The 144,179-nt window shown below is 41.7% G+C and overlaps 3 protein-coding genes across 4 annotated transcripts; 2 read left to right on the top strand and 1 right to left on the bottom strand.

Moving 5' to 3' along the window:
• The first annotated feature begins 11,705 nt into the window (after positions 1-11,705).
• BEX3 (brain expressed X-linked 3) lies at positions 11,706-12,755 on the top strand. Of its 2 annotated transcripts, none has more exons than XM_070290983.1 (2): positions 11,706-11,787; positions 12,185-12,755. In XM_070290983.1, exon 2 carries the CDS (start codon positions 12,197-12,199, stop codon positions 12,503-12,505), a length of 309 nt encoding a protein of 102 aa, XP_070147084.1. In that variant the 5' UTR covers positions 11,706-11,787; positions 12,185-12,196; the 3' UTR covers positions 12,506-12,755. The 2 variants fall into 2 exon arrangements, with proteins under 2 accessions (XP_070147084.1, XP_070147083.1); XM_070290982.1 differs by having other exon boundaries at positions 11,712-11,787; positions 12,143-12,755.
• A 15,603-nt stretch (positions 12,756-28,358) lies between these two features.
• Positions 28,359-85,368, bottom strand: LOC138930862 (nuclear RNA export factor 3-like). Its single transcript, XM_070291253.1, is given in 21 exon segments — positions 28,359-28,472; positions 35,262-35,312; positions 36,706-36,869; positions 77,492-77,628; positions 78,181-78,253; positions 78,782-78,824; positions 78,921-79,036; positions 79,140-79,198; positions 79,319-79,426; positions 79,527-79,622; positions 79,684-79,733; positions 80,094-80,133; positions 80,686-80,792; positions 80,940-81,047; positions 81,164-81,283; positions 81,579-81,659; positions 81,783-81,887; positions 81,994-82,077; positions 82,698-82,851; positions 83,072-83,228; positions 85,314-85,368. Coding segments are annotated over 21 exon segments (2,022 nt in total).
• Positions 85,369-88,643: 3,275 nt separating this feature from the next.
• Positions 88,644-122,078, top strand: LOC138930861 (nuclear RNA export factor 3-like). Its single transcript, XM_070291252.1, is given in 21 exon segments — positions 88,644-88,801; positions 99,089-99,292; positions 99,514-99,667; positions 100,278-100,361; positions 100,463-100,567; positions 100,676-100,755; positions 101,069-101,168; positions 101,285-101,392; positions 101,539-101,648; positions 102,211-102,247; positions 102,595-102,663; positions 102,746-102,801; positions 102,903-103,010; positions 103,131-103,189; positions 103,296-103,411; positions 103,522-103,564; positions 104,085-104,157; positions 104,702-104,779; positions 107,750-107,918; positions 121,225-121,478; positions 121,934-122,078. Coding segments are annotated over 21 exon segments (2,310 nt in total).
• Positions 122,079-144,179: the final 22,101 nt, after the last annotated feature.

Raw genomic sequence — 144,179 nt, 5'->3', positions numbered from 1 at the left:
TAGTAACTTGACACACATTTCTCTCTTTCTGTCTCACGCTCTCTCTTATCAATCTAGCTGAAGGTTTGTCAACATTGTTGATCTTTTGAAAGAATCTGCTTTGGTTTCACTAATTTTCTCTATTCTCTATTTTCCATTACATTAATCTCTGCTCTAATTATTATTATTTCCTACCTTCTGCTTGCTTTATGCTTAATTTGCTCTTCTTTCCCAGTATCTTAAGGTGGAAAGTTAGGATGTTGATTTGAGATCTTTCTTCTGTTTTAAATACAGGCTTGTGAGGTGAGGTGAAGTCGCTCAGTCGTGTCCGACTCTTGCGACCCCGTGGACTGTAGCCTACCAGGCTTCTCCGTCCATGGGATTCTCCAGGCAAGAATACTGGAATGGGTTACCTTTTCCTTCTCCAGGGGATATTTCCCTTTATGCAAGTTTAGCTCTATCCCATCATTTTGAGTACATCGTGTTTCTAAATACCAAAGTTCCACCCCATAAGTTCTGGTATGTTGTACACTGTTTCATTTTTCTTTAATTTCAAAGTATTTTCTGATATCCATTTTGATCTGTTCTTTGATGCATTGGCTATTTAGGAGTGGTTTGCTTAATTTCCAGATATTTGTGAATTTCCCAATTTTTTTTCTGTTGTTGATATGAAACTTTATTGCAGTGTGGTCAGAGAACATATCTTGTATAACTAACTTCTAATCCTTTAAAGGATTGTTGAGGGTTATTTTATGGCCTGTTACATGGTCTACCATGAAGAATGTTCAATGCACACTTGAGAAAAATATGTATTCTGCTGTTGTTGGGTGGTATATTCTATATGTCTATTAGGTCTAGTTGGTGCATGGTGTTCTCACATCTTCTATTTCCTGGTTGATCTTCTGCCCAGTTGATCTATTTCTTATGAAAAGTAGGTTATTAAAGTCTCCAAATATTACTATGGAATTATCTATTTCTCCCTTTCTTATTGTCAGTTTTTGCTTCATATATTTTGGTGTTCTGTTATGAGGGGCATATATATTTATAATTGTCATGTTTTACTTATGTGTTAACTCTTTTATCATTAAATTCCCTCTTGCTTCCAGTTTTTGGTCTGGCATGGAAAAAACTTAGAAGTAGTTACTCCATTGTAACAGTAAGTGAAAAGTTGAATAAGCTGAAAATCAAGAACTCTTCTTAGATCCATTAAATGACTGAAGTCACAAAGCAAATCCCTGCTCCAGACAGGTGACAGACAGGCAGATACAGAGAATCACAATTTGCTAGAGTAAAACGTATGAACAGAAACTTCCCCAGGAACCAGTACTGATATAGAAAAACCTAAACTATAGTTTACGAATTGCTAGAAGCTCAATGTGGACAAGTCTGAAATTTAAAACTCCAGAGAGGCCCAATTTAAGGGGTGCTCTCACACTTTCACGAGTTACTTTTTAGAGACCTATGAGGTTCTCACAGTGAATATTAGAGAAAACCTCTTTGTCCTTCTGGAAGGGGAAGGGAAAAGAAGGCATTTTAAAGTGTACCCAGAGTGTTCTATTCTTATTTTTTTTACTATTTTTTTTTTACCAGAGCCTAATCAGAGTTTTATCAGAGCCTAATTGACCTGGAGGAAGGACAATATCCAATCCCAATGCCTCTCTCATCATCCTGTCCCAACTAAATGAGAGTGAGGTGAGGGGCTGAAAAGCACTTGCAAAGGCCATAGTCCTGTCCATATGCAGTTGCTAGGCTCCTATTATTGCCAGTTGATTAATCTACTATTTTTAACAGTGTTCTTGGGCATCAGTTGTTCTTCAACCTAATTCAAACAAATTTGGGCTCTCTTGCAGGAAAAGTTCCAAAGGTCAGTGTTTAATATTTGCTCCAAACAAGGAAGGAGAACTCCCCACAGCCATCTTCTTACCTGGCTTTAAAAAAAAAAATTATTTATTTATTTCTTTGTGTCAGGTCTTAGTTGTGGCACCTGGAATCTTCATTGTGTCATGTGAGATCTTTCATTGAGAAGCACGGTCTCTCTAGCTGTGGCACACTGGCTTAGTTACTCCAAGGCATGTGGAATCTTAGTTCCCCAACCAGAAATCAAACCCACGTTCCCCGTATTGCAAGGCAGATTCTTAATCCCTAGACCACCAGGGAAGTCCCCTTACCCGACTTTTTAAAACAATCTAGCCAGCTTACCGCTAGTTGGTATCTTCACCAAACCCCTGAATCACTTCCCAATTGCCTCCACAACAACCATTCTGTTTCTAGAGCAACTTTGGCTTGAATGCCTCCATGCTTTGTTGCAAATAAAGTAAGTTCCATTGGGAAAATTTTAGCACCTATATGATTCATGACTTTCTTCTCTCCCCAGGCAACATCTCTGATCCAGGGCTCTGGATCTGGGGGTGGAGACAATGGCACTCTTATCTTTGAACGACACTTGTGCTTTAGCACCTGATGTCTTAAAGTAGGGAGAAAGGAAACAACAGCCTGATGTTCTCTCACCTTGCTTCTCATAGTGTGGAACCATACCTTACAGCCAAACCAAGAGTGATAAGGACCCCAGTATTTTCAGTGGTACCACACCCACAGGACAATTTCCATTCTGTTAGTGAGGGCTGGTTGGAAGGAAAGAGCCCTCACCTCTCAATTGCACTCGCCTGGAGCCTAACCTCGCAATCACAGTAGTGGGGGCAGGATAAGAAATACTGATTTACTCCTCTTCTGAGAAAGAAATCGCCATGGCTGTGAGCTGCAGAAAGAGGATATCCTGTGTTCTTGGCTGATAGGAGTGCAATTTTGCTTCCTTGACATGGGAGTGAGGAAAAAGGGAGAGGTCTAGGTTCAAATACCACAGACTCGTATTTCTTGTGAAGTTTTTATAGATTTTCTTTTTTTTTCTTATATAGATTTTCTTGAATAGATAGTTTTCTACTTAATGGTTTCCCTTAAAACCTTTCTAGAGCCTTTAAATTGTTTTGCTTTTTTTTTTTTTAATGAATTTCACTAGTTTCACAGGAAAGCAGACCCACAGAGATCCTCACATTGTCATAGCAGAAATTGACCTCCTAGACATTTCTTCTTCACTGGCAACTGGATTAAGTCCTCTTACTCAGTGCTGTCCCCTTCAGCACTTATCACACTCTCCTTGTTTCCTCCCACTAAACTATGTGCTATGTAACAATATGAAGGCTGTATCTGTCTTATTGCTTTTTGTATCTCCAGGGCCTGGAACATAGTAGATGCTTAATAAATTATGATTGAATGAAAAGTATATTTCTGATATTTTAATTAAGTAGAAAGAACTATGTCCTGGAAATCAGAAATGTAAATAGAGTACTGAGATTGAGACATGGAATGGGCAGGCAGTGCCTGGCACAGAAAAGGGCTCAAACAATAGATGGATAAAAGAAAGAATTAGAAATAGATTTGGGACTTTTAAAAATTATTTGTTTAATTTATTATGTTTTGGCTACATTGAGTCTTTGCTGCTTCATGTGGGCTTTCTCTAGCTGCAGAGAGTGGGAGCTACTTTTCGTTGTGGTGCATGGGTTTCTCATTACAGTGGCTTTTCTCACTGCAGACCACAGGCTCTATGTGCATGAGCCTCAGTAGTTGCAGCATGCAGGTTCAGTAGTTGTGGTACATGGGCTTAACTGCTCCATAGTGCGCGAAATCTTCCTGGATCAGGGATCAAACCTGTGTCCCCAGCACTGGCTGGCAGACTCTCAACTACTGGACCACCAGGGAAGTCCGGGACTTATTAATAAATGAAACTGAGTAGAGGGCAAGAGCATGGAGTTAAGAACTAAACTGTATGTGTTTGAATTCCTGCTCTACCACTTCTTATCTGTTGCACAGCCTTGCTGTCCTACAATACTCTTATTTGTAAAATAGGGGATGATATTAGCACCTACCTCATAGAATTTGGGGGAGGATAAAATGCAATAATGAATATATATCTACAATACTGTTTGATATATACCAGCATTTATATAAGTGCTGTTTTATTTCATTTTCATCACTATGTATTTTTAAGGAAACTAGGATAATTCTGTATATACTATCTCATGGCCTGAATTTAAAAGAAAAATAATTAATGATTTTTCCCTTCTACTTACAAAAAGAATACCTTGTCCTCTGAGATAATTTAGAAAATAGAGGTAATCACTACTTAATGTCCAGCATTAGAAAAACATTTTTAATCTCAAATATGAGGACAAGTACAATAAATGGGAGGGGATGAGGGAGGAGTGGGAGTGGAGGAGGGGGTCATCAAGTCACCAGGCGTTAAGTCTCTAAGTGTAAAATACAGCTCAAGATACTGTCATGCTACAAATGCCTACGTCTTAGATTCATGGTGGGAAAAGTAGGCCCTGACTCAGGAACTGGGGCAGGGGTGTAAGACGAAGAGGAGGAACGGAGGAAGGGAGGAGTGTGTGAGTGTGTGTGTGAGAAAGACAGAGTATGTGTTAGCTTACTGTTTAGTTATAGATAAACTTGGGGTTTCCCTTGTGGTTCAGTGGTAAAGAAACCACCTGCCAAGCAGGAGATGTGGGTTTGATCCCTGGATCAGGGAGATGCCCTAAAAAAGGAAACAGCAACCCACTCTGGTATTCTTGTCTGGGAAATCCTGTGGATCTCTAATAGATAGTGAGGTCCTGAATATTTGTTGATTTCACACTCAGATGTCTTAGTCTTATGGCTTTGTAATATTTAATACAAGATCTCTTGAATGAAATATTGAATGCATTATCTTTCAAATGTTCCAAACTCTTAAAGTAACATCAGGTCTGTTCTCAGTTCTTCAAAATTCTTGGTATCAAAATTATAATGGCCATAGCTTATTGGGAAGCTAAAGTAGGCATAATTTCCTAGATTTTTTAATACCTGGCTTCAATTTGTTAATACGTGCTTACATTTAGGAAAAAAGAGAGAAGCACAATAAGACTGCAGCACTGAAGCATTGGGATGACCCATAGAGAACCATTCTAGGCAGCAACAGAGATATCCACACCCACAAAGCCCACCATGTGCCAGACTATCCGCTTTCAATCCTTGCACTCACCCATGAGAGTATAATGAGAGGAAACAGGACAATAACTACAATTCAACTGGGTACCTTTCCAGCCAAATACATGTGAGCTATATATCATGGCAACATAATGATAACCCTGTATGGGAGACAGCAAAAGAGACACAGATGTATAGATCAGTCTTTTGGACTCTGTGGGAGAGGAAGAGGGTGGGATGATTTGGGAGAATAGCATTGAAACATGTATAATATCATATATGAAACGAATCGCCAGTCCAGGTTTGATGCAGGATACAGGATGCTTGGGGCTGGTGTACTGGGATGACCCAGAGAGATGGTACAGGGAGGGAGGTGGGAGGGGGGTTCAGGATGGGGAACACGTGTACACCCGTGGTGGATTCATGTTGATGTATGGCAAAACAAATACAGTATTGTAAAGTAATTAGCCTCCAATTAAAATAAATAAATTTATATTAAAAAATTAAAACATTGATATCACTTTTGATTCAGAATCCTCCTCATCCCTCTAGGAGATCTATCTTTCTATCTAGAGTCTATGTATCTATCTATCAGTTATCAATTAAAAGGTCTATGTAGTGAAGTGAAGTCACTCAGTCGTGTCTGACTCTGCAACCCCATGGACTGTAGCCTACCAGGCTCCTTTGCCCATGGGATTTTCCAAGCAATAGTACTGGAGTGCCATTTCCTTCTCCAGGGGATCTTCCCAACCCAGGGATCGAACCCAGGTCTCCTGCATTGTAGACAGATGCTTTACCGTCTAAGCCACCAGGGAAGTCCCGAAAGGTCTATAGACTGACTATAAGTCTATAAGCTCACATGATTATGTAGCCTGGGAAGTCCCATGATGTGTTGTCTACAAGCTGGAGAGCCAAGAAAGCCTGTGGTAGACTTTAAAAGCCTGAGAGTTGGAGAGCTAACACGTAGGTGCCAGTCTGAATTAGAAGTCCTGAGAACCAGGAACACCAAAGGAAGGGAAAGATCAAAGTCCCGGCTCAAGCAATCAGGCAGAGAGTGAATTCGAACTTCTGCTTTTCTGTTTTATTTAGGCCCTCAGTGGTATTAGATGACATCTACCTGCATTGGGGAAGGCCACCTGCTTTACTGTTTTCCAATTCAAATGCTAAACTTTTCCAGAAACACCCTCACAGACACACTCAGAAATATTATTCAGTCAGATATATGGGCATCCAATGGCCTGTTGGATACATAAAATTAACAATCACACCCTTTTCCCTGTGTTTACTCAAATGACTTGAGAGTTTGAAGAAGAAGGATATAAAGACAACTCTTTATGTGAATACCTGGGGTAAGATTGCTATCCCACATGATTAACCATCACTGAAGCTCAAGCTTGATTTCTAGAAAACCTGCTGCTAAGGACTCACATCCAAGCATCTCCCTTTCAAGTGTTTCCTTGGAAGACAGGGCCATATCTTATATGTAACTCTTACCTCATAACCCTCACGTGGAATTCCTATAATTCACAGGTCTCTTTGTCTGTATCAATTTCTGGTAAATCTGTATCTCAATAACTCCCCTCTTCCCAACTCTGCAAACTGTAAAGCATGGTAGGATTTATTTTTCACGCTTATCCAGAATTGGGAACTTTAGTAGGGGATTAATCTTAGCCCTTTCTCTGCCTGGCCACACCACAACATCATCTTTCAAAAATGTTATTTCCAGGCTCCCATAGCATCTGCTGCTAAGTTGCTTCAGTCATGTCTGACTCTGTGTGACCACACAGACGGCAGCCCACCAGGCTCCGCCGTCCCTGGGATTCTCCAGGCAAGAACACTGGAGTGGGTTGCCATTTCCTTCTCCAATGCATGAAAGTGAAAAGTGAAAGTGAAGTCACTCAGTCGCGTCCAACTCTTTGCGACCCGATGGATTGGAGCCTACCAGGCTCCTCCGTCCATGGGAGTTTCCAGGCAAGAGTACTGGAGTGGGGTGCCATTGCCTTCTCTGCCCATAGCATCTGCTGCTGCTGCTGCTGCTAAGTCACTTCAGTCGTGTCCGACTCTGTGCGATCCCATAGACAGCAGCCCACCAGGCTCCCCCATCCCTGGGATTCTCCAGGCAAGAACACTGGAGTGGGTCACCATTTCCTTCTCCAATGCCCATAGCATCTAGGTAGCTCAAAATCCCAATGGTGATGCAGATATCCAGCAGAGGAATAAGTGAACCTTAACACATGATGCAAAGAATTGACTCATTGGAAAAGACTCTGATGCTGGGAAAGATTGAAGGCAGGAGAAGGGGACAACGGAAGATGAAATTGTTGGATGGCATCACTGACTCCATGGACATGAGTTTGAGTAACCTCTGGGAATTGGTGATGGACAGGAAAGTGTCCAGGACAGGACTGTGGTGTGCCACAGTCCATGGAGTTGCAAAGAGTTGGACACGACTGAGGGACTGAACTGAATATCTACTGTTCTTTTGGGGTCCCATCTCCTCGGCTTTGGTGAAGGAAACCAGTCAAGTGGCTGGTTCCACTATAATTATAGGAGATAAGGAAAGGAATTAGGTTCTCTTCACAAATACTCCACTTCCCCAAACATAAACACAGGCTCCTCCTTCCCAGTACTATACTACTCTTCTATTATTTTAGGGTAAAAGTCATCAAACCAGTTCACTCTCTCTGTCCTTCAGGGCACATGAGTCCCAAACTAAGACTCTTATATCCTTCCAACTCAGCCTTAGAAATTAAAAAAAATTTGTTCTCAACAGGTTGTTACCTACCTTCAACGCCTCAGAAAACACCAAGGATAAGAAAAGATCTCAATCAACATCTCACAACACTTTAGTGAAGACAACATCATTACAAGGACAAATTTCACCTATCTTCATTATTTTTAACTAATTTATTTTTAATTGAAGGATAATTGTTTTACAGAATTTTGTTTTTTTTCTGTCAAACATCAACATGAATCAGCCATAGTTCACCTATCTTTAAAATATCACTTCATTACAACCAACCTCACATGTAGCATAACCTCTAATCTTGAAAAATACACAAATGCATGTTTTCATCCAAGAAAATTTGGTGGTTTCAAGCAAAAGACTAATCCAAGATGGATCAAAAAGAGAATAGCAAAGAATTGAGCCACTGAAAGAAGCAACAATCTAGTTTTCAAATTTCGTATTCAATGGCTACATGTGTGCTCACTCGCTCAGTCATGTCTGACTCTTTGCAACCCCATAAACTGCAGCCCACCAGGATCCTCTCTCCATGGGATTCTCCAGGCAAGGATACTGGATTGGGTTGCCATGCCCTCCTCCAGGGATCTTTGTGACCCGGGGATTGAACCTGCATCTCTTAAATCTCCTGCACTGGCAGGCGGGTTCTTTACCACAAGCACCATCTGGGGAGGCCATTCAATGGTTATGTCATAGCAATTTGTCTACTTTCAGGGGATTCCTTCTGTGTAATTCCTAATTTTCATAAAAGTTTTTCTATATTGTTCTAAATATAGTCCCCTGAATGAAAAGCAACCTATTAGCCTCAGTATGCATGCTGTATGCTAAGTCATTTCAGTTGTGTCCAACTCCTTGTGACCCTATGCACTGTAACCCACCAGGCTCCTCTGTCCATGGGATTCTCTAGGCAAGAATACTGGAGTGGGTTGCCATTTCCTTCTCCAGGGAATATTTCCTGCATTAGCTGGCAGATTCTTTACCACTAGCGCCACCTGGGAAGCCCCATTAACCTCAATAGTGGATATATCAGTCAACAAATATTCACCAATCACGTACTTGGTACAAAGAATTCTATAAGTCACTGACTTTGCAAAGTAGAAGACAGAAGATGTGTTTGGGACCCTCACAGATTTTAAAGACAAGCATATCTAGCTAAGGACAGAACTATGCTTTGCCCACTCTTTAAACCTTGTTAGAAACCATCTAATAATAGTTAAAAAAAAAAGTAATGAATCAACTTTCGTTGATGATTCTTTAGGCTCTGTAGTACATACTTGAAATATGTGATTTACTTCTAATAATCCCTATTTCACAGAGGAAGCACAGAGACCTTGATAAGCAACTGACCCAAAGTCATACATCAGTATAAATAGCAGAAACATGATTTAAACCCAGACATGTCTGATACCACAACTCATGCCTCTAACTGGCATGATTCCAATGAGTATCATTAATAGAGCTACCTATAGGAAGAGTTGTTAATTATGAGAGAGAATTCAGGAATCACTAGCATTCCTTTAAAAGACAATTATTTTTTAATTTGAGCTTTTGGAGCAATATATCGATATTTCTTCATATCTCTAAAATTAGTAAATATATGTGAATATATATGTGTATATATATGACACATATGTCACATATAGATAGATAGATACACGGGCTTCCCTGGTGGCTCAGCAGTAAAGAATCCGCCTGTAATGCAGGAGATATGGGTTCGATCCCTGGGTCAGGAAGATCCCCTGAAGGAAGGAGGGCAAGGCAACCCACTCCAGTATTCTTGCATGGAAAATCCCATGGACTGAGGAACCTGGCAGGCTCCATGAGGAGTCCATGAGGTTGTCATGGTTTCGACATGTCCATAAGGTCGAAAAGAGTCAGACATGACTGAGCATGCATGCATATATACATAATTTTGTATATTTCAAACTACATATGCAGTAGGCATATACTCTTCCTTTATTCAGTGTCCCAGCTAGTTTAGCAGGGTGGGAGATTACATAGGAGTTTGGAGCCAAAGGGCTTCCCAGATGGCAGAGTGGTAAAGAACCCACTTGCCAGTGTAGGTGACCCAAGAGAGGCAGGTTCAACCCTGGGTTGAAAACATTCCCTGAAGGAGGAAATGGCAACGCACTCCAGTATTCTTGTCCAGATAATCCCATGGACAGAGGAGCCTACACTTCATGAGGTCTCGAAGAGTCAGACACAACTGAAGCCCCTGAGCACCTGAGCAAAACTAGAGGCAGTTAGCATTTGCCTGGCCCGTCTGGCCTCAGTACATATAGCTCTTTTGGTTCCTTGAACACAACCAACACTTACTATTTTTTAAATAATAATGCCATTTTCCTAAAGGCATCTCTATTTTGTAACCATGACTTTTAAAAATAGTTTTCAATTATTTCAAGTTGAAAAAATGAACGGTTACACTCAAGATAAGTTTCAAGTTTAATTGCTTCACATATCCCATGCCTATTTCTAATATTTTTTGGAAAAATTCACATTACAAAAAACATGTCTTTGGAACTAACTTTTACCAGTACTTAATTTCTGAGATCACTCTAAGGAAGTATGCGTAGGAGTGCTTTGCCAAGTTTGGAAAGGAAAGCAGAAAATAAATAGGCTCCCTTTTTAAAAAAAAAAAAAAAAAAGGCTCCTTTCCTCCAAAGACTGTGGTATCAAAAACATCACATAAATTTACATAAAATGGTCAAGGTCTGACAACTGGACTTCTACCTCAAGATTTACTTTACAGATCATTTTGAAAACACCAACTGTATTTAGGAAGATACTTGTATTTTTTCAAAATAAGATTTCAAAATAAAATGTTTCCAAAATGTTGTGTGGTGGAGTCCAAAGAAAATATTTTCTGGGTAGTACAGGTGAACAAACAAATCAATCAGGCTTTTTCTTCCCGCAGGATGAAGCATTTCTTTCAAAAATGAAACCTTGTAATTTTTAATTTTTTGATGGCATGCTGACTTTAAAAAAAAAGAAATAAAGAGAAATTACTAGGAAGGATATATATACAACCCATTCTACCTTCTCGCCTGTCTGACAAGTTTCTTGCTCCCTCCCCACCCTAACCTTCAACCTAAATGTCCTAGAAGATGAATTCAGGGCACTTGGTGGGCAATGGCGGGGCGGGGTCGGGGTGGGGAAAGACTGGTCAGTGAGAAGAGGAAAGAGAGCAGAAAAAGGCAAGGCCAAGGCCTTAGGGGCGGAGACGGGGTAGAGGATGTTGTAGACCTTCCCTTATAACCAGAGAATGGCAAACTCTAACCGCAGGGAGGTGATGCCACTCGTGGGCAGTCAGATTGGAGAAGAGCGAGATGATTGATGGACGGGGAGGTGCGCGCTGTGGCCCAGCGCACAAACAGGCGGTTGTCCGCGCCTGTGCACGAGGCGGAAGTGGGGCGCTCCTGCTGCACTGGCCGCCGGAGTTGGGGGCGAGCTCGGCGGTGACGTGAGATGCTCACGTGATCGCGAGCTGCAGAGCGACGCAGCCTTCGGTGCAGTCGTCACTCCTGTCTGGGTACCAGCTCCCCGCTCCCCTGCGCACGGCGGCTTGGCATCGGGCCCGCGGCCAGCGGAGCAGGTAAGAGCCCCGGGGCCGCGCGCTGACGCCAGGGAGGCAGCTGCCAGCCAACCCCAGAGGCCGGCACAGGGGTTCAGCGCGACGAGCCCCGGCAAGCCCTCTGCACACCCTGGCTTTCCTGGGAACAGAAATAGTGGCCCCCTGGGGTGGGGGTGCAGGGGGGCAGGGTTCAGGGAAGGCAGGAAAGCAACTCAGAGCGATGGGAGATCATCCCTGAGTCACCTGGAGCGGGGCGGGGATGGGGGCCCCTGAGGGTGGGGGCGGGGGGCTCGGGGCTGCTCGCGCGGAAAGGGGGGCTGGTGGGAGTCGGGGACGCGGGGTCGGGAAGGCGCCGAGCGCCCGGCTGCAGCAGCCTCCTGCCCCCACCCTGGCCCGTTGCAGGTCTGCCGAACTGTGTGGCGGCGGCGCACTCGTGGCGAGGATCGGAAGGAGCAAGAGACAGCGAGGATAGGCCCAGGTCAGTGCCGGGAATAGTGCAGGGGAGAAAGGGGACTGGTGCACAGCCCAGCCTGAGATCCCTTGCTAACTTCCCCAGACCCCATGCCCCGTCCTCCATTTTAGGGCCTGCTGCGCTCTGGGAAAGAATCCTGGGAAAAGAAAAATGGTGGGCTTTGGGTTTGAGGGAGGGAGGGAAAAGGAGAGCGCTGGGAAAGAGGTCAAATTGAAGGCTCCCCAGAAAGCGCACGAAGCACCTGAGGTGGGGGAAAAATTTTTTTTCTTTGAATCTTTACTATCAGGACTCTGAATCCTGCTGGTCAGTGCACCAAGCATTCAGTGTCTCTCCTTGCCTTTGTCTTACTTGTTGTTCAAAGAAAACCGGGGGAAAAAATCTCATCATGGCTAATATCCACCAGGAAAACGAAGAAATGGAGCAACCCGTGCAGAACGGAGAGGAAGACCGCCCTTTGGGAGGGGGCGAAGGCCACCAGCCAGAAAGAAATCATAGACGGGGACAGGCTCGCCGACTTGCCCCTAATTTCCGATGGGTTATACCCAATAGACAGGTCAATGATGGGATGGGTGGAGAGGGAGACGATATGGAAATATTCATGGAGGAGATGAGAGAAATCAGGAGAAAACTTAGGGAGCTGCAGTTGAGGAATTGTCTGCGTATCCTTATGGGGGAGCTCTCTAATCACCATGACCATCATGACGAATTTTGCCTTATGCCTTGATTCCTGCCATTTCCATGAGATTAGTACTGTGATTTCCACTGTTGTTCTGTTTTTCCTTGCATTTTCCTGATATTGCCTTTACTGATCCGTTTGCTGTGAACCTTATGTAATTTCAGTGTGTCAGGTGGGTTCTGTGTTACCAGCTTCTAATTGCAGATTGCCTTGGCATCCAATCTAAGTTTCTGTCAACTGTAAAGTTTCACCCATTTGCATGGAAAAATGTAAAGTTAATAAAGTAATTAAAAAGCAATCTATACATTTATTATTGTCTGATTAAAGAAAAAATACATGAACCCTTCAAAAATCTGAAATCATATATCCCAGGATGGCAATTGGAGCACATTTCTCTGTGGTTGGATACTACATGACTTTTTTTCATTTATTATCTGGGATTTTAGAAGCAACAGTTTTTCAATGAGTCTGTGAATGAACATAATTACTGGTTCAGCAAACTTAAAGAAAAGTGAACTTTAAGTATCTTCCAGCCTTAACTGGAAGTAAACCCTCCCTTTATTACAGATACATTCCTGTAAAGAGTCAGTCTTCTCTTCTGTGAAATGGGATAAATAATGTCTGCCTTAGAGGGCTGCCAAATGGAACACATGAGGTGTGAAACTGTTGGCCTGCCTCCTATGCAACTCCCCAGCATTTAACAGGACCCTGGCTCTCATCAGATCCTTGGGCAGTGCTAAGGGGAGTTTTCACCCAGGCTCACAAGAGGAAGAATAGGTGGGTTCCACTCTGTCAATCCAGTCATATTTGCAGTACCCCTACCTCCCTGATTACTGCCATGTCAGTTGGTCTCCCTTCTGCTGACTCCTATTTCAGTTCATGTTGATGATGTGTTGAAGTCCACAAGGTAACAAAAACCCAATGATCCCTCTGTAGTCCCTGGTGAGATAAATCCCCCCTTTGACTTCTATAAAAATTGTGGGAGACGGCCTTCATCCTCACTTTGGAGTTAAATTTACCAGTGAGTACCGTTCCCATGGTTCTTGTTCTTAACGTTGGTTCTGAACAAGACCCTTTTGGTTTTACTCTGTCAATGGGATTCTCCAGGTAAGAATACTGGAGTGGGTTGCCATGCCCTTCTTCAGGGAATCTTCCTGACCCAGGGATCGAACCCACCACTCAAGTCTTTTCCATTGGCAGCCAGGTTCTTTACCACTAGCACCACATGGAAAGCTCCAACAGATATTTAATTATTTTAACTGATTCATTAATAGAGTTCAGAAACCGGCTTAACACTGTTCCTAAGTGACTGTCCTTAATTAAGTGGCCTAGTGAAAAGTGAAAGTGGTTCAGTCATGTCCAACTCTTTGCAACCCCATAGACTATACAGTCCATGGAATTCTCCAGGCCAGAATACTGGAGTGGGTAGCCTTTCCCTTCTCCAGGGGATCTTCCCAGCCCAGGGATCGAACCCAGGTCTCCCAGTTGCAGGTGGATTCTTTACCAGCTGAGCCACAAGGGAAGCCCAAGAATACTAGAGTGGGTAGCCTACCCCTTCTCCAGCAGATCCCGACCCAGGAATCGAACCAGTCTCTTGCATTGCAGGTGGATTCTTTACCAACTGAGCTATCAGGGAAGCTCAATCACCTGAAGGAAATGTTAAAAAATGCTTTCACTTGGGTGCCCCAAGGAACCCCGTGTCATTCCTTGAATCACCTGATCATTAACTACTGTTTTGACAGTTGCTCAGGTGATTCTGCTTCCCTGGTGGCTCAACAGTAAAAGAACCCGCCTGCTAATGGAGGAGCCGCAGGATTGATCCCTGGGTTGGGCATATCCCCTGCAGAAGGAAATGGCAACCCACTCCAGTATTCTTGCCTGGAGAATTCCATGGACAGAGGAGCCTGGTGGGCTATAGTCCATGGGATCACAAAGAGTCAGACACGATTGGGCACACATGCAGGTGATTCTGATGCATCTGAGTTTTGCGAGCATAGGCATGGAGAAACACTGACAGTGATGACACCATTTTACAAACATTGTGATCTGATTTTGCTTATTTAATTTCACAAGTAATGTACCTTTCCAAATTTAAATATTTCCAAAATTGGGATTGCATTAAACAATGTATGTCTGTATTTAAACCAGTACCTTTTTTTACATTCTTTTTTCATATTCTTTTTCCATTATGGTTTATTAAAAGATATTGAATATAGTTCCTTGTGCTGTATAGAAGGACCTTGTTGCTAAACCAGTACTGTTTTTTTACCTTTCCAAATATCCTGTTAAGTTAATGCACTATTATAGTTTATTATTAATAATAATTATATGACTATTAAATAAATTAGGCATTATCTTTTCTCTGCAAGCCTGTGCCCTTTTGTAACAATGCTTTTGTCTTAATTACTCTGGAGCTCAATTTCCAGCAGTGTCTGATGTAGATATTTTATAACATAATAATGCATTTAATTATTATTAAAGCTTTTAGCAATTATAACTTATCTAAAATAATATATAACAACAATTAACATTGGGTCTTTGTGAATTGTTTATTTCTTTACACTCATTTTAAAAGTTTCTATGAGAAACATTTGAAGATGAAATAGTTTTTATAAGTATTTGTGTTATACAAGGTGGTTAGACATTTGGATTATGCAGAAATATAAAGAAAAATATAAACAAAACCATAATCTAATTATCCAAAGAAAGTACAATTTACAAAAATTATAAAATATTTTATCATCCTATACTAGTCGTGATTAAACCAGGTTTAGTCATAATTAAACTACTCATGATTAAACTTAGTCATGATTAGACCTCTTAAGAGAAATATTGCCTCTTTCACAGCCCCTGCCAAGGAGACATGTTCAACTCATGTTTATATTTTGTCTTCTCACCACTCTTCAAAGCTAATTGGATCATATTTGACCTACTTTCAGTTGTTCAGTCACTCAGTCATGTCTGACTCTTTGTGAAGCCATGGACTGCAGCACTCCAGCATACTAGGCTTTCCTATCCTTCACTAATCTCCCAGAGTTTGCTCAAACTCATGTCCATAAGTTGACGATGCCATCCAGCCATCTCATGCCTGTCACTCCCTTTTCCTCCTGCCTTCGATCTTTCCCAGCATCAGTGTCCTTTCCAATAAGTCTGGCTCTTTGCATTAGGTGGCCAAAGTATTGGAGCTTCAGCATCAGTCCTTCCAATGAACATTCAGGCTTGATTTCCTTTAGGATTGAGTGGTTTGATCTCCTTGCTGTCCAAGGGACTCTCAAGGGTCTTCTTCAGAACCACAAATTGAAAGGATCAATTCTTTGGTGCTCAGCCTTCTTTATGGTCCAACTCCGACATCCGTACATGACTACTGGAAAAAGCATACCTTTGATTGTATGGACCTTTGCCAGCAGAGTGATATCTCCACTTTTTAATACACTGTCTAGGTTTATCATGCTTTTATTCCAAGGAGTAAGTGTCTTTTCATTTCATGGCTGCAGTCACCATCTGCAGTGATTTTTGGAACCCAAGAAAATAAAAATTTCAATTAGCTCCTGTTTTTCAAAACTGAAAATAACAGTCATGTTTCAGCAAGTCAACTTTCAGTGGGCAAATTTGGGAACATTACATGAATACATTTAGTTAATAGAGCTAATTTATTTCTATATGAAATTTTAAAGTTTTCTTGTGAGTAGAAAAAGGACTGATTATATGAATGAAATGGACAAAATCCTATGTCTATTCCATGTCTCCTTCCCTAATATCATATATTTCATATAATAAATGTGCTGATTTTGTTTAGAATGATCTCATTTAAAAAATTTCATGCATATAACATGAAATGTAGTTGCTGTCTTGTGTAACCAGTCAAAATGCTTTCTAAGTAATATACATAACCAAATAAATAAGGCATCTCCAGAAATTTGAAAATCTTAATATTAATTTGTATTTTTAATTTTTGCTCAAACATTGTTTTAAAAGTTATGATTAGTCTGTTTAGAAATTTACTCTTTCCCGTGTAACCAATGGAAAATATTTTCCATTTAGTTCCCACAAATGGAATGAGCATTATTATGTTTCTGATTGTAAAATATGCCTCCTAAAGTGGTTTTGTTGTTGTTGTTTTGAAACAGAAGAGAAAATATATTAAGAAGACTAATTTTAAATCTTGATTTCAACACGTTTCCTTTACTGAAATCATGTGAGTAGATTAAAGTTTTTATCCAGTTTTCCTAAATTAGCAAGATTACTTAATCTCTGATTAAAGTTTGATTTTTAAAAGAGGAAGCAGGAATTCCTGGGTTGTCTAGTGGTTTGAGGGCACAGGTTTGATCTCTGGTCCAGAACTAAGATCTCACATGCTGCATGGCCAAGAAAAGAAAAAGCAAGAGGAAGCAAACTAAATGTATCAGTCAACTTAAAGACAATGGAAAACTTGATGAAAACTTGTTGAAAAAGCACCAACAAACAAGAATAATGAATTTCAAAATACTTTTGAATCATTTAGCTAGCAATATGTTGTTTAGTCACTAAGTTGTGTGACTTTTGGGACCCCATGGATTGTAGCCCCGCCAGGCATCTCTGTTCATGGGATTTCCCGGGCAAGAAATCTGGAGTGGGTTGCCATTTCCTTCTCAAGGGATCTTCCTGAGCCAGGGGTTGAACCTGTGTATCCTGTGCAAGAGGCATCTCCTGCATTGCAGGCAGACTGCTTACCCCTGAGCCACGTGGGAAGCAGCTAGTGATATAAACAGTGGTTTTTGCCATGACAATGCCTCAGTTATTTCACTCTGTTTATTAATTAAATGGAGACAATAATTTCCAGGGCTGCTGTGAGAACCAAAATAGGTAAAGAGCATGTGAACTGGCACAGGCAGGATTCAAGTCCCTCAGATTCCCCTCCGCTGCTGGAAGTAGCATCCAAACTGAGTGTCACAAGCCCATTCCATTCCTCTGCTGTGGTGAGCCACCTCCACCCTCCATCATTACAGATTTCTCTGGACACCTCAGTGTCCCAGTTTGTCTCTTATAGAGTTGTGCATAAAGATCCTCTACCTGACTTAGAATTGTACTAGCTTAGGTGAGTACTATCTTAATGATGCTTGGACCATGGTATGTTGTATATTTTTAGCAAAAAGTTCTTTTTCTCAGTATGTGTCTATGGTTTATTGTGTGTGCAACAAGCCCTCTCTTCTCCATAACATTCAGATACTAAGGGCTCAGTCTTGCTTTTTATTCACTCTGACAATCTCTATCATGTCATTAGAGGGCTTAGACAATTTTCATTTAAAGTGATTATCAATATAGTTGTCCCACAACTCAGTAATGCTTCTTCATTTTTTAAAATGTATTTATTTTCATTGGAGGTGAATTACTTTACAATATTGTATTGGTTTTGCCATACATCAACATGAATCCACCACAGTGCCTCAGCTGGTAAAGAATCTGCCTGCAATGTGGGAGACCTGGGTTTGATCCATGGGTTGGGAAGATCCCCTGGAGAAGGGAACGGCTATCCACTCCAGTATTCTGGCCTAGAGAATTCCATGGACTGTATAGTCGATGGGGTCGCAAAGAGTCGAACACAACTGAGCGACTTTCATTTCACAACTGATTTACAATATTATGTTAACTTCAGGTGCACAGCATAGTGATTCAGTATTTTTACAGATTATATTCCATTCAAAGTTGTTATGAGATAATGGCTATAATTCCTTGTGCTGTAAAAATAGGGGTATGGAATTGAGATCTATTCATTTTTAAAATCTTTTTCTCTCTGCATTTCAGTTTGAATTGTTTCTCTTCCTATGTCTTCAGACTCACTAATCTTTTCTTCTGTAACATCTAATCTGCCATTAACCCCATCTAATGTATTTTTTTATTTCAGACATTGTAGTTTTTATTTCTAGATGTTCAATTTGGGTCTTTTTTTTTTTTACATTTTTTGTATTCTATGTCTCTACTGAACATCTTCAGTCTTTCCTCCAGCTTCTTGAACATAGGCAGTGAGTTATATCTATTTTAATGTCCTTGTCTGATTGTACCATCTTTTTCTTTTCTTGGTCAGTTTTGATCGATTGATTTCTTTTCACCTCATGATGGGTTAGATTTTCCTGATTCTTTGCTGGCAATTGTTGACTGGATACCAGGTATTATGAATTTTACCTCTTGAGTGCTACATAGTTTTGTATCCCTGTAAATATGATGGTTTTTATTCTGGAACACAGCTAAGTTACTTGTAAACAGTTTGATCTTTTTAGGTTTTTATTTTAACCTTTGTAAGATGAGAACAAAGTAGTGTTTAGCTTAGGATTAATTGTACCCCATTAATGAGGAAAAGCTCGTCCAAACAACTCTTTCTGATGTCCTGTGAATTATGAGATCTTCCAATCTGGCTGGTAGGAGCAGGCACTATGTCCAAACTTGTATGCACTTAAAAAATTATTCTCTTTAATCCTTTTGGGTGGTTCTTTTCCTGATCTGGGATCATTTGCTCACAGGTGTGTAATCAGTACTCAGATAAGTAGTCAAGGGCTGCTGCTGCTGCTAAGTTGCTTCAGTTGTGTCCGACTCTATGCAACTCTATAGATGGCAGCCCACCAGGCTCCCCCATCCCTGGGATTCTCCAGGCAAGAACACTGGAGTGGGTTGCCATCTCCTTCTCCAGTGCATGAAAGTGAAAAGTGAAAGTGAAGTCGCTCAGTCGTGTCCGACTCTTCGCGACCCCATGGACTGCAGCCCACCAGGCTCCTCCATCCATGGGATTTTCCAGGCAAGAGTACTGGAGTGGGGTGCCATTGCCTTCTCCTTAGTCAAGGGAGACCCTCTGTAAATCTCGAAAACTTTTTCTCTGTGGGCTCTTTCCTTTTTGGTACTCTGTCTTGCAATCTCTAGCCGCCTTGGCCTCCGCAGATTTCCTTCTCATCCTAATCTATAGGATACCACCAGGCTCTCCATGGATTCTCACTTTCTACACTGTGGCCTGAAAACTTTCTTCAGGAAGTAGGCTGGGGCAATCATAAGAATAATCTCACTTGTTCCCAGTCTTTTAGGGATCACTGACCTCTGTTGCTTAATGTCCTGTGTCTGGAACAGGATAGTTCTTAGAATGTCTTGAACAGTTCGTTCATAGAATGAAAGCAATTTGTTCGTTTCAGAATGAAACACTCAAAGTTACTTTATCTTGGTCAGGAGCAGAAATTCTGATATATCTTGAATAAATGTTTAAAGTAGCCATTATGACTGTGTGCATCCTTAAGTCCTTAGCTTAATTCTACCCATGACTAAAGAATAGCAGGCAAGTCACTTCATTTCTCTAGAGTCAAAGACTTGAATTTCCCGAGGAGCCTAGCAGGGGTAGTAGGACACAGCAAATTAAAACATGAACAAAAATTTTATGTTATATTGTAAAAGAAAAATGCCTTTTACCTATTGAAAACAGCAAGAAATACTTTACTGAAGATTGTCGCAATAAGGATCAAAACTATTGCAATAGGGGAGAGAAATTAAACTCAACTGTAAATACAACAGGGACAGGTAGGGATTTATGGCCAATGAGAAAGGTGCAGGAGAGGATGAAAAATTATGAAGAGGAACTTGATTATGTATCAAGCTTGATTAGGTATCAAGGTTGGGAGAATTCTTGATAAATTACCTAACCAGAATGTCTTGCTAAAACTGGACTTAGCAGGCCAAAGCCAGAACCAAGGACAAGGCCTCACTGAAAAGAAAGCCAGAGAAGCCTGAGCAAAATTTTCGTCCGTGAGGGAGTACATGTCAGCATGTATCCGTGATTTTTTGCAGCATTTCCCAAAGACTACTTGCTTCAGAATCTTCTATCTCTCTTGCTAATAATGCAGACTTTGGTACTCCTCTCCAGATTTCATGAGTCAAATCCACTTCCAACTGGGCCCCAAAACATACATTATTATCATATCCCCCTGAGAGATTTTAATGCGCACTAACGCCTGAGAACCACCAGCAGTATGTTGGAAATACAATTATATTAGATACAAACATGCCTAGGGAAAGGCTACAAGGAAATACATCAAAATGCCAGAGATCCTAACTGCATATATCATATGACCTAAATTGTCTTATTCTATGTCAGGATCAATTTTTTTTTTTAAATTTCAACATTTCTCACATTGGGATACATCATAAAATCCATGTTATGTGATCAGTTTATTTTTCTCAAAAAAGTGTTTCTGAATAAATGGTGTATGTTGCAGATACTCTAATAATAAAAAAAAACTAAGGTGTAAAATATATATGGGAATGTGCATATAAAAGCAGAAAAAGTCATAAAGGAATTCACCACTAGTGACATATGGAAATTGATGTGTGATAAAATGTAATTTTTCTGTTATTTACTTCAGTGTCAAGCTTTTAGATTTTAATTTTTTGTACAGTTATATTATTGCCATAAAGCAATTCTGAACATGTCATCATGCTAACTTGGACTACACAGAAAATTATGATACTAATCCAATATTCATAACATAGCACTACTTTTAGTGTGTACCATATCTGAGACAGTGTCTTCCGCTATTTACAGGTACTAATCAATCCATTCCTCAGAAGAAATCTGTGAGGGCTGTACTGTCAATGTACCCATTTTACATAGGAGGAAGTTGAGACACATAGTGATTAAGCAAATTACCTAAAATTGTACAACTAGTAAGTTGTAATGCCAAGATATAGCTCAAAATGTTGGGTCCAGAACCAGTGCTCTCAGTGTCTCATAAAACAAATAATAAATCCATTAAAGCAGTAATTGAAACAGCCACCTATTTTCTTAAATATAATTTTAAAATAATGTTTTTTAAGATATTTTAGCAATGGCGAATTCCAATCCTATTGTTTTTCCTAAGAGAGACATGTTTTCCCTCACACTAAATAAAACTGGGTATGAGGTGAAGTGAAGTGGAGGTGAAAGTTGCTCAGTTGTGTCTGACTTTTTGCAACCCCATGGGCTATAAAGTGCATGGAATTCTCCAGGCCAGAATACTGGAGTGGATAGCCTTTCCTTCCTTCAGGGGATTTTTCCCAACCCAGGGGTCAAACCCAGGTCTCTGACATTGCAGGCAGATTCTTTACCAGCTGAGCCACAAGGGGAATCCAAGAATATTGGATTGGGTAGCTTATCCCTTCTCTAGAGGATCTTCCTGACCCAAGAATGGAACCTGGGTCTCCTGCATTACAGGCGGATTCTTTACCAACTGAGCCACCAGGGAAGCCCAAGGGTGGGTATAGTGGAGATAATCAGGCTATTGATGTTGGGAACCAAAAAGGAAAAAAAGCAAAAGGAAAAAAAAACGAAGTCCCTAATGTTGAGGACCTGAGAGGTAATCATGGTAAGTCCAACTTGTGAGGAAGATGATATTAGGGGGAGCAGAAACTATGCAGAAGTATAAACTAGGGCCCAGAGTAAAGCTATTGAGTAGAAAAAGTGAGACACCTGTCAGCAATCGAAGAAAGGCATTAGTTGTAGGAATGCATATTTCATGGGAAAGAAATGTGCCAAGCAGATTTTGTCTATGTTTGTTATTCATACACATTTTCAAAAGTGAATAGGTACGAGGTAAAGAATATCCCCTAACTTGTTTTTAAAAATAATGACAGATTTCTTTTTCTTTTTTAGCAAACTTGGCTGTCTACTAAAGCAACTTAAAAAGGGTCACCTTTGCGACCAGAGCCAGCATTGCACTTTGAACACCACTGAGCAGGAAACATGAGACAGAGAAATAGGGTTAATCTTAATGGTGGAACATATTTCGACCTGCTGAGATTGAGCTAAGTTTGAGACATTCAGGAGAGTTCCATTAACGTTCGGATAAAAATCTACAGGGCCAAAGAGTAGTTTGGGCTAGACACATGGAATTGTAGTGACAAAGGCAGAAATGAATAGGATCTGCCAAAGAGAACAGAGAGACTGGGAAGAGAGGGGACTTGTAATATTTGGGGAAGTGATATAGCTCAGGCTCTAAGAGTCCAAGTGTTAGAACTTCTCACTTCTACTTGGGTCTAAATGTCCACTCAGTCCCCCAGTATTCCAGTAAAATACAGCTATGAGGTAGTTATGTAAGATTCACATTGAATATAAGAACAAAGAATGCGTGAACCTAAGAGAATGCTAAAAGGTATATTTTGCAAACTGTATCTATAAGAATGCTGATACTGATTTTTAAATATCAAACAAGATTGAATTCAAAGTAATTGACAATTATATAGATTTAAAAGGGACATTTAATAAAGAGAAAAGATCAATCCACTAGATGGTATTGTGCCTAAAAGACATAAAGGAAAAAAAATCAGAATAACAGAACAAGTATAAAATGCATAATTATAGTGAGAAGGAATAATACAAAGCATTTTTTTGGTAAATAATAGTATTATCAAAAAATATCAGTAAGGACCTCAAAGATTTTACAAAATTCTTAACATATTTGATCTTATCATATATATAGAACACAATGAATAACAACTCTTGAATAACTGGGGAACTGAAGTTTGAAACAGTTCCAGTGCTTGCACAGGTGGGGAATAATTCAGTTCTCATCAGCCAAATTGCAGTCTTTCCGAATCCTGGCTTTCCCAAGTGGTGCTAGTGGTAAAGAATTTGTCTGCCAATGCAGGAGATGCCAGAGACACAGGTTTGATCCCCGGGTTGGGAAGATCCTCTAGAGGAGGAAATGGCAACCCACTCCGGTATTGTTGTCTGGAAAATTCCATGGACAGATGAGCCTGAAGGGCTACAATCCATGGGGCCACAAAGAGTCGGACACAGCTGAGCACACACACACAAAAGTAAATACCAATTTGTAAAGTAATTAGCCTCCAATTAAAATAAATAAATTTAAATTAAAAAAGTAAATACCAGGAGCATTCAGTAGAGTCCTCAGAAGGAAAATATTTTAGTAGTAGTAATAAATTAACACTAGAGTAAAACCTGCTGTAAACATGTTGATAAAGTTTAAAGAAAATCCTCAAGCATTAAGACGATCTGCCTCCCAGAACAAAATCCTGCATTCTTTAAAGGAAGAAAACATAACCCCAATATTTAACCACATAAAATTCACAATGTTCAGCATTTAATAAAAAGTTACTAGTAATACAAAAGTAGTAGGAAATTATGACCAATAATTAAGAGAGATAAATACTCAATATAAACAAAACAGAAATTATAACAGCATCCAAAGATTTAAAACAGCTATTATAAATATGCTCAAGGATTAAAGGAAAATATTATTATAATGAGGAATTAAATGGCAGATATAAAGGTTCCCAAGTGAAGCTTTGAATGAAAATAGTATTTGTTGAGATTAATGATAGACCTGACACTCATTGAAAGCTCATTGAGTTGACAGCCCAAGGAACAGAAACTATCAGGAGCTTCCTCAGTGATCTGTGGGACAATATCAAGATGTCTAATGTATCTATAATTAGGGAACAATAAAAAAATATTTGAAAAAAAATGGCAGAATGTTTTCCAAATTTAAGGAAAACTGAAAACGCAAAGATTCAAGAATCTCAATGAAGCCAAGCCAGAAAAACAAATAAGGCCACGCCAAAGCATATAATGACAAAATATCTGAAAACTAGTAATAACTAGAAAACCTTGAAAGCAGCTGGAGATATATGACATTCAGAAGGAAACACAAATATAAAAATCACCATGCATGGTTTACTTATCAGAAATGGTGTAAGCCAGAATATGACTGAGTCACGTTTGAAGTACTAAAAAAATAAAAACTGTCAAACTAGAATTTGCTGTTCTCTGTAAATATCCTTGAAAATAAGGATAAAATACTTTCAGTCAGTTCAGTCACTCAGTCATGTCAGACTCTTTGTGACCCCATGGACTGCAGCACACCAGGCTTCTTTGTCCATCACCAACCCCTGAAAATTGCTCAAACTCACGTCCATCGAGTTGGTGATGCTATCCGACCATCTCATCCTCTGTCATCCGCTTCTCCTCCTGCCTTCAATCTTGCCCTGCAGCAGGGTCTTTTCAAATGAGTCAGTTCTTCCCATCAGGTGGCCAAATTATTGGAGTTTCAGTGCGGAGGAGCTGGAAGGCTTTAAGCAAATACATGCTCCACTCATGACGCAGGTTGGAAGCTGGGACAAGCATAACAAAGGGTTATGAGCGTTCACTGAGTGCCCAAGGCTGGAAACGGATGACGAAGGGTCAATACGCCCAGCCTTGAGGCGTTCGAAGGCTTCCTTCTGACCACCTGTATTTGAGAGCAGGGACTGTTGTTTCATGATAAGATTCCCTTTAGAGTTTGGCCAAAGCTATGTTATCGCTTGGGTGGTGGGAACTGTATTTTACGCTTGAATGCTTTAATGTTTATCTGGAATGGCTACGTGCAAGTCAGCCTTATGCTCTATTCCCTGAAAATTATAAAACTACACAATTGGATAATAAACTTTGTCAGTCCACTAGAGGCTGTCCCTGAGTGTCCTTTTCAGAGTGCGGTTCTCCGAGCCTTACATTTCAGCTTCAGCGTCAGTCCTTCCAATGAATATTCAGGACCGATTTCCTTTAGGATTGACTGGTTTGATCTCCTTGCAGTACAAGGGACTCTCGAGATTCTTCTCCAACACCACAGTTCAAAAACATCAATTCTTCAACACTCAGCCTTGTTTATGGTGCAACTCTCACATCCAGACATGACTACTGGAAAAACCATAGCTTTGACTAGATGGACCTTTGTTGGCAAAGTAATGTCTCTGCTTTTGAATATGCTATCTACATTGGTCATAACTTTTCTTCCCAGGAGCAAGTGTCTTTTAATTTCATGGCTGCAATCCTTTTGGAGCCCAAGAAAATAAAATCTGTCACTGTTTCCACTGTTTCCCCATCTATTTGCCATGAAGTGATGGGACCGGATGCCATGGTCTTAGCTTTTTGAATGTTGAGTTTTAAGCCAACTTTTTCACTCTCCTTTTTCACTTTCATCAAGAGACTCTTTAGTTCCTCTTAGCTTTCTGCCATAAGGATAGTGTCATCTGCTTATCTGAGGTTATTCATATTTCTTTGAATACTAACAAAGCCTGAAAGAGTTTGTTGCCAGTTGACTAGCAATATAAGAAGTAGTTTTTAAAATGTACTTCAGACTGAGGGGAATAATGCCAGGTGAAACATTGAATCTGGGCAAAGGAAAAAGAACACCAAATATGGTAAATAGGTAAGTAAATATACTTTTTCTCAGTTTTAAATATTTTTTAAAGCTAAAATAAGATAGCATATTAAAAAGCAGAGACATTACTTTGTCCACAAAGGTCCATCTAGTCAAGGCTATGGTTTTTCCAGTGGTCATGTATGGATGTGAGGGTTGGACTATAAAGAAAGCTGAGCACTGAAGAACTGATGCTTTTGAACTGTGGTGTTGAAGAAGACTTTTGAGAGTCCCTTGGACTGCAAGGAGAGCCAACCAGTCCATTCTAAAGGAGATCAGTCCTGGGTGTTCATGGGAAGGGCTGATGTTGAAGCTGAAATTCCAATACTTTGGCTACCTGATGCGAAGAGCTGACTCATTTGAAAAGACCCTGATGCTTAGAAAGATTGAGGGTAGGAGAAGGGGATGACAGAGGATGAGATGGTTGGATAACATCACCGACTCAATGGACATGAATTTGGGTAAACTCCGGGAGTTGGTGATGGACAGGGAGGCCTGGTGTGCTGTGGTTCATGGGGTCGCAAAGAGTTGGACACTACTGAGCTACTGAACTTACTGAAAAGAAGATAAATACATTATGGAATTTAAATGATATGTACAGTAAAATACATTACAAAAATACCACAATAAGGGAGAATAAAATAAAATATGATTATTGTAAGATTCTTACATTTATATGTGAAGTGCTAAAATCAGTGTTTAAAACAGAAGTTAAAAATACAGTGTGCAAATTCCACCGAAACTAGTAAAAATAAAGTAATGTGTACTAATAAGCCAACGGAAGAGATAATATAAATTACTAAAAATGGTCAAGTAATTCAAATGAAGGCAGGAAAAGAGAAATTCAAAAAGAGATCCAAATAGAAAACAGCAAAACATCAAATTTGAACCAAATTGTTTTGAAAATTACATTAAACATAACTATTATGAACATCCCAATTACAATGTTAGCTTGTCTGATTGGATGAAAAAGCAGGACCCAAACATATGCTCTATAAGAAAGAGACATTATTTTAAAAAATTATTTACTTATTTGGCTGCATCAGGTCTTAGTTGCTGCTCTCAAGTTTAGTTGCTGCACAGCATATGGGATCTTAGTTCCCTGCCCTGAGATTAAACCCACAACCCTCACATTGCAGGGTGGATTCTTAACCACTGGACCACCTGGGAAGTCCCAGAAATAGACTTTAAATATAAAGACACATATAGGCTAAATTCAACGGGTAGAAATGTGTATTAAGAAAAATGCTAAGGCTTGTCATTATATTAACATTAGATGAAGTATATACTTTGGAACAAGGAATATTATTTCAGAAAAACAAAGGTGTTTTTATAATGCTAGATTAATTCATCAAGTGAAAGTGAAAATAACTCAGTCGTGTCCGACTCTTTGTGACCCCATGGACTATATAGTCCGTGAAATTCTCTAGGCCAGAATATTGGAGTGGGTAGCCTTTCCCTTCTCCAGGGGATCTTCCCAACCCAGGGATCGAACCCAGGTCTCCCGCATTGCAGGCAGATTCTTTACCAGCTGAGCCACAAGGTCATAGAAATCCTAAATATGCTGCACCCAATAATATGCTTCAAAATGCTTAAATCCTAACACTGAAAAGATACATAGACAAATCTGAAATTATAGTTGTAGATGTCAATGCTTCTTGCTCAGTAATTAATAGAGCAAGTAGACAAAAAAAATTAAGGGTATAAAAACCTGAACAGTAACACATAAAAATCTTCACACAAATATTTATAGCAGTTTATAATTGCCAAAATGTGGAAGCAACCAAGATGTCCTTCAATAGATAAATGGATAAACAAACTAGGGTTCATCCATAAAAGGAATATTATTCAACAATAAAAATACATGAACCATCAAGTCACAAAAAGATATAGAGGAAACTTAAATGTGTATTTCTGAGTGACAGAAGCCAAACTAATAAGGTGCCATACTGTATGATTCCAAGTATATAACATTCTTGAAAAGGCAAAATTATGGAGACAGTAAAAAGATTGAAATATTTCAATGATTATATGTACATACTAATTGAAATTTATAGAACAATCCAACTAACAACAGCAGAATAAATATTTTTCAGTAAACATGGAATATTCAAGAGCATTCAAACAGATACTTGAATGCATTTGTGCTACAGACAAACTCCTTCAGGCTCCACTTCCTTTGTGGTAAAACAGGTATAAAACGTATAAAAACTTGTATAAAACCTACCTCATAGACTTGTGCTGAGGATTAGATGAAGCAAGAGAGACATAAGAGACACAGGTTCGATCTCTGGGTCGGGAAGATCCCCTAGAGAAGGAAATGGCAATCCACTCCAGTATTCCTGCCCAAAGAATCCCATGGATAGAGGAGCCTGGCAGGCTATAGTCCATGGGGTTGCAAAGAGTCAGACATGACTGAAGCGACTTAGCACACATGTACAGTAAAGCTCACTTACAAAACCTGTACAAGATGAGAAATTTCAGGCAATAATGACCAAAAAAAATGCAGAGGCATAGACAAGGAAATTTGCTGATTTTTATGTTTTTTTTTGTTCTTTTGTCATATGGTGTGGAAATCTGTGGTCCTTTGAGACAAGCGAGAGCCAGCTATTCGATACCAAAAGGTGATAGTAGTGGACTATATGACCTTCTCTTTATGCCTGTTCTTTGTTCTTTTCTTCTGAGAGTTGAAGATACCAATGGAGTTTGAGAATTTTTCATCATAGAGAGGCTGCACCTCCTGGAGTTAAGTTGCCCAAAGTTGTTTCCAGATTTGAAAGGCCATATGGGACGCTAATGTAATGAGGAGTAGAAGAGAGAGGATCAGCTGCAACCTGAAACAATGATGGGGAATCATGTCTGACCAATTGCCCATTGTAATGGACAGATTTTTCACTCAGAGAAGATCCTCTCTTCACTTTTCCAACAGTAAGAAGTTCATAATTTTTAGGTGTCAGAGAAGAGCCATCCCACAGTTATAAATTCTCTGGGTTGTTGTTGCCTCTTTCATCCAGTCTAAGTTCACAGATAGGTGATTTGGGCAAGAGACTTAAAGGGAGTATGACCAGAGGAATTCAATGGCTGTTGACCTGGCAGTGGAGGGGCTTCATTATTACCTGTCTCTTTTTCCCCCTCTGAAACTTTCATTATTACCCTAGCACTCAGAGCTGCTCATCTGTCTTGGTTTCCACTTCAGCCTTGGGTGGAAGAACTACTGCCAGTTTCCCTAGAAACTTTACTCACTGACTAAGTTATTTGGTGTTTCCCATGTCGTACTGAAAAAATGACTTGTGATTCTTTTCTGCCAGCATTATCAGATGGGAAAAGAAATGTTGCAGCAGTCATCAAAAGGGTCCAGCCACTCCTTTGTCACATGTAGTTGTCCTGGGCTCCACCATAAATCCTTACTCTTGTTTTGGCTGCATTATGCTAGACATGGGATTATTTGTCCCCCAGGGCCTTCAAGGGAAGAACTCATCCAGGGGTCCTCTTTCCACCCTCCTTTCCAGTTAGTCTCTGGGAGAGGAGGTCATTTCTCAGAAACCCTTTGTCTGGCCCTCATCAGAGGCAGCTCCCTTCACTTTGCCAGAAGACCTAAATTAATTCCATTAAGAAAAAAAAAAATTCCGTTAAGAGAATCTACCACATGAACAACCTTACTCTGTGACTAAGTCTCTGTAGGTCTAAAACTGTTGGAACTGAACAGAAGCTATGAGTTCTAACTCTTGCCTAGAAACAGCCTTCTCCCAAAAGAGGATCCTGCCACTACCCTGCTCTCCTGGAGTGATGGCTCCACCGGTATCAGAAAGATGCTCATTAGGAGACATCAAGTGCCCTGGGAATGTGAGGACAGTCCATGGGGTCACAAAGAGTCAGACACAACTGAGCGACTTCACTTTTACTTTCAACTTACTGAACAGTTGTAAGAAGTTGTAAAAACAGTATGTGGAGTTCCTAACACAGTGTCTGGCCAGTAATAGGCCATTGACTTGTTAGTTTCCTTCCCACCCCACTTCCTAACTTCTGCTTCCAAGATTACTTTAACCTAAACTGTGTAGCCCTACACAGCATAACTATGTCCTGAAGGGCTTCTGGAACCATAACACAAGAAGGAAAATAAGCTCACACAGACCCAACTTGTGTATAAGAGTTGGTACCACTTTTGTGTTGTATGTATAATGGAAGTGGGCTATGGGGAAAAATTGTCACCCCATTTTCAGGAAATCAGTGTACCATTACTAAGCTCTTATGGGGCCATCTTGGAAAGTTAACACAGGAATGCCCACTGACTGGGTATGTGGGTTCGTCTTATGGCTCAGTAAACATCAACACCCAGAGAAGCACAAAGCCCAGGCATTTTGGAGCAAGGCCATAGGAATAATTGGGAGCCAGCCAGACACAGAAAGGGGAGAACTGTGGGCCAGTTGTAAGACCACCTTACAACTGGGCAGAACAGAATGTGAGCTCCATAAGGGCAACTCACCACCAAGAGTTTTGAAGGAAGTGGACCTCAGCTGTGCAATTAGTTCTCCTTCTAATCTCACTAATTAGGTAAGTTGTTCCTGTGATAGAGAAGAAATGAGTGTATAGAAAGGCTAGAAGTGCTTTGGTCATGGATGACCCATCATATGGAAGAAATGAATGAGAATGGAGGGTCAGAATTCCCCAGGACAAACCAATGTATGGCCCGACAGACTAAGTTTCTGCCTTGTGCATCATGCTAAGTCACTTGTGTCATGTCTGACTCTCTGCAACACTACGGATTGTAGCCCGCCAGGCTATTCAGTTCTTGGGATTCTCCAGGGATTGAATCATTACCTCTTACATCTCCTGCATTGGCAGACATGTTCTTTACCACTAGGGTCACCTGGGAAGCCCAAGTTTCTGCCTACTAAATAACTAATATTCTAGACCTGCTTTCTTGAAATAATTCCTAAATTGCCTAATGACATTTAGTTTGTGTGTTCCTTGATAATTCAGTCACATGATTACAGTCAGTCTCTTAGTTTTCTGCCACAGATGGCTAACTGCTTAGCTATGGTTTTACACATTCACCCTGCAAGGGCTAGTTCACCTCCAAGAACCCTCCGTGGATTTCATTATATTGATGATACTTTCGCCCTGTTTCATTTTAAAGAATGCAAAATTCCTAATGACAGGCATTCGCTTTGTGAGAATAGCTTGGGAAGGGTTCCACCACCACCCGGCTCCCAGTCTATGTTGCCTTTATTTCTCTGGTGACAACATAAAGAGCAAAGGTGTTCTGCTTTCGGGCTTCCCTTGTGGCTCAGCTTGTAAAGAATCTGCCCACAATATGGGAGACCTGGGTTTGATCCCTGGGTTGGGAAGACCCCCTGGAGAAGGGAAAGGCTACCCACTCTAGTATTCCGGCCTGGAGAATTCCATGGACTGGATAGTCCATAGGGTCGTGTCCATGGGGACACAACTGAGTGACTTTCACTTTCACAAGCCAATGGCCCTGTAGTTATTGTGGGATCATGAACGTCTGTATGAATTCAGGCAATTTTTATTGCTTTTCCTCTTTGTTGTTAAGATATAGATGAGAAAAGGAGAAGAAAAAGGCCATGGTGGGAAGCTCATTGTAACATCTGGTTGTTATGATCACTACCCAGTTGTTTCAATGTCATTGTCACTAACCCAGTGCCTAGCATGGCGCAGGGCACACAGTTATACCAGTAACTGTGGTGACTGCTGGATGTGTCTCTCCTTGTGCAGCCCTCAGGCTGCTGGCCTTGCTCATATCAGCTGTCTGAAGAAGACAGGTTCTGAGAATCCGTGTCCTGATGGCTGATGGAGCTTCTACTCCAGGTTCAAGGGCAGCAGTCCTCGGGAGACCCCGAAACTTCACATCATCAGTTAGATATGATACCTGACAAGTGAGTTCATAGGTATGATAAAAGTATGTTGTGGGATAGCTCTGTAAGGTTCACAAACTAGCCTAAAAGTAAAGAAGCTACTTTGATCTCATCATGGAAGAAAAAGGTTAGCAGGTGGCATTTAATTTCTTCAGCAGCTAATGCTTTATAGTAGCCCTTGAGGTCTATTAAAGATGTCTTCTTTTGTCTGAAAGCAATTATTTACCCAACCCGAGGGAGGAACTTGATCTTTAGCATGCACTTGGAATAAATATACCTAAATTGTTCTCACTGGGTAAATATTATTCAGTGATCACCATGTTTCTCTCAGGTGGTTGTTGAAATATGCATTTGGTTAGAAACTCTTCCTAGTGATTTGAGATTGTAATATAGTTTATTCCCTGGAAGCTGCATTCTTTATCTATTCTATAATGAAAAGTCTTAAGAAGCCAGAAAATTTCCAAATGTTAGTTAAAAATATCTTTTACTGGCAGGCTACAGTTCATGGGATCACAAGAGTTGGACACAACTTAGTGCTATCCTCAGCTTTCAGCTCAGCTTTAAAAATTTATATATTTAAATAATTACTTTAGAGTGTCTTATTGATCTGCTAAAATAACCATGTAATCTTAAATGTAGATATGTTTACCTTCCCAGTACATAATAATTTCAGCTCTTTATTACCTGGCCTCCCTCCTCCTCCCCTCTGCAGTGTACCCAGGCAATCACTGATCTTCTCTCACTATAGATTACTTTTCATATCCTGGAATTTTATTCAAATGGAATCATAAAGGATTTTCTTTTTTGTTTTTGGTTTTTTTTTGTTTTTTTTTTTTTTTGGTCAGATGGCTTTGGTTGCTCTGGCTTCTTTCATTCAGCCTGTTTGTTTTAGATGTATCCATTTTGTTGCATGTATCAATAGTTCATTCCTTTTTATTGATGAGTAGTGTCCTAGTATGAGCTTCCTCTGTGACTCAGTGGTAAAGAATCTGCCTGTAATGCAGGAGCTGTGGGTTCAATCCCTGGGTCAGAAAGATCCTCTGGAGAAGGGAATGGCAACCCACTCCAGTATTCTTACCTGGAGAATCCCATGTACAGAGGAGCCTGGCAGGTTGCAAAGAGTCAGACATGACTGAAGTAACAGCATGCAGACACACACATATCCCAGTATACGGATATACTGTGATTTGTTTGAAATTTGCTGTTGTGTTCTAAGTCAAATCTTCAGTGAATATTTGTGTATAAGTTTTTGCATGGAAATGTGTTTACTTTCTCTCAGGTAAATACTGAAAGAGTGCAGTATCTGAATAATATGGTAGATTTAAGATTAACATTGTTAAGAAACTGCCAAACTGGTTATACCATTTTTCATTCCCTCAAACACTTTGTGAGAGTTCCATTCTCCTCAGCCTTGCCAGTGCTTGGGATGGTCAGTTTTTTTTAATTTTAGCCATTCTCATATGAACGTAGTGGTATCAGATTGTAGTTTTAATTTACAATTCTCTAATGATACTGAGCATATTTTCATATGCTTATTTGATGTTTCTGTATCTTCTTTGGTGAAATTTTTATTAAAAAAATTTCCCTATTTATTTATTGTAGTGTCTCTTTTGCTTCTTAAATGACTTTTGTTAGATTTTCTATATTCTGGATACAGATGCTTTGTCAGATATATAATTTGCACATATTTTCTCCCAGTCAATGCCTTGACTTTTCATTCTCTGAATAGTATCTTAGGAAGGGCAGTTTTTAACTTGAAGTCCAGTTTTATGTATTAGTTTGCTTATGGATTATAGTTTCGGTGTTCATGAAATCTTCACCTAACCCAAGGTCACAAGGATTTTCTCCTATGTTTCCTCTAGAAGGTTGAAAACTTAAGGTTATATTTGGGTCTCTGATGCATTTTGAGTGGACATTTGCATATTATGTGATATGTGAATCACTATTTATATGTGTCTATATGATATCCACTTGTCCCGGCACCTTTTGTTGATAAGACTATCATTTCTCCACTGAATTGTCTTTGCTTGTTTTCAAAAATCAGTTTTCCATATATGTTTGCATCTATTTCTGGATACTTTATTATTTTCCTTCAATCTGTTTGTCTACATTGATTCTAATACCACACTTCCTTGATTACTGTAGGTTTATTGTGAGCACCCCCACTCCAGTGCTCTTGCCTGGAGAATCCCGTGGAGAGAGGAGCCAGGTAGGCTGCCGTCTATGGGGTCGCACAGAGTCGGACACGACTGAAGTGACTTAGCAGCAGCATAGTGAGTCTTCAGAAATCTTGGAATCTTCATCCTTCAACCTTATTCTTCTTTTATCAAAGTTGTTTTTCATAGTCCATGACCTTTGTGTTTCCATATTAACTTCAGAATTGGCCCATAAGTTTCTTTTTAAAAATATTTTCTAGGATTTTTTTGGTATTACACCGAATATATAGACCAATTTGGGAGAAGTGCCATCTTAACAATACTTCATCTTTTGACCCATAAAGACAGTTGTCTCTCCATTTATTTAAGTTTTCTTTAATTTTTCTGAGCAATGCTTAATAGTGTTCAGTGAACAGATCTTGCACATTTTTGGACAAGTTATTCGTAAGTATTTCAGGCTTTTTTGATGCTATTGTAAAGAACACTATTTTGTAAATAAAATTTCCAGTTATTGTAGTTTCACTGAACTGTCAGCAGTCAAATGTTTAATAATAGCCATGCAGGAACTTTTTGGTTGAAAGAACAGGCTACTCTAGGATGTAAAAACTACATGATGTGTAACATGCTTTTGACTGTGTTTCTTTATCAGCTTTTAGATGTTATTGGCAATGTGCTGAAACTAGGGAGGAAGATGTCAGAGACAATTCTACAGAACATCTCCAGAAAAATCAGCAACTGAAATAAAATAATTATGGAAGCTTTCAATTTCATTCATGTGGTTAGAAGTGAACAAATTTAATTGTGGGGTTTTTTTCTTTTTTGTGCCCCAGCAAGTCTTCCTCAGTGAATTCCTGGGTTCTCCAGTGGTGAAACAGATAGAAGGAGAAAGCACGTGTGTATGTGAGCATGTATGTTTGTATGTATATGTATATTGGAGAAGCTGCCAGGAATCGTTATTGGAAGGAAAACTTGAGGTTAATGCTGTGGTCATGTCAGTCCTTTTAACTTCCTGTCACATAATTGGAACCAAATTGGTTGCTGTTTGTTTGCTGGCTTCACTTGGCGAGCATGGTTACCATGGCGACTTAGTGACTGCTGTGGGATTTGATGCAGATTGAACATCATTTTATAATTCTAACCTGAATTATTTATTACTATTACAGTTGCCAAGTGTTGCTTTTTGATTAGCTCATTCCTTTCAGATTTGTTCACTGAAATTTGACTGGAGGTAGAGCTTTCTCTTTTCTCTATTTTTTACTTTATGTAAGTATGACTCATAGATTATCCTATTTTGCTCAGAGGTCTACCATTTGGTGCTGTAAGTATTTATCTTGATGTTCAAATTGTCACAGAATTGGCCAGCAGAAGCCCCTTTAAGTTGGCTTCTGTGTCCATTTGATACCTCCTTAGAATTCTTTGAACATGTACTTTGCTCTCTGAGCCTGAGAATCTCCAAATCTGTAGAAAGAAAATTATGATTTTCCACCTCAGAGCATCCTTTTGTAGAACTGTAAAGTCTGATAATTACAACCTTCAGCATGTGGCATCTATTAGGCCCTCACCAAACTATATTTCTCCACTCCAGCATTACCTCCTTCATTCTGTTTAGTGTGATGCCTTTGACATTTCCATAATAGCGTGACTACGGGAGAGAATACTGGACATGTAACATAAACAGGGATAAGGGTACACATCCATGATGTGAGAGCCTCAGTGTCACTGCTGTGTGTGGAGCAAAAGCATCATTGCACAGCTTCCAGGGAAATGAGAGGGGTCAGCAGGCAAACACATCCTGAGCCCCTTCCCCTGCATTTCATGTACTTTCCCCTCCTCTCACTTTCCTCTCTATTCCACGTGCTGTTTTATCTCCTCATTCTTCCTTAAAGTAGGACATCACAGAAGGATGTGGACACTGAGCCCCAGAAACAAGATCCAGTAGAAAGAACGAGTTGCGATGTTGAGTCTGCTAGACAGGTTCTTGGAGCAAGAGTGAAGAGATTGGGTCCCATCATTGGGACACTTTAGGTAAGTCACCACTCTTCCCTCCATTGTCTTCTATACAACAGGATAACAGTACCCAATGCTTCCGACCACCCAGGAGTTTAGGTATGAACCCGTGTGGGAAAGCAACCTGTGATTGTAGGTGGGAGGGAAGGACCAGCGTACTACATTAACAGATATACCCCAGATATATTAGAATTTTGCATGATAGGCATTAAATTATCTTTTTTTTAAGCCATACAGCACGTGGGATCTTAGTTCCTCAACTGGATATTGATCCTACATCCCCTGCTTTGGGAGCACCGAGGCTTTACTGCTGGACTGCCATGGAAGTCCCATGTTGGGCATTAAATTAATGCTCCACAGATGTTCGCTGTTTGGGTCAGGAATTATCCAAATGGGATCCTCAGAGCACTTTACCAAACTCACTTGGGGGTACTTATTAAAATTCCAGATTCCTGTACCCCACCCTAGGTCTGCTGAATTAAACCCGGAGAGGTAGACTGGGAGGTGCCTACATTTTGAAGAATATTTCCGGTGTTTCTGGTATTCATCCAATTTTAAACAGCTCTGCTGCAGATTTGCAACAAGCACTTCTTAAAATTCTGCATCATTTAATGTCTTATGCCCTTGCCAACTTGTCCTGTACCTCAGCCTTAAATATCTGCCCCTGCTCCTGTATGTCAAATAGGTAACAATTCCTTCATGCAAGTAATACTTATGCAGAGATTTATATGTGAAGCAATGAAATAGGCACTGGGGACACAGCAAAAAGAACAAGACAGGCAAGGTCCTTCCAGTTTTATTCTAGTTTGGGGAAACTGGCAGTAAGCAGGTAAACCAGTAAGTGGGACAATTCCATATGGGGATGAGTGCTTTGAGGAAAATAAACACATAAATAGAGTAAAAAATGAGTGGCCCGGGGATTATAATGGAGGGGTTGTCAATGAATCTCTTTCTCAGGAAGTGACATTTGAGCTGAGTCCTGAATGACAAGAGGAAACCAGGCCTGGGCAGGCCTTTGGGTCACTCACCCTGTCGAGCATGTGGCACTGCTGGTTCCAGGAGCAGAGGATGAGGTCCAGTGGGTGGAGCCTGGCAGACAAGTGCAGATGGTAAGAGATGAGGTCAAGGGCAGACAGCAGCCACACGGTGTGGGACATGTAAGGAGCTTGGAGTTCATCCTGAGGGTGAAGGTCTAGAGGGAGGGGGTGACAAGCTGTGATTCATGTACTCACAAGGTGACTCTGGCTGCAGTGAGGGGAATGGACTGGACAGGTATAGGAGAGCTGAAGGGAATAACCACTGGGAGAATCTTGCAGGGTCCAGGGCACAGACGAGAGTGGATTGGCCCTGAGCTGCAGTGGTGTGCAGAGGACAGGTGGCCTGGACAGGGTGTGCTGGAGGTAGGGTAGGAGGGACCTGCAGTGGCTGTGTGTTGGGATGGTGGGGTATGTGAGGGTAATGCACGATCCTGAATGAGGCCTCGGATTTATGTTCAGTCATGTACAGAAATTGTGATGGTGTTTCCTGAGATCAGTTATTCCAAGCACTTGAAAACATTCTTACGATAATTAGGTATCCAACATTGGTGACAGTGAAAATTAATGATATACAAAATCTCTTTTGATGGATAGAATTCAGTTGCAAGACTATTAAACTTTATTAAACATACATGTAAATGATGAAACTATAAAAAGATCTGTATTGTGAGTATTTTTTAAAGCAGCTTGCATTTTCTGAGCTATTACTGTGTGCCTAGCATTGTTTTAAGGATTTTTATATATTAATTCAGTTCTCAAAGCGGCAACCTTTGATGTAGGGATGATTGTTTTACCCATTTTATAGAATGAGGAAAACAACTGAAGTGCTGAGTGGTTCTTTCAGTCTACTAAGATCACAGAAAGTCAGGCATCCCAATACCTCTGCAGTAGAATTTTTGTTGTTGTTCTTGTTGTTTAGTTGCTATGTCCGACTCTTTTGCAAACCCACAGACTGTAGCCTGCCAGGCTCCTCTGTCCATGGGATTTTGCAGGCAAGATTACTGGGGTGGGTTGCCATTTCCTTCTCCAGGGGATCTTCCCGCCCCAGGGATTGAAGCTGCATCTCCTGCACTGGCAGGCAGATTCTTTACTGCTGAGCCATCTGGGAAGCCCAGTAGAATTTTAAAAATATTGGTATTAGGGACCATTTATGCTTGTAAAGACCAAAACACAGAGCAATATTGTTTAGAAACATTTTGTCTTCTACAGTAAATACTGCACAATCCCAGTTTTTATACATGAGACAATTGAGTGACTATAAGGTGAAGTAAAAGTATTGAAACTCACACAGTTTGTAAGTGGCAGAATAGCAACTTGGACCTAGCCTGTCTCCAAGGCCCATACTCCTAGCTAAAACCCTTAGGGAGAAGAAAAATATTTGTTGAACCATGTCAGCCCATAATGGATGATGTTAGGTTAGAGCCATCCATATCTCTTTGGGTAGAAACTATGCTTCATTAGGCATTTTGCTATGCACCAGATGGTATTTATTTAACGAAAAGGTAATGATTATATGAAAAAAAAGCATGACAAAGATAAACAAAGCCAGACCCTAGTTAAAGTGGTAAGGACATATTTTAATCAGTAATATATTATTATGACAGAGCTGACTCCAACTTCAGTTTGTACAGAGGTGACTAGGCTTTTCAAAGGGAATATGAGAGAAAAGGGAGAGGGGTGAATAGGGGCCAATATAGCCATGGAACCAAAAATTTACAGAAAAGCAGGAAGGGAGGTGTTCATGTGAAACCCATCTGGGTTTCTAAGGCATACTTATTCAAGTTAGATTTCTACCCTCCCACAAAGGCTGGGAGACAAGGTCCTCTCCTCAGGCATCGGCTGGAACAAACAGTAAACTGTTCTGAAAGACTTGAGTGTCCTTAGGCAATCACTTTAAGGGAATTTAAGGTCATCTTAGGAATGCAGCCTTTAGTTAGAAACTATGTCAGTTTTTGTTTGCAACTATTGTCCAGGTTCAGGCCTGGTTCAGAAGAGAGCTCAGAGGAATCTGAGTAGAATTTGGTCAAGGAGAGAATATTTTACAGGAACCATCATTATTTATTTATATTTTGATTGAAATATAGTTGATTTACAATATTGTGTTAGTTTCTGAGGTAAAGCAAAGTGATTTTATATACATATATTCACACATATATGTATATTCTTTTTCATATTCTTTCCCATTATGGTTTATTATAAGATATTGAATATGGTTAAGTCATGCTATATAGTAGGATCTTATTGTTTATCTGTTTTATATATAGTAGTTTGTATCTTCTAATCACAAACTCTTAATTTATCTTTCTCCCCCAAATCCCCTTTGGTAACTATAAGATTGTTTTCTATGTTTGTGAGTCTATTTCTGTTAAGTTCATTTGTATCAAATTTTAGATTCCACATATAAGTGATATCATATGGCATTTGTCTTTCCCTGTTTGACTTACTTCACTTAGTTTGATAATCTCTAGGTTCATCCATGTTGCTGCAAATGGCATTATTTCATTCTTTTTTAAGGCTGAGTAGTATCCCATTGTAATATGTACCACATCCTCTTTATCTATACATTTGTCTCTGGACGTTTAGGTTGCTTCCATGACTTAGCTATTGTAAATAGTGCTACAATGAACACTGGGGTGCATGTATCTTTTTGACTTATGGTTTTCTCTGGATATATGCCCAGGAGTGAGATAGCAAGATTATATAGTAGCTTTTTTTTTTTTTTTTTTTTTTTTTAGTTTCTCAAAGAGCCTCCAAATTGGCTGTACCAATTTACATTTCCACCAACAGTGTAGGAGGATTCCCTTTTCTCCATACCCTTTGCAGCATTTATTGTTTGTAGACTTTTTGATGATGGCCATTCTGACCAGAATGAGATGATACCTCATTGTACTTTTGATTTACATTTCTCTAATAATTAACAATGTTGAACATCTTTTCATGTGCTTTTTGACCCTCTCTATGTATTTAGAGAAATGCCTATTTATGTCTTCTGTCAAGGGCAATAATTATAACAGCAAGTGAAAAGGGAATAATCACTGTAGTTCCTATGCATTAGATAGTTTGAATGTTAAAATAATTACTTGGACATCCAAGATAAATTATTTCCTCTTTAATGAACTCAAGGTGCTTTTTAGATGGGAATCACATTGCTCTGTGCTCTGGGTTTTACTGGTTAGGAGGCAGGGATGGTCTGATAGGTGAGGTCGGAGGAAAAATTCCCGGAAACCTACAGCATATACTCTTGACTATGGCTCCTTTTAATCAACATAATGTACATGTGTGTGATTTACATTATTGTTGTCTACAGTTCCAGATCATTCATTCTCATTACTGTATAGTATTATATCATGTGGATATTTTACAATATATGTATCTAGGGGATTTACATATTTTTTATTATTATGAATAATAGTACTGTGAATGTTAATTTGCACATCTTTTTATGAACATTTATTAATATTTTCACTTCTGAACATATATCAAAGAGCAGCATTTTTAAGTCATAGAATATGAATATTTTGAGTTCAGTAGAGCTCAAGCAGTTTTTCAAAGCTGTTCAGATCTATACCCCTAGTTAAGTGTGAAAGAATTCTACTTTCTGCAAATCCTTGTTGACACATGGTATTTTTCATCTTTTTCAGTTTTGTTGCCTGGAGGGCACTTAGTGGTATCTTGTTGTGGTTTTAATTTTAATTTCTGTTTTAATTTCTCTTTAACTCTCTCTCTGAAGTATTAGGTCTTTTAATCTAAAGAAGGTCTATCCCCATTTTTTTCAACCTTCTAATTTATGTGCTGAATAAACTGGATTCTTTGTCCTATAGAGTGTGGATTTTGGATTTTGCTGATTATATATTTATGGTATTGCTTATTTTGTTCCTCTGACCTCTATTGTCTTTAAGTTGATCATTAGGTAGGCTTTTTGGCAAAAGTTCCTTAGATGTGCTATTGTTTATTCCTATAGTATTCCACCATGAGATTCATTGTGTCTGCTCATCTCTCCTCTTGTGACATTACAATTGATCACTGAATTGGAGTACTGTCAGCCTGATTGATCCATTATAAAATTTCCCATGAGCTTTTCACCTCATGTTTTATGCAGTCTCTGAAGATCATTGCCTAATTCTGCATTTCAGTAAAGGTTGAAAAATTGTCGTTCAGTCACTAAGTCCTGTCCGAATCTTTGCAGCTCCATGAACTGCAGCACACCAGGCTTTTCTGTCCTCCACTATCTCCTGGAGTTTGGTCAAACTCGTGTCCATTGAGTCAATAACCCTATCTAACCTATCAATGTTCTAATTCTAATTTCTTCTGCATTCATTACCTAGACTTCTATCAAATAAATGTAACCTCAGCAACTTTTAGGTGATGCTGAGCTATGGTTCGCACAAAAAGGGATGAATGAATGTTTAAGTCTTTTGAAGTATTTCTACTATTTAAAAGAATAGGTTGTTTCCCTAGGATTCTCCAAAGCTGAGCACTGAGTTAGTTTAGTTTTGTTTTTTGTTGGCATGCCATCATGAACTCATATATGCTTATATTTGATATGTTTTAATACATTGAAGCCATTAATCTTTCTGCTCCTGAAAACATTCAGTGTTTGGCCAGTGGGAGTTCCTTTGGCTTGGCTTCTGAGTCTTTTTGACATGCTTTCTGATATGATAGTTTGGTCCAAATTGATATCTGATATGTTCCTTATCCTAGACCTGGTTTCAGACATTTCAGAAAAGTCTGGTTCCTTTGAGTGGGAAATGATATTAGAGGGTTAAGTCATGGTAGTGGAGGTACACTCTGAGACTAGGTTGGTCACTGTTTCTTGATCTTTTCAATGCATGAAACCAGCGAAAAAGTATTATATTTTTTAAATTTATTGTTTTCAATAGAGTTTATTTCCTAGAGTGGTTTCAAGTACACAGCAAAAACTGACTGAGAAGTACAGAGAATTCTCATATACCCAGTGCCCCCACACATTTGTAGCCTCATTATCAACATCACTCACCAGAGTGGTACGTTTGTTATATTGATGAATCTATATTTAACACATCATTACCACACAAAGCCCATAGTTTACATCAGGGTTCATTCTTGTATATTTTATGGATTTGGAGAAATGTGTAATGACATGTCTCCACTATTGTAATATCATGCAGAGTAGTAGGCCCTAAAATTACTCTGAAAAGTGAAAGTGTTAGTCACTCAGTAATTTCCAACTCTTTGCAAACCCATGGACTGTAGCCTGCCAGACTCCTCTGTCCATGGAATTCTCCAGCAAGAATACTGGAGTGGGTAGTCATTTCTTTCTCCAGGGGATCTTCCCAACCCAGGGATAGAACCTGGAACTCCTATATTGCAGTCAGATTCTTTACCACCTGAGCCACCGGGTAAGCGCCCCACCCCACCCCCCCAACCAAATGCTCTACCAGTTATTCCCTCTCCCCATTCTAGCCCCTGGCAACCAGTAATCTTTTTATTGTCTCCATAGATTTACTGTTTCTAAGATGTCGTATAGTTAGAATGACACAGTATGTGACCTTTTCATATTGGCTTCTTTCACTTAGTGGTTTGAATTTAACATTCCTCCATTTCTTTATGGCTTGATAGCTCATTCCTTTTTAGTACAAATAATATTCCATTGTCTGGACGTGCCACAGTTTATTTATCCATTCGCCTAGTAAAGGTCATCTTAGTTGCTTCCAGGTTTTGGCCATTATGAATAAAAGCTGCAGTATGTGCAGGTTTTTTGTGTGAAAGTAAGTTTTCAACTCCCATGAGTACATACCAAGGAGCAAGATTGCTGGATCATATGATAAGAGGAGGTTGTGTTTTTTAGGAGACTACCAAACTGTCTTCTAAAGTGGTTATACCATCTTTTCAGTCCCACCAGCAACGAATGAGTCCCTGTTCCTTCACATCCTTGTGAGTATTTGGTATTGTCACAGTTCTGGTTGGTATTCTAATAGATGTGTAGTGGTATCTCATTGTTTTAATTTTCACTTCCTTGATGACATATGATGGAGAGTATCTTTTCATTTGGAGTCCACCCTGACTGGAGTGAAGAATGGAGGCTCAGAGGTAACTGATGGGGCACTCCAGGGATCTGAGGCCATCCGGGTGTAGGACTGATTGGGGAAGGACCATAGTTGCTTCCATGGGACACTACACAGCCCCTTTATACACTGATATGGTGTACAAATTTGGTAAGGAGTAAAGTGCCCCTTGCTTCTGTCACCGGTCTACAGGGCAGAGAAGGACCAGGTCCATTGAGAGCAGGGAAGTTGAGCTGATACTCAGTTCCCAGAGCCTCCTTTAAAGTAGGAAGCAGACATAAAGGGGAAGGATTCATGACTAAGGGATTCCCCCACACTTTCTGGAGACCATACACCCTCTTTAGTTTCTCTGACCCCAGGTCCCATGGACTTCATCTGCCAGTGAGGTCCTACCTGCCTCCTGGGGGTCACATTCCCAACCAGAACACTCTGTCCACCCGTTAGCTCTCCCCACACTCTGGTTTGTTCCATCTCTGCATCGTATCTGAGATCACTCAGGCTTTTCTCATCCTTTGTTGTCTCAATGCCTTTCATCAGCTCAGTGAGGTGTATTACAACACAGCACTGCCATGACAAGCTAACCCCAAATTTAGCATTCCCCTGCACTATCTTTTATGTATTGCTTTTGTGCACTTTCCATTTCTGCAGAGCTAAAATCTGATGCAGTCACAACCTGGTCAAAAAAGACAGTGATACAGAGAGAGAGTTTTCCTGTGTCCAGACTAACACCCAAACCTTTTGGTGACTTTATGGATGTCTCATATCGTGAATGTGATCTAAATTTGTATTACGATAGTTAAGCATGTGTATATTTTCCTTTCCTTTGATTATTTTTAGTTGCCTAGGGAAGGCACTTCAAAAGTGTTTTCATTTACCTGTGTGGACTGTTTCTGGGGACTTTGTCTGAATGATCCTGGGACTAAAATTTCCCTTGAAACCTGACCTTTGAACATTTTCCCCTCTGGATGCTCTGGGGCTGGGCGATTTCATGGAGACTCTCAATCTTTCCTTTCTCCATGGTGTTAGCTACTTGGCTAACTGGGTGGTTAAACCCACGAGCTTGCCTTCATTTCAAGAGTTTATTTGGAAAGGACAGAGAAAGGCATGTTGTGAAACTACTTTCAACTCAAGACCTTAGTTAAAATCCTGGAAAGTGGAGACACTTCCTAACTGTTGAATGGAGCATTTGTTTGGAGACAGATTCCCTTCTGTTACCCATGTGATTTCCCTGAAGCTGCTCAATTGGGATGGTCATAAGGTGGATTCATGAATGACTCCTGGGTCCACCCTATTACCTAAGTCCCTTAGGTTAGAGGTGTCCTTATTCTGATTCTGAGTCACTTTTCTATGGAAAGGACTGGGGATGCACGTTTATTCATTAGGGTGATTTTCATTTCCAAATATAAGACACAGTCATTGTAGAAAAATTGAAAAATGCATTTAGGAAAACATCATTAAAAACCCATAAAAGCCTATTACTTATGGAGAAGTGTTCTTAACAGTTCAGTATCTATAATATTTATTTTTGAGCTGTTTTACTATATAAACATAACTGTTTATATATAAGAATAGCAATGAAGTAATAGCCTATTTATAGCTTCATAAAGTCAAGACAATGGTTTTTCCAGTGGTCATGTGAGAATTGGACTATGAAGAAAGCTGAGTGCCGAAGAATTGATGCTTTTGAACTGTGGTGTTGGAGAAGACTCTTGAGGGTCCCTTGGACTGCAGGGAGATCCAGCCAGTCCATTCTGAAGGAGATCAACCCTGGGTGTTCTTTGGAAGGAATGATGCTAAAGCTGAAACTCCAGTATTTTGGCCACCTCATGCGAAGAGTTGACTCATTGGAAAAGACTCTGATGCTGGGAGGGATTGGGGGCAGGAGGAGAAGGGGACGACCGAGGATGAGATGGCTGGATGGCATCACTGACTCAATGGACGTGAGTCTGAGTGAACTCTGGGAAATGGTGACGGACAGGGAGGCCTGGCATGCTGTGATTCATGGGGTCGCAAAGAGTCGGACATGACTGAGCAACTGAACTGAACTGAAAACTTCTTTCTATGGAGAAATATCAATATAGGCCAACTTAATAATAAAAATGAGAGTAGAAACACTACTGGCCAACTTTAAGTACCTCATGCTCCAGAGTCTGTCAGTTAGTTCATCCAATTGGGCATTTCCCATCATGTACACTGCATATAAGTTAAATAAGATAGGTGACAATATACAGCCTTGATGTACTCCTTTCCCAACTTGGAACCAGTATGTTGTTCCATGTACGGTTCTAACTGTTTCTTCTTGACCTCCATACAGATTTCTCAAGAGGCAGTTAAGGTGCTATGGTATTCCCAACTCTTGAAGAATTTTCCAGTTTGCTGTGATCCACACAGTCAAAGGCTTTAGTGTAGTAAATGAAGCAGAAGTAGATGTTTTTTCTGGAATTCTCTTGCTTTTTCTATGATCCAATGGATGTTGGCAATTTGATCTCTGACTCCTCTGCCTTTTCTAGATCCAGCTTGAACATGTGGAAGTTATCAGTTCATGTAGTGTTAAAGCCTAGCGTGGAGAATTCTCAGCTTTACTTTGGTAGTGTGTGAGATGAGTGCAATTGTGCAATAGTTTGAACATTCCATGGCATTGCCTTTCTTAGGCATTGGAATGAAAACTGACCTTTTCCAGTCCTGTGGCCACTGCTGTTTTCAAAACTTGCTGGCATATTGAGTGCAGCACTTTCACAGCATCATCTTTTAGGATTTGAAATAACTCAGCTGGAATTCCATCACCTCCACAAGCTTTGTTCATAGTGATGCTTCCTAAGGCCCACTTGATTTCACATTCCAGGATGTCTGGCTCTAGGTGAGTGATCACACCATCATGGTTATCTGGGTCATGAAGATCTTTTTTGTAGAGTTCTCCTGTGTATTCTTGCCACCTCTTCTTAATATCTTCTGCTTCTGTAAGCTCCAGGCTGTCCTTTATTGTGCCCATCTTTGCAAGAAACATTCCTTCAGTATCTCTAATTTTTACTGAAGAGATCGCTAGTCTTTCCCATTCTATCATTTTCCTCTATTTCTTCACACTGATCAATTAGGAAGGCTTTCTTATCTCTCCTTACTATTCTTTGGAAATCTGCATTCAGGGTTCTTTCTTTTTCTCCTTTGCCTTTTGCTTCTAGAGTCTGGGAAACTGTCAAAGATTAGCTGTTAAGTGACAAGAGCAGTCTGCTCAAACATGCTTATGTCAGGTGGTCATTAAAAGTAATATTGTGGACAGAGAGAACAAGATGGCAGAGGAATAGGTGGATGTGGAGTACATCTCTCTCCATCAGGAACACACCTTCAGACACAGAAGTGCATGCAGAACAGCTGAGAGCAGACAGGAGTACCTAACCAGTGGAAAAGAATATATAGAAACACGCAAAACTCAGTAGGATGAAGGAACTAGGAGAAAAAGCAAGAGTGTTAGTAGGACTGGACATGCCCTTGGCAGGTGGGGGAACTGAAGCACAGTGGGGCAGTTGAGTCAGAGGAGAAAGATTTAAGGCTGAGAGTGAAATGGCTGATCTGTTGTCAGCCTAAATGGAATAAGAATCAGACAGTCCAAGCTCCAACCATACATACCCTGGGCAGGAATGCTGGTCTCCTGGAAGAGGCAATGGCTGGGAGCTGGAGTTAAGGGATTGTGGAGCAATCCCAGGGCGAGGGCTGCTGTTGACTGCAGAGAGATGGATTGAGGGGATGTGAGGGAAAAGATCATGGTGGGAAATGCCAGTGGAGGAAAGCCAGGCAGCCACAGAAGCAAGGCGATACTGCTGAGTCAGCGTAGCGGATGGAGCCATCACCATAGCTTCTCTCTCCCCACAAGCCAACATTGGCAGAAGAACAATAGAGAGGCTGGCCCATCAAATGCCTGATGTACAGAGTAGGACCCCACCCAGGGTGCCCCTTTAAGTGCCTGATGTGCCAATCTACAGAGTAGGACCCCAGTCAGAGGGACCCTTCTATGTGCCTGACGTGCCAAACAACAGAGAAGGACCCTAGGCAAGGGAACCCTCTAAGTGTCTGAATGCGCAGAGCTACAGAGAAAGGCTGGCCAAAGAGGCCTTCTGATCACCAGCTACAACAGGCTCAAAAAAAGACTCTGATAGGGCCATAACTCCTGTGGCAGAGGCAGTCTATGTCAGTGTACACTTGGTGCCACCAGGGTTCCCACAAGCCAAGCAGCTGCACCATCTCTCAACTCTGCTCAACACTCACTGGGGCAGAGCTGCCACAGGCGAAAAAGATGTCTTGTGTTTATGCATCCAGGGTTGCTTCAGTCGTATCCGACTCTTTGCGACCCTGTAGACTGTGGCCTGCTGGGCTTTTCTGTCAGAGAGGGGGCTCTCCAGGCAAGAATACTGGAGCATATTGGCCAATAATGGTTGCCATACCCTTTCAGAGCACTATATTTCCTACTACCTTAGCCGCCAAGCCCCCTGAGTATCTGGTGCTGCCAAAACCCCTGTGACCCAAGCAGCTGCACACCTCCACACCTGACCCTCACAATAGCAAACCCAAGCCCTCCAGGGAAGCCTCAGGAGCTAAACCCCAGTGGACAACCCACATGTAGAAGTGGAAATAAACCTGCAATTGAAACCCAGGGGCAGTGTGGCTAAGGAAGCAGATCCAAACCCTTCCCACCAGCTGTACAAGCTGCAGATTCAATCCATATGATCAACTAAGCAGACTCTGTGACTATGGAATATACAAAAGGCCACTGAGAGTGCCCACAAAAGAAAACACACCAGCTCTGATAGCTGTGGACATTGGAGGCAAGAACACACAGGAGTAGGACTAGACTAGAATCTGAGCAGCCCCCACAGCAGGTCCAGAGATCAGCACAGTGTTGGAGGGCATCCTAGGGAGGTGAGGTGGACTGTGACTCCTAGCACAGGAAAGGACTCTGACAGCAGTGACTCAAGAAAAATATTTATTATTCTTATTTTTTTGTAAAGGCTCTTTAGTTCCTCTTTGCTTTCTGCCATTAGAGTGGTGTCATCTGCATATCTGAGGTTATTGATATTTCTCCCAGCAATCTTGATTCCAGCTTGTGATTCAGGGTGACAAAATACAGCCTTGACGTACTCCTTTACCAATTTTGAACCAGTCCATTGTTCCTATCCTCTTCTAACTGTTGCTTCTTGTCATGCATTCAGGTTTCTCAGGAGACAGTTATCCTGGTCTGTATTCCTGTCACTTCAAAATTTTCCGCAGTTTATTGGGATGCTCACAGTCAAAGGCTTTAACCATGAGGTTGAAAAAGAAGAGTGAAAAAGCTGGTTTAAAACTCAACATTCAAAAAAACAAAGATCATGACATTCCGTCCCATCACTTCATGGCAAATAGTTGGGGAAAAAATGAAAAAAGTAACAGATTTTATTTTCTTCAGCTCCCAAATCATTGCATATTGTGACTGCAGCCACGAAATTAAAAGATGCTTGCTCCTTGGAAGAAAAGCTATGACAAACCAAGACAGTGCATTAAAAAAGCAGAGACATCATTTTGCTGACAAAGTTCTATATAGTCAAAACGATGATGTTTTCAGTAGTCGTGCACAGATGTGGGAGTTGGACCATAAAGAAGGCTGAGTGACAAAAAAAAATCGATGCTCTTTAACTGTGGTGCTAGAGAAGACTTTTGAGAGTTCCTTGGACAGCAAGGAGATCAAAAAATCCATCCTAAAGGAAATCAACCCTGAATATTCATTGGAAGGACTGATGCTAAAGCTGAGCTCCAGGACTGTGGCCATTTGATTTTAAGACCTGACTCATTGGAAATAACACTTATGCTGGGAAAGATTGAGGACAAAAGTAGAAAGACATAGCAGAGACTGAGATGTTTAGATACCATCACTGACTCAATGGACATGAGTATGAATAAACTCAGGGAGATAGTGAGGGACAGAGAAACCTGGCCTGCTGCAGCTCATGGGGTAGCAAAGAGTCAGAGGCCACTTAACAATTGAATGTCAATATAGCTTATAAATGCCACTTTAACAAATCTAGCTTTCTCTTCAGGTCTGACTAGAGATTGATTCCGATCTCAGATTTAGATATGCCAGAAAATGGAAGATACAGAGAAACTGCTCTCGGTAAGTGAAAAATTCTGGAAAACCCTGGCTAAAACCATTAACCCACATCCCTAACTTCCTCCTCACTCTCCTTAACAAGCCCCCTGTTCTGAGTGACAGAACTGCAATCATGTCTCTGACCACGAGGTGGCTCCCATCTCCATTTTTCTTTTACAAAGAAAATGAGCACACTGTGCTAAGCAGAAGATGATCTTGGAATGTTTAATTTACTAAGGGATTAATTATATTTGTAAAGTTTATATATATATTAGTAAAGCAGTCCCACCTGCTGTTTTCCAAAAAAAAACATCGAAGTCACTGAGGTATCTCCTTCCTTTGGAAGTGTAGGTTGAAGTGTCCACATTTCAAGATGGGGTTAACTCCCAGACAGCAGGGTGTTCACCCTCCATCACCACCCACCTCGTAGAGTCTTCCCAGACCTTCTCCCACGCCCTGTATGTCATACCCTGCCCATGACATTGGACAGAGCCGCCAAAACCCTGCTCTGGGTCCCCTTCTCTCTTGCACCTCCCACCAGTCTTACCAAACCCTTCAACAGCTGGCCACAGCCAACAAGCTATTGCGACCTGGTGTTCTGTCTTCATATGCACGTGCTGAGTATTTTCTTTTACACTCTTCTCTTACCTCTAACAAGTTTTTAGACAAAATTAGAGTCATCGTGTGCATAGGTATATAGGCTGGCTTTTGAAGAAGTGAAAGGGAAAGTAAAGTCATGAAGTCGTGTCCGACTCTTTGCGACCCTATGGACTGTAGCCTATCAGTCTCTTCCGTCCATTTGAAGAAGAGGATGTGATTTTTTAGCTCTTTGAATGAAAGTCTTTATAGAGAAATGTGACTGTGGTGGTAGATGGTGCCACCTTGTGACAGTACACTGAACTGCAGCTTGAACATCCCTGAGCTAGAAGGTGAGAGGGAAGGGCTGTGGCCTAAGCCCAGAGAACTTTCAGGAAGTCTGTGTGGAAAAGGGACGCAGACTTGATGCAGGGATACAAGAAAGTGCAGCCTCTTTCTATGTTGAGTGGAAAGCTCTATGTGATTTCAACAACAGGACCATTTTTATGTTTTAACAAAAAGTTTTGGTTTTTTTTTTTTCATTTTTAAAGCTCTCTGGATAAAGAGGTATACCCCTCTATAAGCAAAAATAGATTCTTGTCAGTTATAAATATAATCCACTCTAATGATAGAAACCAAAGAGGAACTAAAGAATCTCTTGATGAGAGTGAAGGAGAAGAGTGAACCAGCTGGCTTAAGACTATTAAAAAAAAAAAAAAAAACTAAGATCATGGCATCTGGCTCCATTACTGAATGGCAAATAGAAGGGAAAAGGCTGGAAGGAGTGACAGATTTCCTTTTCTTGGGCTCTAAAATCACTGCAGACAGTGACTGCAGCCATGAAATCAGGAGATTTTGCTTTTTGACAGGAAAGCGATGACAAACATAGACAGTGTGTTGAAAAGCAGAGACATTACTCTGCCAACAAAGGTCTGTTAGTCAAGGCTATGGTCTTCCCAGTGGTCACGTATGGTTGAGAGAGCTGGACCGCTAAGAAGGCTGAATGCCAAAGAATTGATGCCTTCAAACTGTGGTGCTGGAGAAGACTCCTGAAAGTCCCTTGAACAGCAAGATCAAACCAGTCAGTCTCAAGGGAAATCAGCCCTGAATACCCATTGGAAGGGCTGATGCTGAATCTGAAACTGCAATATTTTGGTCATCTGATGAAAACAGCTAACTCATTGGAAAAGCCCCTGATGCTGGGAAAGATTTAGGGCAGAAGGAGAAGGGAGCATAAGAGGATGAAATGGCTGGATGGGATCACCAATGCAATGCAAATGAACTTGGGCAAACTCCAGGAGATGGTGAAGGACAGGGAGGCCTGGCATGCTGCAGTCCATGGAGTCACAGAGTTGGACATGACTGGGCAACTGAACGGCAACAGCAATAAATATTGTAACCTGCTTTATCACTTATTGTGAACATATTTCCATGAGAATTAATATCTACAATAATATTTTAGTTTCTTGAAAACTAAATGTCACTTTTTCTTTTATATCAACAAACTGTTGCATCTCATTGTTACTGACCAGGGTTCTAGGCCTTCCCCAATCAATAAAATTGACTAGACACCAGACACGAAATACAAGCATGGCTTTATTGGGGTCCCTACGGCTGCAGGGGGAAGTGAGAACAAACAACATGTTCCCTTGCTTGCTGCTCCCCACTCCCAGAGGTACGGCCAGCTCAGTCTTTATTTGGGAGGAGGGTAGGAGTGTGTTCAGGGCTCAGGCCAGAGGGGTTGCTTTGATGTTTTGGCCACCCCTTAGATGGTGTTCTGCTTCATGGGTCACAGCCTTGTCGTGGTGAAGGGGCTTTAGTAACTCAATGAAGCTATGAGCCATGCTGTGCAATGACACCCAAGATGGACAGGTCACACTGAAATTATGGCATGCTGTCCACAAGTATGTAGACCCCAGACCAGTTAAACCTCAAGACTGATGATGTTGATGCTTATTTACTTCACCACCAACCCATCAGAAGAATGTCCAAGAACTGATCACGCCCTCTTTTACTATAAAACTTGTCATGATCTACCCAATCTTGAAGGCATTAGCCCGCTGTGTCCCCCTTTGCCTAGCAGAGGAATAAAGCTCTCCCTTTCTACTTCACCCAAAACTCTGTCTCTGAAATTTATTTTGGCACCGGTGAACAGAGAAGCTGAGCTTTTTGTATCAGTTATTTGGTTTATTTGGATCTTTGGTCCAGAATTTGTCACAGCTTTGCATGCACCCAATTATTTTTAGTCCTATCCAATTTCTCTGTATTTTCTTGTTCGACCATAACTGTGGTGTCATCTTCACATCTGAGGTTATTGGTATTTCTCCTGGCAAGTTTGATTCCAGCTTGAGATTCATTCAGCCTGGCATTTCGCATGATGTACTCTGCATATAAGTTAAATAAGCAGGGTGACAATATACAGTCTTGATGTACTCCTTTAGAGATTTGGAACTGATCTGTTGTTCCATGTCCAGTTCGAACTGTTGCTTCTTGACCTGCCTACAGATTTCTCAGGAGGCAGGTAAGGTAGTCTGGTATTCCCACTTCTTAAAGAATTTTCCACAGTTCATTGTGATCCACATAGTCAAAGGCTTTGGAATGGTCAATAAAGCACAAATAGATGTTTTTCTGGAACTCTCTTGCTTTTACTATGATGTTGGCAATTTGATCTCTTCATTCCTCTGCTTTGCTAAATCCAGCTTGAACAGTTGGAAGCTCACAGTTTATGTACTGTTGAAGCCTGGATTGGAGAATGTTGAGCATTACTTTGCTAGCATGTGAGATGAGTGCAATTGTGTGATAGTTTAAACATTCTTTGGCATTGCCTTTCTTTGGGATTGGAATGAAAACTGACATTTTCCAGTCCTGTGGCCGCTGCTGAGTTTTGCAAATTTGCCAGCATATTGAGTGCAGCACTTTCACAGCATCATCTTTTAGGATTTTAAATAACTCAGGTGGAATCCCATCACCTCCACTAGCTTTGTTCAGAGTGATGCTTCCCAAGGCCCACCTGACCTCGCACTCCAAGATGTCTGGCTCCAGGTGAGTGGTCACACCATTGTGCCTATTTGGGTCATGAAGATCTTTTTTGTAGACTTCTTCTGTGTTTTCTTGCCACCTCTTCTTAATATCTTCTGCTTCTGTTAGGTCCATATCATTTCTGTGCTTTATCGAGCCCATCTTTGCATGAAATGTTCCCTTGGTCTCTCTAATTTTCTTGAAGAGATCTCTAGTCATTCCCATTCTATTATTTTCCTCTATTTCTTTGCATTGATCACTGAGGAAGGCTTTCTTATATCTACTTGTTATTCTTTGGAACTCTGCATTCAGATGGTTATGCCTTTCCTCTTCTCCTTTGCGTTTCACTTCTCTTCTATTTTCAGCTATTTGTAAGGCCTCCTCAGACAACTCTTTTTCCTTTCTTTTCCTTGGCGATGGTCTTGACCACTGCCTCCTGTACAATGTCACAAACCTCTATCCATACTTCTTCAGGCACTCTGTCTATCAGATCTAATCCCTTGAGTCTATTTCTCACTTCCACTGTAAAATCATAGGGATTTGAATTTTGGTCATACCTGAATGGTCTAGTGTTTTCCCCTACTTTCTTCAATTTAAATCTGAATTTGGCAATAAGGAGTTCATGATCTGAGCCACAGTCAGCTCCTGGTCTTGTTTTTGCTGACTGTATAGAGCTTCTCCATCTTTGACTGCAAAGAGTATAGTCAATCTGATTTCGGTATTGACCATCTGGTGATGGTCTTGGTGTACTCTACACCATCTGGTGTAGAGTCTTCTCTTGTGTTGTTGGAAGAGGGTGTTTGCTATGCCCAGTGTGTTCTCTTGGCAAAACTCTTTAAACCTCTGCCCTGTTTCATTCTGTCCTTCAAAGCCAAACTTGCCTATTACTCCAGGTATCTCTTGACTTCCTACTTTCGCATTCCAGTCCCTTGTGATGAAAAGGACATATTTTGGGGTGTTAGTTCTAGAAGGTCTTGTAGGTCTTCATAGAACCGTTCAACTTCAGCTTCTTTGGCGTTAGTGGTTGGAGCATAGACTTGGATTACTGTGATATTTAATGGTTTGCCTTGGAAATGAACAGAGATTGTTCTCTTGTTTTTAAGACTGCACCCAAGTACTTCCTTTCAAACTCTTTTGTTGACTATCAGGGCTACTTCTTTTCTTCTAAGGGATTCTTGCCCACAATAGTAGATATAATGGTCATTTGAGTTAAATTCACCCATTCCAGTCCATTTCAATGTACTGATTCCTAAAATGTCGATGTTCACTCTTGCCATCTCCTGTTTGACCACTCCCAATTTGCCTTGATTCATGGAACTAACATTACAGGTTCCTATGTAACACTGCTCTTTACAGCATCAGGCTTTGCTTCCATCACCAGTCACATCCACAACCGGGTTTTGTTTTTGCTTTGGCTCTGTCTCTTCATTCTTTCTGGAGTTATTTCTCCCCTGATCTCCAGTAGCATATTGGGCACCTACTGACCTGGGGAGTTCCTCTTTCAGTGTCCTATCTTTTTTGCCTTTTCATACTGTTCATGGGGTTCTCAAGGCAAGAATGTTGAAGTGGTTTGCTGTTCCCTCTCCAGTGGATGATGTTTTGTCAGAACTCTCCACCATGACCATCTGTCCTGGGTGGCCCTACATGGCATGGCTCATAGTTTCATTGAGTAAGACAAGGCTATGGTCCATGTAATCAGTTTGGTTAGTTTTTAGTGATTGTGGTTTTCATTCTGTCCGCCTTCTGATCGAGAAGGATAAGAGGCTTATGGAAGCTTCCTGATGGGAGAAACTGACTGAGGGGGAAACTGGGTCTTGTTCTGATGGTCAGGGCCATGCTCAGTAAATCTTTAATCCAATTTTCTGTTGATGGGTGGGGCTGTGTTCCCTCCCTGTTGTTTGACCTGAGGCAAAACTATGGTGGAAATAATGAAGATAATGGTGACATCCTTTTAAAATTCCCATGCATGCACTGTTGCACTCAGTGCCCCTGACCCTTCAGCAGGCCAGCCGTGACCCACGCCTCCACTGGAGACTCCTGGACACTCACGGGCGAGTCTGGGTCAGTCTCTTGTGGGGTCACTGCTCCTTTCTTCTGGGTCCTGGTGTGCACAAGGTTATGTTTGTGCCCTCCAAGACTGTTTCCCCAGCCCTGTGTAAGTTCTGGCAGCTCTATGGTGGGGTTAATGGCGACCTCCTCCAAGAAGGCTTAGGTCATACCCAGGTCTGCTGCACCCAGAGCCCCTGCCCCTGTGGCAGGCCACAGCTGACTCATGCCTCTGCAGGAGACACTCATATACAGTTCTGGCTCAGTCTCTCTGGGGCCTCTGGGGCCTGGTGTGCACAAGGTTTGTCTGAGCCTTCTGAGTGTCTCTGGTGGGTATGGGGTTTGATTCTAAATGTGATTTCAGCCCTCCTACCATCTTGCTGGGGCTTCTCCTTTGCTCTTGCATGTGGAGTATCTTTTTTTTTGGTGGGATCCAACATTATCCTGTTGATGGTTGATCAGCAGTGAGTTGTAGTTTTGGAGATCTCACAGGAGATGAGCACACATCCTTCTATTCCACCATCTTAATAATTTAATAAAATCTTAATAAATTTGTTTCTTACTCTGGTACAAAAGAAGATGTTGTACAGTATACAACGTCATTTTTTAAACAGCTTTCCTTGGCTAAAAATTTCAAGCAATGAAGTTCATCCATTTTAAGAGTACTGTGTGATGACTTTTAGTAAATGCATGCAACCATCACCATAACTGAATTTTAGGTTTCTCTGTAGTTCCCCAAATTCCCATAATCCTTGAAAAGAGTAAATACATGTACCCTTACTTTGTCGCAGGTGAACACTGATTTGTTTTCTGTCTCTATGGATTGCCTATTTTGACCATTTCCTATACCTTGAACCTTATGCTGTTTGGTCTTTTTACGTATGAGTTTGTCCACTTTGCATAAGGGCTTCAAGGATCCTATATGCTGTCCATGGATCAGTGTTTCATTGATTTCATGGCTAAATCATAATTTGTCGTATGGCTATGCCAAATTTTACTTGTGGATCAATCAGTTGATAGACATTTCATTTGTTTCCACTTTTTGGCTATTATGAAAAATGGTCTTATGAAGATTTTTCTACAAGCTTTTATGTTGACATGTATTTATTTCTCTCGAATAGGAACTACAAGTGTAATTGAAGAACCATATGGCACCTCAGCATGTGAGACATTGTAATTTCAAATGATTTCATTCCATAATTGGAAATTCCTTGAGGGAAAGAGAAAAAGACAGGTAAGACAGAATCTAGTGAGGTGACCCTAAAAAAGAGTTTTATCCTGTTGTAGACCTATTTGTAAAATCCTTTACAATGATGCAAAAGTGTGAGATATGTTGGGGACAATTTAAACTTCATTTGAAAGACTGTTGTCTGTAGCTCACACTTCCCCATTGTCTGACTTGATCTTTAGAAGTTTTACAATTCTAAATTTTAGGTAACTGATAGTATCAGTTTCAATGTAATCCTTGTCTGTAGACAAGCAAATTAATTGCATCTTGGGTAAGAAAACCTCTGCTTCCATTTGAACAAGCCTTTCATAACTCATGATGTATAATGTGACAGAAAGATGGCTGTTGATTTTGGCAAGGTAAATTTCAGTGGAAGAGTGGAGGGATTCCTTCATTAGATTAGAGATGAAGACTGAGTTGGAGGGGAGGTTAGGGAATGTGAATTGAGTATCAAGAGTTCACTGTAGATCTTTGGCTTCATAGTGCAGAACATATATGAAAAAAGATCAGGAACTAGAGGTGTGGACAGAGGCTCACAGCAGTAAATGATGTTGTAAAAATCACCGTTTATAGGACACTTGAGCAGGTTGAGATCTTAATGAGAAGGATTCATCTCTTCTTAGATTAACATCTCAGTGTACCACACCAGGCTTCCCACATCTTACTTCTTTGTTTCTATTCTGGAGAAGCCTAAGGCTTACCCAAAGAGTGATGTAGAGTTTCTTCCTAATGCCTCTCAAATATATGAATGCAAGAATAGATGGATTCTTCCACTGTGTCAAAGATGTGCTAAGAATTCAAGGATTTTTATCCACGAGTGTGGAACTCCTCAGGCAGATGACTGTACCTGTGTGCTGGGTGGCTGAGAGGGTATAGTTCCTCGGGACTCTGCAACTGAGGCTGTAAGATGGCAGCCCTTAATTTTAGTGCTCAGAAGTAGATTTAGTCAGACTGCCATACCTTATGTCCTGGAGGGATCCATCCCTGACCTGAGCAGGTGAGTGCAAACAGGCTTGCCTTCCATCTGGGGAAAGGGACTACTGTGTGCTCAGAAGCATGTTATGGTCTAGCTGTGTGCCATTTAGAAAGACTCAAGAATGAGCGGATTCAACTCCTCTCTAATCCTGAACTCAACATACATCACAGAGAGATATTCTCAACATCTTTCCAGGGATACACACTGCCATTGGGAGCCCCCAGAGTCCATACATGCACACACACAACCTGGAGGCTACATACAGCCATCAGCCCTAGGAAACCTGCCACCTGACGTGGCCATCACTCATTGTTTGTCAGGCTGCATGTATCGCTGGAGACTTTTGCATTAATCACCAATGAAAATGGTGATTAGCAGGTATTTGGCACACTGCTCAATCACTTCAGTCGTGTCCGACTCTGTGCGACCCCATAGATGGCAGCGCACTAGGCTCCTCCGTCCCGGGGATTCTCCAGGCAAGAATACTGGAGTGGGTTGCCATTTCCTTCTCCAATGCATGAAAATGAAAAGTGAAAGTGAAGTCGCTCAGTTGTGTCCGACTCTTAGCGACCCCATGGACTGCAGCCTACCAGGCTCCTCCATCCATGGGATTTTCCAGGCAAGAGTACTGGAGTGGGGTTGCCATTGCCATCTCCAAATTTGGCACACTAGGGATTCTTTTAGCTAACATTACTGCCCAATTAAATATGCTAATAATAACAGAATTTCTATCTTCATGCTTTTCAAATGTAATATTTCAATTATATTGAGAATTCCCAGTGTGGGTGTGCATATGGGAAATCCTACAAAGTCTTATATTGCTGTTGGAGATTTCAATTAGTACAATCTTCTTACAGGTTGATTTGTCAATATGTAGTAATGAATCCAGGCACATTTGATTTTCATGCATTTGGAGTCTGTTCCTTCAATTACTCATCCTTAATATAATACATATCCCTCTGTTTTATTAATCACATTCCCTTTTGTCTACAGGGTAGGAAATCGAAGTAAATGATGTTCACTGACTTGCAGGCAGGATTCTCAGTCTGGCATCGGAAGTGAAGATAGATTTCAGAAGTGTCACAGATCAGCAGGAAAGTTAGACTTACTTGAATATGCTGTGATGTCTACCTGAGCATCATGCAGTCTGCGCTTGGAAATATAGGGTATCAATCTCTGCCTTCCCTCTTAATAAAAGGATGGCCCCTACCCAAGTTGATTAACCTCTGTACACTATTGCTTTCCAAAATATTGTGAAGATCTATTATTCTACCTTCTAAGAATGTTGTAGAAAATGCATAAGATAGAAAAATGTATGCATTCACAATAGACAAGTCCCTGTGGTTTTCTGGGTTGGAAGTCCTCCCTAATATATAAATTTTCAGTTCCAGCCACCTTAAGACTATTCACAAATGGCACTTCAAGTGCAAAGTAATGTAAGTACTTATGTATACTGAATTTATTCAATACAGACTATGATAATATTCAAACTGCATATTGGAAAGTACGTAGAAATGACAGGTCCAAGCCTTTGACTGTGTGGATCACAGTACGTAGAAATGACAGGTCCAAGCCTTTGACTGTGTGGATCACAATAAACTGTGGAAAATTCTGAAAGAGATGGGAATAGCAGACCACCTGACCTGCCTCTTGAGAAATCTGTATGCAGGTCAGGAAGCAACAGTTAGAACTGGACATGAAACAACAGACTGGTTTCAAATAGGAAAAGGAGTATGTCAAGACTGTATATTGTCACTTTGCTTATTTAACTTATATGCAGAGTACATCATGAGAAATGCTGGGCTGGAAGAAGCACAAGCTGGAATTAAGATTGCCAGGAGAAATCCCAATAACCTCAGATATGCAGATGACACCACCCTTATGGCAGAAAGTAAAGAGAAACTAAAAAGCCTTTGATGAAAGTGAAAGAGGAGAGTGATCATGGCATCTGGTCCCATCACTTCATGGGAAATAGATGGGGAAACAGTGGAAACAGTGTCAGACTTTATCTTTTTGGGCTCCAAAATCACTGCAGATGGTGACTGCAGCCATGAAATTAAAATTGGCCAGCATGGTGTAAATGACTTAGCCAAGAACCTATGATAAGCCTGGTACCTCGTGATTTATTGCAGTGTTTTTCTGCAATCCATTCTTGCTGGATTACAGTACACGTTATTCTTCTATTAATATTATTAGAAATAGAAATAGAAAGCTCAACATTCAGAAAAAGATCATGGCATCTGGTCCCATCACTTCATGGGAAATAGATGGGGAAACAGTGGAAACAGTGTCAGACTTTATCTTTTGGGGCTCTAAAATCACTGCAGATGGTGACTGCAGCCATGAAATTAAAAGATGCTTAGTCCTTGGAAGAAACGTTATGACCAACCTAGATAGCATATTGAAAAGCAGAGACGTTACTTTGCCAACAAAGGTCCATTTAGTCAAGGCTATGGTTTTTCCTGTGGTCATGTATGGATGTGAGAGTTGGACTGTGAAGAAGGCTGAGCACCGAAAAATTGATGCTTTTGAATTGTGGTGTTGGAGAAGACTCTTGAGAGTCCCTTGGACTGCAAGGAGATCCAACCAGTCCATTCTGAAGGAGATCAGTCCTGGGTGTTCTTTGGAAGGAATGATGCTATAAAGCTGAAACTCCAGTACTTTGGCCACCTCATGTGAAGAGTTGACTCATTGGAAAAAGACTCTGATGCTGGGAGGGACTGGGGGCAGGAGGAGAAGGGGACGACAGAGGATGAGATGGCTGGATGGCATCACTGACTCGATGGACGTGAGTTTGAGTGAACTCCAGGAGTTGGTGATGGACAGGGAGGCCTGGCGTGCTGCAATTAATGGGGTCGCAAAGAGTCAGACAAGACTGAGTGACTGAAATGAACTGAACTGAACTGTATTCCACCTAATGTCTCAAAAGTGCTTTCGTAGACAATATCTCATTAATTTCTTCATCTGAGGAGTTTTATCCAAAAAATTGGCTTTGTGTCTGACTCTTTGTGACCCTGTGAACTATAGCCTGCCAGGTTCCTCTGTCCATGGAGTTTTTCAGGCAAGAATACTGGAATGGGTTGCCATTTCCTTCTCCATTGGTTCTTCCCCACCCAGGGATCTAACCCCAGTCTCCTGCATCGATTGCATTGCAGGTGGATGCTTAATTGATGAGCCAACAGGGAAGCCCCCCAAAATTGGCCAGCATGGTGTAAATGACTTAGCCAAGAACCTATGATAAGCCTGGTACCTCGTGATTTATCGCAGTGTTTTTCTGCAAAGCCATTCTTGCTGGATTACAGTACATGTTATTCTGCTATTAATATTAATATTTTCTGAGCATAGCCCACCCATCAGAATAAGACCTAGATCTCCCCACAGCCAGTCCCCCCCATCAGGAAGCTTCCACAAGCCTCTTAACCTCATCCATAACAGGACAGACAGAATGAAAGCCACAATCACAGAAAACTTACCAAACTGATCACATGGATCAAAGCCTTGTATAATAATGAAATTATGAGCCATGCCGTGCAGGGCCACCCAAGATGGACGGGTCATGGTGGAGAGTTCTGACAAAACGTGGTCCACTGGAGAAGGGAATCGCAAATCACTTCAGTGTTCTTGCCTTGAAAACACCATGAACAGTATGAAAAGGCAAAAAACGTATGACACTAAAAGACGAACTCTCCAGGTTGGTAGGTGCCCAATATGCTACTGGAGATCAGGGGAGAAATAACTCCAGAAAGAATGAAGAGACAGAGCCAAAGCAAAAGCAACATCCAGTTGTGGGTGTGACTGGTGATGGAAGTAAAGTCCGATGCTATAAAGAACAATATTGCATAGGAACCTGGAATGTTAGGTTCATGAATCAAGGTAAATTGGGAGTGGTCAAACAGGAGATGGCAAGAGTGAACATCGACATTTTAGGAATCAGTACATTGAAATGGACTGGAAAGGGTGAATTTAATTCAGATGACTATTATATCTACTATTGTGGGCAAGAATCCCTTAGAAGAAAAGAAGTAGCCCTGATAGTCAACAACAGAGTTTGAAAGGAAGTACTTGGGTGCAGTCTTAAAAACAAGAGAACAATCTCTGTTCATTTCCAAGGCAACCATTAAATATCATGGTAATCCAAGTCTATGCCCCAACCACTAATGCCAAAGAAGCTGAAGTTGAACGGTTCTATGAAGACCTACAAGACCTTCTAGAACTAACACCCCAAAATATGTCCTTTTCATCACAAGGGACTGGAATGCAAAAATAGGAAGTCAAGAGATACCTGGAGTAATAGGCAAGTTTGGCTTTGAAGGACAGAATGAAACAGGGCAAAGGTTTAAAGAGTTTTGCCAAGAGAACACACTGGGCATAGCAAACACCCTCTTCCAACAACACAAGAGAAGACTCTACATATGGACATCACCAGATGGTTAATACCGAAATGAGATTGACTATATTCTTTGCGGTCAAAGATGGAGAAGCACTATACAGTCAGCAAAAACAAGACCAGGAGCTGACTGTGGCTCAGATCATGAACTCCTTATTGCCAAATTCAGATTTAAATTGAAGAAAGTAGGGGAAAACACTAGACCATTCAGGTATGACCAAAATTCAAATCCCTATGATTTTATAGTGGAAGTGAGAAATAGACTCAAGGGATTAGATCTGATAGACAGAGTGCCTGAAGAAGTATGGATGGAGGTTTATGACACTGTACAGGAGGCAGTGATCAAGAATATCATCAAGAAAAAGAAAGGAAAAAGAGTTGTCTGAGGAGGCCTTACAAATAGCTGAAAATAGAAGAGAAGTGAAACGCAAAGGAGAAGAGGAAAGGTATAACCATTTGAATGCAGAGTTCCAAAGAATAGCAAGGAGAGATAAGAAAGCCTTCCTCAGTGATCAATGCAAAGAAATAGAGGAAAGCAATCGAATGGGAATGTCTAGAGATCTCTTCAAGAAAATTAGAGAGACCAAGAGAACATTTCATGCAAAGATGGGCTCGATAAAGCACAGAAATGGTATGGACCTAACAGAAGCAGAAGATATTAAGAAGAGGTGGCAAGACTACACAGAAGAACTATACAAAAAAGATCTTCATGACCCAGATAGGCATGATGGTGTGACCACTCACCTGGAGCCAGACATCCTGGAGTGCGAGGTCAGGTGGGCCTTGGGAAGCATCACTCTGAACAAAGCTAGTGGAGGTGATGGGATTCCACCTGAGTTACTTCAAATCCTAAAAGATGATGCTGTGAAAGTGCTGCACTCAATATGCCAGCAAATTTGCAAAACTCAGCAGTGGCCATGGGACTGGAAAAGATCAGTTTTCATTCCAATTCCAAAGAAAGGCAATGCAAAAGAATGTTCAAACTACCGCACAATTGCACTCATCTCACATGCTAGCAACGTAATGCTCAAAATTCCCCAAGCCAGGCTTCAACAGTAGACAAACTGGAACTTCCAGATGTTCAAGCTGGATTTAGAAAAGGCAGAGGAACCAGAGATCAAATTGCCAACATCCATTGGATCACAGAAAAAGCGAGAGTTCCAGAAAAACATCTACTTCTGCTTTATTGACAATGCCAAAGTCTTTTACTATGTGGATCACAATGAACTGTGGAAAATTCTTTAACAGGTGGGAATACCAGACCACCTTACCTGCCTCCTGAGAAATCTGTATGCAGGTCAAGAAGCAACAGTTAGAACAGGACATGGAACGACGGACTGGTTCCAAATTGGAAAAGGATGCATGTTGTCACCCGGCTAATGTTTAACATATATGCAGAGTACATCATGGGAAATGATGGACTGGACCTAGCACAAGCTGAAAACAAAATTGCCAGGAAAAATATCAATAACCTCAGATATGCATATGATACCACCCTTACAGCAGAAAGCAAAGAAGAATTAAAGATCCTCTTGATGAAAGTGAAAGAGGAGAGTGAAAAACCTGGCTTTAATTCAACATTTAGAAAATGAAGATCATGGCATCTGGTCCCATCACTTCATGGCAAATAGATGGAGAAACAATGGAAACAGTGATAGACTTTATTTTTATGGGCACCAAAATCACTGCAGATGGTGACCGCAGCCATGAAATTTAAAGGCACTTGCTCCTTGGAATAAAAGCTATAACAAACACACAGCATATTAAAAAGCAGAGACATTACATTACCGGCAAATATCTGTCTAGTCAAGGCTATGATTTTTCCAGTAGTCATGTATGGATGTGAGAGTTGGACCATAAAGAAAGCTGAGCACTGAAAAATTGATGCTTTTGAACTGTGGTGTTGGAGAAGACTCTTGAGAGTCCCTTAGACTGCAGGAGATCCAACCAGTCCATCTTAAAGGAAATCAGTCCTGAATATTCATCGGAAGGACTGATGCTGAAGCTGAAACTTCGAAACTTTGGCTACCTGATGCTAACAACTGACTTGTTGGGAAAGACCCTGATGCTGGGAAAGATTGAAGGCAGGAGGAGAAGGGGATGACAGAGGATGAGATGGTTGGATGGCATCGCCGACTCAATGGACATGAGTTTGAGCCCAGTCTGGAGTCTGTGATGGACAGAGAAGCCTGACGTGCTGCCGTCCATGGGGTCACAAAGAGTCGGACACGCCTGAGTGACTGAACTGAATATTATTGAAGTCTAGTTGACTTACGATGTTGTGTTAATTTCTGCTGTACAGCAAAGTGATTCAGTTATACATCTATATTCTTTTTATCTTATTTTCCATTATGATTTACCATAGTATATTGAATTTAGTTACCTGTGCTATACAGTAGGTGCTGTTGCTTATCCATTCTACATATAATAGTTTGCATCTGCTACTCCCAAACTCCCAATTCATCCCTCCCCACACCACACCTTGGTAACCACAAGTCTGCTGTCTGTCTGTCTGTCAGATTGTTCCTGTTTCACAGATAAGTTCATCTGAGTACACACATTATTCTTATGAAATTGACATAAACCATTAAAAGTGGTATGGGAAAGTATATGAAATAATGTGAAATGGACCAATGGTTTTCCTTTACACATCCAATGCAAATGCTACAATCAATTTTCCATTTTTTGAAATTATCTGAGAAATGACTCTAGCACAGAGAAATGACACTAAAGTGAATACATAGTGAAAATATATACATTTCTTTTCCATGTCATATTTTCACATTATTGTCTGCGGATACTATTTGGATCGTGTCAAGGGAATCTCCTGTGAAGGAAGGTCAGGTGTGAAATAAGACTATTAATACTTATTTAGCACTATATGTATCCTTTGGCAGATGCACTTGAGATATTTACTCCTTACAATAATTGTCTGATATGGATATAATTATTTCCATTTTGCAAGTGAGGAAAGGCAAATTATGAGATACTGTGATGCAGTCATTGTAAAATTTCCCATCTAATTCTCACATCATTTTTTGTAGCCTCTAAAGATCATTGCTTAGAACTACATTTCATAAAAGTTTGCAAAAGCATGATGTACAAATTCTTCAATTTCTTCTGCATGTATTAACTATAATTCTTTCATAAAAGAATCAATCCCTCGTCAACTATGTATAGGTGTAATATTCACAGGAGAGGCCAGGTGAATATACAATTCATTGACAATATTTCCACCTTCAAAAATGAGTTTTTTCCCTACAACTCTCAAAGGTGAGCAGTGTGTTGGTTTTTCTGGCTTTTTTTAAAGAGTGTGATACATGTTAGAGCTCATAAATATTCCTATATTTAAGGTGTTTTAGTGCATTACAATCATTAATGTTTTTGATGTTCAAATTGTTCTATCTTTGGCCAATGGGAGCCCCTCAAGTTATGATTCTTTTTGGTATAATTTCTGTTATGGGAGTTCAGTCCACACTCACCTTGTAAAATCCTTACCTAGACCAGAAATCAGGCATTTCTCCAGTAAGCCTGGTTCCTTTTAGTGGGAAATGTGTTTAGAGAATTCAGTGCAGAGACTACAGTTGCTGATTGTTACTGGATTGGTCAGTGTTTCTTGCCCTTTTCAGTGAATAGAGCCAGTAAACGTAAGTCTCATATTTAGAGACTCATTGTCATGCATCATGTCATACATCATTGTCATGCATCCTGGGCTGCTCTTCTGTCCTCTTATAGGTACACATTTCTAGCATCCTTTGTATAACTGTACAGCTTAGGAAATATAAGAAAAGATAACACACATTTGTTTTCACCCTCTTTCTTATGTAAAAATTGTTATGTTTTACTTCAGAGCTATCCAATAGAAATTTCTGTGGATATGGGAACATTCTGTATTCTGCTCTTCAACACGGCAACCATTAACTAACAGAGGCTTATTTAGGAACTGAACATTTAGCTGCTAAAATGTGGCAACTGTGACTGATTCTTAATGTCATGTAATTTTAATTTAATTTACTGAAGTAGTTACTTGAGGCCCTGGGCTACCCTATTGGACAGCAGCAGCTCTGCACATTTTTTTGCACCTGTGTTTTTATATCACTGAACATTATATCCTAGTGATGACTCCATAGCAATACAGAAAGAGAGTCTTACTGGTTTTTATAGCTGCATAGCTCTTTTGGAGGTAGATGAACCACAGTTTATTCAACCAGCCTCCTGTTGGTGTATATATCTTGTTTCTTATCTTAAAATCTTATGAATTGTTCTGGCAGGAATGACTTTGTGCTTATGTCTTTTTTCTTTTCGCATTGTTTAGGGTAGATTCTTAGAAAAGACACTGCTGATTTCAAGGGTAAGTACTCTGGTAATTCCATTACATCATAACAAATCCCCTGGTTAGGAATTGTACCATGTCACATTACCACCAGCAAAAATGTACATGTCTCCCTATTTCTTCACAGACTATGTAAATGATGAGAAGCGGCATCCTGATTTTTTTCTCTTTGCATCTCTCAAGAGTTAGGTTGAACAGTTTTTAACATGTTGAAGGAACATTTTTTGGGGAAGTACTTCTTTGTATCTAGTGTGCTTTCTCCTTCAGAATGTTCTAATTTGCCTTTTCTTTTTCATAATCTTTCTACTACAAGTAGATAAACTTTGTTAGTTACATACGTTGTATATTTTCCCCAATGTGTAACTTTTCATTTTACTTTGCTTATGAGATTTTTCACCATGCAATTTTTAATGGAATCAAGTGTTACCAGGGTTTTCTCTTACTGCCTCTGGATTGGAAGTCATCTTTGGAAAACTTTTCCCAAGTATTAGCTTATAGAGGAATTTACTGTGGGTGTACATTTGTGGCCAGGATAGAGAGAAAGGAATCATATTAGAGTGTCAGGTGTAAGAGGAACCCAGAAAACAAGTGACCATAGTGTGAGAAATCTGAGAAAACCATTTCACTAAGTCAAGGGACTTGGGCATTTGGACCAGAGTCTTCATCCTGTGCTTGTCTTGATAGCTCAGTCTCTACTCTTTGCCATCTTTTGTGGATACATGCCAGGCTCCCCCTGACTGGCAAAGAACATCTTTATAAAGCAGAAATTCCATGTCATCTCAAATGGACATGTCAGATGACTTAAATGGATAGAACCACCCTCTTATCTTCTTAGAGAGAAGACATATGAAACCAATTCCGAAGTGTATCATTCTGACAGAACAAAAGACTAAGAGGAAGGGAAACCTCCAGCTGGATCTGGTGAGAAGAAACAAAACTGAAACCAACATTGATCACCTCATCCTTGACTCTCTGAGTGATGTCCTGTCAGGAAAGGTAATAAACAGCCTATTAGTTCTATGCAAAAGGATGGGGATTTGAGTTAGGAGGTGCCACAGTCTCCTGTGTTACAAGCTCTCCCACTCAGCTACATCATTTCTTGCTTCCATGATGGTTTCCAGGAGTCAAAGTCAAGCTCAGGCTCATTTTGCTTAGAATGGAGCCTGAGGTCATACCACAAGGGATGGCCACTAACATCCATCTTGTTTCCTGTGGGCATTTCCGGGTACGCAGGTCTGCAGATAAGAGAGAGGCTGAGAAGCAGATAAGGAATTGGACTGACAGTTCCTGGCACATAGTACATACACAGTACACCTAATACCTCAGTGAGAAGCAGACATAAACTACACGCATATCCTGTTAGTCTTTTTACACACATATGAATTTTCAAAGAAACTTAAGGTCCGTTGTACCTACTTCTGTCTTTTAGGAAACTTTTTACTTTGGGAAAAAAAAAAAGTCTTTTCGTTGAGGGAGAGAAAGAAAAATATGTAGAAAATGGAGTGCTGCCACCTGGTGAACAGAGTCAGAACTGCAGGTGTGAATGTCCTAACAGGGTTTGGCAAAGGATGGGGGATGGAAAGAGCCATGGTATTGGTGTGGAATTGAACGGATTCCCTCCTACAGACCAAGATTTCTAGACTTCACACTGGCAGCAATCCTTCTGTGTTTATGCCCATGCTTGGATCTTCAAGCCCTGGGACTGGAAATCCAGCCTCTTAGTGAATTGAGTAGAAAGCTGCGTGAATTAGTGTATGAATAACTGATATAAACAATTTGAGACAAAAAACAGATATAAATACACACACATACAGAAAACTGTCAAATACATTATTTTCAACTCCTTCTGAAACAATGAATATATGAATGCTGTATCTTTATCAGGGTGCAATTTTGTGTATTTTCAACATTTTATTCAGTAAATTACATATTGAAAACACCCTAGAAATGCAACATTATAAAATAAAAACATCCTCTATCTTTGACAATGCATATTCACCAAATAATCATTGAAGAGATCTGTTTAATACTTAAGTCAATGAATGTATTTCTACACTATTATTTTGTGACTCAGCTGTTGATAAACCTGTTTTACAAAACTTTCTCTTAGTATGTTGATAAGTCACCAATTAACACTTCTTTTTGTTTAACACATATGAAAAAAATATAGACATGAGTTTCTCTTAACTTCTTGGTGCCTACTTTCCAGATTTTTTCCTGCATGTAATGCACTAACATATATCACACACATACTTATACACCCATGCTGATATTCTTTGCAAAAACATGGGGTCATATTGTTGGTACATCATGACAACCCTGTTCACTTGTTATGATTTGTTTCTTATTTGTATAGTTTTTTTCCCTTTCAAGTGTTTTTATGTGCATTTGCTCTTGATATCATTGACCTAACTCTATCATTTAAGAATATTACTTACATTAGTGAAATAAACCTATATGTGAATATAATATCCTCCAAGTGTTCACACATCTTATAATGTTGTTATGCAGAGGGTATCTAATCCTTTGTAATGAGTTTTAGTGTTTTACATGTACTTCAGTGTGTTTTAAAAAGAACAACTGAATAATGGTGCTTTCTGGGATGTTGAATATCAGTTAAAGGATAAAATGGGGAATGTGAATCATTTGCATAACTCCAGTTTAAGAATCCTGAAGTAGTAGTTAATAAGGCTGTTTCCTAGGTCATGTTACTTAACTTTTAAATTCTGTTCCCTGAAATGAACTGAGCAAGGTAGCAGGATACAAGATTAATATATAAGAATCTATTGCATTCCATTCCCTTGTAGCTCAGTCGGGAAAGAATTTGCCTGCAGTGCAGGAGACCTGGGTTCGATCCCTGGGTTGGGAAGATCCCCTGGAGAAGGAAATGGCAACCCACTCCAGTATCCTTGCTGGGAAAATCTCATGGACAGAGGAGCCTGGTGGACTGCAGTCCCTGGGGTCTCAAAGAGTCGGGCATGACTGAGCAACTAACACACACAATAATAAAATATCAGAAAGAGAAAGCAAAAAACAACAACCCCATTTAAAATGCCATCAAAAAATAAAATATCTAAGAATAAACTTAACCAGGAGGTAAAAATTCTAAAACATTGTTAAAATAAATGGATGCAAATTCAGACAAATCGAAAGTGATCCCATGCTCTTAGATTGAAAGTCTTAATATTGTTAACATGGCCATACTACCCAAAGGGATGATCTGATTTAATGCAATCCTTATCAAAAAAACATGCTACACTTTCACAGAACCAGAACAAATAATTCAAATGTTTATATGAAACCACAGAAGACACATAATTGCCATAGCAATCCTGATGAAAAGAACAAAGCTGGAGGCATAACCCTCCCAGACTTCAGGCTATACTACAAAACTACACTCATTGAAGCAAATGGTACTGGCACAAAAACAGGCATATATTTATTAATGGACAGAATAGAGAGAGCAGAGATAAATCCTCCCACCTATGGTCAATTCATCTTCAACAAAGGAGGCAAGAATATACAATAGAGAAAAGACAGTCTCTCCAACAAGTGGTGTTGGGAAAACTGGACAGCTACATGTAAATCAATGAAATAAGCACACTATCTCACACCATACACAAAATAACATGGTTTAAAGACCCAAATATAAACATGACACCATGAACTCAGAATTCTGAGAAGTTAAGCAAAACACTCTCTGACAAAAAATCATACCAATATCCACTTAGCTTCGTCTCCCAAGGCAAAACAATTTAAAATAAAGATAATCAAATGGGACCTAACTTTAGAACAGCAAAGTAAGCCAGGAACAATGAAATGACAACTTATGGACTGGGAGAATAATATTTGAAACTTCATGACTGTCAAGTAGTTAATATCCAAAATATACAGCTTCCCAGGTGGTGCTAGTGGTAAATAACTTGCCTGCCAATGCAGGTAGACATAAGAGACGCGGGTTCCATCCTTGGGTCAGGAAGATCCCCTGGAGAAGGAAATGGAACCCACTCCAGTATTCTTGTCTGGAGAATCCCATGGACAGAGGAGCCTGGTGGGCTACAGTCCATAAGTTTGCAAAGAGCAGGACACAACTGAAGCGACTCAGCACACACACAGTATGCGTAACAAAAAATCAACAACACAATGAAAAAAGGGGAGAAGATCGAAATATTTTTCCAAAGACATACAGATGGCCAAGATGCATAGGAAAAGATGCTCAACATCACTAAATATTTGGGAAATGCAAGTCAAAACCACAATGAGGTTATGCCTCACATGGGTCCGAATGGCTATCATCAAAAAGCCTACAAATAATAAATTCTGGAGAGGGTGTGGAGAAAAGAGACCCTGATACACTGTGGGTTGTAATGTAATCTGGTGCAGCCACTATAGAGAATGGTTTGGAAGCTCCTGAAAAAGGTACAAATAGAGCTATGATATGATCCAGAAATCCCACTTCTGGGTATATAACCAGAAAAAAATGAAAAGTGTAATTCTAAGATACCTGTACCCAGATGTTCACAGCAGCACCATTTACAATAACCGAGACACATAAACAACACAAGTACCCATCAACAGATGACTTGCTTAAAATGATATAATACACACACATGCACACACACACACACACACACACAGGACAATTAGTCATAAAAAATGACAATTTGCATTCTTATTACAATTTGCAGCAACATAGATGGATCTAGAAAATATAATTAGTCAAGTAGGTAAAAAAGAGAAAGTAAATATAATATAGTATCATTTACATGTTGAATCTTAAAAATAATACGAATGAATCTATATTCAATACAGAAACAGACTCACAGACAGAGAAACTGAGCTTATGATTACCAAAGGGGATAGGGAGTGGAGAGGGACAAAATATTAATAGAAATTTGGGGTTAACAGATACAAACTACTATATGCAAAAAGATAAAGTACAGAAAATTATATTCAATAATTTATAAAATGCATGGATACTAATCTAATACATATATATATCCAAATTGCTTTACTGTACACCTGAAACTAATACAATATTGTATATCAGCTGTATTTCAATTTTTAAAATTCACACAAAAAAAACTCTTTCTCACTGTTTGTGAGTGAATATTGGCCTTGAAAAGAGATTAGGGCTGAATGAGATAAAATGTAAAACAGATTTCACTTAGGGTTAGGATGTTACTATCCTACAATTCAGGTCCTCTTTCCAAAGAGTAACAGCTTGTGCTGCCTCCTGGGTTCAGTTCAGCACCTCAGGAATCAGGTAATCATAGTGACCCCCACACCCATTCCTCCTGGCCCAGGGAGTAGGACTTCATCCCCATTATCATCTTCATGTCCAGTGGGGAGCATGACACAACCTAGATTCTACATCAGGTGAATTTTCCACTATCAGTCTTTAAGCCCTGGAAGTCGCTTGGGGCTGGTGCACTGAGAAGACCCAGAGGGATGGTACGGGGAGGGAGGACGGAGGGGGATTCAGGATGGGGAACACGTGTATACCTGTGGCAGATTCATGGTGATGTATGGCAAAACCAATACAATATTGTAAAGTAATTAACCTCCAATTAAAATAAATTTATATTTAAAAAAATAAAAATGGAGCTGCCGGTTGGCCTGTGCAGAGGGCAAGGGGTAGACATCTGACCCTGGAAATTTTACATTCTCTGTCAGCCTGAGGCTGACCATTTGTAAAACGGGACTGCGGGCACCTACTTCTAGACTTAAAGAAGAAAAGGAGAAAACCTCAAAGAACGGCTCATATACAACGGGACTTTGAGATGTATTACTCCTGGCCCACCCTGCACCTTGTGCATGCTAAGTCGCTTCAGCTGTGTCTATCTCTATGCGACCCTATGGACTGCAGCCCACCAGGCTCCTTTGTCCATAGGATTCTCCAGGCAAGAATACTGGGTAGGCTGCCATTTCCTTCCCCAGGGGATCTTCCCCACCCAGGGATCAAACCCGAGTTTCCTATGTCTACCTGCACTGGGAGGCGGGTTCTTTACCACTAGTGCCACCTGGGAAGCTTGTCTCCTATGTGCTATTAAATAGAAAATTTGAAAAACTATCTGAAAATGAGGGATCAACAAGTAAACTTTGGTTCCATCTCTTCACTTCCTATTTGCTCACACTTTCTGGTGTCTTTTTTCAAATTCTAGTTTGACCAGAAGTAGCTTCTTATTGAAGCCCCAAGGAAGGATTAGTATAGGAGAGCAGAGAATAGGCACAGGTCAGCTAGACAGAAGTCATCAAGTGAATGTCCAGTCCCAGACTCATCACCTGACCCCAGGACCTGCGCTGAGTCCCTTACCTGTGTTGGCCTCAGTCCTAACGCAGAAGTACACTCACTATAGAAACAGAGGTGATGGGCAGAGCCTTTTCAGTCAGAAGACCAGGATTTGATGCTGTAAACCATTATGTGCTGAATGATTTACCTTGATAAATTAGTCATTTATCTAATATGTGTGCTTGGTATATTTTATCATTTTTGTGGGGTTTTTCAGTTTTATATATATTATTATTTTTCTTACTACTCAGCCAAAATATGAATGGTGCAGGTAGTAATCAGTAAGAAGTTAGGGAAGAACCCAACTGAGAGTGGAGTACCTAGGAAGTGAACGCAGTGTGGCAGTGAGGGATGCAGACAAACATTGGGCTCTCCCTGGGTGCTTGGCCCTGTGCCCATCCTCTAATGACCCAGGGAAGATTCTTACCCAGTAGCGTTCCTGGTTCTCAGCTGCAGACAGTGGTGCCGTGGGGGCTACCAGGGAGGTGCCTAGCTGAAGCACTCTGACCTGATCAGCTCCTGCTCCACTGAAGGCCACCATAGCTGCCCTTCCATTGCCATCTCCCTGCTCCTTCCTTCTGGATATCTGAAAAGGTCCCCCTGTGGAACCTTCCAGACTTGATTCTTAAAGGGCTTCCACCTGCAAATGACACTATATTTTCCCCAGTCCTCAAAAGTTGTCCTGCACACTAGGGAAGGGGGACGCCGAGGTAAAGAAGGAAATGCCTTTCTCTCAGAGGTATGTCATCTCCACATATTTACCCAACATACTGTGTTTTTATAAGCAATGACCTTATACATTTCCTATACACAGCCCAATAATACACACACACACACACACACACACACACACACACACACACACGTAGATATGCTGGCAATTCATTTTAATTCTAATTCATCTCCTCATGAAACTGAGCAATGAATTCTTTTCTTAGTTAATGAATGCATGTGCACATGTATGTGCAGTATTATATTCATCAACAGAGGCTTTTAAGGGAGCACCCCTTGAGCCTATTATATCATGGGAGAGCAAAGTGACCATTGCTCCAGCCCACATCTGAAAGGGAGGCTGCTCTATTGTCCTCCAGAGAGGGCAAGGGACATAACCTCACCCCAAGTTCCTGCTTATCTGGACAGGTGACGGAAGCTATAAGAGGAGGAGGTCTGTAATCTGTGAAGTGGGACTCATCTCTAACAGAGCTGTCCTGAGGAGTGAGTGAGAAAGCCTGGGGCTAAGGCAGGCACTGTCATTTCTCATGTTCCTCCTAATGAGAAAGTAGATATCATTAGAAAGGAGGCAAAGTCTTTCTGATATGGCTGGAGTTCAAAGTTCTAAAAAGAGAAGGAACTCTAATCTCTTGGGAGACTCAGAAGCTCCTAAGAGGCATCCAACATCATATCTGTGAGCAGACTCTGATCCAGTCCCCATGCTGGGAAGACAGGCTTGCCTTTGACTTACCTGGTGATTTCAGTGAGAGATGGCAACAGAGCAGTAAGCTGTGGTGTTGCCTAACTGCTGCTCCTGAGCTGCTCCTTATGTTAATACATTGATAGGAAAAATTTGGACCTGTCTCTCATTCAGCACTGCCGGGGGTATCAGATCATGCAACATCCAGCCATGTCACACCAGAGTTTCCAATATCTGCTGCCTCCATGTGGGACAAAAAACTAAAAGTACTACCATTTTACTGAAATACCATGCTCCATTCTTTCATTCACTAATAACTCAATATATATTGGGCTTAAAATTTACACTATTCCAGGCAAACCTAAAGAAACAAGAAAAGTGAAATAAATAACCTAACTCTACACCTAAAGCAACTAGAAAAGGAAGAAATGAAGAACCCCAGGGTTAATAGAAGGAAAGAAATTTTAAAAATTAGGATAGAAATAAATGCAAAAGAAACAAAAGAGACCATAGCAAAAATCAACAAACCCAAAAACCAGTTCTGAGAGGACAAATAAAATTGACAAACCATTAGCCAGACTCATCAAGAAACAAAGGGAGAAAAATCAAATCAACAAAATTAGAAATGAAAATGGAGAGATCACAACAGACAACACAGAAATACAAAGGATTATAAGAGACTACTGTCAGCAATTATATGCCAATAAAATGGACAATGTGGAAGAAATGGACAAATTCTTAGAAAAGTACAACTTTCCAAAACTGAACCAGGAAGAAATAGAAAATCTTAACAGACCCATCACAAGCACGGAAATTGAAACTGTAATCAGAAATCTTCCAGCAAACAAAAGCCCAGGTCCAGATGGCTTCACAGATGAATTCTACCAAAAATTTCTAGAAGAGCTAACACCTATCCTACTCAAACTCTTCCAGAAAATTGCAGAGGAAGGGAAACTTCCAAACTCATTCTATGAGGCCACCATCACCCTAATAACAAAACCTGACAAAGATGCCACAGAAAAAGAAAACTACAGGCCAATATCACTGATGAACATAGATGCAAAAATCCTTAACAAAATTCTAGCAGTCAGAATCCAACAACACATTAAAAAGATCATACATCATGACCAAGTGGACTTTATCCCAGGGATGCAAGGATTCTTCAATATCCGCAAATCAATCAATGTAATACACCACATTAACAAATTGAAAAATAAAAACCATATGATTATCTCAATAGATGCTGAGAAAGCTTTTGACAAAATTCAACATCCATTTATAAAAACTCTCCAGAAAGCAGGAATACAATGAACATACCTCAACATAATAAAAGCTATATATGACAAACCCACAGCAAACATTATCCTCAATGGTGAAAAATTGAAAGCATTTCCCCTAAAGTCAGGAGCAAGACAAAGGTGTCCACTCTCACCACTACTATTCAACATAGTTTTGGAAGTCTTGGCCACAGCAATCAGAGCAGAAAAAGAAATAAAAGGAATCCAGACTGGAAAAGAAGAAGTAATACTCTCACTGTTTGCAGATGACACAATCCTCTACATAGAAAACCCTAAAGACTCCACCAGAAAATTACTAGAGCTAATCAATGAATATAGTAAAGTTGCAGGATATAAAATCAACACACAGAAATCCCTTGCATTCCTATACACTAATAATGAGAAAATAGAAAGAGAAATTAAGGAAAGAATTCCATTCACCATTGCAATGAAAAGAATAAAATACTTAAGAATATATCTATCTAAAGAAACTAAAGACCTATATATAGAAAACTATAAAACACTGGTGAAAGAAATCAAAGAGGACACTAATAGATGGAGAAATATACCATGTTCATGGATTGGAAAAATCAATATAGTGAAAATGAGTATACTACCCGAAACAATCTATAGATTCAATGCAATATCTATCAAGCTACGAAAGGTATTTTTCACAGAGCTAGAACAAATAATTTCACAGTTTGTATGGAAATACAAAAAACTTCAAATAGCCAAAGCAATCTTGAGAAAGAAGAATGGAACTGGAGGAATCAACCTGCCTGACTTCAGGCTCTACTACAAAGCCACAGTCATCAAGACAGTATGGTACTGGCACAAAGACAGAAATATAGATCAATGGAACAAAATAGAAAACCCAGAGATAAATCCACACACCTATGGGCACCTTATCTTTGACAAAGAAGACAAGAATATACAATGGAGAAAAGACAATCTCTTTAACAAGTGGTGCTGGGAAAACTGGTCAACCACTTGTAAAAGAATGAAACTAGAACACTTTATAACATCATACACAAAAATAAACTCAAAATGAATTAATGATCTAAACGTAAGACCAGAAACTATAAAACTCTTAGAGGAGAACATAGTCAAATCACTCTCCGACATAAATCACAGCAGGATCCTCTATGACCCACCTCCCAGAATATTGGAAATAAAAGTAAATGTAAACAAATGGGACCTAGTTAAAATTAAAATCTTCTGTACAACAGAGGAAACTATAAGCAAGGTGAAAAGATAGCCTTCAGAATGGGAGAAAATAGTAGCAAATGAAGCAATTGACAAAGAATTAACCTCAAAACTTTATAAGCAACTCCTGCAACTCAATTCCAGAAAAATAAATGACCCAATCAAAAAATGGGCCACAGAACTAAACAGACATTTCTCCAAAGAAGACATACAGATGGCTAACAAACACATGAAAAGATGCTCAACATCACTCATTATCAGAGAAATGCAAATCAAAATCACAATGAGGTACCATTTCACGCCAATCAGAATGGCTGATATCCAAAATCTACAAGCAATAAATGCTGGAGAGGGTGTGGAGAAAAGGGAATCCTCTTACACTGTTGGTGGGAATGCAAACTAGTTCAGCCACTATGGAGAACAGTGTGGAGATTCCTAAAAAAACCTGGAAATAGAACTGCCGTCCGACCCAGCAATCCCACTTCTGGGATACACACCAAGGAAATCAGAATTGAAAGGGACACGTGTACCCTAATGTTCATCGGAGCACTGTTTATAATAGCCAGGACATGGAAGCAACCTAGATGTCCATCAGCAGACAAACGGATAAAAAAGCTGTGGTACATATACACAATGGAGTATTACTCAGCCATTAAAAAGAATACATTTGAATCAGTTCTAATGAGGTGGATGAAACTGGAGCCTATTATACAGAGTGAAGTAAGTCAGAACGAAAAACACCAATACAGTATACTAATGCATATATATGGAATTTAGAAAGATGGTAATGATAACCCTGTATATGAGACAGCAAAAGAGACACAGATATATAGAACAGTCTTATGGACTCTGTGGGAGATGGCGAGGGTGGGATGATTTGTGAGAATGGCATTGAAACAAGTATAATATCCTATGTGAAACAAAACACCAGTCCAGGTTTGATGCATGATACAGGATGCTTGAGGTTGGTGCACTGGGATGACCCGGAGGGATGGTAGGGGGAGGGAGGTGGGAGGGGGTTTCAGGGTGGGGAACACAAGTACACCCGTGGCGGATTCATGTTGATGTATGGCAAAATCAACACAATATTGTGAAGTAATTAGCCTCCAATTAGAATAAATATATTTATATTAAAAAAAGAAGCAAAAATTTACATTATTCCATTTGAAATATCTCTTTATTTTGCAGTAGAAATAAGAGGTTAAGAAAGAAAATGAGTACATGGGCAAATTTTAGGGTAAAAAATGAGATGGGATGGCTCCTTCACATTAACTGTTAATCTTGCTCAAGTTTCAAGGCATTGAAGATTAAGTAATCAACCCTTGGACTTCTCTTCCCCATCCGGCCACATGCCTCTCTTTCTCTTCGTTTCTGTCTCTGGTTTCCTTTTCTCTCTCATTTTCTGTAGATAAATACATAAATATAGATGCATATACCTACATAAGCAAACTTCAAGGAAGACATAATGAAGATGAAAACATTAAGGGGTATCTTTGGGTGGTATGTTGTGGAACAATGATTTTCCCTGCTCCCCACTGGACATCTACTGTGACATACAGAGTGGAATGAACCTCAGGCCCAGTGTATCAAGATAAAAGTGCCTGAAAAACCAACTGTCTATACAGACAGGTGCAGGATTCACCAAACTCACAAAAATGATTCAAGCCTGCTCAAAACAACTAGTAGCTTACTATGTACTAAGAATGAAATGTTCAGGGTAAAAATAACTGAAATAAACAAGGAAAAAAAATTTACCTTCAAGTTCCCATTAATTACTCTTCCACTCCTCCCAGTTCCCTCCCAACTCCATGCAAACCCAGCAGTCACTTCTGAGACTATTGGAGGTGATTCCACACTGGATGGAGAAAGCCCACACCATTTCCTGCTACTCAGGGGAGAGGCGGAACATGAACGTGGTCGACAGTGTAGGCACTGGGATGGAGAATGCAGACGCTGAGCTTCACTGGGACTGGCTTCCCTTACAAACAGCTCATCATTCACTATACAAAGACTGGAGGAAAAATGCACATGTGGACAATTTATGGATGGACCACCTGCACCCCAATCCTGACTGCTCCCACTAACACTCAGCAACTAGATCCCTTCCATACCCTCCTGTGTCTGTCCCCAGGCTCCTTGACTGGTTCCTCTGCCCCTCGCACAGAGCTCACCTTCAGAGAGATTGTCTACCAGCTTCACTCAATGGACAGTCTGTTCCCCAACCCAGGGACAACTTCACATTTACCTTGAACAGTAACTCAGTACCTTATAGTACAGGACTGTACAGGAGTGTACAGTCTGATCCCCATTTTCAGAAGAAGACAGAGTCACAGAAAGATCATGTGACTTGACCAAGGTCACACAGAGAAAGCACTGGGTCAAGGAGAGAACCCATGAGCTGATTCCAGAGCCCATGCTCTTCCTAACCACTAGGCTAGACTGCTCCTTGGGTCTCCCTGCTGGCTTTCCACAATACTGAGTCAGCCTAAGATCTGCATCACCACATGCCCAGGGCCCTGAGCCCAGGCTGGATGGGCCATCCCACCCACAACATGGCTCTCACCTGGAAGAGCTGGTGGGAGTAGTGATGAAGGTCCGGGTGAAGGCACGCACACAGCCCTGAGAACTTCCTTCCACTTCAACAACAAACAACAAACAATAAGCAAGAGTACCCCCTTAGAGCCCCACGTGTTTACAGGCTCCCACATCATTCCCGAGTCAGGGTCTGACGTGAACTCATGCTGAGCGGACAGCTGTTCACGTGGGGAGTTGGGTGTCAGGAATGGGGATGGCAGCTGTAGGAGATGTCTGCTCCCAGTGACATGTCCCCATGACAACCACTTCACAAGTTCATGGGATGCATTTTTCTCAGTTGCCGAAGAGATGGATATTATGCGGAAACTGTGAGATTAAGTAGTAGCCCAGGTTCTCCGTGTAAGGATCTGGTATGGGAGCCACCAAACTCCACAGCCTGTGTCCCTAATGCCCAGAGTGGGCAGGGCAGACATGGACGCAGTTCAGACCTGGGTTGTCTGTGGGAAGACTGAGGGCTGGGGAGGGGAGGAGAGGGGAGGGAATCTGGAAGGAAGAGTTCTGGTGGGAGGGACCCTGACCAGGTGAGAGAGCAGCGCGGCCTCTGGGGGGAGCAGGCTACACACACTCACCTTCCTTGAACACCCCACTGACAGAGAAGCTGACCATCGTTTCCTGATAAGGAAGAGACCAGGTACTCAGTCACCCCTCATCCTCTTTCCCACCTGCGTCTTTCTGCCCCTCACCACCAAGCGAGGAGCAGGTGCTCACCGTCTGGAAACACATGTCCACCACAAAGGAGCTGAAGTCATGCTGAGTTTTGGGCAACGCACAGAGGGCATGCACAATGTCATGTTTGGTGTGTTTCAGCATCTGGACACGCAGGTCTGTGGGGGAGGGGAAGACAGGGAAAGTCAGGGCAGCCACTCCATGGACCCGATGATTGGCCCCCTCACTGCCCTTCCCACTGAGCTTTTCCACCACACTCACTGGGGTCCTTGAGCTTCTCTGTATTCCTGTTGTCCTTGAAGTACAGGCGCGCACTGCTTCTAGGAGACACAGAGAAAACTTGAGTGGTGGTCTGGCCAGCATAGGTGTCAGCAGGAGCTGGCCTGCATCTGCTGGGGAACCACATGGCCTGGGGGAGGAGTCTAGGCTGTGATACTCACAAGCCTGAGTCCTTGGGGTGGAATGGAATGGTCAGGAAGAAGCAGGCCTCCTCGTGATAAAAATCCAGCAGTCCCTGGCGATTTCCATAGTCATGAATCAAGTAATACCTGAGGGAAGCAGTGAGTAAAGTCTGTCTCTCTGGTCTGGAGTTTGGGTGGCCTCCCTTGTCCTGGCCCTCTCCTTGTTCAGATTCCCAGGGATACTTACTGCTGCAGGAATTGCAGGATTTGACTGTTCACCTGATCAAATCCAAAGAAACTTCCTTGGAATCAAAAAAGTCCTCAGGACAAGGGCTGACACACCCTCATGTACCACCTAGGACCCTGCTGGATCCAATGTGCTCACCTTGCACGTTGATAAGAACTTGGGAGCTTCAGTAGCACACTTAGAACCTGAGAGTGTCTCCTGGCCATCCTGGAGGAGGGAAGAAGTCAGCAGTGCAGTCCAGGATGTGGTACTTGATGATCAGCTAAAAGGATGGGCCCAGGATGGGGTGGGGGTCTGAGGTCAGAGGAGAAAGGGTCCTGGAAATGTCAGTGGCAGGACTACATTTTCAGTTATCTTCATGGTTTCCCCAAAGCCTGTGGAGTACATGGCTGAAGAAGATCCAGAGCTTTTTCAGATTCTCACAGAGAACGGTATACCTCCCTCCCACGGGACATTTAAGGGTCAGGTTCAAAAATGAAATGTGGACAGCTCCTAACATATTTCAGAGTAGTTTGAGGGCACTATCGATACTATTTTGTGGAGTCTGTGATCAAGGAATGCACTTACCAAGCTTAGTAACCTAGGGAACAATTCCAGGATGGTTTGCCGAAATCAAGACAAAAGAGAAAAGTCAGTGAAACTGTGGAGATGACCCTCATCATTGGAGCAAGTCACTTACAGCAATCACAGCCCTGTGTGCCCCCCACAGAACCCAGTATCCTAGCATTCCAGGGCCCTGGTCACCACTCCAGGGACTGACCTAGAGGGAAACTGTTCCCTCCACTCCTTCCTCCCACTCCCTCTTCCATCTCCTTTCCCCTGGGTGGCTCCCAGCCAGACTGTCCTGACTCCCTTTTCCAGTGCCACAAGGACCAACACTTCAAATTCAGTCTGCCAGGCCTGCCTCCCCTCCCTTCCTTCCTCACGGGCTCCCTGAAGGCTATGGAGAGAAGAGGGAGTGGGGGGAGAGCCCAGTGCTTTGCTACATCACAGGCTGTCCAGCACTCTGTCAAGTCAGGACAAAGCTCAGGGATGACCAGGTGTTATGTCAAGGAGGTGAGCAAGGTGGGGCTCAAGAGGTAGGAAGAGGGAGAGTGGGGGGAGGAGGGGAGAGATGAGAGAGATATAGGGATGCAGAGACAAGGCAGAGGGTGACCTTATGTTGGTTGACTTATCAGGGAAGTTGGTGCACATGGCATTTCTGTCTGCACACATCCCTTCTGGTTCCAGCTGTTGACCCTTGTCCATCTGCCCTTCAGCCTTCACCTGGAATTATGGGTAAACCCCACATCTACCAGATATCTCTGCATCCACACCGTTCCTTTCCCTACAAATCCACCTCCCCTCATCTGTTACCACCCCATGAGGCCTCCTACCTTACTTTCAAGGGAGGATCTGGGTGCCCCAACTCACCTCAGTGTTGGAGATGTTCAAGTTCTGGGTATTGGAAGCATTTCCCATAATGGTGGACAAGCCATCCAGCAGGTAGGGTTTCTTGTTGCTCAGGTCCAAGAATGAAAACTATGATGAGGAAAGAGAGTGAAGGCCCCGAAGGGAATACCTGAGACATATTTGCCTGTTCTACCTAATCTCTCCCTCCCTCACCATTAGTCCCAACATTGGGCCTTGGTCCTCACCATGGGCCTGATCCCTGGATGGATGTGTAGGGAAGCAGCCATGCCATTTCTACAGTTTTGTGTCATTCCAATATCACAGGTCATCAAATCTCCAGGAAGCCAGGACGAGGGATACAGAGGCTGAGAGGGTCCCAGCTGGAACACCCCCAGCACCAACCCCTCCCCATGATACCATCTCTGAGTGCTCTACCCAGACAGACCCTCTACCCTCACCTGCCCTACAATTACTGCTGTAGCCATACCAGGGCCAAAACGGAGTCTCTGGATGTCAAGAGATTGCTGGCAGGCATCCTATGGTTTGCTCATGGTCAGCTGCAGAGTTAGGGATGGGGTTCAGTGGCTCTGAGTCTGAGGGTGAGTGGGGGGAGCAGTGGGTCTGGCTGTGAGTGCACAGTTTATGCTGAGTCTGCATTACCTTTATCTGCTCCACCTTTTCAGACGTCAGCGCCTTCTGCACAGACTGGGGTGACTCACAGGGCTCAACCAAGATAAATATCTGTAGAGAACACAAGAGGGGCTGGGTAAGCTCCAGGAAATCTGTGCATGGGATCAAGCAAGACCATGACCCTCCCCTGCCCTCTTGTCCCTAGTCAGGCCTGATCACACCCTTGACACACACCTTTTCATTAACCTCATTGAAAATCTTGCCATTGACATTCTTCAACGCACAGGCAATGTTGGCGTTCTCTACAAAGAACTGGGCCTGCATTTTCTCATAGTGAAACTGTAGGGAGAGTGACAGCAGAAGCAGAATATGAGACCAGTGCCATTTCCCTTCTGGGCCTGCAATCTACCCCATTTCGTCTCATCATCTCCATGTCCTGTCTTACTTCGAATGCAGTGAAGGGGACACTGCTTTGCTTCTGAATCAAATTCAGCAGCCACTTCTCATCATATTTTATACCAAAGGGAATCTAGTAGCCAAAAAACAAATGGGAAAGAGAATGGATACAAAGCAATTTACAGTTAACATAAGACCCAACTGTGTCTTGATTTAGGACCTTTTTTTCAGGCTTTAAATCATTTTTTAAAATAGGACAATATCTGTTATCTTAACTTTTTTTTTTTTTACCAGACATGGATTTTCTATATAACTTTCTTTTCAGTCAAACACTTCCTGAATAAGTCGACTTAATATGTTTCACATGTACTTCCTTTTATAAATTTCCGAGAGATCCATAGGAGGTAGACTTGGCCTGTCACTCTGACACGGACCCCAGAGATTCAACCCCTTCCCATACTCAGCTTGAGCCAAATACGTGATCTGGTGTGAAGTGCTCCATCTCCCTGGCAGTAGGTTCCCTCCTTTGCTTTTAGTCAACCTCTCCCATGCTTCTCCTTGCAGGCAATCAGTTTCCTTTCTATTACTTCTCTGAACTCACCCTTAGATGATCTAGGAAGATAGCTCCTAGTAAGAACAAGACTGATTACCAACACCACTGCCCCAGAAAAGTTCCCAGCATCTCTACACAAATCCAACATGACTCTCTCTATCATCTTCTACATATTAGGTCCATTTAGCCAAGATACTCACTATGATCTTGAACCAGCTCCCCAAGGTCTCATCCTGTCTGTTTCTCCCCATTCTTTTTTCTGGAGGCTTTTGTTTTGTCTCCATGTAAATATGCATTTGATCTTGTTTCTGAAAACTACTTCTCCGATGATGGGATGGAAGTTCACAGGAAGCACTGTGGGGAAGTGGAGAGAAGAAAGTGGTTCATATAGGCTTGGAAAGTCTTCTCTACATTTTCTCACATGATACCAGAGCTACAATGATGATTGTTCAAGCATTAATCTCATCCCATCATTCCTCAATCTTCCAGGTTGGATAGAAAACTGGCAGATTTAACTACAAGGTTTTGTTGTTCACTGGTTGGTACATGTCAGCCTTGGTGACTGGTCACTTACTATCTTGCTTGGATGTCCATACAAGCATCACTTTCTTCTGAATCTCTATCTTGCTGCTGCTGAGAAATGACCTGTTCAGACCAATAGGTGTATTGCCTTCGGTAAACACCCCAGCTTGGTACTCTTCTTTGTAAAGGGTTCACTTCATCGGTGTGCTCTAAAATTGACAACAACATATCAGTGGTCCCAGTACCAGAAGTCCTCAGTAAACATCATGGCTAAAGAAAAATTATCACTGACTTTGTGATAAACAGAAATGCATCTCATGCTTAAAAAAAAAAATCTGGAAGACTTCACTCTGGCTCTACTTTTCAGGAAATGAGAGGTAGGGAGCAGTCACAGAAGAAGAAAACAGGCACTGAGGAAAGGGTCTGGATCTAGAGTGTAGTCTGAAATGTTAGACTTTGCTCTACTTGGTTCAGGCTAAGTGACCTGGGAAAAGTGGCATTTCATCCCCAAGTCTCAGTTCTCTGCTCTGCTCTAGGAGGACATTAAAACATACCCTTAAATCTACCATGGTGTGATGATTCAAAGGTCAGAGGTGATCCGCTTCCCTGAAGGAAGAATTAGAGAAATGAATGATAAGTCTGATGAAAAGATCCAGAATGGAGTCTGGAGAGATATAACATGGAGAATATCAAAAGAGAGGTGTAGAGAATTACAGGTGATGCTAGGAGTATACCTAACACACAGTTAATGTGAGTGCCAGAGAGGAGGAGAGGAAGACAGTGGAGAAATGGAAGCTGATGAGAACTTGGTTGAAAAGTTTCCAAAAGTAGCAAGATATCAACAAAAGATAATATTAATTGGATTAAAAGTATTTTTAAGGAAAAATATTTTTAAAAGAAATTATGGTCATTTCATCATCATGCAACAAAAACTCCGAAAATTTGTGGTCAAAAGATTCAAACTAAAGAAAATTTATATGTTATTCTTCAGGCAGAAGAAATAACTTCCCAGGTGGAGTCACATAGATACAGGAAAGAAAGCCTAATGCCATTTGTGAATGTGTGAGCAACTTTAAGTGACTACTGACTATATAACACAATGATACTAATTTCTTCTGGGAATTTAAATATAGGGAGAATGAAAACACGTGACAATATGTTTGGAGGGAGTATACAGAATCAAAGTGTCTCAAGGTACCATAATTCTCCCAGTAGTTTTAAATAACTAATTAGCTAATATCAGACTATGAAATGGCAAAAATATCCATTGTAATCTGAAGGGTAATTACTGCAAGAATTGCAAAAGAATGTTTAACAATCTAGCCACATGTGGTAACAATTTTCATAGTTAAAATATTAATCATTTCAAAGGAATTTAGAAGAGGAAAATACATATGTATATATACATTAATATGACATATGAAAATCAAATTACATCTTTTTTTACATTAAAAGATTCAGACTAAATATTACTAAAAAAAAACCCAACAAACAAAAAACTGTTATCAGATGAGAGAAGAAACCTTCCATCAAATACTCTTGAAAAAAGACACATGCAAAATTTAATCATCTAGAAAATTTGAAAATAAAAAATGGAAAACTATATACCTTCTCCACATGAACCTACAGAAAGCTGGTATAACCATATTATACCAAAAGAAAATGTAGACTTTAAGAAAAAGAAAACATTACAAGAGAAAGAGAAATTTTCTTATGCTAACAGAGGCAATGCTATAAGAAGATATTAACACAAAATTCTAAATGCATGCCTTAAATCAAAGCCAAAATATTGAAAACTAGTACTGACAGAAATAGAGAATGGACAAAACAAAAGTCACAGTGGGAAACTTTAACACAGCTCACCTAGTGACAAATGAAGTGGAAAATTAAGGCAAAAAAAACCCCACAAAATTAAGCTAGAGGGTGAAGATTTTTAAATATGACAAATACATTAACAAATGAATTTAACTGACATAGACCCACCCACATACATAGGAACTCTGATGGAATATTGCAGAATCAATCATATGCTGGAAAATAAATCAAGCTTCAAGAAGTGTCTATGGACTAATATAATTTACCCTGGCTAGTTAATAGAAGATTCTATTAGAAGATTCTATTCTTCTAATGGAAGTAGTAATGGTGGATTTTCTTACTCTTCAACCTCTATTATTAATCCAAAGAATGGTAGTTTCTACGAACCCCACCCCTCACCTAGGTTACCACCCCCCATCTCCAAGCCCTAAGCTACATGACTCAGGCTTTTTCCTTAAATAGGGAAAAAATATCCATACGTTGGGATATTTTCCATGTAGAATGAAGATGGGTGTCAGAGCCCACCTGGCCCATTTCCTCGGAGTGGAAATTAATTAGCCTTGGCCCTCTCCCTGCTTTCTCTATAGGAGGGTCAGCTGGTTGGGGTCCTGTGGGTTGGAACAGGGTAGGGAACCCAGAACTCTTCCTGCTTTGTGAGGATCTGAAGAGAAGGTCTCATGCAGACCAACTCACCCATAGGATGGCCTGAAAGCAGAGATCTGTCAGCACTGTCCTCACAGGCTGCTCTAGAAGGGACTGTGTGGGTCTGGAGCCAGAGGTTTGGAGAATATCAAGGAACGCTGGCAAGCAAGGAAACAGCAGGCTCCAAATTCTCAGGGTCATGAAAGATGGAGTCCTTACAGGAAGTCCCTTCCCCAAGGGCATAAAGGAGGAGAGCCCTGGGAGTCAGAGGAGACTTAACTTCCTGTAATTACTGCCCTCTGAGTTTGCTACCAGCCTAACATCCAGGGAACTCTTTCCAACAGTACCACCCAGTCAGAGGAGGCCAACTAGAATCAGGAGGCTTAGGGGATCTTGATACTTGTGGCTACAAACACAGAGAACTCCCTATGCCAGATTCTGGCATACATTACATTGTGTTCCTTCATTCTGCACACCCAGAGAACTGGGAGGGCCAGCAGTAGGAAACGCTCTGTCCTTGCTACATTACATCTGCTCTTTCATGTTTTCCTCACAAGGAGACTCTGATACCAGGATCATTGACTTTCCCAGGTTGCTGAGGCTTACTGAGGTACTACACTTGTCTAGGGTCATTCAGATGCTACTGGGAGAAACAGGCTGAAACTGAACTCCACGGAATGGAAGATGACTTGTTGAAGCATAGCTTTACTAAATACTTGGTGCAATATAGGGGGTTCTCTGAAGTTTATGCAAAGTACCTGACCATTCTAAGAATAATCAAATGGCTAAAATTAAATCTAACACATTCCAGAGAATCATATGAAAGCAACAATAACAACAAACAAACAAAAAACCTTGAAAGTATAAAGAAAATACAAAACAGAGTTTGATGGGTCACTGTAATGACAGTAGGGGGAAAAAAACTAAACCATATCCTTTCTTTAAAAATATATAATCAATGTAGGCAGACATCCTCTAATGCGGTCGTCCCCAACCCCTGGGCCACGGAAAGATACCAGTCCCAGGCCTGCTAAAGAACAGGACCTCACAGTAGGAGGTGAGCAGAGGACTGGCAAGCAAGCAAGAAAAGATTCATCTGCACCTCCCCACCATTAGGTTTACTGTCTGAACCATCCCGCCCTCCCTTAGAGCCAGAACTGTAAGCTCTGAAAGCTCCAAATCAGACGGGTTTCTAAAGAGAGAAGGAGGGAGAAGCCTGGGCTCCAGTTCATGAACCAGAACTTTCTGGAAATTGTAATATCTTCTGGAATTTTCCAGCATTTCCACCCCTCCCCCCCAGATCTCTATGCCCTGAAAGAGGATTTCCAAGGCCGAGAGAGGTGAAGAAACCCTCACAAGAGGGTGTGAACATCTGAGGTGAGGGAAGTGTAAGGCAGAAATGCATACAAATACACAGATACACTGTCAACTGAAAAGATGAAAATTTTGACTTTTTGTGATCATATGAATATTTTTATAACATGAAAATATATGAACTTTTCTGTCAATTAGTTATTAGTTATTTTCAAGTGTTCCTCTTGACAAATTAGCCTAGTCATAAAATTTGAAACATTAAAAATATATTCTTAGAAACTCACATGATTCTGTACCTTACACCTACATGATCCCTTCACTATGACTCACAGATATCCAAGACATCCAATGTAAAAGGATTGGTGAACATTTTACTGAAGTGTTTCTCTTCTGGTAATGTGTGTTTTGTGTATATGTGTTTTCAGAAGGTGGGGGTGAGGTGGGGTGGAGGTGTGATAAGTCACTCAGTTCATATTATTGTAATCTAAGTTACTTTTTATTCCAATCCCAAAGAAAGGCAATGCCAAAGAATGCTCAAACTACCACACAGTTGCACTCATCTCACACGCTAGTAAAGTGATGCTTAAAATTCTCTGAGCCAGGCTTCAGCAATACGTGAACCATGAAATTCCAGATGTTCAAGCTGGTTTTAGAAAAGGCAGAAGAACCAGAGATCAAATTGCCAACATCAGCTGGGTTATCAAAAAAGCAAGAGAGTTCCAGAAAAACATCTATTTCTGCTTTATTGACTATACCAAAGCCTTTGACTGTGTGGATCACAATAAACTGGAAAATTCTGAGAGAGATGGGAATGCCAGACCACCTGACCTGCCTCTTGAGAAACCTATATGCAGGTCAGGAAGCAACAGTTAGAACTGGAACAACAGACTGGTTCCAAATAGGAAAAGGAGTATGTCAAGGCTGTATATTGTCACCCTGCTTATTTAACCGATATGCAGAGTACATCATAAGAAACACTGGGCTGGAGGAAGCGCAAGCTGGAATCAAGATTGCTGGGGAAAATATCAATAACCTCAGATATGCAGATGACATCACCCTTTTGGCAGAAAGTGAAGAACTAAAGAGCCTCTTGATGAAAGTGAAAGAGGAGAGTGAAAAAGTTGGCTTAAAGCTCAACATTCAGAAAACAAAGATTATGGCATCTGGTCTCATCACTTCAAGGCAAATAGATGGGGAAACAGTGGCTGACTTTATTTTTCTGGGCTCCAAAAACACTGCAGATGGTGATTGCAGTCATGAAATTAAAAGACACTTACTCCTTGGAAGGAAACTTATGACCAACCTAGATAGCATATTCAAAAGCAGAGACATTATTTTGCCAACAAAGGTCCATTTAGTCAAGGCTATGGTTTTTCCAGTGGTCATGTATGGATGTGAGAGTTGGACTATAAAGAAAGCTGAGCGCCGAAGAATTCATGCTTTCAAACTGCAGTGTTGGAGAAGACTCTTGAGAGTCCCTTGGACTGCAAGGAGATCCAACCAGTCCATCCTAAAGGAGATCAGTCTTGGATGTTCATTGGAGGGACTGATGCTGAAGCTGAAGCTCCAATACTTTGGCCACCTCATATGAAGAGCTGACTCATTGGAAAAGACCCTGATGCTGGGAAAGATTGAGGGCAGTAGGAGAAGGGGACGACAGAGGATGACATGGTTGGATGGCATCACCAACTCAATGGACATGAGTTTGGGTAGACTCCAGGAGTTGGTGGTGGACAGGGAGGCCTGGTGTGCTGCGGTTCATGGGGTCACAAAGAGTTGGACACGACTGAACGATGGAACTGAACTGAACTGAACTGAACTGAACTGAACTGTCACAGCAGTGCTGTGCTGTGATGCACCTCACTGAGCTGATGAAAGGAGTTGAGACAACAAAGGAGGAGAAAAGCCTGAGTGATGTTAGTGACGATGCAGAGATGGAGCAAACCAGAGTGTGGGGAGAGCTAGCAGGTGGACGGAATGTTCTGGCTAAGAATGTGACTCCAGGAGGCAGGTAGGACCTCACTGGCAGATGGAGTCCCTGGGATCTGGGGTCAGAGAGAAATTAAAGCGGGTGTATATTTTCCAGATGGCATGGGGCATCTCTTCCCCTTCATGCCTGAATTCTTCCCCTTTATGTCTGCTTCCTACTTTAAAGGAGGTTCAGGGAACTGAGTATCAGCACAGTTTCCCTACTCTCAGTGGACCTGGTCCGTCTCTGCTCTGTGGACCAGTGACAGACATGTGGGGCACTTTACTCCTCACCATCGTTGTGCCATTTCAGTGTATGAAGGGGCTGTGTAGTGTCCATGGAAGCAAATATGGTCCTTCCCCAATCAGTCCTACACCCAGATAGCCTCAGTCCCCAGGAGTGTCCCATCAGTTACCTCTCGGCCTTATCTGCTCACCTGGGAGCCCCCGCTCTTCACTCCAGTCAGTCAACTCCCCATCTCCTCCCTTCCATCCACCCCTCCTTAAGTCTTGCCCACTGTCCCAGGCCTAGTTTCTCTTTCAGGAATCTCTGATGACTCCAGTGAACATCAAGATTGTTCAAGACTGTTTGAATCTGTAGATTACTTTGGTATTATGGTCATTCTAACAACATTAAGATCTTCAATCCATCAGATGGAATATCTTTCCATTTATTTGTGCCTCTTTCATTTTCTTTCACCAGTGTCTTACTGTTTGCACTATAGAGGTGTTTCGCCTCATTTGTTAAATCTGTTTCTAGGTATTTTATTCTTCTTTATGCAATTGTGATGATATTGAGCACCTTTTCATATACATGTTGACCATTTATATACAATCTTTGGGAAAATATCTCTTTAGGTCATTTGCCAAATTTTACTCAGAGTTTTCTATATTGCGTTGTATGATTTCCTTACATATTTTGAAAATAAATTGCATGTTATACACACAGTTTACAAAGATTTTCTCCAATTCCATAGGTTACCTTTTTATTTTGTTGACTGTTTCTTTTGTTGTGCAAGATGTTTTGTTTTGTGGTCCCACTTGTTGATTTTTGCTTTTGTTACTTGTGCATTTGTGATATATCTAAAAATCATTGCCACGACCAATGCCAAGGAGCTTTTTCTTATATTCTCACCTGGGAGTTTTATGGTTTCAGGAAATAGCAAGAGAACTAGAAACAGAAAAGGGACCTGAACATCTGAATGCATTTTTGCAATCTCATGATACAACTTTAACCCCGAGGAGCCGTTTCTTATGGGAGTGAAGAAAGTGGTTTCTTGAAAGGAATCTACCCTTGATGGAGATGCTGTGAAGATTTTTGAAATGACAACGAAGGATTTAGAATATTACATAATTCAGAATATTAGATAAAACAGTGGCAGGTTTTGAGAGGATAGACTCCAATTTTGAACGAAATTCTTCAGTGGGTAAAAAGCTAACAAACAACACTGCATGCTAATAATTGTTTCTGAAAAAGAAGAGTCAATTGATACAGCAAACGTTACTGTTGTTTCATTTAAAGAAATTACCATGGCCACCCCAACCTTCAACAGCCACCACCCTAATCAGTCAGCAGCCATCAAAACACATGCCTGACCCCCCCACCAGCCAAAAGCTTAGGGCTCTCTAAACTTTCAGATATTTGTTAGCAAGTTTCAGCAATCAAGTATTTTTAATGAAGATATGTACTTTGCTTTTTAGACAACGTTCTTGTACACTTAATAGTCTACAGTACAGTATAAACATAATTTTTATAAGACATGGAGAGCCAAAAAGTTTATGTTATTCACTTTGTTGCAATATGGGCTTTCTTGCAATGGTGTGCAACCAATTCACAATATTTCCAACATATACTTGTATCTATAATTGAGGCAAGGCTGAGTGAATTGGTAGGAAGAATAAAGTTTAGGTTCAGAAGACGAGGGTCCCAGTCTGGAACCAGCCAGTGAGTAGGAGCATGACGTGCGGCAGTGCAGGCCATTAAAGTAGGTCCCAAACCTCAGGTTCCCCATCCAGGGAGTGACCACTCTCTCCTTCATATGGTCCTTGTCAGGATTTATTGAAATCACAAGGCAGTAAAGGTCACCCAGAGGCTTTAGTCTCAGTCAGGTCTGGCTGAGGCTCAGTTTTGTCACCTATAAGGAATGAATCACAATGTGGAGTTTGTGGTTATGTCAAAAGGATTAAATGCTATATGTAGATTAAAGCTAAGCCAGTGTCATTTTATGTACATAATTAATGAGAATATAAAAATAGTGATATCTCATCAGAGGTTAATGGAACATTTTTCTTCCTTCCTTAGTTTTTTTCTTTATTATTTTCAAAGCTCATTTAAATATTTTGAAATATAATTAAGAGTATTCCACAAAACAAATTATTCAAAAATTTTAAGACTTGCAATTCTACCTCTGGAAGATTCATTTGGTTTTTGCCATGCAAAACCAATCCACTAAAAATGACAGACTGTCAATACATTACTCTTTTCCATGGCTCTTTTTCAGAAGGAGCAACAATCCCCAGCTGCCACAGGTTCTCAGAAATACAGAGTCTGCTTTTTGTCTGAGGACCAATGCTGCAGTTCCTTTGCTGAAGTGTTCCCAGCATCCCCCTTCAAAGTGGAACAGTGAACTTTAGGTGACTCTTCAGACAAGATATTTGAAAACTTCAGCATCTGAAGTCCACTATGTGATGCTACAGCCTCTGAAAACTGGTGAGCTCGCAGCCTTCGGTCCCCTTTCACATGCAAAGTGTGTCTGGAGATGGCAAATGTGGTGGAGTCATTATATGCCTGAAGCGAAGTGAAGTGAAGTGAATTCGCTCAGTCGTGTCCAACTCTTTGCGACCCCGTGGACTGTAGCCCACCAGGCTCCTTGGTCCATGGGATTTTCCAGGCATGAATACTGGAGTGGGTTGCCATTTCCTTCTCCAGGGGATGTTCCCAACCCAGGGATCGAACCCAGGTCTCTCACATTGTAGGCAGACGCTTTACCATCTGACCTACCAGGGAAGCCCCCCATTATATGCCGAGTGGTAATCAAACCAGTAGGGTGTGTCTGGGACTTCTCACATGAAGTGATCTTGAAGCTGAGATCTGAGGTTAAGGAGGCTTTAGCCAGCAAAAGAGGAAAGGGTGGAGACGAGCCAAATATGACAGGAAGGAAATACCCTGTCATCTGGTTCATCCCTTTGGAAAATCCAGAGTGGAAATCCCTTACCCATCAGTCTATCACTCAGGGAAAAACCTTGTGAACCTTAACAGGACAGCTGTAGAGAGATGTACAGGAACCCCTTCTGCCTTCCTTGCTCCCGCCTCAGGCATAAGAGTCATATTATTACTATGATTTCTATCTGGGAAACCAGAGGCATATACTAACCAGTCGTTCTCTAAGAGTCATATTAGTACTATGATTTCTATCTGGGAAACCACAGAGGAGAAGAAAATTGTTAGGCAAAGCACTTTGAGCACGAATTTATTTTATATACTCTCCCACTACTCGCAATGCAAAGCAACTTTTAAAACATTTTTCATTCCTTTTCCCAAATAGCACTTCTCACTGGATAAAATTCAAAAACTGGAGATCTGTGCCACCTGGTGAACATATCTGTAATAAAAGCCTTAGAAGGAGGAAAGGAGCAAGATGCCCATCACCAGGAAATATCTGGTAGGATTTTATGGTCAAGGAAGCAGTAAGGGTGAGTCAGAGCCCATGTACATTAAATCTAGTGGCAAGAACTTTGCTTCAGCATCTCCCTCCCTGTTCTGACAGGAAACCGATATACATGTCATTAAGAGACAAGTGTAATGTGAAAAAAAAATCGATTCATACACACACAGTTAAGCCACGTAAATTATTTTTTGAAATGAAATTCACAACTAGTTATATCCTATAATATTATAAAAATTTACATTATTTACTTTTCTGACTTCAAATCAATATCTTTCTTTTCAAAACTAATGAAATGCAGGGATGTGTATACAATAGATGCAGTATATTTTTATGTTTTACTAATCTTTTTCCATACAAGAAATATATTCTTGGTAATTTACTTTGTTCCCCAGATATATTTCTCTGTGTACAATATTAAATAAGTAAATTTACATGAGCATATCTGTTCTTCCAAATTTTGTTCACAGTATGTGTATATACTATGTTCTGTATGTATATATGTATGTTGATGTATATATGTATGTTTATATAAATATACATATGTAAATATACGTACATTCATATATACTTCCGTATATAATTGTTTTTGTATTTGTTTGATCTTTATATGTTTGTGAATCATAGTTCTCATTCAAGTTTTTAAGAGACTTTAAATGACCCTCTTTACTGAGCAGATTTATTTATATCATATAGTATAAAACATGTGCTCTAAAATATGTTCCAAATATTTTGCCAATAATTTGACTTACTTTATACGTGACATTTTTGTTTGGGAGAGACATGGGCTTTTCACAACTTCACCTCAATTGCTCTAATTAATTTTGTAACAGAGTCCTAAGCTTTTCTTGCGTCTCATATCTAGTTTTGGTCGTCCTGGTGTCAATGGCATGTTGACAGAGTCCTCAAACAACCTTCTCCCCCATGTCTTGGTCTTGAAGATGACATAGGTGAAATCCAGTCCCTGAATATAGGGCCCCAGAGATTGAAGTGTCCTGAAGGATTTGTGTGAGGCTCAGGTTGAAGCGGAGGCAATTAGCCTCCGTGGAGGGAAGGAAATGATCATTTATGGAGTTATATTCGGCCAGATGCACTTTACGTAGTATCTTGTGTAAGCAAACACAGATTCAAATATTTTCCCCATTATTAATCAATGTAGATTTTGGGCTAAAGCTCTTTTCCATTTTGTCACGAGGCCCTCAAGTCTTTGAATCTAGAATTCCCAGCGGACTAGTACTTGATGCAACCCTATGCATTACTCATTTTTTCAGCCATGCACACTCAATTGCTTCAGTCGCATCTGATTCTCTGCGACCCTATGGACTATAGCCTGCCAATCTTCTCTGTCCATTGGGATTCTCCATGCAAGAAGAGTGGAGTGGGTTGCCATGCCCTCCTCCAAGGGATCTTCATGACCCGGGGGCCGAACCCATGTCTCTTGTGTCTCCTGCACTAACAGGCAGGTTCTTTACCACTTGTGCCATCTGGGAAGCCCTTTATTTTTGTATTTAAAAATATCCACGAAAATTAAAGGAATTTCTTCACTGTCAAATGAAAAAAATGCAAAAGATTGAAAAGTTTGGAGACAACATTTCAAACAGTATTACAGCTTTTGTGTTCATGTGCAAGAGCAAACAGGATTTCTGATAATCAATAAAGAAAAGACAAAAATAACCACAAATAAGCCAGTTCATCTAAAAAACAAAATGCTTTTTCAGTAAACATCTGGAAATATGCCAAACCATTAACTGAAGAAATGAAAATCTGAAGATGTCATAATAAATTAAAATTTTATTTGCACACATTTACTTACATAACTTAAATTTTTATTTTATTTATTTGTTTTTGCACCTTGTCGCATGTGTGATCTTAGTTCCCCAACCTGGGATCAAACCAGTGCCCCTGGATTGGGAGTGCAAAATCTTAACCACTGGACCATCAGAGAAGTCCCTGTAATTGAAAATTATAAACAATATTATAGTTAGCAAGAGTACTGGAGTAGGGTGCCATTGCCTTCTCCAATCTAGAACTACATACCTATACAAATCCTTTAAGACAGGCATGAACGTGAAAGTGAACGTGAAGTCGCTCAGTTGGGTCCGACTCTTTGCGACCCCCTGGACTGTAGCCTACCAGGCTCCTCCGTCCATGGGTTTCTCCAGGCAAGAGTACTGGAGTAGGTTGCCATTTCCTTCTCCAGGGGATCTTCCCAACCCAGGGATCAAACCCAGGTCTCCCCCATTGTAGGCAGACGCTTTACCATCTGAGCCACCAGGGAAAACTAAGATAGGTATATGCACTACCAAAAGAGAAACACATCTGGAAAATCTGCACTCATTGTTTTACATTGGATACCTTGGGTATGTGTGGGTCATGATAAAGTGATCCTGTAGATGGAAGGTTGAGAAAAATTTTAGTTTCTAAGTATACATTTTCAATGTTTGAGAATTTCTGATTAGGCTAATTTGTTCAGAGGAACACTTGAAAACAACAACTAATTAACCAAAAGGTCCAATATATTTCCATGTTATAAAAATGTTCACATGTGGTTGTTTAATAAAAGGCAACTTTTTCAACTGTTGACTTGACAATGTATCTGTGTACTCCTATGCATTTGTGTCTTACATTTCCCTCACCTCAGATGTTCACACACTCGTGTGTAGATTTTCTTCATCTCTCTCAGGCATTGTACCTCTTTCAGGGCACAGAGAACTGGGAAGGAAGATATTAAAAATTCCAGAAAATTCTAGCTCATGAACTAGAGCCCGGGCTTTTCCTTTCTTCTTTAGAAACCCTCTGATTTGAGACTTTCATATCTACAGTTCTGGCTCTAACGGAGGCACTGTTTCAGAGAGTAAAGTGAGCAACGGGGAGCTGTGGGGAGCAGCAGATGAAGCTTCCCTTGCTCACTCCCCCTAGGCTCACCCTCTGCTGTGCAACCCAGTTCCCAACAGGAGCTGGGGACCCCTGCACTAGGGGATATCTGCCTACATTGACTACATTTTTTTTAAAGGAAAGACTAATTTTTTTTTTTCTACTGTCATTGCAGTGACCCACCAAGTTCTGTTTGGTATTTCCTTTTTATTTTATTTTCAAGGTTTTTTTTTTTTTTTTGTGTGTGTGTGTGTGTGTGTGTGTGTGTGTGTGTGTTTGTGTGTGGTTGTTTTGGTATGATCTCTCTGGAATGGATTAGAGTTAATTCTAGCCACCTGATTATTTTTAGAATAGTCAGGTGGTGGCTCGTACGGTAAAGCGTCTGCCTGCAATGCGGGAGACCGAGGTTTGTTTCCTGGGTCAGGAAGATCCCCTGGAGAAGGACATGGCAATCCACTCCAGCAATCTTGCGTGGAAAATCCCAAGGACGGAGGAGCCTGATAGGCTACAGTTCATGCGGTCGCAAAGAGTCGGACACGACTGAGCGCCTTCACTTCACTTGCATAAACTTCAGAAAAACCCCTATATTACACCAAGTATTTAGTAAAGCTATGCTTCAAGAAGGCATCTTCCATTCCATGGAGCTCAATTCCGGCCTGTTTCTCCCAGTAGCATCTGAATGACCCTAAACAAGTGCAGCACCTCAATAAGCCTCAGCAACCTTGGAAAGTTGATGATTCTGGTATCAAAGTCCCCTTGTGAGGAATACATGAAAGAACAGATGTAATGTAGCAAGGCAGAGCGTTTCCTACTGCTGGCCCTCCCAGTTCTCTGGGTCTGCAGAATGAAGGAACACAGTGTAACGTAGCTGATGCAGAGTCTGGCACAGAGAGTTCTCTGTATTTGTAGCTACAAGTATCAAGATCCATAAGCCTCCTGACTCTAACTGGCCTCCTCTACATGGGTGGTACTGTTGGAAACAGTTCCTCGGATGTTACACTGGTAGCCAACTCAGAGGGCAGCGATAACAGGAAGTTAAGTCTCCTCTGGCCCCCAAGACTCTCCTCCTCTAAGACCTTGGGGAAAGGACTTCCTGTTGGGACGCCATCTTGTTTGTGTGGCTGTGAGGAAGTTGTTTGGGGCTCGCAGTCTCTTCCCTCAGCAGTTTTCCTTAATTCTACAAACTTCCAGCCCCAGACCGCAGATTCTCTTCCAGGGCAGCCTGTGAGGACGGTGGTGACAGATCTCTGCCTTCAGGCCACCCTATGGGTGAGTGGTCTGCATGAGACCTTCTCTTCAGATCCCCGCAAAGCAGGAAGGGTTCTGGGTTCCCTCCCCCACCCCAAACCACAGGACCCCCAACCAGTTGACTGTCCCTCGGGGAAAGGGGGGAGAGAGCCCAGACTGACTCTGTTCCAGTCTCTTGAGGAAATGGGCCAAGTGGGCTCTTACACTACCCTTCTCGCTTCCACGTGGTAAACCTCCCCTCCGACAAAAATGGCCATTGCTGACGTGAATTTTTCCCTGGCTAAGGAGAAGGCATGAGTCATGTTACCGTCTCAGGTCTAGGGTTTGGGGAGTGGCGAGGGTCACCTAGGTGGATGGTAGGATTAGATAAACTAGTATTCTCTGAATTTATACTAGAGGTGGGGGAGGGGCAGAAACCCCAGCATTACTACTGGATGCTACATTAACAGTTAGGGTAAATTGTATTAGCCCCTAGAAGCTTCTTGAGGCTTTATTGCTGGGGATGTGATATATTCTGGAATGTCTGATGAGTAGTCATGTGCATTGTTCGACGTCAATTAAATAAATTTGTTTAAGTCATATTTTGAAATCCTCTCCCTCTAGCTGAGATTTTGTCTGTCATTTTCTGTGTCACTCAGTGAGATGTGTTAAAATTTCCCACTGTGACTGTGGATTTGTCCATTATTTCTGTCAGTTTTTGCTTTGTATGCTGGCTTTCAGAGGCATACAAATTTAGAATTTGTATTACTATCTTCTTGCACTGAACCTGTTATCATAAAGGCATTTCCCTTTGAAAGTGTACCTTTTCTTTTACTGATATGGTTATACCAGTTTTCTGAGGTTAATGTGAAAAGCTGTACATTTTGCAGTTTTGTTATTTTCTAATTTTCCTGATGATTAAATGTTGCATATGTCTCTTTTCAGGAGTATTTGATGAAAGGTTTCTTGTCCAGTCTGATAAAAATCTGCCTTTCTGTTTGGAGTGTTTTGCCTGAATCTTTTAAAATAAAAATAGATATAATTTGGTTTATGTATATCATGGTACTGTATATTCATTGTTGCCTCTTCTAAGTTCCTTTTCCTTTCTTTTCTTTTGATATGGTCAATATTTTTTAACTATCAAATCATTACTTTGCATGGTTATCTAAGTAAACATTCTTTTGCTATTCTTGTAGTGTTCACCCTTCAGATTACAATGTACATTTTTGCTTTTTCACAGTCTAATATTAGTTAATTAGTTCCCTAAAGCTGCTCAGTTATGGGGCTTTGAGACACTTTGATTCCACAAACTGCTTCCACACGTATTGTCATGCATTTTCATTCTCTATATATTTAAATTATTATCATTGTGTTATATAGTCAATACTCATTTCAATTTGCCTCCATATTCACAAATGTCATTCGTCTGTCTTTCCTGTATCTGTGTGGCTCCACCTAGGGTGATATTTCTTCTGCCCAAAGAAGAGCCTATAATATTTCTTTAGTTTGGATCTTTAGGTCACAAATTTTCTGAGTTTTTGTTACATGATGATGAAATGAATGTCTTGTCTTTTAAGGATGTTTTCCCTTAAAGCATATTTTTTGTCTTATTAATATTGGTCTTTTAAAAGTAGATTATTTATTTCTGGCTGTGCTGGGACTTGCTGCTGGGTGAGGGATTTCTCTAGTTGCAATGAGCAGGGACTACTATCTAGTTGCAATGCACAGGATTCTCATTATGGTGGCTTCTCTTGTTGCACTCTTGTTGCAGAGCACGGGTTCTAGGGCACATGTGCTTCAGTAGTTTTGGCTCATAGGCTCTAAAACGCAGGTTCAGTTTCTGTGGCACAGGGCCTAAGTTGTCTTGAGGCATGTGGAATCTTCCCAGACCAGGGACTGAATGTGTCCCCTGCATTGGCAGGTGGATTCTTAATCACTGAATCACAAAGGAAGTCCTCCTATTAATATTGTTATCCTAAGTTGATATCTTGATACATTTGGAAACTTCTCAACCAAGTTCTCTTCAAATACGACTTCTCCCCTGTTCCCGTTCCTTCTCTATGGGGCTCACATTAACCATGTGTTAGGTGTACTCATTGTATCACCTTTAATTCCCTCTTTTGGGGGGCAGGGTATTCTCCATATGATATCTCTCCAGGTTCCATCTTGGATCTTTTCCTAAGACTTACCTTTCATTTCTCTAATTCTTCCTTCAGGGAGGCAGATCACCTTTGACCCTTGAACCATCACACCAGGGTAGATTTCAGGGAAGGGTTTATTGTACTCATAGAGCAGAGCAGAGAAGTGAGACTTGGGGATAAAAAGCCACTTGTCCCAGGTCACCTAACCTGAACCAAGTAGAACAGAGTCTAACATCACAGACTGCACTCTAGATCCAGACCCTTTATTGGTGCCTGTTTTCTTGTCTGTGACTGCTTCCTACCTCTCATTTCCTGAAAAGTGGAGCCATGGTGAAGTCTCTCAGCCACTTTTTAGCTCTATGATACATGTATGTTTAGGTTATAAAGAATGATGTTTCTTCATTAGTCATGATATTTACTCAGGACTAATTCTGATACTGGGATCACTGATACGTTGTTGTCAGTTTTAGAGCACACTGATAAAGTGAACTCTCTACAAAGAAGAGCACGAAGCTGGGGTATGTACTGAAGGCAATACGTCTATTGGTCTGAACCGGTCACTTCCCAGCAACAGCAAGACAGAGATTCAAAAGAAAGTGATACTCATATGGATATCCAAGCAAGATAGTAAGTGACCAGTCACCATGGCTGACATGTACCAACCACTGAACAACAAAACCTTGCAGTTAAATATGTCATTCTTCTCTCCAACTTGCCAGAGTGAAAAATGATTGGATCAGGTTAATGTTTGAGCAGTCTTTATTATAGCTCTGGTATCATTTGGGGAAATGTAGAGAAGACTTTCCAAGCCTATATGGACCACTTTTTTTCTTTCCACTTCCCCACAGTGCTCCCTATGCCATTCCATCCCATCACTGGAGGAGTAGTTTTCAGAGAAAAGACCAAATGCATGTTAACATGGAGACAAAGCAAAAACCTCTGGAGAGAACAATGAAAACAAATAGACAGGATGAGACCTTGGGGAGCTGGTTCAAGATTATCGTGAGTATCCTGGCTAAATGAACCTAATATGTAGAAGATGACAGAGTCGTGTTGGATTTGTATAGAGATGCTGGAAACTTTTCTGGGGCAGTGGTGTTGGTAATCTGTCTTGTGACTACTAGGAGGTATCTTCTTAGATTATCTAAGGGCGGGTTCAGAGAAGTGGTATGAAGGAAACAGACTGACTGCAAGGAGGAGCATGGGAGAGGTTGACTAACAGCAAAGGAGGAAACCTAGTGCCGTGGAGGTGGAGCACTTCACACCAGATCACGCAGTTTGGCTTGAGCTGGGTGTGGGAGGAGGTTGAGTCTCTGGGGTCCATGTTAGAGTGACAGGCCAGGTGTACCTCGTGTGGATCTCGTGGAACTTTATAAAAGGAAGTACATGTGAAACATATTAAGTCAGTTTTGTTTCAGGAAGAGTATTTGAATGCAAAGAAAGTGTATAGAGAAAATCCTTGTCTCATACCAAAGTTAGTGATAACAGATACTGTCTTAAGGAATTATTTAAACCCTGAGAAATGGTCCTAAAGCAAGACACAGTCGGGTCTTACCTTAATGTTGGATTCCATTGTATCCATCCTCTTTCCCATTTGTTCTCTGATTCCTAGATTCCCTTTGGTACAAAATATGATGAGAAGTGGCTGATGAATTTGATTCAGAAGAAGTGCAGTGTCCCCTTTACTGCAGTTGAAGTAAGACAGGACATGGAGATGATGAGAAAGTGGGGTAGATTGCGGGCCCAGAGAAATGGCACTGGTCTCGTATTCTGCTTCTGCTGTCACTCTCCCTACAGTTTCACTATGAGAAAATGCAGGCCCAGTTCTTTGTTGAGAACGCCAACGTTGCCTGTGCATTGAAGAATGTCAACGGCCAGATTTTCAATGAGGATAATGAAAAGGTGTGTGTCAAGGGCTAAGGGCAAGAGGGCAGGAGAGTGGCATGGTCTTGCTTGATCCCATGCACAGATTTCCTGGAGCTTACCCAGCCCCTCTTGTGTTCTCTACAGATATCTATCTTTGTTGAGCCCTGTGATGCACCCCAGTCTGTGCAGAAGGCACTGACAGCTGAAAAGTTGGAGCAGATAAAGGTAATGCAGACTCAACACAAGCTGTGCCCTCATAGCCAGACCCACCTCTGCCGCCCGTTCACCCTCAAACTCAAGCTCGCTGGACCCCATCCCTAACTCTGCAGCTTACCATGAATAAACCGTATGATGCCTGCCAGCAAGCTCTTGACATCCGGAGACTCCGCTTTGGCCGTGGTGTGGCTACAGTAGTAACTGCAGGGCAGGTGAGGGTAGAGGGTCTGTCTGGGTAGAGCACTCGGAGATGGTATCATGGGGAGGGCTTGGTGCTGGAGGTGCTCCAGCTGGGACCCTCTTGCCTGTGTTTCCCTCCTGGTTTCCTGGAGACTTGACACCATGTGATATTGGAATATCATGGAACCGTAGAAATAGTGTGGCTGCTTTCCCACATGTCCATCCAGGGATCAGGCCCATGGTGAGGACCTAGGCCCAATGTTGGGACCAATGGTGAGGGAAGGAGACATCGGGTAGAAGAGGCAGATGTGTCTCAGGTATTCCCTTTGGAGTCTTCACTCTGTTGCCTCATCATAGCTTTCATCTTTGTACTTGAGCAACAAGAAACCCTACTTGGTGCGTGGCCTGTCCACCATTATGGAGATTGCTTCTGCCATCAAGAAGTTGAATCTGTCCAACACTGAGGTGAGGTGGGGCACCCAGATCCTCCTTTGAAAGGAATGTGGGAGGCCTTATGGGTGGTGACAGACAAAGGCAGGTGGATTTGTAGGGAAAGGAAGGGTGTGGGTGCAGAGCCATCTGGTCCATGTGGGTGTTCCTTGTAATTCTAGGTAAACATTGCAGGGGAGATGGACAAGGGTCATCAGCTGGAACCAGAAGGGATGAGTGCAGACAGAAATGCCGTGTGCACCACCTTCCGTGATAAGTCAGCCAACATGAGGTCTTCCTCTGCCTTGTCTCTTCACCCTGTGTCTCGCTCATCTCTCCCCTCCTCCCTCCACTCCCTTTCTCTCTTTCTTCCCCTCCCTACCTCCTGAGCCCCAGCTCAGTCACCTCCCTGCCATAGCACCTGGTCATCCCTGAGGTGTGTCCTGACTTGACAGCATGCTGGACTCCAAGTGAGGTAGCAAAGCCCTGGGCTCCCATCCTCCCATATCTTCTTTTCTCTACAGCCTTCACTGGGGCCTGAAGGAAGGAAGGGATAGAGGGGAGTAAGGCCTGCAGACTGGGTTTGAAGTGCTGGTCCCTGTGGCACTGCAGAAGGGAGTCAGAACAGTCTGGCTGGGAGCTCCCCAGGGGAAAGGAGATGGAGGAGGGGGTTTGAGGAAGGGTTGGAGGGGACAGTCTCCCTCCTGGTCTGTCCATAGACTGGTGACCAGGGCCCTTGAACGCTAGGATACTGGGGTGTGAGGGTGCTGTGATTACTGTAAGTGACTTGCTCCCACCAGGAGGGTCACGTCCAGAGTTTCACTGACATTTTTCTTTTGTCTTGATTTTGGCAGCACCCTCCTGGAGTTGTTCCCCAGGTTACTAAGCTTGGTAAGTGCATTCCTTGATCAGACTCCTCTAACTAGCACTGACAGTGCCCTCAAACTACTTGGAAACCGGTTAGGACCTGTTCCGTTTCCGTTTTTTAGCCTGACCCTTAAATGTCCTGGGGGTGGGGGCTGTCCCATTCTCTGTGGGAACCTGAAAAGGCTCTGGATCTTCAGCCATGTTCTCCACAGGCTTCGGGGACCCATGGTGATGACAGGACATGCAGTCCTGCCTCCGGCGTTTCCGGGGACACTTTCTTCCCTGACCTCTGAGCCCCTCCCCATCCTGTTCCCTGATCATCCAGCACCACATCCTAGACTGCACTGCTGACTTCCTCTTCCCTCCCCTAGGATGGCCAGGAGACACCCTCAGGTTCTAAGTGTGCTATGGAAGCCCCCAAGTGCTTACCAATGTGCAAGGTGAGCACAGAGCATCCAGCAGGGTTCTAGGTGGTATGTGAGGAGGTGTCAGCCCTGGTCCTGAGGACTGCTTTGATTCTAGGGAAGCTTCTTTGGATCTGAAGAGTTGAAGAGTCTAATCCTGCAATTCCTGCAGCAGTAAGTACTCCTGAGAATCTGAGCAAGGGGAGCCCAAGGACAGGGGAGGCCACCAAAGCTCCAGACTACACAGATAGATTGTCTTCACTGCTCCCCCTCAGGTATTACTTGATCCATGACTATGGGAACCGCCAGGGACTTCTGGGTGCTTATCATGAGGAGGCCTGCTTCTCCCTGACCATTCCATTCCAACCCGAGGACCCAGCCCTGTGAGTATCACAGCCCAGAATCCTTCCCCAGGCCATGTGGTTCCCCAGCAGATGCAGGCCAGCTCCTGCTGACACCTGTGCTGGCCAGACCACCACCCACTGTTCCTCTGTGTCTCCTAGAAGCAGCATGTGTGTGTACTTCTTGGACAACAGGAATATGAAGACGCTCAAGGACCCCAGTGAGTGTGTGGTGGGAAGATTGGGCCGAAAAGGGTGGTAAGGGGGCCAATCATAGGGTCCATGGCATGGCAGACACGACCTTTGCTTTCTTCCCCTCCCCCACAGATCTGCGTGTCAAGCTGCTGAAACACACAAAACATGACATTATGCATGCCCTCTGTGCGTTGCCCAAAACTCAGCATGACTTCAGCTCCTTTGTGGTGGACATGTGTTTCCAGACGGTGAGCACCTGCTCCTCCCTTGCTGGTGGGGCGGGGGGGGGCGGAGCAGGAAGCCACATCGTAGGGAAGATGTTCAGGGGTGGCTGAGTAACTAGGTTCGTCTCTCTCAGGAAAAGATGCTCTGCTTCTCTGTCAACGGGGTGTTCAAAGAAGGTATGTGTAGATCCTTCCCCCCAACATGGATCCCCTCCACCAGAACCCTTCCAGTTTCCCTCCAGTCCACTCCTCTCCACTCCCCTTTCCTCTCCTCCCCTCCCCTCCAGCCCTCAAGTCTTCCCACAGTTCAGGTTTGAACTGCGTCTGTGCCTGCCCTTTCTAGCCTGGGCATTGGTGATATAAGATGTCCAGTTTGGTGGCTTCCATCCCAGATCCTTCCATTGAGAACTTGGGCCATTATAGTTTCCTCATTTGCAAAATGGAGTCATAATGTCCACCTCTTGGGCAGGTGTGAAAAATGCATCACATGAACTTGTGAGGCTGTTGTCATAGGGACATGTCATTGGGAGCAGGCGGCTCCTACAGTTGCCCTCCCTATTCCCAACACCCTGGCTCCCCAAGTGAACAACTGTCCCCTCAGCCTAAGTATCAAGTCAGACCCTGACTGGGGAATAGCATAGAAGCCTGTAAATTATGTGGGGGCTGTAAGGGGTACTCTTACTGTTTGTTGTTGAAGTGGAAGGAATGTCTCCTGGCTGTGTGCGTGCCTTCACCCGGACCTTCATTGCTACCCCTGCCAGCTCTTCCAGGTGAGAGCTGTGTTGTGGGCAGAAATCCCCATCCAGCCTGGGCTCAGGGTCCTGGGCATGTGGATGCAGACCTTAGGTTTACTCAGTATTGTGGAAAGTCAGCAGGGAAGCCAAGGAGCAGTCTAGCCTAGTGGTTAGGAAGAGTATGGGCTCTGGAATTGCCATATAGGCTCTCTCCTTGACTCAACACTCACTGTGTGACCTTGGTCAAGTCATATGACCTGTCTGTGACTCAGTGTTGTCTTCTGAAAATGGGGGTCAGACTGTACACTCTTCTACTGTAGTATTACTGGGCTATTGTTCAGGGTAATTGTAAAGTTGTCCCTGGGTTGGGGATCAGCCTATCCACTGAGTGAAGCTGGTAGACAATCTCTTCGAAGGTGGGCTCTATGCAAGGGGCAGAGGAACAGTCAAGGAGCCTGGGGACAGACACAGGAGGGGGATGGAAGGAATCTGGTTGCTGACTGGCAGTGGGAGCAGTCAGGATTGGGGGTGTGGGTTGTCCATCCATCAGTTGTCCAAATATGCATTCCCCCCACCTCAGTCTTTGTATAGTGAATGACAAGCTGTTTGTGAGCGAAGCCAGTCCCAGTGAGGCTCAGCATCTGCATTCTCCATCCCAGTACCTACACTCACCTCCAGTTCCATGCACACCCTCTCCCAGGAGCAACAGGAAATGGAGCAGGCTTTCTTCATCACGTCTGGGATGAAACTTGAGTAGCCTCAGAAGTAAGTGCTAGGTGTGCATGGGGACAGAAAGGAGCTGGCAGGAGTAGAGGAGCTAATAAGTGGATATTGCAGATAACTGTTTTTGCTTCTTTACTTTACTCATTAATTCCCTGCACATGTCATTCTCAATACATATTAATTTACCTAGTTGTTTTGAATAGGTGTGCATTACTTTTCTGAACTCCATGAACCTTAGTCTTTTATTGATAGACATTTAGTTTTCAGGAAATTTTCCCATTACACACTGAGCTCACTCTGCTGCATATGTCACAGTAAACATGGAAGCTGCTTCTGACCCATAGTTTAGGAAATGACACTGTATGGTCAGTGTATCCACTTTGTTCCTAATAGATAGTACCTGTTCTTCCTCCATCTCATGTGCCATTCTGGCAACCACTGAGATTAATACAGGTACCATTCAAGTTCTCCCTCTTCCCATGGTGAGGTCTGGGAATTCAGGCCAAGAGGCCAGGTGGTCAGCAAATGAGACTCAGGCCTCCTAGTTCTGTTCATTTTCCAACTCTCCCTTCATTTCCTCCAGACCTAGCACAAGATCCTAGAGCAAGCCTTCACACAGACTGATCTAGGATCCCCAAAACAGTCTTGACAAGAAACCCTTGGGTTTCATCATCTTCATCCTCATCATCTTTGCTGTATTTTACATCCGATCTGAGTATATCCCTGTGACTAGGAAGCCAACACTTAACTGACAATCATCCACCCAAAAGGCTAATTTTTCTGTGTATTTGTCCCAATCAGGTGATCTTCCTGACCCAGGGATCGAACCGGCATCTTTTGTATCTCCTGTACTGGCAGGCATTGTTTACCACTGAGCCATCAGGGAAGCCTTCTAAATGGATTAAAATCTGCTTATCTGGAATATTTTGGGTTGGCCAAAATGCTCTTTTGGCTTTTACCATAAGATGTTAGGGAAAAGTCCAAACAAACTGTTTGGGCAAGCCAATATTTAAAGCAACTGAATGTGTGAAAATTGAGTTTGGTGCTGGCTGGCTTTTTGGCTAATGGATTCCAGCTTGTTGTGAAGACATAAAGAGAGACCATCTTTGGCCCTGTCATATAACAGTGTCTCTGCTGGAAAATAAATTGGTGTGTCTTTTCCAAGTATGAATGTGTTCATAGGAATATGCCTGTGTGATTAAGTAAATGTTTGTGCAAGTCCATGTATATAAGTGAACAGGTGATAATGCACAGGGATATTAGCATGCTTGTGTGTGTAAGTGAAAATGTAAGCATGCTTATTTGTCTCACTTTTTTTTTTTTCCGCCAATACCATGTGCCTCATGGCACTTAGTTTCTGGACCAGGGATTGAACCCAGGGGCCACAGTGGTGAATGTGTGGAGTACTAACTACTGGACTGCCAGGGAATTTCCATACGATATTTTAAAAGCACATCTGACCCTAAAACAACAAAGGTTTGAACAGTGCAGATCCACATAAATGCAGATTTGTTCAATACCAAGTACTACACAATATGTATTAGTTGTGAGGTAAAATCCTGGATTCATAGGAACCTGATATTCAAAGAGTAAACCATATGTTATATATATTTAGTGCACATGGAGGGTCCATACCCCTAACCCCTGCATCACACAAGGGTCAGTGACATTAGTATATTTGAGTGAATGAATTTGTGAGAGTGTATATGAGTAAATGTGTGAGCTGCTTTGTGCATGTGAACACATTCCTATTTCTGAACATGTTAATGTATATGTGAGTATGAATGTAGAACGTAAGCATGACAATGATTGAATTTGCCAACACATTCACGTGAATGTGTTAGTAGTTACTGTGAGCGAATAAGTGTATGAGCATGTCTGTGCAAGTGAATGTGACCTTGTACATGTATATAAGCACATGTGAGAGTGACCATGGTGCCTATTCACATATGAGTTTGCATGCGTAAAGTGAATGGGACTTTTCCTATGGATGAGTGAATTTGTGACCATGGACATGAATGTTAGCATATTTGTGCGTATGTGAATGAACATGTGTGTGAGCATGTGAAAGCAGAGTATATTGCTGTGAGCTAATGTGCAAGTGTGTGCATGTGAGTATATTAGAGCATCTGTGTGTGTGTAAATATGTGAACTTAATGTTAACTGTGAGCATATTCATCTGTAAGTATATGAATACGATGTTCTTTGTGAGTATGTTGTACCTGGGGAAATGTATGAATATGTGATCAGGAACATATAGGAGTGTGTGTGTGTGTGTGTGTGTGTGTGTGTGTGTGTGTGTGAATGTGAGCAGGTTTGAGGGAATGCATGTGTAAGCATGCATTTTATTGAGTAAATGTGTTCAGTTCAGTTCAGTTGCTCAGTCATGTCCGACTATTTGTGACCCCATGGACTGCAGCACACCAGGCCTCCCAATCCATCACCAACTTCTGGAGTTTACTCAAACTTACGTCCATTGAGTCAGTGATGCCATCCAACCATCTCGTCCTCTGTCGTCCCCTTCTCCTCCCGCCTTCAATCTTTTGCAGCATCAGGGTCCTTTCAAATGAGTCAGTTCTTGAGCATGTCAGTAGGCATATGGGGTCAGAGGGAGGGAGCATGGATCAAGGTCAAAGTCTGGGGCCTGTCAGATGTAAATAATACACATTATCTCTGAGGCACTTCACCAGTATCTTTCAGATTCTGATCTGTTTTACACATGATAACTTAGTTGGGAGAGGATGAGATACATTATCCTTTTTTTGTCATGCAGATCTGAGACATATGAGAAAAAGGTAGTCCCTGGATTGATTTGACCCTGCTTATGTTGTCAGCCTGCTTATTTAACTTACATGCAGAGTATAAGCCCTCAAGCAGCTGCTGTTCACAACACTCTGGCTTCCAGGTCTCTGGCCCAGTGGGAAGAAGCTGTGCAAGCTTCACCCTGGCACCTCCTCCTCCTCTTCTCACTGCCCCTTGCTTCTCAAAGAACATTAAAGGTGCTAACTGAACCTGAATGGGACAAAGTCGTTAAGGCGTCTGCTTGCGAACTTGTTGGGGAAGAGGAAGAATGGGTTAGTCTTAGACACTACTTCACCTCTGACACAAAGACTTGATTCAGTCTGGTGTGAGCACACACAGGGAGATCTAGGAGTCCCCAAACCCTGAGGCCGTTGAACCAAATTCCCCAAAGTCCTGCCTGAAGAGAGGGAGAGGTGGGAGGAGAGGTGACTCTCACGGGGTAAGTGCCACTGCCTGGATCCTTCTTGCCACTGATTACCTCACAGACCAGGGGATGGGCTTGGGCTCAGCTTGCCTGTGGAGTATGCACTGGTTTGAATGGGTTTCAAGGACTGTTGACATGAAACTACCACTTATCTTGGCAGCGCTTTCTTTCCCATTCTCACTGTTCTTTATCCTCATCCCTCATCCTCTCTCTGCTGACTACTCATCTGTGTCCAGTGTCAGCTCTCATTCTCCTGCTGCCTCTCTCTTTCTTCCACTAAATGCAATTCACAATGTAACCCAGGAATGCTCACTCCTTGAATCCTAGTCTCACTCTCTTTCACATTCAAGTTGCAAATATCTTCTCAGGTCCTCTTTTATCCCAGAGTGACACCCCAGCCACTTTAACCTTGTCCCTGCAGTACTTACAGGCCCCTGGCAGATGCTGGCCATCCTCTTCTCCTGCTTTTTGGGGCTGAGCAGCCTTCCTCTCCAGATGCTGCTGCAGTTGTAGGCCAGGCAGAGAACCTACGTCCTAGGATACCTGTACCAGAGTGTTCACGTTTGTTCTCTGCTTTCCCCAAACCTGCCACACACTGCATTCATATGTAACTGTCCCACCTACTGGCCTCCCCAACACAAACACACACACACACACAAACACCAGCCTGAGACTTAGTGTCTGCTGTGCTCTGTTCTGTCTAAACAAAGTCTAAAGTTGTTCTTGCATTCCCTTCTTTATCCAGTTCAGTTCAGTTCAGTTGCTCAGTCGTGTCCGACTCTGTGTGACCCCATGGACTTCAGCACACCAGGCCTCCCTGTCTATCACCAACTCCTGGAGTTTACTCAAACTCATGTCCATTGAGTCAGTGATGCCATCCAACCATCTCATCCTCTGTTGTCCCCTTCTCCTCCTGCCCTCAATCTTTGCCAGCATCAGGGTCTTTTCCAATGAGTCAGTTCTTCGCATCTGGTAGCCAAGGTATCAGAGTTTCAGCTTCAGCATCAGTCCTTCCAATGAATATTCAGGACTGATTTCCTTTACGATGGACTGGTTAGGTCTCCTTGCAGTCCAAGGGACTCTCAAGAGTCTTCTCCAACACCACAGTTCATCAATTCTTCAGCGCTCAGCTTTTTTTATAGTCCAACTCTCACACCCATACATGACCACTGGAAAAACCATAGCCTTGACTAGATGGACCTTTGTTGGCAAAGTAATGCCTCTGCTTTTTAATATGCTGTCTAGGTTGGTCATAACTTTCCTTCCAAGGAGTAAGTGACTTTTAATTTCATGGCTGCAATCACCATCTGCAGTGATTTTGGAGCCCAGAAAAATAAAATCTCTCACTGTTTCCACTATTTCCCCATCTATTTGCCATGAAGTGATGGGCCAGCCAGATGCCATGATCTTAGTTTTCTGAATGTTGAGCTTTAAGCCAACTTTTTCACTCTCCTCTTTCACTTTCATCAAGAGGCTCTTTAGTTCTTTGCTCTCTGCCATAAGGGTGGTGTCATCTGCATATCTGAGGTTATTGATATTTCTCCTAGCGATCTTGATTCCAGCTTGTGCTTCATCTAGCCCAGTGTTTCTCATGATGTACTCTACAAATAAGTTAAATAATCAGAGTGACAGTATAAGCAGGGTGGCCAAGCCTTCACCCAAGGCTTGGCCAAATCAATCCAGGGACCACCTTTTTCTCATATGCCCCTGATTTGAATGACAAAAAAGGATAATGTATCCCACTCTCTCCCAACTAAGGTATCAGGTGTAAACAGATCAGAATCTGAAAGACACTGGTGAAGTGCCTCAGAGATCATGTGTATTATCTACATCTGACAATCCTCAGGCTTTGACCTTGGTCCATGCTCCCTCCCTCTGACCCTAGATGCCTGCTGACATGCTACCTTGCTTAAAACAATGGGAAAACATGCTTACTGTTTTTAAATTGCTGCTGTTAGCCTTTGCTGAAATACAGGAGAACATGAGGTAGCAAGTTATGAGGTAGCAACTCCCATGACATCTAAGACTCCCATGAGGGAGCAAATCTCCTGACACCCACCAGTGCTTGGCCCAACTGACCCAAAAGTTATCATGCAAGGGGAGTTGTCTGTGCTCCAACACCTGAATTCTCCTATACCCAGTCCTCTGTCCCTCAGTCTCCTCCCTAGGGGCCCCCACCTAGAAGCACTGTCTATATCAGGTAAGGTACAAGATCTTGCTCTCTGCCTTCTCCATGTCAGCATCCCAGCCCCTAGGTACACACTCACCCTGGGACATGTGCCCCACACCTTATCCCCTCACATTCTGGAGGGAACAATGGAACAAAAGGAAAGCAACAGTCACCTGATTCACCTCCAAAACTCAGGGCCCATGGCAGTGACCTTGGTTTTCAAGGAAGCTCCCAGGGCAAACACGTTACCCTTACTGGTTTAAACATAGGTGCCAAATGCTCACAGTTGTGTGCTCTTTAGGGTAGAGTTCCTGGAAATTCAGTATTAGCATTCATTAACCGTATAGATTTCATATGTACTTCAACCTTCTGTGTGTGTGTGTGTGTGTGTGTGTGTGTGCGCTAAGTTGCTTCAGTCATGTCTGAGTCTGCAACTCCATGGACTGTAGCGCACCAGGCTGATCTGTTCATGCGATTCTCCAAGCAAAAAAAATGGAGTGGGTTGCCATGCCCTCCTCCAGGGAATCCTCCCAATCCAGGATTGAACCTGCCTCTCTTATACCTCCTGCATTGGCAGGAGGGTTCTTCATCACTAGCGCCATCTGGGAATCCTTTGTTCAACCTTCTATACAACCTCTATTCAATGTACCCTTTCTTTGTCATTGATTTATGGTTCCGGGTGGGCCCTGGGCAAGAGAATACTACTCCTATTCTGTGGAATCAGGGTGGGTTTCCTGTCACATAGAGCTGTGTGGTCCAGGCTACCTGCCCTTTCCAAGGGGAAGGCTCAGAGTGAATACAGAAATAAACTGACTCATTAGCATCATGGTGGCTTGTGTTTATGTTTCTTCACCATTTCTCATGTCTGATCTAGAAATCTCAATGCTAGGCTAGTTTGGATTTTATTTGACAGCTAATGTGATTACAAGTTCTTGACATAAACAGGCTTGATTTATAAAGATCATGCTGACTGCAGTGTGTTGAACAGACTAGAGGGAACAACACTAATATCAGGGAGTAAAGAAGTTGGAATGTTGTTGCAGTAATTCAGGAGGAAGATGCCGAAGGGCTGCCCTGGGGGTGGCTTATGATCAATGCAGAGATGAATACAGAGGTGGAATGTTTTCTGGAGGTTTAACCAACAGGCAAGCAACTGGGTCTGGGTAGGTGAGGTAGACAAAACAGAGATCATGTGCTCAGTTTTTAACAAACTCAATAGAGTAAGAAGCCAGGGTACAAGAGCCTTCCCCATAAAGCCTGACTGATGGAGCAGAAAATTTTACCTTGAGCAGCATAGCCCTCTTGGCCTGCATACCCATTTCTGTGGGTAGTGCTCCTGCAGTCACACCAGGGTGTGTGCTTCAGGTGTAGCTCCTTCTCAAGGGAGTGTAGAGAGAGCAGAAGGCCTCTGGCATGTGAAGCCAGAGAAGTGGGAGAAATTCCAGGATCAGAACAAAAAACCTGGTGGTTAAGCCTGGGAGTACCCCATTGCTCATCTCTACAAGTCAGGAAGTTGGGATGTCAAGAGGAAAAAGTGTAGAGCCTGAGGGAGTACCACTGGTAAGTTTACATGGTGGGGCAGGTTTTCTGTGTTTCAGCTCTATTCAAGTTAACACAAAAGTGTCAAGTGGCATGACTTCCCTGGTGGTCCACTGGTTAGAGGAGTATGTAATCCCTATATAGGGTGCCTAGGTTTGATCCCTGGTCAAGCAACTCGATTTGGAATCACAACTAAGAGTTCGCATGCCTCAATTAAAGGTCCCACATGCCCCAAATAAAGATCCCACATGCCACAACGAAATATTCCACATGCTGCAACTAAAAAGATCTTGCGTGCTGCAACTAAACAACTAAAGACCTGCATGCTGTAACTAAAAGATCCCACCTACCACACGGAAAAACCCCTTGTGCTCTAACTAAAGTTCCTGCATGTGGCAATGAAGATCCCACATGCCACAACTAAGCCCAACATAGCCAAATAAACAAATATTTAAATAGTAAACATACAAAGATTCATTTAAATACCTTCACCTGGCTACAAATGAACATACCTATGAAACAAAAACAGATTACAGGCACAGAGAACAAACTTCTGGTTACTGAGGCTGGGATGGGGGCAGGTTGTAGGAGAGGAATGGATTGGGTGTTTGGGACTAGCAGATGCAAACTATTATACACAGAATGGATAAACAAGGTCCTACTGTATAGCACAGGGAACTATATTCACTAACCTGTGGTAAACCATAATGGAAAAGAAAAGATAGAATGTCTAAATATGTAAAATGAGTCACTATGCTGTGCACCTAAAACTAACACAACACTCTATCGTCTAGACTTCAATTAAAAAAACCCTCCAGTGTGCAGAAGCATCAGATGTACACGATGTGATGCCAGCACCCTGTCTGAAACCTTCAGAACCATTCTCATAGTTTTTGCTGAAACAGGCAAGTCACTGGTCATCAGTAAATGTCACGTTATTTCCCAGACAATAAACAGAAGACCCTGGCTGTCACCTTTCCGAGGCTGTACACATTCTTTCCCCAGCTCCCTTCTCTCCCTACTGTGAGTGAGCCAGAAGAACATCCTCTTCTTCCCCAGCTTTTATCCAGACGATGGGGTACAAACACTGGGTCCATGCCATCAAGCAGGATGAGGGAGTGGGGTAGAAGGGGCAGGCATTCTGGCAAGTGGAGAGGAGGGGAGGCAGGCAGCAGGCAGCCCACAGGAAAAAAGATTAGTTCAATCCCCTAAAGAGCCCCATCTTGGAATCAGCATGGACACAGCTCTCCATGTTGGTAGTGATCCAAACGGGCAGCTGATTGCCCTGGAAAATGCAATCTTCCACCTTCGGTGCCCTCCTGAGCTGAGCTAACCAGTCTACATTCTCCAGCACAAAGTCACATTTTCCCACCTAAGCTGGGACTGTCATTTTGTTATTACATCTACATCAACCTTGATCTGGTATACAAGCCTTTTTAGGGCTAGCAAATGGCTTGACACTGAGAGAGCCATCTGGCCATCGAGCAACAAAATCATTTCAGATTCTTAGGCCTCAAGAGTGTCATCTCAAAGACCTTCATACTGGAAGCAAGCATTTCTCTTGTTAATCACATGTATTTAGACTGGAGATGTCTTAGATGAGGACAGGCAAGTACCCAGTCTGAGCCCTGCAGAGAGTTGGCCTTTCCAAAGCTTTCTGACATGCTCACCCAAGATACATGAGACCTTCAGCAGGGATAATTCCTCTCAAAGGGCATGTGAATGGGAACAGTCCCTGAGCATCACTGTGATCCTAGTGTACTTTCAGACGATGGCAAAGCCCTCCAATGTGCTTGTGTCTGTTCACACTATATTCTATAAGGTCAATACAAGTAATGAATTAGTGACTACTAAAACACTGCCCCCAAAGGAAATAAAGGGTTAGGTTCCTGTGAGCCTCTGGTCACAATTTCATCAATCAATCAATTTATTAACTTGTTTCATAGCTGTTTCTATCTAAAGATACAATTTAATTAGAAACTCAGAATTTGTAAAACCATTTGTATTAACAAAATGATAAAACCTTCTGAAAAAAGATTCTAGAGTCTGTCCAAGTCTAAATCAATGGACAATTCCATTACTATCTCCAGAGATTCCTTCATTGTTGAGGAATTAGTAACCTCTGTTATGCCCCAGTGGCATCTCTGACCACCCATGACATTTAAAAGTTGCCCACAGGCCACTGATGCAAGAAACTACCCTTCTTGGCCCTGTACTACATATGATTATAGAATAGCAACTGTCAGCCACATACTGGGCCATCCTCAAAATAGAGGTACTCAGAGACCCTGAGCCAGTGAATCCTATTCTCTCAAAATGGGTATGTTGAAACCCTAAGCCCCAATGTGACTGTATTTGGAGATATTGCCTTTAAGGTATAACTAAGATTAAGTGAAGTCATAAGTATGCAGCTGTAATCCAACTGGAGGGCATCCTTATAAGAAGAGGAAGAGATCCCACAGAGCTCTCACTCTCTCCCCACACTAAACAAAGTAAATACCATGTGAGGACACAGTAAAAAGACAGCTGTCAGTCAAGGACAAAGGTCTTACCAGAGTATAAATTCTTTTACCAAATTCTAGATTTCCAATTGGATTAAACTGTAGGCCTTTGTAACAACTTAAATTCTTTCCTCCCTCTGTATTCAAATTTTCTGATTTCTTTCTCTTGGATCCTTTTTGCTTCTTTGTCACTGGATATACCTTGTGTGTCTGTAATGGGGGAGGTGTCACCGCTGGAAACCTGGTGGAATACAGAGCAGAGAGCAGGGGGTAAGCAAGCTAACCGCGAGGTGGGACGGGGAGCTTGTTCTTCCACAAAGACTCGCCTCTCAGGTGAGAACATCTTGGAAAGGGAAGCCGGGAAGGTGGGAATTGATCAGGGGCACTGAGCGTGAGAGTGACTCCGCGAAGCATGCTGTGAACCAATCCCTTGGCTTCTAAGAGCAATGGGTCTAATGCACATCCGGCTGCCAAATAGGGAGGAGGAAGCCTGGTGCACAACTGGCTATGCCCACCGTGATGCCATAGCGAGGTTAGCAAATTCTGCAGATGCCAAGATTCATTCAAAAAGATGCCAGATCCTGCCTCCTATCATGGGTTGGGCACCACCCAGCCCTCTGCTCATTCTGGTCCTTGCAGTCATTGCTGGCTCAGCTTCAGCTTGAGCTCCCTGGAAGCTGGAGAGGGGTCAAGGGGTTGGAGGCCTGGGGCATCTCACCTTGCACCTACCTTCTGTAAGAATGCAAAACCTGCTTTATGCTTAAAACAGCTTATGCTCAAGAATTTTCTTTGTGTGGTGAAAGGAGTCATTTGACGGCCCAGGTTGAATTATGAAAGATCTGGACACCTTTGAGAAATCAAAAGATAGTTGACTGGGGGTCACTTCCAGACCTTTGGGCTTCCAGTAAACCAGAGTGCCTCTCCTCTGGAAGGGGTAGAAGGGGGTCAGTCAATGCACTTTATGATAGGGCTCTGGCGCCTCATCAGGACAGAAACTGGGCTCTCAGACTGCCCCCCTCCCTTAGCTAAGGGAGGCAAAGGTGAAGTGAGGGTTCTTGGCTGCCATCATAGAAGGGAAAAGAAGGCAAAGGTCAGTGTATCAGATCTTCAGGGCAATTGGCCCCTGAAGATAAGGCCACTCTAATGCTCCAGCGTTTTGGCCCCAACATGTAGAGAAAAAAGCCTGACATTTTTGTTTTTGTTCTTGTTTAGTTTTTGTTCTTGGGTTGGGGAATGTGAGGTAGACAAGACTCAGTTTTTAGCAAACTCAATAGAGTGAGAAGCCAGGGTGTAGTGAATGTGTGCTCAGGAGTCCTCACCACAGAGTGCAAGATGGAGCAGAAGAGTCAATCTTGAGCAGCATAGTGCCCTCTGGCCTGCACACCCATTTCTGTGGATAGTGCTCCTTCAGTCACACCAGGAAGTATACTTCAGGTGTTGGTCCTTCTCAAGGGAGTATAGAAAGAATAGAGGCGTCCGGCCTAGGAGGCCAGAGAAGTATGAGAAATTGCAGGATCAGAGCGAAAAGTCTAGAGGTTGGGAACCTGGGAGTACCCAGTTGCAGGTCTTTGTAAGTCAGGAAATTGCAATCTCGGGAGGCAAAATGTAGAGCTTGGGTAATGCCACTGGTAAGTATACATGGTAGGGTTTGTTTGCTGTGTTTCAGCTCTGTTCAACTTAATACAAAAGTCTCAACAAAAAAGATCTTATATGCTACAACTAAAATATCCTGCATGCCTCAATTAAAAAGAACTCGCATGACCCAATTTAAAGATCCCCCATGCCACAATTAAGATCCTAAATACTTCAACAAAGATCCCACATGCCACAACAAAGATCCTGCATACCATAACTAAAAGATGCCCCATTCCATTATGTAAACAACTGAAGATCCCACACAGTGAAACAAACAGTCTTCATACTGCAGCAAATACCCTGCATACCACAAATAATGGATCCTGCATGTCACAACAAAATGATCCCACAAGCTGCAACAATGATCCCAAATGCCCCAACTGAAAGATCCTGCATGCTGTGAGTAAACAACTAAAGATCACACATGCTACAACAAAATATCCCACACGCCACTACAAAGATCCCACGTACCACAACTAGAGGATCTTGCATGCCGAAACTAAAGATCATGCACACTGCAAAACAGATCACCATGCCACAGCTACAGATCCCACATGGTGCATCAAAGATCCCCCGTGCTGCCACTGAAGACCCATATGCTGAACAAAGGTCCTGCATACCACAACTAAAAGATCCCTTGTGCTTTAACTAAAGTTCCTGCATGTGTCAATGAAGATCCCACGTGCCACAACTAAGACCAACATAACCAAATAAATTAAACAAATATTTAACAATTCAATATAAAAAAAGATTCATTTATAAACCTTCACCTGGCTACAAATGAACATATCTATGAAAGAAAAACAGATTACAGATCACAGAGAACAAACTTCTTGATACCAAGGCGGAGATAGGGGGAGGTTATAGGAAAGGAATGGATTGGGATTTGGGGACTAGCAGATACAAACTATGATACATAGAATGGATAAACAACAAGATCCTATTGCATAGCACAGGGAACTATATTCAATATCCTGTGGTAAACCATAATGGAAAAGAATATAAAAAGATGTCTATGAATAACCGAGTCACTCTGTTGTGTACCTGAAACTAATATAACACTGCTATACTTCAATAAAAAGAAAAACCCTCAAGTGTGTAGAAGCGGCTTACCTCCAACATATGGATTCAGATGGACACAATGTGCTGTTAGCACCCTGTCCAACCGAAACCTTCACAACCATTTTCATTTACATAGCTGTTGCTGAAACAAAGAAGTCCTTGGTCATCAGTAAATGTCACATTATTTCCCAGAGAGCAAACAACAGAGAACACCCCAGCTGCCACCTTTCCAGGGTCATGCCTTCTATGACACACATGTAGACATATCTAGTCATGAAAGTGAAAGTGAAGTCGCTCAGTCGTGTCCGACTCTTTGTGACCCCGTGGACTGTAGCCCACCAGGCTCCTCTGTCCATGGGATTCTCCAGGCAAGAATACTGGAGTGGGTTGCCATTTCCTTCTCCAGGGGATCTTCCCAACCCAGGGATTGAACCCGGGTCTCCTGCATTGCAGGCAGACACTTTATCCTCTGAGCCACCAGGGAAGCCTGTACACATTCTTTACCCCATCCCCTTCTATCCCCACGGTGAGCCCGCCAGAAGCATATGGTGAGGAAGCCTTCTCCTCCTTCTCCCCAGCTTTTATCCAAGGACTGGGTCCATGTGAACAGCCAGAATGAGGGGCTGGGCTACAGGGAGCAGGCATTTAGGCAAGTGAAGAGAGGAAGCATACAGGGGGCAGTCCACAGAAAACAAGCATTAAGTCCATCCCCTAAAGAGCCTCATCTTGGAATCAGCATGGACACAGCTTTCCATGTTGGTGGGGATTCATCCAGGGGCAGCTGATTGCCATGGGAAAAGTAATCTTCCACCCTCAGTGTCCTCCTGAGCTGAGGTAACCAGTCTACTCCAGCACAGTCACATTATCTGAGCTGGGACTAACATTTTGTTGTAACATCCATATCAACCTTGCTCTTGTATACCTGTTTTTAGGGCCAGGAAATGGCTGGACACTGAGAAAGAACTTTCTGGCCCTTACCAGCAAAATCATTTCAGATTCTTAGGCCTCAATGGTGTCTTCTCAAAGACATTCATTCTGGGAGCAAGCAAGCAAGCATTTCTCTTGTTAATCATGTGCTTTGAGACTGGAGATGTCTTCAATGAGTAAACACAAGTACCCAGCCTAAGCCCTGCAGAGAGTTGGCCTTTCCAAAGCTTTCTGACCTGCTCACCCAAGATATCTGACCTTAAGCAGGGATGTTTTTTCCAAAAGGGCATAGAAACAGGAAGAGCTGCTGAGCAGCACTGTGATCCTATAGTACTTTCAAACGATGACCAAGGAATATCAGTCCCTGCAATGTGTTTGTGTCTTTTCACTCTATATTCTATATATTCTTAAAGTCAATACAAGTAATGAATTAGTGACTACCAAAGCATTAATCCCAGGGGAAATAACGGATTAGGTTCCTATGAGCCTCTGGTCACAATATTTTCATCAGTCAATATATAAACTTGTTTTCTATTACTGTCTATAAAGTTACAATTTAATCCAATTAGAAAACCAGAATTTACTATACTGATTTATATTAACAAATCTTACAACAAAAGACTCTAGAATCTGTCCAGATCTAAATCAATGGACACTTCCATTAGTGTCTCCAGAGATTCCTTCATTGTTGAGGCTCTGGTGATCTCTGTTATGCACCTCCCAGCATCTCTGGACCACCCATGACACCTATAAGTTGCCCATAGGGCACTAGTGCAAAAAACTACACTTCTTGGCCCTGTACTACAAATGATTATAGAGTGGCAACCATCGCCCATATATTGGGCCATCCTCAAAATAAAGGTACTCAGAGACCCTGAGCTGGTGAATCCTATTCTCTCAAAATGGGTATTCTGAAACTCTAACCCTCATATTTGGAGATATGGCCTTTAATGGCTAATTAAGATTAAATGAGGAGAAGGCAATGGCAACCCACTCCAGTACTCTTACCTGGGAAATCCCATGGATGGAGAAGCCTGGTAGGCTACAGTCCATGGGGTCATGAAGAGTCGGACACGACTGATGTGACTTAGGAGGAGGAGGAAGATTAAATGACATCATAGGCATGGAGGTGTAATCTAACAGGAGGGTATCCTTATAGGAGTAAGAGATACCACAGAGCTCTCACTCACTACCAACACTAAAAAAAACAAAAGGCCATGTGAGGACACAGTAATCGACACCTGTCTGCCAAGGACAAAGACATTACCTGGGTAGAAATTCTTTTAGCAAATTCTAGATTTCCAACTGGACTAAACTGTGGGCCTTTGTATCAGTTTAAATTCTTTCCTCCTTCTGTATTCAAGTTTTCTGATTTCTTTCTGTCTCATCTCCTTTGCTTGTCACTGGATATACTTTGTGTGTGTGATGGAGAAGGGATCCTCTCTACATTACTCATATTTATGCATTTCTTCCTCCAGAGAGCCTCAACTCAGGTTCATTAGGGATAGCGGCCTCCCTTAGGACAACGGTTGTGTAACAAGTTTTAAGCACTCTGGCTTAAATTGGGTTTGATATGATTTCATCCCTGGGTCACAAAAGTGCAGTGATCCTTTCCCACTATACCTAGAACGATCAGGACTTTTACTTCAAAAGAGACATAGGTAACAGAGTGGCACAGCAGAAGATTGCTGGGTCCCCAAGCCAGAGAGGGCTCTACTGAAACCACATTCTGGTGTGGTGCTGCCACTTAGAGTTGCATTGAAATCATTTTATTTATTTATTTTTTGTCTTTTCTGTCTGTACAAAATCACTCACAATATTTTAGATGTCAAGCAGTACAAGTTTACACCTTTGAATTTTATCTCCATTTAATCACAAATGGTCCAGCCCTTCTGGGTGGTTATGGGGAAAGGTTCAGAGACCCAGTGACTCACCTCTTGGATAGCCCAGGAAAGGTGAGCATTACAGGAAAATGTAGGACATGTGGGGGTTGCATTCTGGAACAGGATGAATCAGAAGGGTCTGTGGGAAGAGGGTTTTGCAGTATTAAGTGGGTGAGGTAGCCCCTGATTCCTGAGCCACATGTGATTGGGTTCTCTGAATAATTCTGCTGGCTGACAAGGAAACACTATTCAGGAAGAATATGCAGGAATGCATCTGGATGCACTCAATAAGGAGAGTCTGAAGAGGACACTCACCATCTGGTGGAGTAGAGCGAGGAAAGAAACTTGGGATTAGGCCATTTAAGGTCCTTTCAATTATACCAGATATCAACTGAGCAAAATATATTAATATTAGTCCTCACCCCAACACTGGCCACTCCCTGTAGCAAGTGCCCACTGGCATGTGCATAAGTACACACACAGGAAACATTACACAAGACTGAGGATGAGGAGAACTTAGTCCCTGGACGTGGATACATGGACCCGTTGGCAGCAGTTCTCCAACCCCTGTGATTTGGTCACTGTTAGCTAGCACAGTAACATAGGCAATGAAACAAGGGGATCCATCTCAAGTGGACATCCCCATCCCTACCACCAATTCCTCTAGGACTGGCAACCAGGCAGGGTGCATGGGCAAGGGTTTAAAAGCCCAGGCTGACATCTTCCCCAGCCGTCTCCTTCTAAAAGTTTGTCTACTCACCCACGGCTCCCCAAGCCCCTGGCAGCCTGGCAACTCCTGATAGCTTACGGTGAACGATGTCGGATTTGTGATCTCTGAAGACAAAGATTCAGCTTCGGGACCAGGGACCAGGCTTGATTACTCAAGAGCTTTTGTGTAGCAGAGTTTTATTAAAGTAAGAAAAGAGCCAGAGAAAGCTTCTGACAGAGACATCAGAAGGGGGGAGGGAGAATACCTCCCTTACTAGTCTTTAGCAAGCGAATTATATACTTTTTAATAAGTTATTATAATAATTCAAAAGAATGTACCAGACCCAGTCCCACAATTTACATTTTAGGATAACAGGATTAGAACTTAACAACAGAAAGATCCTACCAGACCTACTCCCATTATATACATTTTAAGATATCAGGATTAGTCAGAAGGTTTTCAGGAAAGACAAACTGTCCTCAAACAGGATACATTTTTGTTATATAATCCTTAGTACAGAGTTTAAACTTAGTTGTTTGTTGTGTAATCATCAGTTTTGGGCTTAAAGAAAAAAAACTTACGGACTAAGGAATGTAGAGAAAAAAAAGATGTTTGTCCTTTCCTCCTCCTTGAGAATTCCAGACCCTTCTCTCCTTGGGGACCCCCGGACTTCTTACCAATAAATGTGCCTAGGAATTGACTCTCTCACTCCTGCTTACCAATTAAAGAAATGCAGAGCGAAGTCAGGAGCATCAGAGGAGAGGTTAGATGTCAAAGTGGACTTTTCAGGTGGAATTGTGGTCATCACCGTTCAAGAGCTGCATCCTGGTGAGCTGCAGATGCACAGGGACTCGCTGCTCGTCTGGGCTCCATTGCTCCTAGTTGGACAACACTGGAGACTGCTCCAGACCTGGGAGAGGACAGAGGAGGGGGTGAGCGGGCTAACCACGACGTGGGGCGGGAAGCCTGTTCTTCTGCAAAGGTATGGCACTAAGCTGAGACCATCTTGGAAAGGGAGGTGGGGAAGGTGGGAATCAATCAGGGTCCCTGAGCCTGGGTACGGAGAGTAGAATACTCCACAAAGCATGCTGCAAAGGAATCCCTGGATTCTAAGAACAGTAGGTAGGATGCACTTCCAGCAGCCAGTTAAGAATCAAAAACCCTGTGCACAACTGGCCCCGCCTACACTGATGCAATCATGAGGTAAGCAAATCCCACAAATGCCAGGAACCAATCAGAAAGATGCACGGCCCTGCCTATAATGGTTTGGGTACTGCCAAACTCTCCGCTCATTCTGGCCTCTGCTGTCATTCCTGGCTCAGCCCCAGCTCCAGGTCTGTGGCAGCTGGAGAACTGGGAGAGGGGTTGGCGGTGTGGGGCACCTCATCCTGCACCTACCCTCTGTAAAAAACACAAAATCTACTTTTTCCTTTAAAGAACTTATGCTCAAGAGCTTGCTTTGTGGGTTGAAACGAGTAAATTAACTGCCAAGGTAATCGTGAAAGATCTGGACACCTTTGAGATAAACCAGAGTGCCTCTCCTCTGAAAGTGGTGGAAGAGGATCACCAATGCATTTTATGATAGGGCTCTGGAGCCTCATCAGGATGGAAAACTGGGCTCCCAGACTGCCTCCCTCCCTTAGCTAAGGGAGGCAAAGGTAAAGTGAGGGTTCTTGGCTGACATCATAGAAGGGGAAAAGAAGGCACAGTTCAGTGCATCAGATCTTGAGGGCGATCAGCCCCTGGAGAGCAGCACACTCTTAATGCTCCAGTGTTCTGGCCCCAACACGTAGAGAAAAAAAGCCTCACATTTTCATTGTTGTTCTCCTTTAGTTGCTAAGTTGTATCGCTCTCTTTTGCAACCCCATGGACTGTAGTCTGCCCAGCTTCTCTGTCCACTGGATTTCCCAGGCAGACTACTGAAGTGGCTTCTCATTTCCCTCTCTGGGGATCTTTCCAACTCAGTGATCAAACCTGAGTCTATTGCATCTCCTCCACTGGTAGGCGGATTCTTTACCACTAAAGCACCATGGAAGTACTCTAAATGGATTAAAATCTGCTTTTTTTGGAATACACTGGACTGGCCAAAAAGTTTGTTCGGATTTTTCCGTGAGATGTTATGGAAAATTCGAACGAATTCTTTGACCCAACCCAGTGTTTAAACCAACTGGTATGTAAAAACTGAGTTTGGTGCTCACTGGCTTTTCAGCTAATGGGTTACAGCCTGCTGTAAAGAAGTAAAATGAGGCCATCTTCGGTTCCTTTATATAGCAGTGTCTGTGTGGGAAAATGAATGGGTGAGCCTCTTCAGGTATGAGTGTGTTAATAGGAATATATTTGTGTGATTAAGGACATGTTTGTGCATGCATGAGTGAACAACTGACATATCCATGGATATTACCGTGTTTGTTTGTGAGTGTAAAAATTTAAGCCTGTTCACTTGTCTGATTTTTGCGGGGGCGGGGGGGGGGGGCATGTTGGGCTTCCCTGGTGGCTCCAATGTTAAAAAGTCTGCCTGCAATGTGCAAGACTTGGGTTTGATCCCCGGGTCAGGAAGATCCCCTGGAAAAGGAAATGGCAACCCACTCCAGTATTCCCTCCTGGAGAATCCAGTGGACAGAGGAGCCTGAAGGGCTACAGTTCATGGGGTTGCAAAGAATTAGACTCAACTGAGCGACTTTCACGCATATGTTGTGCAGGTTGCAGGATCTTAGTTCCCCAACCAGGTAATGAACAGGGGGCCCCAGCAGTGATACTGCTGAGTACTAACCACTGGACTACCAAAGAGTTCCCCTGTATGATATTTTAAAAGTACATCTGACTCTTAAACAATAGGGTTTGAACAGTGCAGGTCCACTTATATGCAGATTTTTTCAATAGCAAATACTACAGTACTACACAATATATGATTAGTTGAATCCATGCATGCAAAACCCTGGATTCACAGAAACATTATATTGTGATGGTAGATTACATGTTAAATATATTCAGATTCACATGGATGGTCAGAACCCCTAACCTTTGCATCACTCAAAACTCAACTACATTAGAATACTTGAATGAATTTTGTGTGATTGTGAGTGAATGTGAGAGTGTCTTGGTGAGCATGAGCACATTCCTACTTCTGAGCATGTTAATGTGTATGTGAGTGACTATGAGTATATGGATGTAAGTATAACTGATTTAATTTGGCATCACATTCAAGTGAATGTGTGAGCAGTTCTTATGAGTGAATAAGTGTGAGAGCATGTTTGTGCCAGTCAATGCGACCTTGTGCATGTCTATAACCACATGTTTGAGAATGAGCATGGGAGCCTCTTTAAATATGAGTTTGTGTGTTGAAGTAAATGGAACTTTTCATATGGATGAGTGAATGTGTGACCATGGGCATGAATATTAGCATATTCATGTATGTGAGATGAATGTCTGTTCTTGATCATGTGAAAGTGGAGTATATTTCTGTGAGTTAATGTCCAAGTGTGTGCATATGAGTACACTTGAATACCTCTACGTGTGAAAATGTGGGAACTTCATAATAAGTGTGAGCATATTCACCTGTGAGAATATAAGTATGATGCTGTTTGTATCTTCTACATGGGGAATTGTATATGACTGGGATCGTATTTGAATGTGTGTAAGTGGATGTGTGAGCTAGTTTGAGGGAATGTATGTGTAAGGACATTTTCATGACTGAGTATGTAACTGTTCATTTGTGTAAGCTTGTTAATGTGTGAGTATTTTTGTGAAAACGATATGAGTATGTGTTTGTGTTTTTATGTGAGTCATCTGTGTGTGTAGGTATAAGCTTTGTGATGCCTGTGAGAAAATTTGTATTCACATAAATACATGAAAATGCTCCTCTTTCTGAATATATTAAAATGCACATATAAGAGCATCTTAGTGTATTGTTGTGTGCATATATGTGTCTGTCTGTGGATGAATTTGTAAGCATGTTGATGTCTTAGTGGACATGTGAGCATTTTGTATAAAGGAATTTGTATGGTTACATGAGTGTGTCTATGAAAGTAAATGAGGGAGCACATTACGAAAGTGAACGTGTTAGTTGCTCAGAGGCATCTGACTCTTTCTGACCCCATGGACTGTGACCCACAAGGCTCCACTGTCCATGGAATTCTCCAGGTTAGAATACTGGAGTGGGTAGGCATTCCCTTGTCCAGGGGATATTCCCAAGCCAGGGATCGAACCCAGGTCTCCTGCATTGCAGGCACATTCTTTACTATTTGAACCATGAGGGAAGACCAAATGTATCTATACATATGAATAAATTGGTGACTATGTTTTCAGTCTGTGAATATGCTCCAGTAGTAGAGAATTTATGTCTGTTGTGCATGTACATGCACGTTTCTTGTATCTTAGTGAATCTGTGAATGTGTAAATATGAAGAATATGCTGTTGATTTGAGTGACTAGTGACCACAAAGTATCTGTGAGCATGTCTATGTGCGACTGATTAGATGTCAGGGTGTCTATGTGTATGAAGGAATTTGTAACCATACTTGTATGTGTGACAATGTCTGTACACATGACTGTGGGAACAACTTTAGGATAAGTATGCTCATGCATGTAAGTAAATGTATGAGTGACACAGCGTATGCGAGGTATATTCGAGTATGTGAGTGAGTGAATGTATAACCACGTTAACTTGAGTCTATCTGTATTTGAATATGTCCATGTGTCAGTGTGTCTATGTGTGTGTGCTCATTCCTCAGTCCTGTCTGACTATTTGTGACTCCATGTAGCCTACCAGGCTCCTCTGATACATGGAATTTTCCGGGTGAGAGTACTAGAGTGGTTCCCATTCCCTTCTCCAGGGAATCTTCCTGACCCAGGGACCGAACCAGTGTCTCTTGCATCTTCTTCACTGGCAGGTAGGTCCTTTACCACTGCAACACCTGGGAACCACAGTGTCTATGAACAGAAATAAATCTGTGAGCATGTTCATTTGAGTGAATGTGTAACCTGTGGAGGTATGTGAGCATCTCTTCGTGTAAGAGTGAATTGAGCCTGTTCATATGTCAGTATGTTAATGTGTTTTTGTGTTCATATATATAAGTGAATTTGTAAGCATGTTCATGCTGGTAGCATGTTCACCTGTAAGTGAATGTGTAACCATGTTCATTTGTGTCAGATTCTTAATGTGTACATCTGCTTTTGAGTCATTGCATGAGTGTATGTGTGAATGTTGATCATATGCATGTACATGACTGTTAATGAGTGTACATGTGAGTTTGTGATCAGGTTCACTGTATGTATATGTGCACTTGTTCATCTCTGTGTGCAAAGTACTGTGTGAGTATATATATCTGATCATGTTTCTGTGTTTGAATGAAAATGTAAGCATATCATGTATGTTCATGACTGTGAGTGAATGTACGCTTTATATTTTTGTTTTTCTACATTTTTTCTTAAGCTAATGTGCAAACAAGTTTGTCAGTAAATGCATGAGTATACACACACACATGCACACATCTATGTGTGCATATGGAAATGCAATGTTAAGTGAATATAGCAACGTATGTGTTAATGAGTATATAAGCATGCTTGTATGTAGGGGCATGGTAATATATGTGTTTTTTTCTGTGAGTGAATGTGATGACACTTGTATATGACTAAATGTGTGTTCCTTGTGTGGAAGTGATAATGTGAAGACATTTGTGTTTTGAGCATGTGAATGTGCAAGTGTTAAAGCTTGTATTTGTGAAAACATGAATTTGTGTGTTTATTTATATGTGAGTGTGTATTTGTATATATGTGAGCATGTTCATGTGTGTACATCAAGGCATGAGTAAGTTGGTGTGCGTGAAGGTATTAATGTATTTTTCATTACTGCAACTGAATGTATAAGCAAGGTTATATACATGAGCATGATGTACAATTTTAAGTGAAGTTGTAAGTGTATGTGGGTGTGCCTGTGCACATGAATTTATTTGTGAGCAAGTTCATGTGAGTGAATATATCAATGTTTATTTCTGTTTGTTTATGTATTTAAGTCTTCATCTGTTCATGAGTATCTAAGTGAGTTTATGTGTGTGACTGAATATGATTATGTACACTTATGTCAAATTTTCCTTTGTGTAAATAAACTTGAGAGGTTTTGTGTGTTTTAACATATTAAAATATGAATACATTCATTAGGCACATGTTTGAATATGGTTTACGTCTGAATGAACATGTAAGTATTTGTGTGACTATACTGAAATGTGTGGTAATGTGTGTATATGGTCATGTATGTGATGGCAGTCATGTATGGATTAACATATGGACACTTGTGTGTGAAGGAATATAGAAGCAGTTTCATGTGAGCATGTTCATGTCATTTAATGTCAATGTCTTAGCTCACATGACTGTGTGGGCATCCTGATTGGATGTGAGTATATCTAGCTGTGACTGAATAAGTGTGCATGTTTGCACATCTAAGCATGTTAATTTGAGCATGTTCATTTGTGTGTATGAATGTAAGAATGTGCTCTTATGTGTGACTGAATGCATGAGTGTGTCCATGTGGGAGTGATTGTCTGTAGGTGTACATTCATGTGCAAGTGGGGATGAATGTATGACTGATATTTTCAGAGTGTTCATGTATGTGAGTAGATGTATTGATATGAATGTATGTAAGCATATCTGTGTGCAAGTGACTGAGTGTGGGTCACTGTGTTTGACAGCATGTGAGCATATTTTTGTATGTGACTGAGTTAATATACATGTACATGTGTCTATGATCATTCATGTTAATGTGTGAACTTGACATCTGGGTAAATGGTAACTATATGTGTGAGCACATTTGATCCAATGAATATGCAAGTATGTCTGTGTGTGACCTCATTTATGTGTGAGTGAATGTGAGTATATCAGTCTCTCTGTGTGGAAGTACCAGCATGTTCATGTGTGGAAATGTGTGAGTGTGTTGAAAGAAAACGTAAAATCATGGGTTAGTGTGTTCACAAGGGAATTTGTAAGGATGTGTGTGTTCATGTGAGACAGAGAGTGTGTCTTACATGTGAATAAATTTGTGAACATATTCATGTGAATGAGAGAATGTGTGCATTTGCGGTAGCATCCATGTGTCTACTCGTGTGTAAGAATTTAGAATGTATCTGTTAGTGAATGTGTTATGTCTGCATATAAGCATGAATTGTTTTAGGAAATTTGTAAGCATATGCATTAGTGACAGCAGGTATGTGCGTGTGAGAGAACACACAGATGTTTCTACACAGGTATGTAAATATAGAATTAAGACTGGACATGTGATTTGTATAAATCATTATATGTAAGAGTATATATGTGAATGAGTTTGTAAATACATGTGTGTGATTCAATGTGTTAGCACTAGAGTGTATAATCATGTTGAGATGGGGATTCACATATGTGTGACTGAATATATGTCTGTGTTTGTATGTGTGTTTATATACATTAATAAGAGAAAGCATCAGTGAGTGAAAATGAGCATGTATGAGTATGTTCTATGTGTGTGAATGAATCTGTGGGTATGTTTATATAAGCAAATTAATGTGTAAGTCTGTGGGATTGAACATGTGAACATGTGGATGTAAGTGTGTCCATGTGTGTTAGTAAATTTGTAAGCATTCAGTGAGTGAATGGGGTTCATCTTATAAGCATGTTCATGTGTGAGTGTATTTATATAGTGATTGCATAAGTTTTTGTAAGTATAAGCAGGTTCATGTACAAGTGAACACAGGAGCATGCTCCATTTATAATCACATTATTTTTTGGAAGTTGAAGTGGGAGTCAGTACATGTAAGTACAAATGACTGTCTAGTGTGTCAGTGATTTTGTGAGTGTGTTCATGTGAGTGGATGAATGCATTATCATGCTCATGTGAGTGAATTTTCAAGCATGTCTGTGTAAAAGAGAATATGTGAGACTATGTATGTGCCTATGAGTTAATCTGTCATATGTCCTTTTGAGTGAGAGAACTGTGAGAATGTTATCATTAGTGACACTGCATGTGCATGTATATTATCAATTTTGTGTTTGAGTAAATTCATAAGTTTACTTGTATGTTTGAATACACATTTATGTATGAGTGAATGGTAATCAAGTTATATATGCAGTATGTTGATATGCATCTGGGACAGGGTATGTGTAAATGAGTGTGTTCAAGTGAATTTTAAACCATGTTTGTTTCTAAGTGAATATATGAATGTGTGTGAGCATAAATTAAAGAACACACATGAGTATATATATATGAGTGTCGATATATATGAGTGAATGAGTATGTGGTTATATGAGCATATTTGGGTATGTAAATCTATGAGCATTTCATGTTTGTAAATGGTGGTTGGAGTATATTTGTTTGAATGAGAGAATGAACATGCATATGTGAGTATATAAGTGTATCCATTAGTGAGTAACCGAAGAGAATGATCATGTCAGTGAATAAATGTGTGTGCGTGTCTGAAATTAATGAGTGAGCTACATTCATGGTTAAGTGTGTTGCTGTTAGTATATTCGAGCACTTTATACATATTTATACCTATTCATGTGTATGACTAAATTTTTAAATTTGTACATTGATGTTTGTTTGCGTGGATGAGTTAATGTGTAAGCATAATAGTTTGTATGGGGTTGCTGATGAGAGAGTCAATTCCTAGGTAGGTTGGTAAGAAGTCCAGGGTCCCCAAGGAGAGAGGGGTCTGCAATTCTCAAGGAGGAGAAAACAACAAATTTTTTTACTCTACATTCCTTAGTCTTAGTCACATAAAACGGAAATTGAAACTGCAATCAGAAATCTTCCAGCAAACAAAAGCCCAGGTCCAGACGGCTTCACAGATGAATTCTACCAAAAATTTCGAGACGAGCTAACACCTATCCTACTCAAACTCTTCCAGAAAATTGCAGAGGAAGGGAAACTTCCAAACTCATTCTATGAGGCCACCATCACCCTAATAACAAAACCTGACAAAGATGCCACAGAAAAAGAAAATTATAGGCCAATATCACTGATGAACATAGATGCAAAAATCCTTAACAAAATTCTAGCAATCAGAATCCAACAACACAGTAAAAAGATCATTCATCATGACCAAGTGGGCTTTATCCCAGGGATGCAAGCATTCTTCAATATCTGCAAATCAATCAATGTAAAACACCACATTAACAAATTGTAAAATAAAAGCCATATGATTATCTCAATCAATGCAGAGAAAGCCTTTGACAAAATTCAACATCCATTTATGATAAAAACTCTCCAGAAAGCAGGAATAGAAGGAACATACCTCAACATAATAAAAGCTATATATGACAAACCCACAGCAAACATTATCCTCAATGGTGAAAAATTGAAAGCGTTCCCCCTAAAGTAAGGAACAAGACAAGGGTGCCCACTTTCACCACTACTATTCAATGTAGTTTTGGAAGTTTCGGCCATAGCAATCAGAGCAGAAAAATAAATAACAGGAATCCAAATTGTAATACATTGCACCTTTTCCAAATGCAGATTCTAATCCAGGAATCAATCAATGTAATACACCACATTAACAAATTGAAAAATAAAAACCAAACCACTCTCCAACATAAACCACAGCAGGATGCTCTATGACCCACCTCCCAGAATATTGGAAATAAAAGCAAAAATAAACAAATGGGACTTAATTAAAATTAAAAGCTTCTGCACAACAAAGGAAACTATAAGCAAGGTGAAAAGACAGCCTTCAGAATGGGGGAAAATAATAGCAAGTGAAGCAATGGACAAATAATTAATCTCAAAAATATATAAGCAACTCCTACAGCTCAATTCAGAAAAATAAACGACCCAATCAAAAAGTGGGCCAAAGAACTAAACAAACATTTCTCCAAAGAAGACATACAGATGGCTAACAAACACATGAAAAGATGCTCAACATCACGCATTATCAGAGAAACGCAAATCAAAACCACAATGAGGTACGATTTCACGCCAGTCAGAATGGCTGCGATCCAAAAGTCTACAAGCAATAAATGCTGGAGAGGGTGTGGAGAAAAGGGAACCCTCTTACACTGTTGGTGGGAATGCAAACTAGTACAACCACTATGGAGAACAGTGTGGAGATTCCTTAAAAAACTGGAAATAGAAGTGCCATATGACCCAGCAATCCCACTTCTGGGCATACACACTGAGGAAACCAGAACTGAAAGAGACACATGTACCCCAATGTTCATCACAGCACTGTTTATAATAGCCAGGACATGGAAGCAACCTAGATGTCCATCAGCAGATGAATGGATAAGAAAGCTGTGGTACATATACACAATGGAGTATTACTCAGCCATTAAAAAGAATACATTTGAATCAGTTCTAATGAGGTAGATGAAAGTGTAGCCTATTATACAGAGTGAAGTAAGTCAGAACGAAAAACACCAATACAGTATACTAATGCATATATATGGAATTTAGAAAGATGGTAACGATAACCCTATATGCGAGACAGCAAAAGAGACACAGATGTATAGAACAGTTTTTTGGACTCTGTGGGAGAGGCGAGGGTGGGATGATATGGAGAATGGAATTGAAACATGCAAATTATCACATGTGAAACGAATCTCCAGTCCAAGTTCGATGCATTATACAGGGTGGTTGGGGCTGGTGCACTGGGATGACCCAGAAGGATGGGATGGGGAGGGAGGTGGGAGGGGGGTTCAGGATGGGGAACACATGTACACCTATGGTGGATTCATGTCAATGTATGGCAATACCAATACAATATTCTAAAGTAAAGTCGCTCAGTCGTGTTTGACTCTTTGCGACCCTGTGGACTGTAGCCTACCAGGCTCCTCTGTCCATGGGATTCTCCAGGGAAGGATACTGGAGTGGGTTGCCTTTTCCTTCTCCAAAATAAATAAATAAATAAATAAATAAAATTAATTAAAATAAATAAATAAATTCACTGTGATTTTAGAAATTACAAAAAATAAAAATGTCACTGGCCTTTCCCTGAGCAAGGCTCTCTTGCAGATACTCAGTTTACCTTCCTTTTCCAATATCCTATCCTTTTTAAAAAGCTAATACCGCATATACTTCTCCTCAGAGCAAACCATGAGGTCGTTACCTGCATGTGCTGTGTGGTTCTCTTTATGTCCTGATCACATAGTACTTTTTATTAGAGTCTTTGTGTGTGTGTCTTTATGTGTGTGTGTGTATCTTATTTCCCATGAAAGTCTGCAAGTTCACTTTCTCGCATCAGTAACTGCATCCTCCCTGTATTTCTTCTCATTAAAAAACATTCTCGGGGCTTTCCTGGTGGCTCAGTGGTAAAGAATTTGCCTGCCAATGCAAGAGACATCAGAGAAGGCAATGGCACCCCACTCCAGTACTCTTGCCTGAAAAATCCCATGGACAGAGGAGCCTGGTGGGCTGCAGTCCATGGGGTCGCTAAGAGTCAGATATGACTGAGCAACTTCACTTTCACTTTTCACTTTCATGCATTGGAGAAGGAGATGGCAACCCACTCCATGGTTCTTGCCTGGAGAATCCCAGGGACGGGGAAGCCTGGCGGGCTGCCGTCTACGGGGTCGCACAGAGTCGGACACGACTGAAGCGACTTAGCAGCAGCAGCAGCAGCAAGAGACATGGGTTCTTATCCCTGATCCGGGAAGATCCCACATGTCACAGAGCAACTAAGCCTGTGTGCCACCACTACTGAGCCTGTGCTCAAGAGCCCAGGAGTCACAACTATTGAGCCCATGTGATGCAACTACTGAAGCCTGCGCACCCTAGAGCCCATGCTCTGCAACAAGAGAAGCCACCCCAATGAGAAGCCCGCACATCACAACTATAGGGTATCCCCTGCTTGCCACAACTAGAGAAAAAGCCCACACAGCAATGATGACCCAGCAGAGCCAAAAATAAAATTATTCCAAAAAAATAAAATAAAAGCAAACTATTTTTGCCATGTACCTTATAATTTTTCCTGTGCCTCATAATTCCACATTCAGATTTAGTCTATGAATCCCTACTCTCCTTTAACAAATGAACACAATCAGGGTTTGTGTAAGTTATACTAAAAAGCAGTTTTAACACCTTACATCTGAGAAGATAAATTAGAGAAGTCATTTTACGTAATTGGCATTGTAGAAGTCTGAGTGGAAAAAAAAATCAGGTTACAGTTGATCAATTCCATTAAATGTTGCCTAGGTGTTCTTAATAAGCAAGAAGCCACTTTAGCTTCCTTGGTGCACCTTTCTCTTTTTTAGAAATTTCAAACCCAAGAGAAAATGTTGTTTGAACTATTTATTTCTTAGCTTGTGAATCCGACTAACTTGAGCCACTGGTTTGTTTTGAGGTATTATGGAATTTTAAAGAAATAAGCCATTCTCTAGTTCACTCTTTAGGATGTGGACATATTACATCCACTTAAAAATCTCTTGACTTTATAGACTGGGCTAGCATGGAAACCAGAGCTGAATATAGCATTTACTGAGGCAGCATCAGTTTCTACAAAACAAGATAAGAACCCACCTCAGCTCTTCAGTCAGCATCCATGCTCCTGAAGTTGTTTGTGAGAATATTGCCCATTACAGTGAATTGATTTCCCTAGTCTTTGTGTCTTCCACATGAAGTATACTGGGTTGAGGTGGAACAAAATGGGTCAACATGCTTTAGTAGATAAACCACCACCAAGGCTGTTTATCAATACTGACGTGACTGAAGTAAGACAAAGGGCATTTGGAACAGGGTGCAAATGTATTCAAGTGCATAAACCAATTCCAGGCAGTTAGGTCCGGAAAAGTTTCCCTGTGGACCTGTACATCCTATTTAGGAGTCAGCTATGGAAATGAAGTCAGAGTGACCCTACTTGTTTTCCATTTGATGCAAATATATTCAGAGAGCTTTTTTTCCCACTGAAATGTACTAATATGGCACCTTGCTTATGCAAAACTTCACTTTAAGTTTCTTAAAATTAAATAAAAATGCTTATTTTGGTTTGAGGATTATGTGTGGATCTTAATTTACAAAACATACTCTCTGTCCCAGCCTACTGATCAGAAAATGGCCATCCTCCTCCACAGAACTAATAATAATCATTTCATTCTCACTTCGACTCTTCAATGTAGGTATTAGACTTTCTATTTTCCAGCCAGGATGGGGAGATAATGTAGTAGAAATCAGAGCTTAGACTCTGAAGCCAGACTGGCTGGGTTTGAATTTCACCTGTGACACTCACTAGCAGTAGAATCTTAAGTAAGTTACATAGCTTCACTGTGCCTCAGTTTCCTCATCTCTAAAATAAGATAATAAAAGAACTTTCTTGTAGGATATAATGAGTTAATTCATAGAAAGCACCTAAGTTATTATTGCCAAACATACAATCAATGCTCAGAAAATGGAAGATCTTCTTCTGGATTTAGGTGGCCATTTGTTTCTGGCCAGTTAATCAGACACACGAGAAGGAAACATATGGATCACTGAAGCAAACTAGAAGAGAAAACATAGGTCATGGGGGCAAACTGGCCTTACGCATAGTTCCTGAAGGGGCAGGTGTACAGAGGGTTAGAAAATGCAGTCCAGGGGGATTTAGTGCCTAGGATATTCCCACATGTGTCTGCCTCAGTCAGAAGCTCCTGGAATCCAGGAGATGAGAAAAGGCCCTCTCCTACACAGGTCCCAGGAAGAGTTTAGAACCCCAAGTAAATCCCCTACATACGAACCTTCAAGTTGCTAACTTTCAAAGATGCAAATGCGTGTTCCATTGATGTCTGGCATGAGTGAAATTGCAGCTTGCCCTCCATCTCCTACGGCTGAGGATCCTCCAGCTCTACCATCTCACACCTCTTCTTCCTCCTCCACTCAGTAACTCTTCTTGCCTGTTCACTCCATGCCAGCCCCTGTATACCCTGTGTTGTACTGTACTAATGTACTTCTCAAGGTACTATAAGATTAAAAATGTTTTATTTTCTGTTTGGTTTTTTTATGTATTATTCATGTGAAAAGTATTATAAACCTATTACAGTAAATACTATATAGCCAGTTGTGTTAGTTGGGTACCTAGGCTGATTTTGTTGGACTTTAATAAATTGGACTTATGAAAGTGCTCTCAGAACAGAACTCATTCATATGTAGGAGTTTACTCTATACAAATTACTAAGCTCAATGAATCTCAATAAATTCATTTTAAATGTACTACTTTACCCTCTTGATTTAGAAGCAGCAATGTATGAAACAACTAATTGTTCATCACAGTTTTTCTTTGGAAGACCTGAAGCACAGTTTCTGGCTTACCCAGTACAGGTGTCAAGCCCTTAAGGTACATGAAACCACCTTATCACCTTACTTTATAATTTTGAATGACTGGACTTGGTGTTTTATTGTCATCACAGAATTTATATTCTTGAGGGTTTGCAAAGAAAACTGGATGTCTGGGGCAGCAGTGAAAGTATTAATCTTCACACTTTTATATCTTTCCCTCAACCCTGCCATAATGTATGGGCGAGTCCTGTTTTCTGAGTAAAATATAAATCCAACCACTTCCTAACACCTTTGCTTTGGTCGCTCTGATCCAAGACACCATCATCTCTCAGGTGGACTACTACAATAGCCTCCTAACTGGCATCTCCCCCTTCAGGTTTACATCCTGTAGCAAATATCATAGATTAGTACACGTGACTCCATTCCAGTCTCAGTTACAGCAAATAAGGTTTGACAGAGGTTGGAAACCAAGTCTACATTTCCTGAATTCCTGCCTTGATGGCCTGGATTCCACTAATAACTTCACCTCTGCTGAGCAGATAATAATCACCCATGAGACTTGGAAGGACAAGTGAGGTGTAGTCCGTGCTTCTTCTGTGGTTTCTGGTTTCTGTTAGTGAGCGTGGGCTCAGAAAATTTCACTTCCATAGCAGTGATAATAGAGGTCCGAGGGTACAGTTCCTAGTTTTGTGGGTATCAAAAGGCAAGGCATGAGACATCTACTTTGACTGTAGATGGAGAAGGAAGCAGTGTGGTCTCAAAGCAAATATCTGTGATGGTCTCAGCAGAAACAGAGTAGTCCAGTGGCTTCCTCACTTTCCACCCTCTTGATTATACTAGTTCAATAGTATTATTCAGGAAAATAGTTCTACAAATTTTAATACCTGAATTAAATAAAAATGGCTACCCCCAAAAGTCCCTTATGCTTTTTCCTCATACCCCCAGTTATTTTGTATACTCTTATCATCTATTTATGCATGCCTGTTTTTGAACTTTGTAAGTTCTCCTGGCAAGAATACTGTAGTGGGGTTGCCTTTCCCTTCTCCAGGGGTTCCTCCTGACCCAGGGATCAAACCCAGGTCTTCCACATTGCAAGCAGATTCTTTACCATCTGGGCCATCAGGGAAGCCCCAAGAATACTGGAGTGGGTAGTCATTCCCTCGTCCCAAGGGTCTTCCTAACCCAGAGATAGAACCTGGGTCTCCTCCATTGCAAGCATATATTTAACATCTGAGACACCCGGAGAGCCCTTAAAAATGGCCTCATATAGTATATATTCTTGGGACTTTCCTGGTAGTCAATGATTAAGAATCTGCCTTGCAAGGCAGAGCACACAGGTTTGGTCCCTGGTCAGGGAACTAAGAGGCTTCCCAGACAGCTTAGCGGGTAACCAACATTCCTGCAATGCAGGAGACACAGGAGCTGTGGGTTCGATTCCTGGGTCAGAAAGATCCCCTAGAAGAGGGCATGGCAACCCACTCCAGTATTATTGCCTGGAAAATCCCATGGACTAAGGAGCCTGGCAGGCTACAGTCCAAAGAGTCACAAAGAGTCAGACACGACTGAGCAACTAAATACACACACACAGGGGACTAATATCCCACATTTTATCCCACTAATATCCCACTAAATCCCACTAATATCCTAGCAGCTAAGCACACATCCCACAACTAGAAAGCCCAAGTAGCCCAACTACTGAGCCCATGTGCCACAACGTGCACTGAAACAAAGATCCCACATGCTGCAACTAATACCCAATACAACTAAATAAGTATTAAAAACAAAACAAAAAACTTAAGATTAAAAAAAGTATGATGACAGTAATGATGCTGCAAGTTGGCAAGAATGTGGAGCAACTAGAAATCTTGTTCTTTGCTATTGGGAATATACACTGGTACAACCATTTTGAAACATAATTTTATTATTCCTTAGTAAAGTTGAGGGACTTCTCTGGTGGCTCAGCAGTAAAGAATCTGCCTGCCAATCCAGGAGGCTTAGGTTTGATCCCCAGGTCAGGAAGATCCCCTGGAGAAGGAAACAGCAACCCATTCCAGTATTTTTGCCTAGGAAAGCCCACGGACAGAGGAGTCAGGCAGGATGTTGTCTATGGGATCGTAAAGAGTAGGAAGTGACTTAGCAGCTAAACAAGTAAAGCTGAAATGTTCCCAAATCCAAACTTGCTCTGCTCCCTGCACGATGGGTCAGTGAATTGGAGACAAGGTGTTGAGGCAAGGAATACAACTTTATTCAACAAGCTGTTTGACCTATCAGATGGCAAATTAATGTCTCACAGGATCTGGATGCCAGGTTCTTTTATAGAACATAGATGAGGGGAGGTGAGGAAACAAAGTAAAAAACCCATTAATCTTGTAAATATCTCCTAGAATGGCAAGCCTCAGGCAGGGGATGTGTTAATTTATTCGTTCCAGTCATCCACAGGTGAACAGGGTCCTGAACAAAGGCACCTTAGCTTAACAGTTAGGCAGAGGGGCAGGATTCCCTGAGGCAGCCATTATGTATGATTACAATAACAAAAGCAATGAAAAGCAAGTCAAAGAAACAGTTCCAACGTGGGGTCAGAATTGGCTTTTCCCTGCAACAGAACTTGGGCACACACTATGACCCAATTTCACATCTAGGCATGTACTCTAGATCAGGGCTTCTCAACTGTTGACATTTTGGAACAGATAATTCTGCGTTGTGGAGGGCTGTCCTGTGCATTGTAGGATGTTTAGCAGCATCCCTGGCCTCCACCTGCTCTGCTAGATGCCAGGAGCACATCCTCAGTTATGACAACCAAAAATGTTTCCAGACATCAAATGTCACCCTGGTTGAGGGCGGGGCAGAGGGGTGTATAAAATAACCCTCAACTGAGAAACTAGACAAACTATCATGTATGGGCATCGGGGGATATGAATGAGAAAGTTCATCGCACAACAATATGCAAAAGCATAAAACCGGAAGAATCCCATATCTCCAGCAACAGGAAATACACACATTGTGGGATTTTCATATGATGGATAACTAACTGATTACTACAGTTGAACAAATCAATATGAATAAATCTCACAAACACAAAATTGAGGGAGGGGAAGAGGAAGACAAGTAATACATCTAGTATAATTACATTTACATAAAGTCCAAAATGGATAAGATAATAAGTAAGATGTTATTTAAAGGAATATGGTGTGCAATGGAAGCATAAATAAGTGAATTATGAACAAAGTTCAGGATAGTTGTTACCTCTGCAAAGGAATGCGTGGCTGAATCAGGGAGGGCACAGGTAGGCCTCAAAGGCATTGGTTGTGTTCTAATTCTCAAGCTTGGTGATGGATATACAAGTTTTTATATTATTATGCTATACCTTACATATATGCTGTATTATCTTCTGTATATATGAAATAGCTCATAATTTATAAGGAACTGATGGGGTCTAAAATAAGGTGGGAAGATAGAAAGAAAGGCACAAGAGTAAATAACAAATTGGGTGAGAGAGAGAAAAAGAGAAGAGCCAATTTTTAGGTGCCTCTTAGTTTTAAACTCATTTTCTTCATGGATTTGGAGATGAAATCAATTCCTCATCTCTAAACACACATAATCCATTGCTCAGACTTCTAAGAAATGTAAATTTCATGCCTCAAAATCTATTCTTCTATATGATGTGATTCACAGGACTTGATAATACCACATTTCACAAAAAACCCTTGTCTAAGCATCCTGCCATGTTAGAATTGTAAACATGTACTCACTTGCATTCCTGGGAGTTATAAGCATCTGAAAATAGGGGGCTTAGAGTAAAACTGATTCTTCATCACTAACTTTACTATCATTAGAACATCCTTAACTGGTACAAAAAACTGTTTCCCACTCTGGCACCCACCCTACTCCTTTGACTTTCTCCCAATGGTCACCTCCCAGGTAGTGGAATAAAAGGAGAGTTTTGGATCAAATCCTATCAGAAGACAGAGCCATCAGCAAGGAAAATACCAAAACATCCTAACTTTTCCTGGGTTGAGACAGAGGTACAAGACAGATGTTTTCCTAGAAGAAACACAAAGTTTTCAAGGTTGAAGGACTCAGTGAGAATATATTTGATTTATGTGAAAAACACCAATACAGTACACTAAGGCTTATATATGGAATTTAGAAGGATGGTAACGATAACCCTGTATGCGAGATAGCAAAAGAGACACGGATGTATAGAACAGTCTTTTGGATTCTGTGGGAGAGGGAAAGGGTGTGATGATTTGGAAGAATGGCATTGAAACATGTATAATATCATATAAGAAATGAGTCGGTAGTCTAGGTTTGATGCAGGATACAGGATGCTTGGGGCTGGTGCACTGGGATGACCCAGAGGGATGGTACGGGGAGGGAGGTGGGAGGAGGGTTCAGGATTGGGAACACGTGTACACCCATGGAGGATTCATGTTGATGTATGGCAAAATCAATATAATAGTGCAAAGTAAAAAAAATAAATAAATAAAAATAAATAATTTTTTAAAAAGGAAAAAAAGAAAAAAAAACCCACAAACAGCCAGAGAAACAAGAAATGCAGGGTTTGTCTCTGACCTGAGTTAGGGAGCCTCTCTCAGAGAGACCCAGAGAAGCTTGATATGTTAGAGCTAAAGCAACCCTCAGAGCAGCAACCCTGAGCTTCCTTCCACACCATGAGAGGCTTCACATGCATCTATGTGGATAATGTGGCCCACTTGTCCTCTTGAAAGTGAAAGTCACTCAGTCGTGTCCAACTCTTTGCAACCCTATGGACTATACAGTCCATGGAACTCTCCAGGCCAGAATACTGGAGAAAATAGCCATTCCCTTCTCTAGGAGATCTTCCCAACCCAGGGATCGAACCCAGGTCTCCCACATTGCAGGTGGATTCTTTACAAGCTAAGCCACCAGGGAAGCCCAAGAATACTGGAGTAGGTGGCCTATCCCTTCTCCAGGGAACTTTCCAACCCAGGAATCTAACTGGGGTCTCCTGCATTGCAGGTGGATTCTTTACCAGCTGAGCTACCAGGGAATCCCACTTGTCCTGTTACCTGTATAAAAGCCATCACCTCTTAGATACCTCTTAGTCTTGAGAGTATAACACTCAAAAAAGCTCTGTGGGTTTTTGTTTGTTTTTAAAAATTAATTTATTTATTATAATTGAAGGCTAATTACTTTACAAATATTGTTGTGGGTTTTGCCAGACATTGACATGAATCAGCCACGAGTGCACACGTGAGGTGTACGTTTTTTGTCTAAAGAGAACCTCCAAAAATTCTCAACCCCACATAAGGGCTTTTAATATCAACTATGGTTAATATATGGATGGCTCCATGGTAAAGAATATGCCTGCAATGCAGGAGACGTGGGAGACATGGGTTTGATCCCTGGGTCAGGAAGATCCCTTGGAGGAGGAAATGACAACCCACTCCATTATTCCCACTGGGATAATCTGATAGACAGAGGAGCCTTGTGGGCTGCAGTCCCCAGGATTGCAAAGAGTCAGACATGAGTGAATTCCATTACATTAACTATATTAACACAGAAATACACACACCCTCCTAGCATGGCATGAACCTAACAACCAATTTAAAGCCTTTAAGTGACACTACATGGATAAAATTTTACTTGGACTCTTCTTTCATTAAACAATGGTGTCAAAAGGCCTTGTGCCTTTTTTTCTTTGTTCTAGCCATAAAGAATACTCTGTTAGTATGTGATAATACATTTTTAAATGTCAAAACCAGTGACAGGGGAAAGGGTTGTGGATACCTTATACTAACTTCACTTAACAGACCTTTATCAAGTCCCTATAAAGAAAACACAGGGCTTTAGGAGAGACAAATAAATAAAGCCTTTATATTCCCAACTATTCAGAAGCTTGTACTTTAGGAAGGTGAGGAGATACACACAATAATAAATAATGCGAACATACTCGAGGATATAGGATGAACGAACACAAAAAATAGAAAAAGGTATTGCTAACTAGTGAGCACTCAAGTGGCGTTAACTAAACGTAGAAATAAGGCCTTCTACCCTCAAATCCCTGGTCCTCCCCTTTTCTGATCCTCTACTCAGCTTAAGTACTTTACACTTTTCCTTCAGTAAGTTCCAGATATTAGGCCCATTTCCTCTTTTATTTTTCTTTAAATTAGGACATATTTCAGACCTAGACAAAGGTGCAAAGAATGCTACACCCATGCAACCATTGTCCATCTTAAAAAACATAAGATTATAAATAAAACTGGAACCCAGTAAACCTCTCCCCAGTTGAATTCTCCCTCTTCTGTAAGATTTAACCGCTGTCCTAAGTAAGTTTATTGTTCTCATAGACACTGTTCTGCATGCTCCACACGTATGCATCACTCTGATGTATACCTTTTATTACATATATATGTACCTGTAAGCAGTCTAAGAATTTTTGAATGTTTTTAAACTTCATATATGCATGGTATCATAATGCCTTTATCCTTTTGGAACTAGGATTTATGTATTTATCACTTTCACCCCTGAATCTGTCCAACCTTGGTATAAGTTGAATTTAGTCCCTCCCAAAAGATATGTTGAAATCTTAACTCCCTGAATCTATAAATGTGACCTTATTTGGAAATAGGGTATTTGAAGGTGTAATAAAGATGAGGTCATACTGGATTACGGTGGGCCCTTAATCCCATATGACTGGTGTCCTTATGAGAAAAGAACAGAGACAGGGGGAACACTATGTGAAGATGAAGATCGGAATCATGCATTTATTAATACCAGCTGAGTGATGCCAAGGACTGACAGCAACTGCCAGAAACTAGGAGAGAGGCATGAAACAGATTCTCCCTCAGAGCCTCTGGAAGGGACCAGCCCTGCCGATGAATACCTTGACTTCAGTCTTCTGGCCTCCAGAACAGAAAGGGAATGAATTTTTGGTGTTTTAAGCCACCTGGTTTGTGGCAATTTGTTAGGGTAACTCTAGGACAAAATTAGTATTTTAGGCCTTCTGGGATGCAGCACCCTCTGGAGCATCCCATGGCTCCCAGAGAGGAGTGCCCTCTGCCTGGTACTAGCCCCCTCAGACCTTGCCTTCTGGGCATCTGGTCCCCTCCCGGCTCCTGAAGCTCCCAAGAGCAGCGTCTGACCACCACATGGCCTGTGAAGGAGTGGACTAGGACATGGTGGTTCTAATGGATACGGTGTAGAAAGGTTTGGACCAAACTGCAGAACAGAGACCGAAACCACGCGGTAGGGACTCACAGATACTGGCGATGACTTCTGCACCCTCCTTACTGTCCTCCTCTTCCTCTCTGTCCACATAATTCTCATCCTTGTCCTCCTCGCTGTCTTCCTCCTCCTCCGATTCGTCCTCCTTATCGTTGTCGTCTTCCTCATTTTCATCTCATCCTCTCCCTTCCCTTCTCCCTCCTCTTCATCCCTCTCCTCGTCATTCATCCTCCTCCTCCTCCTCCTCATCTACCTCCTCAACTTCCTCTTCCTCCTCTTCTGCCTCTTCCTCCTCTTCCACCGGCTGTTCATCCCAGTACTCCTCGACTACGGACTGGGTGCCATCTGCCCCACCCTCTTCCTCCCAAAGGGCTCGCACTACAGCCTGGAAATCCCTAGGCATCCCTGCCACATCCTTGCCGACTCTGGCATGCCATTCTGCAGGAATCGCTCCTCTGACTAATCCAGGGTCTTGGCCCATCCTGCTACGTGCTGTGTTCTGACCACCAGTGGCTGCACATTGCTTTCCTGGGGCAGACATGGCAAGAAAGATGCACCAGGCAGTGCCTCAACCAGAAAAGCGATCCTGCTGCTAGACTGAGCTGGCAAACATGGCGGCCGCTCGCTGCTGACAGTGGGGCCTGACGGGATTTGGCAGAGAAGATGGTGGCACACAAGCTAACAGTGTGGCGAGTGTGGAGGCCTCATGACAGGAAGGGTGGGGTTGGGGCAGCGCAAGCCATGGCCAACCGGAACTGTGCCTGAGCCGGCCGTTGGACTCGGTGGGAAAGAATATGATGGGCAAGTGACAGGAGGCAGAGCTTGAAAAGGTCAACAGGGAACTGCTTCCCTCATCAGGAGTTCTAAGCTCATTGGCTGAAAGACGAGGATTGACATGCCTGGGTTTCAATGAATTTTCAAGATCGTTTGAGTCCTTCCTCCCTTTCCGTCCAGGTCCTTGGAGTCATGGATTACACTTTAAACCCAGGCATGTCCTGTTCTTATAATTTTACCATTACCAGAAAAACTAAAGTATTCCAAAATAGAGGCACTTTGCTGCACACGCTGAAATGTTCCCTGATTTCTACCTGGAGATGGCTCAGGACAATAGGGACAGAGCTAGAAAGTACTTAATGAACTCTGCTATATTTGAAAAGAACAGGATCCCACGATTACAGATACCCTCCAACCCACCTCCCTCCCCCCATTCCTACCCCCTCTCCCCTGTCCACCTTCCTCCCCCTTTCCACTCCCCCTGCCCCCTCGCTTCCTCCTCCCCTCCATTTCACCTCCCACCTCCCCCTCTCATCCCTTCACCCTCCTCCTACACCCACCCTCTCCCTCCCCCCCACCCTCCCACTCCCCCACCCTCACCCTCCCCCAACCTCTCCTTTGTAGAAAAGCCTCCTAGGCATTCCCTGAGTTTCAAAGAGCAAATTTAATCAGAGAAGTGAGAAAATGCAGAAACAAAGGAAAACAGTCATGCAAGAAAAAATAATAATAGTTTAGCTAAAAATCAGAGTCATGGACCCTTATTTCCTCCTCCAGGGCTATAGGTAATAATCTGAGCTATATCCTTGAATTGCTTTGCAATTACTAAAACCTCCACTAGGTGGAATAATTTAACTGTATGCTGACCATGAGCAAGTAGATTCCAGACAGGTTAAAATCAAAAGGTTGATGATGTTAACTCCCAAAATACCACCCTGTCACCTCACCACCAGTCAATCAGAAGGATATCCACATGTTGATCATGTACGCAACTACCGCCTCCCTCACCTTACCTTTACAACCCTTCCCTGAAAACCACTCAGGAGTCTGGGTCTTTTGAACATGAGCTGCTTTACTCCTTGCTTGACACCTTGCAGAAAATGCTATACTTTCCTTCACCACAACTGGCTGTCAGTAGATTCGTTTTGCTGCACATTGGGTGAATAGACCCAAGTTTGTTTCAGTAACATATTCATTTCAAGCCTTCAAAGAATGGATAAGAAAGGGAGTAATTCTTTTAAAGGACTAAGCTAAGCATAATAGACATTAAAAGGCAGACTTCTTAGAATGATTTCTGAGTCAACAGTCCCAGGTTTTGTGTTGCATTCAGCCTCGTTAAGCTAAGATTTCAAGAATAAATGAATCTTAAAATTATGAAGAAATCACTAGCTCTTTTATACTGATTCCATTTACCATTGTTACTGGGCAAAAAGCACCAAAAGAAATCCTGATGAATCCTCTCAGTTCAGACATACTCTTCCCTATCCTCATTATGTACCACCCA

Source organism: Ovis canadensis, chromosome X, assembly GCF_042477335.2.
Source record: "Ovis canadensis isolate MfBH-ARS-UI-01 breed Bighorn chromosome X, ARS-UI_OviCan_v2, whole genome shotgun sequence".
NCBI lineage: Eukaryota > Metazoa > Chordata > Mammalia > Artiodactyla > Bovidae > Ovis > Ovis canadensis.
Note: the sequence above shows the minus strand (reverse complement) of the source record. Positions and strands in the feature narration are given on the sequence as shown.

Bases quoted from the DNA above. Each gene is read 5' to 3' on its own strand.
- BEX3 (XM_070290982.1), top strand. From the start codon at position 12,167: ATGGCTAATATCCACCAGGAAAACGAAGAAATGGAGCAACCCGTGCAG.